The sequence below is a fragment of the Pithys albifrons genome, chromosome 4 (assembly GCF_047495875.1).
Source record: "Pithys albifrons albifrons isolate INPA30051 chromosome 4, PitAlb_v1, whole genome shotgun sequence".
Taxonomy (NCBI): Eukaryota; Metazoa; Chordata; class Aves; order Passeriformes; family Thamnophilidae; genus Pithys; species Pithys albifrons.
In genome coordinates this window covers 49,949,999-50,094,177 of record NC_092461.1, presented here as the reverse complement: position 1 = coordinate 50,094,177, position 144,179 = coordinate 49,949,999, and the positions used below count along the sequence as shown (strand labels likewise).

Sequence of the window (144,179 nt, the reverse complement as noted above, 5' to 3'; positions counted from 1 at the left end):
AAAATTCTCCATTTTTCTTTTGCTAATTAAGCATAGAGATGTAGCAATTGCCCATTTAAACTATTTAACACAAATATATATACTTAAGTAATTTTTTGTATTAGTAGATAGTTTATAATGCTTTATTTTAATTTAAAATTAATATTAATGAAGCTACTATAGGCTATAATTAAAAATAGTTCAACTTTTTCATGTTATGAAAACTGCTATAGCAGACCAAGGATTTGGATTTATCAGCTTTTTATGGTATTCCTCCAACTGGTTCGCTTAACTTAAAGCTCCTTGCTTCCTTTGTTTTTTCCCTCCCCAGGTCCGCTGCATTTCAGGGAACCTAACCTTTCCATTTTAGCTTGCATTCTGAATCCTGCAGGTCTCGCTCGTTTGGCTAAGATTTCAGTAATAAGCCTGAGGTCCGATGCTCGTTTTTCTGTGCCACTCCATCCCCCAGATTCCATCCTCAGATTTCATGAGGTTCTGACCTCCCCTAGGGATAAGACACCCCCAAATAGATAGTCCTTTCAGAGTTGGGGTGGGTCCAAAACTGATGGTATTTGAGGCTTTAAGCAGTTCTAGCTAAAGCTGCCAGACTTAGTGAGTTCCTTCTGCAGATTTTAATGAAAGTTAGAGGGCTGTTTGATGTCATTAAAAGGGAAGAGAAGCCACATCAGCGCTGTGCTGTACAGACAACATTGGCTCCTAGATCATTATTGGATCCACTCTGCACTCCTTATCTTGATCTTCACATTGCTTTGTGGGATGGGCCCCTGTTATGTCAAAAGACAGCTGTGTTTTTTAGGAGAACTGGAGCATGTGATACGTAGGGTGAAGCTCTGAAGTTAGAAGAGATCAGATCTTCCTAGCAATTTACTCAGAGTTAAGGAATTCTGTCTTGCAAGACCGTAGGCAATTGGAAGGTCCCAGCAGGGATCACAGCAAATGTAAAATCCAGCTATTCATGTGAGAGTCCCCTGAATGTATTCTGCAGAGATGGTTTGCTTGTGAATAGCCAGCAAAAATTGTCTATAACGTGCTAGCTATTGCTAGTTCTTTTCTCTGCACCAACTTCAGCAGAGTCCTCTGAAGAAACAGAGTGATTGATTGAAGTTTATTCTTTTGCTTTTTATGCAAAGCATAATGTTGCATAGGAGAAGCTTCTAGACGTATCAGCTCTCAAACCTTTCTGCAGTCTCCTTACAGGCTTACAGTAACAGCCCATTTTCACTTTACACCCTCCATAACTTGAAGCAGCAGATGTAGTGGGTAAAAATCAGTTCCTCTGTTGATTCGGGCAATGACTTCAGTGAGAATGTGGCCAAGTGACAGGTTATGAATAAAATAGATTTATTTCTTATCAAAGTAGTTAAATATGCCTGAAACAGCTCTGTGCAACTGTATTACTACTTACACAGAATTTGAGGGAAAAGATCTCTTATCACTTACTTGTCTGTTCCTCAGAGTATACACCTAAGAATTCTTGAGTAGAAGTTAGTACTGATTAGTATATTATTAATATCTTCTCTGGAATACATTTAAAATTATTCTTCTCTTACTTTAAATAGTGTGCCTGCAAAGCACAGATTCTGATAGAATTTTATGAATATACTTTTTAAAGGCTACTGTAGTTTTGCAAATAGCCAATTTGCTATTTAAGAACCCCATCCCTGATCTCCTACAAAAAAAAATCCTAAAGCCAAATTTAAATTTATGTTGCATCTCCAACAGGATCGCAATTTATTGATATTTATTTCCACGTTGCTGTCATTTCAGATGTTACATAATGTGTAAAATTCTATGCCGTACTCTGTGGGTTCCAGCTTAGAAATTGTAACTTATAGGTCAGTTATTAGTGGGATATTTTCCTGTTTTGCTGTTTAGAATGTTAGAGGTTCTCTGTACGTTCTCTTGTACTTTACATAATCCTCCCCGAGTCATTTACAGGACAACATCAGGCAAAAAAATGTCTTATGTTAATTTACACCATTCAAGTACCGTTGTTTTTCTTTGGGGTTTAAATCAATGCTTGTACTATTTTGCATATAATTGACTTTCTAGATAATATCTGGGGCATATAAGGATTGATATTATCCATGAACCCTCATAATTTGATTACTGTTCCTTAACCCAGAAACTCTCCTGCATTGTGTAGAGCAAGTTTGCACCTGTGAGGTTCAGGTCTGCTCTGCAGGTTATGTTGAGCCTCACAAAACCTCAAAGAGCCTTCAGGGTCAGAGTTTATCTGCCCAGTGTGACCTTTCCTCTACTACCCAGCATGGGGGTGATGGAAGGTGCCTTCTCCCATGCTCTCCACTGGCCTTCTGTCTTAGAGGGCTGATGGCACAGAGGTGGTCATATTTCTCAGGTCCCATGAGAAAATGAAGCCAAAGTGAAATTCAAGCTGTTTTGGTGGCCACTGCAGGTGATAATTTGCAGAATGAACATTCCATTCAGTTTTCCCAACTACTAGTTGGTTTTATTGTTGTAAATCCCAACTCTAGTCAAGGGCCACTTTGTGTCCTGGAAACACAGCAAAGAAATACCAATCAATCTTCTTTAATTTTTCAGTTAAAAAGTGCTTTAGCTACAAGTCTCAGAATTCAGTTCCCATCTCCAGGGCTGCATTTCCTCCATGCTTCTGTGTTATCACAGCTTTTATTTTACTATCTTCTATCTTTTAAAATAAGAACTGCCTTCACACCATTAACCAGGTCCTCACTTGGTTCCTCCCAGTCTCTCAGAGTTCAGAGCAATAACCCTCTTCTGTTCCTAAAAGCATCTTGTAGTTTCCCTCAGAAGACAGATACAATCTAACTAAAGAAACTTGATGAAACTAAGTTAACTTTGGTGGATCTACAAGCAAAGCAGAAATGACATGTGCATCACTAAGCATTTTGAGGGCTCAAGCTTTGAATTACTTACACAGCTGGAAATTTCTGCCTTTTCTGAACAGACTCCCTCTTTAGTCTCATTTTTAATCCCTCATTTTAGTCTTCATGCCTTGTCATATGACACTCAGCTTTATTTACTCGGATCGTATCCTTCACTCACACATCTAGCAGAAAACCTAAGTAATTTTGAGGAGTGCATAGAAACATTCTGTGAAGGGGTGTGATAAAGGACACAGCTTTTCTAGCCATTTGCTCCAGTAGGAGCAGCTTCATCTTAGTCTGCCTCCCTGAAGCAATTTCTTCTCCTCTCAAAACAGAAATCCATAATGGCTCAGAATTACAAATCCAAACCCCAGCAAAGTCTCAGCAAAACAAAACTCTCTGGGTTATCTGTGGGTATATTTCCCTGACAGAAAAAGCAGAAATCAAGTATTTACATGAATGAGTGCCTATCTTCAGTATACAATAGACTATTTAAATTCTCTGTAAGCTACACATCTCCACTTACCACAAAATTGTATTTGTTAGAATGCTTTTGAAGTCCATTGAAATTTTTTTGTACCTTTGTGCAATGACTTCTCTTTTCTCCTAATATGTGTCCCATACCTAGCTGTATTGTTGAACTATTTTAAACAGTGTTGAATAAATTCTTAGAATTAGCATAAAGCTTGATAATTGGCAATTACTATGAATCTGTGGTACTAGGTCAGTTTTGTAACATTAGAGCTCTGTCTTGTTGAGGATCTAACACCACATATTATGACATTTGCTGCTAAAATAATGTTAATGCCCGATTACTTAATTCTCTAAAATCACTTCCATTTTTTTTTACTGCTATATATCTCCATATCACTTTGTGTCATTTACTGATTATTTCTAGCCACATTTTCCAGAAGTCTCACATTTAAATAACTTAATTACCCAGAGATCCCTTTGCGTTTCTTGGAATGCAGCCTCTTGGCTCAAAAGTAAACTTACACAGTACCCAATCCTTATACTGTTATATCATTAATACAAATATATTAGTTATCTTTAAAGTAAATTATGAAGGCTGTTGCCTTTGCATTTACTGGTACACAAATAGTATGTTTATAAAATAATTAATTGACAATATGTGATATTAGCTCTTTTGTATTTTTCTTTCTGAACCGTGAAAGTTAAATGCAGACTAATCGTTGTGCTACAGAGAAAATTAGTAAAGCAGTATTTGGGAGCTAATGACTGCTTGGGGAAAGCTGACAGTGTGTTTCTTGGGAACAATCAACTCTAGAGCAAAGCTGTTTATACAGGGTGGGAGACATCCTAATGTTGGAGCTACATGCAATTACTAATCGTAAATTATAGCATTTACATGACATCCGTCTTTGGAGCACACTGTATTTTGTGTGCCTCCTAGCTGAGACTGACCACTTAAGTACCTTTTCTCATTATTTGGCTGTCATTTCCAGCTACCAGTCTCTCCAAAGTAAACAGTTTTCTTGTTTCTCTTAATTTTCATATGTGATGAGATTTATTCCCAGCTGCCTCTGTAAGAAACTGAACAGATTCCAGCCACTGCAGTTGGACTTTTTCTTTTGTTTTCTTTTTCCTTTTCTGTAACTAATACTTGGGAATCAAAGTGAGGTGTTTGTACATGAGTTTGACTGTTATGGTGTGTAGCTTCCTTCAGCCTAACCTTGAATATAAAGCTGTGCCTATGTGTGAGCACACCCAGATGCCTGCCCTTGTGTTCACGGGCACATATTGGCCTTTGTGCTTCCAGCATAAAACTCACTTGAATCTGAATGCAAGTCATCACTCTTGCAAAGTCAAAAGCCACCCACTGAATGGGTGTTATTGTTCTGTGCATAACTTGTGTTGAGGATACCACAAATTGCAAACAGGCTACTGAGTTGTAATATCTTTGAAAGTTATTGCTGCGGTTGTTTCTTAAAACAGTGAAAAAAACCCAACATCCAGCCCATCACAAAGTCCAACTGGCCAGACCCATGGCCAGTGCTCTGTTTCTGGAAACAAACCATGGAAGAACACAGGATTTACAAGTTTCAATTTTTGCTAGTGTAAATAATCAAACTTTGGGCCTGATCCTGTTCTCAGTTACTTAAATTAATTAATGACAGATGTCCAAAATCAGAGTGAAATTCAACCCTCAAGAGAGAATTCCCACAAGGCCTTTATATGACTGTTTTAAAGAACTTAAGTGATGCTTAGGCTTTATGCTGGCCCTCTGCAAAGAATAAATTTTACCCAGAATGCTTATTGCTTTGATCCCTTATATATAACTCACATCCTCAAGTTTGCACAGCCACAAAAGATCTATACAGAGCTAAATAGCCAGATCTTCAGCTGGTGTAAATTTATATAACTTCATTGACCTACATGGAACAGTACCAATTTTCACTACTCTGGCTTAAAGAATCTCCATGGGACAGAGGTAAGTGCGTATGGTGGGTAAATGGATGAAAGGCTCTTCAAATGATGAAAGACTATATTGCTCTGGAAGTGATTTAAGTTAAACTGAAAAAAAGCCACTCCTTTTCCGGAATAAATCACACAGGGAGTATAATTATGCAGTTAAATTTCTTCTCATGCAGTCAAGCTTGAACTTACCACCACATTCGTGTAAGAAATGAAATGTTTCCCATCTCTCAGCAATGTGCCGTGTTCTGCATTTAACACACATATATGCAAGCTCTATGAGCCCTTCTTAATTTTGAAGGGAAGGGTATTTGTAGTTTTCTGTCTTGTTCTGAAGGCCAAAATTCTGGCCTGGACCTGTGATCTGTATTGCATCACTGGTAATAGAGTGGATTGCTAGAACAATTTCAAGGGCAGTAAAGAAAATCTCTCATTTCCTGTTTTATGCTCTCTAGTCTACTTACCCTTTTTTTTCTGAACAGTTGTATGCCTGAATCCTAAATACACTGTTAAAGCAGGTAATGTATAGAAATGCAGGATTCAGAGCCATTTTATGGTACTCTTGTTTCTTGTGATTGTATCTGAAATCACAGAATCACAGACTGTGTGGGTCATTCACACAACTGGTGTGCTTAGCATTGCTGAGTTTTAAATCCACGACTATTTCTCTGTCATGGGAATTCATATCCTACTGCAAGGCGCTTTTTTCCTGGGTTATGTGTTGAAGTAATTTCTTTCTTTTCAGCTGTTACACATCTGCATTGAAGGCTGGGGGAACTGGCGGTGGTCTGAGCCATTCAGTGTGGACAATACAGGGACTTTTATTCGTACCATTCAGTACAAGGGCCGGACAGCATCACTTATTATCAAGGTTCAGCAGCTCAGTGGCGTGCAGAAACAAGTAAGGATTTGATCCAGTTTGGAAAAAATAACATGAGTAATTTAAAGCGTTACCTATTCACAAATCAGTCACTTTGTTTTTTATTCTCTCCTACTGGGATCTGCAAAAAAACAAGTATAGCAGTCTTCTGGGGCCATTTTTGGAAGTTTTTACAACTCTTTTATTCACTTTGGTGTGGATCTTAGCATTTAAAAGCTCAATTACCAACACATATTTTATATGTTCCAATAAACATCCCTTTGCGTGGTTTGTAAATTCTGACACTCCTAAGTTACACAACCTCTTACATGTTTTAAGCTCTTGAGAGGCAGATTTGTCTTTTAATTTTTTTTTTAAATGTTCTTATGTTTTAAAAAACATGCTGTCTTCTGGGTTGTAATTCAGGCCTTCGTACTTTTACAGAGAAAAAAGTAATGACCAAATTAACATTTGCAAATGAGCTGCTGTGCAATAACTTTTCACATACTATCTTTGGAAAGAGATCTGTTATAACCCTGCAGTTGTTCTGCCTGCACTGGCAGAAGCCAGAGCATGTGGTGGACATAACATGTTCAGCCCATGGATATGGCAGAGCGCCTTGGGTTGCACAACAGCAGTGCAGCTGATCAGACAAGAACAGTGCCTGGCGTCACTGAAAGCCCTGCTGAGCTCTTTCTTGGTTGGTTGTAGCTGTGGTGTGTGCCCTCAGTAATGAGAAGCAAATGGTGAGGGCTGTAGCAGGGATGCACGTGGAATGGTGTTCCCTGGTATAGCTTAGGAAAACTCAGATGCATGTTCTGTGATAAACAATTGGTGCATGATGGACAGCAACAACGCCCAGTCTAATGTGGTCATTTTCTAGGGGGGTGGACTGCAGTACAGAAATATGTTACAGCCATTTAGCTTTGAAACAACAGACACAGTGCGAAAGGTCTGGGTCATTGGCTTATGGTGGGAATGTGAGGTGTCAGTAGAAACCTTTCTTCTGGATTACATCACTGTGACTGCTCAGAGAGGTCTCAGCATTCAGAGACTATCACAGAACTCTTAAAATCCAAACCAGAAGTATGTCAGCCATGGGCAGTACTGCTCAGTTCAGTGGGAAGGGGAGTGGATATGTTATATGTTTCTCTCAAGCCCAGATATGGCCTTAGCAATATTTCAAGCATTTTACTGCCTAGGTTTCTATGAAATTCCACATACATTTGGCCAATAAAAATAAAGTTTTACCATTCACTGCCTTCAGCAGTGCTTGGGAAAACTGAAAGCAGGGATATTACTCTTCTACTAGTTTTCACACTCTAATTCAATTTTGACCTTTTTTTTTCCACAAATGTTTATATAAGAGCTGTATTTTTTGTGTATTTTAGATCCTAATCTGTGGAAGACAGACAGTCTGTAGTTACCTTTCTGAAAGTATTGAACTGAAAGTGGTTCAGCATTACATTAGTCAAGATGGACAGGCTGTTGTTAAGGAACACATCAACTGCCTTGCAGCCAAGCAGAAATTGCCTTCGTTTATCCTGGAAAACAATGAGCTCACTGAGCTGAGTGTGAAATCTACAGGAGATGAGGACTGGTCCCGAGACGTATGTCTAAGTTCTAAACATACAGAACACAGCACTGTCATTCAGGTATGACTAGAAATGGGTGTATGGAATACAGCATTAAAAATGTCTGAGAGAACTGGGGTCTTTGCATTTAGACTCCTATTTGATGTAATGAAATATTGAACGTTATCACTGTGAAATTATGTGTAATGTAGATCTCTCTGCACACAGGTTCCATCTTCAAAGAGTTCAATTACATATGTGTGGTGCACAATTTTGACTTTAGAGCCCAACTCACATGTGCAACAACGATTAGTAAGTACATTTAATGTCTGTGAAATCTAAATGTTTATGTCTTACATGTCATACAATAACTTAAGGGCAGAATGACCTACTGTAAATATTTTTAATAGTTTGTTTCAACAGTCGTAATACTGAAACAAAATTAGCCTTAAATTGGTGTATTCTTTTCTTTTTTGTAGATTGTTTTCAGCCCTCTTTTCATTGTAAGGAGCCATCTTCCAGACCCAATTATCATACATTTAGAGAAAAGAAGTCTGGGACTGAATGAAACGCAAGTGATTCCAGGGAAAGGACAGGAGAAAGCACTGCAAAATATAGAACCTGATCTTACACACCACCTGACGTTTCAAGCCAGGTAGGATGCTCACTTTCCTTGAAAATGGTTCATTTCTGTGGAAAAGAAGGAGTAATTTACACTTTAATTTCTGCTGCATTTTTTCCAAAAGTACAGCATATGAAGAGAGGATACAACAGAACAAGGATATGTGTCCTGAAATGATAGCATAGGCAATATTAAATTTGGTATAACTATGCTAAGCATACCGGCATTTGTTTGGTTAAACAGTCCACATTCTTATGTTTTGAAAAATAAATCCTGAGTGATCTTGAAATGTTGTTTGAGAACCCTGAAGAGTTTCTAGGGTATCAGACACAAAGGTTGTTACAGTGTCGTAACAAATCCATGCATGTCAGTAACTGCACAGGAACTTGTTAGGCACCCTAACTTGATTCATCCATGATTACCTTGGGAGTGTTCCTGTTCAGAGTATACTTAGGAAGCTTCATTAGAGAAAATGTTAGTGCTACTAATGTTTGATCATGTTGTGTAAGTAACTGAACCTGTTCTTAACAACAGGGAAGAAGACGACCCTTCGGAGTGTGCAGTCCCCATCTCAACAGCGCTAATTAAACAGATAGCAACTAAATCCCATCCAGGCGGCAATGTCAACCAAGTACTGGCCGAGTTCTATGGCACTGCTAACCCTCCCCAGCCTGCATGGCCCTACAATAGGAAGGATTCAGACAGGTAATTCCTTGCTAAACCTTCCTCATGCTTCTTGCATTGCCTTTCTGAATAAACTGAAATCATGTTCTGGAAGACTATATGTGATAAACGTTGAATATATTTTTAGTAATTATGTAATTCCTGTATAGAAACTGCAGAATCTGTGGCAGATGGGAAAAAAATCAGGCTGAGAAGATTGCACCAGTAAGGATTTTTTAAAAATGGAACTGGTTTTTTGTGAATGCACTTTCTTTACTGCAGCTCTAGAGGCTGTTGTTTATTCAGCTGCTGTGTGTTTCAGTACAGAAACAGGGAGTTGCTGTAGAAGTTGTTGGGAAAAAAAGGAAATGTGATTTTATGAATACAAAAGTCACAGGGTTAGTCCTGAAGGATGGTGGTACTTCTATTAAGACGTTTACTAATTGACTAAATTTAGGTTTCACTTAATGCAGTTAAAAATACGTATTTATAGTCTACACATAGCAGTGTGTTTCTGGATGATAAGGTAAGAGGAGATAGTTCTTCTATTCCAAAACCTGAAAAGCCTTGAAAATTTCTGAAAATAACAGCTTATCATTTATAATCTTGAATTGATTATTCCTTTGACTTGATGTTTTTGTTTATTTGGTTTTGAACAGCAATGAACAACTCTCCCAATGGGATAGCCCAATGCGGGTGAAGCTGTCAGTGTGGAAACCATGTGTTAAAACTCTGCTGATAGAACTGCTGCCCTGGGCTTTGCTTATCAATCAGTCCAGGTGGGACCTCTGGCTGTTTGAAGGAGAGAAGATTGTTCTTCAAGTGCCTAGTGGGAAAGTGATTATACCTCCCAACTTTGAGGTAACTTTGTCATTCACATTAACAGGCACAACTCTGCTAAACATGCTGATCTTGAAGAATGGTGATCCCAACTTTCCAGTCACTGTGTCTGTTTGTCTGATAGTCATATGTTCAGGAGTATCAATAACAACAGGAGTTTTCATGCTGACTGAGTCACTGAGAGAATAGCAATGTTTGAAAAGCAACATGTTTTAAAGATGCGTAGTGAAAAACTCTGTAAGACACTGTAGGAAGATGACCTTCATGCCATCAGTAGCCTTCTTTCCTTACTCGCAATTCAGCCAAAGAATCCACAACATGGGTGTAATGTAGCAGCTGAAGAAAATTGCTATGAAGGCCTAATAAAGACTTTGGCCTCTGCTGTGCTGACCTGTCACTTGGGAAATGTGCTGACCACAGTAGCAAAGCTAACAGACTGAAAGGGATGTTTGGTTTGAGAGCATTTTATGTCAAGTTATTTCACAGCTCTTACATTACCAAGGAAACTTTGATAATGGCATAGGATGAGTTATAAACAGGAAGATTCTTTAGGATGCCTGCCTTCCTGATTTCAGAATTTTGCCTAATGGATCTTCTCACGTACTTTAGCTTTGCCGTGCATGTTCTTTTTTATTAGAACACCAATATTCTTTAGTTTTGAAATATTTAAAATAATTTGACACAGCAACTTGTCAATTCCAATTGAACAATCTCATAATTCCTGTTTATTTTGTCATCTTTTTTCCCCCCATCTATGTCTGTTAATAAACAAAAGGTCTGACTAGTAACATATCTCAGTGTAGACTGTGGGCTTGATTCATCTGTGAGGATCAGTGCCTTGTCTGCATTGAGGGAGAAAGAGAGGAAATTACATTGACTGGGTACTGGAAACTATGTTCAACTCTTCTAGAAGTGTAGCAAACTGTCAACAGCTGATAATTTGTCATTTTTTCCTTGCAGGAAGCTTTTCAGGTTGGAATATACTGGGCAAACACTAATACTGTGCACAAATCAGTGGCAATTAAACTGGTTCATAATGTGACCTCCCCAAAATGGAAGGATGCCGATAATGGGGAAGTAGTAACGTTGGATGAAGAAGGTTTTGTTGAAGCTGAAATAAAACTTGGTGCTTTTCCAGGTCATCAAAAGGTTAGAAGAAAATTGTCGTGGTTTGTAACTTTATCATTTAAAAACAAAGTCAGACAGCAGATGAAAACAATCAAATGTATGCAGTGTGAAAGCACCTCCCTAATTATGTTTACATATGTCCAATATAATAAGAGTATAAACAATGTATGAAATATAATTTAAATAATTAGATCGCCAAATACATACTGTGCAACTCATCAACATAATACAATATCTTCTGGAAAAAGAATTAATGAATTCTCAATTTTGTTTAGAAAACATAGCAGATGACACTTCAAAAGTCTGTGATGTGGCTCCAGTTAAATGCAGGTGTACAGTTAAAAAGAAAACAGTAGTTCTTTTGATACATTTCAATACCTTTTGTGGGGTTGTGTGACCTCATTTTATTATCTTACAGTTGTGTCAGTTCTGCATTTCTTCCATGGTTCGACAAGGTATACAAATTCTACAGATAGAAGATAAGACAGCAATCGTCAATGACACATCATATCAAATCTATTATAGACCACAGCTTTCTATTTCCAAACCCCACTCAGGAGAAGAGGTAAAGCACTGTGGATACTGTTTTTCTTTGTCATCTGTGGAACATGGTAGTTTAGATCTATATCTGTGTTTAGATCAGCTGCACAAAGCAGGACTTGAGCAGAAATCTTTAAACATAATAATGACAAAGTAATTTATATTGTTTAAAATATGCTGATAAATTCAATTCCAGTAATTAACTGGGATCAGAAATCTGTGCAAAGCAGCAGATTCTTGCACATTGCAGAATTAGTTCTGCCTGTTCTCCATCTGTTCAGGCACTAATGGCCATTTCTGTAAAATAGGCAGTGTAATCCATAGTAGCTGTTGAAATTGTTCTCAGAATTTTTACCGAGTTTGCATGTAAAAGAGGTATATTGGTCTGGCAGGCTGAAAACTTTCTGTTATCCTTTTAGGAAGATTCCAGTTATCTGAACAGAGCTGCAAAACTAAAGACATGCCCAAAGTTTATGTATTTCAGCAAACTGCATCAAATCATGAATATCAGTTTTCTAATAATCTCACAGTATTTTAAGGACTAGCTTGCAGGAACCAAAATGCATGCATGGTCAATGTATTTTAATCAACCATTTACATATTTATTGAAGATTACATTTATAGTAAAATATGTGGAAAGAGTTCTCAGGGTCGAAATTACTACAGGAGTTGGCAGATCAACAAATTTTTAAAGTTCCCTGTTTGCCTGTTGTTTTCATTCTGCATTAATTTTCTTCACATCAATATCTACAGTTGTGCAACACACAATTTGTGGCAGTCTTATGGGATGGCAAGTTGGAAGAATGTTGAAGCTAAAATCCATTTTAGTTGTTTAACTATAAATGGATTTTCTTCTCACTGTTATGCTGCAGCAATGTAATTTGCTTTTGGTAGAGAGATGTTGTGCAACTGAAAGCAGACTGTAGGTCATAGAATTATAGAAAGGCTTGGGTTGGAAGGGACCTTAAAAACCAGGGAGTTCCAATCCCCCACCATGGGCAGGGACACTCCCACTGGGTGAGGTTGCTCTGCCTCCAATAGCTGTGCACAGACAAACTATCCTTGGTGCAAGGGACTTGGCGCAGCCTTTAGGTAATCTTGGTCACAGAGTGTTCTCTGCAAAATCAACATGAATGAAATTCCTGCTAGGAGCCAGCATGCCTTGCTACCACCATCTTCTGTGCTTCCAGGAGTTCCACTCGCCTGACAGCACGGTGTTCAGCGTGGGGCCAGCTGGGGCGCCTCCCGGTGTGGCACTGAGCGCTGTTCCCTGCTGGGATCTACTGTGGGACACCAGTGCCCCTGTGGGAGAGGGGGACCCTCCTGCTGAGAAGCGTGTGCTGCTGAGCCTCAGCGCCGGGGGCTGCACCAGGAGCCGGGAGCTGTGGAGCCTCCCCGCTGCCATCCGGCCAGAGCTCGCCAGGCAGAGCGTGGCGGTGCCCACGGGGCTGCGCAGCGAGAGCGGCTTCTGTACCAGGTACTGCACAACAAACAGCCATAGAATCATAGAACTGATTGGGTTGGAAAATACCTCCGAGATCATCAAGTCCAACCCTTGATTCAATTCCAGTCCATTTACCAGATCATGGCACTCAGTGCCACGTCCAATCTCAGTTTAAAAACCTCCAGGGATGGTGAATCCACCCCCTCTCTGGGCAGCCCATTCCAATGCCTGATTACTCTCTCTGGAAAGAATTTTTGTCTGGTCTCCAACTTCAATTTCCCCTGGAAGAGCTTAAGCCCGTGCCCCCTTGTCCTATTGCTGAGTGCCTGGGAGAAGAGACCAACCCCCACCTGGCCAGAACTTCTCTTCAGGTAGTTCTAGACAGTGCTGAGGTCACCTCTGAGCCTCCTCTTCTCCAGGCTAAACAACCCCAGCTCCCTCAGCCTCTCCCCATAGGGCTTGTGCTCCAGTCCCTTCCCCAGCCTTGTTGCTCTTCTCTGGACTCGCTCCAGCACCTCAATATCTTTCTTGAACTGAGGGGCCCAGAACTGAACACAGTACTCAAGGTGTGGCCCCACCAATGCCGAGTAGAGGGGAAGGATCACTTCCCTGGTTCTGCTGGCCATGCTATTTTTGATACAGGCCAGTCATGGAAAATGAACTCCCCTTGTTGCTATAAACCTTACTTGGGAAGAGATTAATGCAAAAGGCAGAGTAACACATGCCCCCCATATGTAAAGGCAAGTCTTACTTTAATTTAAAAATTGTTATCTTCTGATGGGTTTGATGCTTTTATTGTAAATGGGTTAATGTTATGACCATGTACAAGTTGTACAGTTTTTATAATATATGGTCTGCTATTTTTTTATGTGCATGCGAAATAAGGTCATGAAAAGCTTTTACTGAGGATTGTGGGGTTTTTAAATTTGTGGATAACAATTTAAGAGTTTGAGGACAGTGTGTATACAATGCAGAAATTTAGATTTTGTTTATAAAAGGCAAACATTTTTGTAAGCATAATCAGAGGTTTAATGGGAAAAGGAGAAAAAGGATCAAACTATTTTGAGATTTCAGCAAGGAAAGATCTTCAAGTTTTTAAGTTTGAACCGTCCAAATATGCATTCTCCTTACAAACAAATGCATACAGCTAGCTAAAAAATACAGTTCAATGACTTGTCAGATGCCCAACTTTAGTTCTTGGACTTGATATCTGAATCCATTCATTCTTGTACTGGTACAAACAAGAAACAATCTGCTGAAATTAGAAATGCTAAATAAATATATACTACCAGTGACGTGATCGTTCTCTTCCTCTGTAGAGTCAAAGATGTGTCATTGTGGATACTAAAGATTCTCATAAACACTTCAGATTTTAAAGAATTTTAATGGAAAGAACAAGGAATGGATTCTTTTATAATAATAGACATAGAGAATCTCATGTTCATAGTCATATTTTCAGACTGCTTGGATTTTTAAAATAACTGTGAGGTATAGTTTTTTAGAAATAGCCATAAATTTGCACAAGAAAAAGAAAGAATTTATGTTTATGTAAGAAGATGTTTTATGTAGCTAATGAGTAGAATTAAATTAATTTGTTTTCATTTTGGAAATTGATGTAGTGAGGATCCATAATATTAGCATTTAAAAGACTGATAGCATTGTGGATCATTCCAGGGGAGCAGTCAGTTACAGATTTATGTATTTGTTCCGATATTTTTCCTGCGTATCAGAGAAGTATCTGTGCAAATTCTTCTGGAAAATTTTAGTGATTTATGTTGAAAATTTGGTCCTACAATCTCATATTTTTAATTTAAGTCTCTGCTGGCTAGGGCTCTCATCTTGCAGACACACGTGTTCAATTTAACTCATGAGTAGTCTCTGTGAGGAGATTTCTTCTCTAATGTGTTTTAGGCTATTTCCACATGTTCTTCTGTTGAAGTGGAGATATGTACTTGCCTAAATGTAGATAAGTATCTGTGGAATTGAAACTTGATCATAAAGAATCTTACAGATGCTACTTTTGAATGTTTTTAATTGTTCAGGACAATAACAAGTAAATATTTTAAGCAAAACACGCATAATTCAATGTATCTGTTTCAGAGCTATAACACTGACTTATCAGGAGCATCTCGGCGTGACGTACCTAACCCTTACAGAGGATCCCAGTCCTCGTATCATTATACACAACAGGTGCCCAGTTACACTGCTTGTGAAAGAGAATTTCAAAGGTAGGCACTATGCAATAATTACAAACAGTGCACTGTTGTAGTATAAATTATTTTACTGTATCTCCAGTACAAAATTGAGTTCAATATATTTTTGTTACAATGAGAACTTCCTGCCCTGGTAAGGGCCTGTCTCAAAGTGAGAGACTCTGGAAGCTATTGAAGCGAACTGTGAGGTCAGGAGTATGAACTTAAATGTCTGCAGGCTTTGGGGTCTCCCTGGTTCCAGCTGTCAAGGTGACTCAGCTGTAGGGACATCATAGACAGTAGAGTTTTGTTGACATCAATTCAATCCTATGGAATATTTATATTTCCTTAGATTTGCAAATGTAGCACAAAACATATTGTCAAAATTGCAGTTACAGTATGTTAATGTAATGATCAGTGGAACATTATTTATTTAAAACCTCATGAAATTTTTTTAAAAAGAGAGAAAAAGCCCAAACATATAATATTCCAAAAATAGAAAAGCAATGTTTTTATTTATTAATAATTTTTTAAACAGAAACTTTTTCATTTTTGTAAATCAGTGAGTTTTGATTTCAGAGGGATCTTAGAAAGCCCTAATCTTGCATATTTTGTAAAATTTCAGATACACCAAAGTTTGAAGTTTATTGTAGAAAGATTCCAGCTGAATGTTCAGTTCATCATGAGCTTTACCATCAAGTCTCAAGCTATCCAGATTGCAAAACAAGAGATTTATTGCCCAGTATTCTTCTGAAAGTGATGTCATCTGATGAATTAGTAAATGAATGGAGTGATTTTGTGGACATCAACAATCAAGGAACACAAGTAAATCATTATAAACTATTTCCTAGTTCACAGCATAAATCGTTGTCTTCCTGACCTGCACAGTGTGTTGTTCCTCTGCAATAAGCATATCATTTCTGTTGGTTTTAGAGGGGAGTTTAAGTCTTGGGAGCTCTCCTGCCTAAGCCCCTTCCTGTGGAAGTTTTAGAACACAGACTGTCTTCTTCACTGGCTCTTTTTTAAAATAGCTACATCAAAAACACTTTCTAACACTGAATTTTTTCACTTCTTTTTAATCAACCTGGTGTTTCCTGGAAAAACCAGTCCTGAAAATTTCTGACCTCTGTAAGCAAAGAATGCCACAGGGGCCAGGAAAATCCCTCTATCTGGTAACTTAATTATCACAGGATTTTTCTCTTCACATCTTGTAGGAATCATCACTGTCATTCTCCCTCTGTGTCTTCACAGAAGCTACTCATGTCTTTCTAAAACAAAACAAAATCCCCTTTTCTTTGCTTCTGCTATTTTTCTTCACTCTTGAGGTAAAAGAAAGCTTCCTTGACTGGAGTAATTCTTTTTGATGGGAATTTTTTCCGTCTTTGAAGTCATTAGTTTACATGGAATCAACATAAACTGCTTGGCTCTTTGAAAGAAATACTAGTTTCAGATGTTTTCCCTGGGCAGCAATCACAAAATACTCTTGATTATTGAGTGTTATGTTATATAGCAAGTAGTTCAGTTCCATTCAGCAAGGCAGTCAAGCAATGCAGGGTTTCAAATTTCAGTCATTAATGTTTTGCCAGACCAGGGTTCTTTATAAGTATCTGGCTCCTAGAAGGAATTAGATGCTAAGACAACATTTGGGGATCATTGTCTACTTGAAGAGCTCTCCAAATAAAAAGTGTAGCATTCTGTTATTGAAGCTTTAGGGTTTATATGTAGAAAATTTCCCCAGGATTTCTCAGTCTGTCTTTCTCTTAGAAAACTATAAATATATGTTAATAAGGGATATGCTGATAGCATCACATACAGTTCAGTTCAGATTGTGAAATAACTGGGATTTAAAGAATCTTTCTATGCAGTCACAGGTACTTCTCTTCCTATTAGAAAGTAAATTAAGATTACTTAAAACTAATACCTTACTAAAACTCAAAGTGTTTATCTTCAGAATCATCTGAAATTGGAATTCAAATGACCAATCTGTAAGATCAATGAGAGTTTTTTACAATAATAAGGGTGTTTTGAAAATTCAGTGAATGTTCTTTTTTTCTCCATTGTCACCATGCAGGATTATAAATCTCTTCCAGACAAGCAAAGGATTAAAACTGACATGACAAAATTAGAAATTCTCTTACATGTAATTCTCAGAAGAATAAGGAATAATTTGATGAATGAAATTTTATATTCTGTACAATTTTACCATAAATAGTCTAATGAGAATCAGTTTACGTGCTGATGCTACTAAACTGCCAATTGTTTTTGCTTCTGGTGACTTGTTAACAGCAGTAAAGATTCTTCAAGACAAACAGCTGTTTATTTTACGTGTGCTTAGCCCACTGTCTTTGTGTTATTCCTTGACTTTCCTTTATATTATAGCTTCTGTCATTGCAGTCTAGTAAACAACTGTGTTGATTGTAGCCCTATAGGAATAGAGAAGCCAATTTGCTCTAACAAGGACTGCTGTGAGTTTTCCAAATCTTAAAATGCCTTAATCTTTTATGTTCTGGAGCAACACAAAACTTGCATGGAAATATTGCAGAATTAAGCTCCAAAGACAGTACATCACTTCTCTAAGTAGAATATTTATTCCTAAAGGCAACTTGTTCAGAATGGAAGTCTGTACATGTGTAAGCAAGACACAAACCTTTTGTCAAGTTCCCATTTCTCCTGCCTTTTGTAGGTGTTTTATGCTTTCAGTAGACTTATGCCATTTCTTTGGGGCAGCACCTGGTTTGTGAAGGTGTTCTCTCAAAACCAGTTTAGGTGGCTAAAAATGGGTTCAGTCTTGTTATTACAAAAGTCTTCATGGATCCAAAATGTTACTTATTTTTCAGTGTTCGTGTTTTGCAGCATGCTATCAGCCATTCAGCTAACCAGCTCTGAGCTGGGCCATCACAACAGAATGCTAGCTCAGGGTTTCTTTTCTAGAAAAGGGGGAATTTTCTAAAGCTTAAGGAACATACCTTTCTTCTTAATCCAAAATCACAGATTAAAATTTCCTATTTATTATTCTCATATAACCTCTCACCTCCCCAGCACATTTGGCTTATCTCTGGAGAATTTTCTTAGTAAAAGGTATTCAGTTGTACAGTTGAAGGATTAGATACAAATTCCAACTCACTGTACAACTGATACAATAGTATCAGAGCTGTTATTTTCGAAATTATTGACATCTTTTTTCCCCAAACATTATCATAATTTGAGCAAAAGATCTCAACCAGAAGGCATACTAAGAGGATTAATTCAATTTATGGCAATTAAAATAGTAATTTCAGTAACATTCTGTGTGTTTCTAACTCTCTCCACTAGATTGTGTTCTTAACTGGCTTTGGCTGTGTTTATGTGGACATTGCCCATCACTGTGGAACAATAGCCATAACCTTGGCCCCAGAAGGAAGAGCAGGATCTGTCAAGATCAACCTCAACAGGTACCTAAAGCACATAAAAGATGACAAAAAGCACTGTCACATAGTGCTGAGAGGTCAGTTACCTTTCCAAGTGTTAACTGACTTAGAAACTTTAGCTTAAATGTTTGTTTTGTTTAATACTGCTATGTGCTCTCTGGCATATGTTTAGACCATATGGCTTTGCATATCACACTTGAAAAGGAGAATCTAACATCAAAAGTCATGTCACTTTAGGGTAAACACTAGATGACTGATACAAAAAGAGGACCTGAGTTGTTTATTAAAGAAAAAGGCGTTTTCCATCATAATTTATTTTGGGTATAGTCATCAGTTTAAAATGTATTGAGCCATCTGTAATCTCAAAAGCTCCCAAGGAAACTTCATGTGCAAGGACCGTAGACATAGTCATACAATCAATAATCAATTGTACTTCATTGTAACATTCTTTAGAAGGCTTTCCTACTTCCATAACACACCACAACCTGGTCCTCAGCTTCATTCTAGTGCCATTATAATACTGCCTATTTCTAAGACACAGGCTGCCTGGCCTCCAGCAGTGCTGCTACAATAGAGTGAAATTTTTTTCTTTGTACTGTAATGAAGTATTAATCCCCAAGAAAAACTGGTCATCAGCAGTACAGAGTAGCCCACTTGCTAGTTACAATTGGCAGTGGGCAGCTAACACTGGAGGGGGGAAGTCCCCACAATGCTATCAGTGTAAAAATGCTGTAGTGGCTTCATTGGAGGGCACTCACTGCATGAAATGAATTATCCATAACGGTAGCCTTCAGTAGTGGCTCTCAGAAAATATTGGAACATCTGAGGCTGTTCATGAATCATCAGAAAATGGTATTTGTTGTTTGCTTTAGTATCTGGCTCTGTAGCAAATGTAATAGAGAATTACTGTGTGCATAGAGACACTCCTGTCCAAACTATCCTGCTGATTGATAAAAAAGAAAGAAACCTGGCACAGATGTATACTATCCCATTTCTTAGAAGACCTCCCAGGTGGTACCCTCTGTGGTGATTAAGGCTGTCAGATCCCATTGACATTAACGAGACTTGCACACTGAGTTTCCCGTGTGTTACAGAGCGTCTCTCCTGAGAGCTTTTTGGGAAAGCAAGATGCCAGGTAAGCTCAAAATACATGAAGTAACAACCTTTCTTTTCCCTCCTATCTAGGAGTCAAGAACAGACCCTGTCGCTGAAAATGTTCATCAGTCAGTTAAGTCTTGCTGCATTTGATGATATTACAAACCACAAAGTATCATCTGAGCTTCTGCGTCTCACAGCAGACAATGTTTTCCTCCACATGGCCCCAGCCACCAGCTCCCTGTCTCAGGAGTTCCAGCGGGACTCTGTGGAAGGCCTCCCACAATTTCACAGTCTCCAGGTGTATTGTGAAGATTTGCAACTGGACAATCAGTTGTACAGCAAATCCAATTTCCATTTTGCAGTCCTGCTGTGCCAAGGAGAGAAAAATGAGACTGTGCAGTGGTCGAGAGTGAACAACCTCATTGTGTGTAACAAAGATTTGGAAAGCTATAAGGAAAACTGCTTTATAAAACTCTGCATTACTTTTTCTGAGGAAGAGAATTTCATGTTTCATGTGAATGACCTCAGCTTTGAGCTCAAACCAGCTAGGCTGTATGTAGAAGACACCTTTGTTTATTACATAAAGACATTGTTTGATACATATCTTCCAGAAAACAAAACTGCTTGTAAATCCATGAATGCTTCAGACACTACCCTGATAGTGCCTGAACAAGTGAGAGAGCATGCCAGAGCTTTAGTTAAGCCGGTGAAGCTAAGAAAATTAACAATACAACCTGTAAATCTACTTGTCAGTATTCATGCTTCATTGAAACTGTATATAGCCTCGGATCACACCCCTCTCTCCTTCTCTGTGTTTGAGCGAGGACCCATCTTCACCACTGCCAGGCAGCTTGTCCATGCCTTGGCCATGCATTACGCTGCAGGGGCACTTTTCAGAGCAGGTCAGTACCTTTCCTTAGCATGTAACATTTTATTAGGAATCAGGATTCTGTGATTGTCTCTCAACTAGATATTAGCTGTACAATTACTGCTTTCCTCAGACACTGTTTGATAATGATACTTTCAGACACCTTTCAGGTCCTGCCGTACAACAGAAGGGAAATAAAATGGCTGAGCAGACACCAGTGAAGATTTGCAAAGTTGTGCTAAGATTAGCCAGCTGCCTGAAGGCTTTACAAAACCCTGAACACAGCATAAAAATGTATTCTAGCTGGCTTAGGTTTTGTCCTTTTATATTATAGCACTAGCCAGAATCAACCCACATTCCTCACATAAACTCCCCAAAACTACATTTAATCAAATTATTCAGCATGTTACTCTGCATTCAGAAGTAAATTACAGCCCTGTATGTTGTTTTGTTGTTAAAACTCCTTTTGGCTGCAGTTTATGATTAGGAATCTGTCTTTCTTCATACAGCCTTCAATCTAAACTGGCACACAGATGTTTGTTGTCATTTGATCCAAGAACTATGAAGTTTGCTGTTACTAACTTTTTCCCTCATAGGATCAATAGTGAGCAATTAGTCTTTTTAGGTTATCAGGTAAATTCTGTTTCCCCTAAATATTAATTTAGAAATCACGAAATTTGGTCTCTGATGTGTCTTAGTATGGCACAGAACTTGAACCTGAAGCAGGAGGAAGCTACTTCATGGCCACACACAAGCAGCATACTCCACAATGAAATGTGAGATTTATTTTCCTTCTACACTAATGGTTAGGTTTTCTGAGATCCTGATGCTTCCATTTGTGCTGCCAGCATAGCTGCAACCTGATTTCTGTGCAAAAATTGTTTCCAAAACTGTACACATGCATTTCAGCTATTTCTAAACAGAAATAGTGAAATGCTGACCTGGTCTTTCACTGTGTGCATATCTGACTTGCATTGTTACTTGTGACAACTCAATTTGCACCAGGACATTGCGTAGCAATTCATTATTTTCTTGTATTATTCTACTTGCAAAATTTGCAGGTTTTTCTTTTTGCTACTCATTTGCATTTGTTTTGCAGTTCAATCTCTTAGTACAAAAGGGGAAATCTTGTTTGTTAATGAACAATGAAACTGTGGCCAAATATGAAATGCTTCTCCCCATGGTTTGCTAGGAGTGGTGATACAGTACTTACAGACTGCAGCAGGAATCTGGGGCTATCCTGGCTTTTTATCTGCCACTTCCCAGGTGAGGCACACAGGCTGGGTAGGGATTCCTGAGCCTGCTCTTGTTCTTCCTCCTGTGCTAGCCTCGCAGTGTGCAGCAGTGCAGAGGCCAGCAGTTGTTCTGGGCATGTGATGCAGATTTGAATATGAAGAAAGGAGGTTTGCTTCAGTGGTACTTCTCTTCAGGAAAATGCATCAGCATATATTTGGTTAATACTTTAATCCCACTCAAAGAACTAAAACTAAAACATACTGTTTGAAAGGGGTCACCATGATTAAAATGGTGAATTGTACTGATTAGTGTTTGCTTTAGCAAAGAAGATGCTTTATGTCAAACTGTTTCTAACACTTATCTAACCTGTAGTTGCCTATAAAGAAAATGCAGTGGCTCTTCACTAATATAGTCATGAGTATTTCATGTCAGTGATATAATTTCTAAGCATACTGTGGGAAATGGTACTTCTGCAAAGTAAATGCCACACAGAGCTTGTGAATCAAGGAATTATTCCTTGTTCCTTATTTTCCTATTCCTGAATTACTCCCACGCCTTCCTCCTTGGGTTGTGTGATCTGTGCCAGTGGTGAGGAGCTGTTTGTTTTGCTCTGAGCATTGGCCAGGGAGGGTCACCCAATCCTGAGAGCTTCCCAAACCGGAGAGCCACAGGGCAGGGACAGCCTGCAGCAGATCATCCCTGGGCATGAGGCAAGCCATACATTTTGTGTTTAACTCTTTTCTTTCCTGGTTTTTATCTGTTTTTCATTTCTGAATGTGCTGGCTGGCCCAGCATGTGAGGGGAGTTGCAGGGGATCTTGCAGGACATCAAGGCACTGAACTGCAGTGTCCTGCTGCCCCTTTCCATCACACCACCACCTGAGACAAGGAATGCCAAGAATATTTAGGAGGGAAAAAGGCTGTAAGGGACCATTGCAATAGTATTGATCAGAATAAGCAGAAAGAGCATCTCTTACATCTGTACATGCTTCCACACCCCTCCAGCTTTTCATCACTTCATACAGTGGCAAAGATAATTTATTAAAATTGCTGCAGTGAGGCAGTTGCAGTCCCAGCCTGGAGCACTGGCTTCCCCTGGTCCTGGCAGGGAAGGACTGCCAGGGGACACTTGTTTTCAGGGCAGGCACGACGAGGCCACAGTGTGTGTTGCTGCTCTGTTGCATTGCCAGTAGCACTTGGTTTTTGTTCTTGTAGTCCATCCCACCCTCTTCCTTATGTCCACTCTGGTTCCTGCTTTTTATGGTGCATGTACTGAAGCTCTGAACCTGCCAGGACTGAAATGTGGGACAGATTCAACACGATTAATAGATTTTCCAGAAGCTTAGAATGATAGTATGAGATTAATTCATTTCATATGAGTAAGGTTTTCTCTTCTGTTCAGCTTCATGGTTCAGCCTTCCACAGGAGTGACTGGGAGGGGGTTAACAGAGAACAGGAAAAGCATCTGGATAGCAGGAGTTTGTGGTGAGATGGGAATAAGGAGGGCAGAGCACAGATCAAGGCTCTCTTGGGGGAGCAGAAGGCAGTCTATCCATCCTCCAGTCCCCTGGCCCTGTCACATCTTGTGCCACTCTGACAGTGCCAGTTGAAATTCATGGTACCAAGGCTCAGAGACCAAGCAGTTCTCGTTTAATATTTCTGAATTGCTCTCTCTGGGCTGCCAAAAAAAAAAGAGTTATGCAGCACTATTTCCCTAATAAATCTGCTGCCAAGCAGCCTGAGAAAGACAAGACCTGCAAACAGGTTTCCAGCAACAGATTGCTGTGTGCTCGGCCAACCAGCAAGCTGCTGGCAACCCTGCATTTATATAGGAAACCAGATCCGCAGATACCTCTCCTGGGATATGCATAAGGAATACTCCCCTATGAGTAACCTAATCAGCATGTAGATGTCATTGCTGTTTACACAACTGTACTGAGCAGAAGACATTTGTCTGGCTTTCACTGCACTCCAAAAGAAAATGATCAGCTTAGAAGTGTTGGGGTGGATTTAAAATAACTTCTTAAGCACTTGTCAAAAATCTGCATCCCTTTTCCTAACACTCCATCAAGCAATTGACCTGCACACTCCCGTAAAGCAGTACATTGTATCATTGTAAACTCCCTGTCACAATTCTATCACATGAGGATGTGAAATCACAGCGCTGCCTTATACCGTCTAAAGCCAACCCAGCCATCTGAACCTGCAGTCCTGTTCCTCCGTAGCTGTGAGGCTCTTGCATCCACCTCCCTGCACACTTTTAGCAGAAATACGGGAAGCTCCTGGAAGGAAGTAATTCTAAAGCTATTTGAGAGTTTGCCAAAAGGATTTCTTTGATTTACGAAGTATGAAAGATTGCCATTTCTGAATTCATAGTGGATGAGTTATTTCCTGTGTTTTGCTCAAAGGAAGTTCGTAATGCGATGAATTCTAGTGTGAAAAAGATAATTAAGAAATCAGCTTTTCACAACTGCTGCTTCTGCAGTTTTTGCAGCCGTAACATGTATCTTGTTTCTCCACACAGGCTGGGTCGTTGGATCGCTGGAAATTCTTGGGAGCCCGGCTAGCCTAGTGAGAAGCATAGGGAATGGCATTGCTGATTTCTTTAGGCTCCCCTATGAAGGGCTGACCAGAGGCCCAGGAGCATTTGTCAGTGGAGTTTCCAGAGGAACAACATCATTTGTAAAACACATTTCCAAAGGTAGAGCTTTCACTTTGTTACTCCAACCACGGCTCTGTCATCCTGCGTTGTTAAAGGATGCATTAAAGTAGCTTGTAGCTTGGTTGGGCTTGCTAGGCTGCAGCAAAATGCTGGGAAGGGTAACAAAGCTCACATGTAAACTCTCATGTATTAAACAGATCACCACTTAACTGAAGTGCATGAGAATGTTTCAGAAACATCAGAATCTTAAACCTCCCAGTAGGAAATAGAGATTCACTCAGTAAATATTTTGTGTGATAACTGCAAAAGTATTAAAGGTGTTCTGCACTTCTGCTAGTCATCAGAAATTCTACACTTGGTCGCCTCATCATATTTATTATTTCTTTAGAAAAAGAAAAAAGCAGTAGATACAGTTGTCATAACTGTGTAAGTAAGTGAATAGGCTTTGACAGCGGGGCTGTGCTGGCCGGGAACGCGAGCAGAGTTCTTTGCGAAGGCTGTACACACAGTGCCATCGCGTGGCTGCGGCTGCTGCAGGGGCTTGCGGCTGCTGCTGCCGCTCCCGCTCCAGCCTCCCGCTCCTCCTGTAAACATTTGCTTACCTTTCCGCCACCCCCTCCCTCCGTTTAGAAGGCAGAGAGGTGGGGAAAGATGTTAGTATGAGCTGCTGTCCCAGCGGCCAGGCGAACCTGGAGCGGGCTGATGTGAAAGGCGTGACGTGCACCGCAGCAGCAGCAACGTGGGGATGCTGAACAAACAGTACAGCGTCTTATACATGGGTATCTGTTCAGTGGACTTGCTGTTCTGCTCGTAAGCTCAGTGTTGCAGTGAGGCATACAACATATCCATGTTTTAAATTAAAGCATTTTGATCCAGACTCAAATGTATATCTCCATGTATTTAGGTACACTGACGTCAATTACCAATCTGGCAACAAGTCTTGCTCGGAATATGGATAGGCTGTCACTGGATGAGGAGCATTACAACAGACAAGAAGAATGGAGAAGGCAGCTTCCAGAGAGCCTGGGAGAAGGACTGAGACAGGGGCTGTCTCGATTAGGCATTAGCCTTCTAGGTAATGTACTATTAAATATCAAGTTCAGTGATAATACTATTTTCTAATCTGCTCACCAGCCTTTTCGACATGTGACTTATAATTCCAAATTCAGGGGGTTTGGTGTTTTCTTGTGAAATGACCTCACAGTATGTATATGAAATACTGTTTCTTTTTATCAAGATTTAGTGACTTGTGTATATGTTTTTTGCTGATAAAGTAATTGCAGATATAGAATGAGTTTGCACTTTATTTGTGAAATAATATTTTCTCTGGTACATGATGTATAAAATAAACAAATATGCATTGGTTGGGATGACTTGTAACTAAGTCAGCACAAAGACATCCCCATGTTCATGTTAACTTTCCAGTGAGTTATAGGAATGCCTTCTGAACCTGCTTGTTTTTGCTGCACTGTAGATATTGGGGCTTCTTGGGTTTGTTTGAAAACCACTTGCACTTAGTGCAGATGTTAAGTAAGCTTTGATGAGGAATTCTGGTATTACAAAGATCATCCTGTTTCCGTGTAATTGTATTCTCAAGCATCTGAGTCAAGTGAAGATTACTCTGTCCATTTCAAAATAGTACCTAAAAATTTGAAAACTAACCCATAGTGGAAAAAATCTCTGCAAGAAGTTTTGCAGTAAGGGGCTGGGTTTTCTGGGTTACTTTGACTTGTCACACAGCAAAGGAATGCAGAACTGTATTCTTTGGCAGAGTTCCTCAGTATGTATTAAACAGTATGAATCTCTTAGAGATCAAAGTGGCCGAAAGCAGTCCAGTGCAAAAGGTTAGACGAGCTGAAGCTTGAAAGGATTTTTACTCTTTCCTAATCTTCAGTAGTGTACACAACTCCTAAATTTGCAACCGCAACCCTGAAAGCCCCAAAGAGGAAGTGGTAAAAATGTTACAAGTTTGGGTTAAGTTACTGGGAATTATTTTAAGCAATAATGTTAGATGATGTGAAGCACTGTCATTTGATAATGCCTGTAAACTGGCAAGCAAGTGTCCTGGGAGAAATGTGCATAAAGGAGAAATCTCATGTATTAGTAGCCACTGTCCCAATAGTAACCTGTTACTGGTGTTGCAAATTGCAGGCAGTTTAGAGGAGTTTTATTTTTCCTTTGTGTTTTATTGGGCTGAGGGCAGTCAGGTTGCGCAGCTGGATGAAAGATCATACTTCTAAAAGCACTGTGTCAGTGGGGTGTGCATGTGCTGCTGAAATGGGTTGGTGATCTTGGCTCATGGATCATTAATAAGACAGCAAGGTAACATGGTGGCTGTGCCCCTTTACTGATGCACCAGGGCCCCTCAGAGCTAACAGCGTCAGCTGTGCAGCCTGAAGGAAAGAGGAAACCTTTGTAGCTTTGGCTGTAACACAGCAAGGTTTGTACTGGTCGGGAGAGCTGGGACTCGCACCAAGCAGGCAGAGATGCACCGTCCCCGCACTCCTCACGCACAGGGCTGCCTCCTTCGAGGGCGGACACCCCAGTTATAAACAAAACCAAAGAAGAGTTACAGCTTCAGTGTCCTAGAGTTCCTGAGAAATCACATTTCATGTTAGAAACTTAGAGCTTCCTATTAGCATTTAAACAGTGCTACTCCACAAGCTGGGGTTCTTGTTCTTATTCCCGCTGTAATTATTTAGAGATTCCTTCCTGCTAAAATACCTCTGTTCTGAGCAGTGGAGGCAATGAAGCACCCATATAAATAGCTACAGCTACTGTATAGCTGGACTTGACAAGTGTGGAACCTCTTATTGAGGGAGAAATCAGAAATATTCCATGGAATTTGTATTAAGCATAATTTTTTTATTTCAACCTGATTTTTAAAAAGCATATTTCCTCTGTGTACACAGCAGCATTCATATAAATTGTGTCAATACCTAAATTAAGAATAGACCTATGTTTCAGTTTTTACAAACACATCAGAAAACTGTTTCTGTCCTGACCATTTAGTTTAAATAATATTGTGGCTTCCAAAAAAAAAAACAGTCACAGCTGAATGACAGGTATCTCTGCGCTGCTTTTTTTTCACCAGAGTGTTCAGAATGAACAGGAACGTGCTTACTCCAAAAACAATTACAGGTTCTTCATGCATAACAAAACGAAGTGAAGCTGCAGTTGGGTTGTTTCATATGGATAAAGAGTTCGATGAGCACAGAAGTGCGGAGAGCAAGACCATTTGAAGCCACAGTTTCTGTGACTTTCTAATTGTACATCTGAGATGTGCAAGAGAGATTTTGAGGAGAGTCACAGTATTCTCATGTTCAGAAAATCCATTTGACCCACGCAAGCAGCTAAAAAATGATAAATGCAGATTTTGTGCTGAGGCACAGTCATGTAAGAGGGCTCAGTTCACCCATACATTGTTGTGTCTACCCAGAAAAAAGTTACCTTTCTGATTTTTCTGAAAATTTGGCTCATGGTGGCCCTGATTCAGCAGAGCACTTAAGCATGTGCTTAAGAGCTTTGCTGATTCAAGGCCAAAATCATGTACTCTTGTCTCCTCCTCAGTGCAAGTTGTTCCCTGTGGTACATTCTTAAGTGCTTTGTCCTGTCTCATTTTAAATGACTCAAGCGCTGTCAGGGTGTTGTTTGATTTGATTGTTATCTTTGGCCAGCTGCTGTCTTCTTTTCTAGTTTGGGGGAGACTTCTAGGTCATTTTAGTAACATTTGTGTGTGAAAAGAGGCAAAATCTTATGATAGGTGTGTTACTTTCTTTTATATGATTAGACAAAAGTGCAGCGAAATTTTATGTAAAATATTTAGTTGATTGACTCCTGACTGAGGAACTTTCTTTTGCATTTTGCATGACAGGGTCAAACTTAAAATGATAATTTACATGTTAAACAGATGATTGAAACTATAGCCTTTGTTTTCAACTACTGGTCCTAGTGAAAAATACCGTATTGAAGTAGGAAGTTGAAGCATTTCTGAATAACCAAAAAGTTGACAACTATTCAAAAAGCCATTTTGTACAGTGGCAAAAGTGCTCGACATTTCAGTTGCTCCTTCCTGCTTTTGGGGAGAAGGAATTGAGTCGTGCTGACTGACAGTGTCACTGTTCTGCTAGCGAAGGTAAAGCCTGGGTTTCAGAAGCCCAGATGTTTGTTATTGCGGATGGTGGTGGCTGTTGTTGCTGTGCAGTTCTCACTGAATCGGGGCTACCCTACGTTTGCCAATCTACAACAAGCCACTGCTATCCTGAAGGTGTGTGCTGTTCCACACACTAATTCTGAAAATACGTTAATGCACAGCAAACACGTGCTCTTTTCTTTGAGCTGCATTTTTATGTGATGTTTGCTGTGTGAGACTACACTTTATCTGTGTTTTTGGTGTGGAACACTTGCAGCACTCCTGAAGGACAGCAGAGAAAGCAAAAGGAAGCAAAATGGTTTCAGCTTGGCTGGCTTCCAGCCTCATGGAAAAGCATGGCCCATTTCTCTTGGGGGGAGACAGATTTTTTCCAGTTAAGTCTTGGTCTTGCAGAGTTTGTCACAAGCAATCCAAGCTTTGCTGGGTTCTGTGAGCTGTACTGCATTCACCAACTTTGTCAGTCTGCGCACGAACCAGTTGCTGCCCATAATCAAATTCTTGAAGTAATCCAGTGATATACTCTGAACTATCTGAATTTTGTAGTTATCAAAGTAACTTTTTTATTGTTACTGAGCAACATGTATTAACCAGAGAGCACCCCATCTGATGTTTAGCAGATGTTATGTTGTTGCTGGAACCTCTTTGGTCCAGTAATGGAAGAATATGTTTTTGTTTTGTTGCTTTGGTGTTTAATTTTATTGAGGTTTTCTTTATACATACATAATCTGTGTGTACATATGTGGACATGCATATAAAATCAAATGCCTAGGATGGGGAAGAAAAGAAAAGTGGAGAATGGTTTCATTTAATAAAAAAAGTAATAACGAGCAAGGGACATTACAGGGAAAGGACAGGGACAGCAGTAGGATACCATGTGAGAATGTGAGATGAGAGTGGGGAGGGCAGAACCACTACATGTATTTCCATGCTCTGTTCCCCTGAAACCCTCCTGAAATCTGGCAGGGAGAGACCTTCTGTGGTAAGTCTATCCAGCATAGTGCTCCTGCCACAAACTTTATGTTAGAATAATGCAAGAAGTCACAGGCAGAGGGAACCGTTTGCACCGTTCCTGGTGTGAGGAGATGCCCTGAACCTCCCATGTGTGTCACTGCTATCTCACTCCTGTTGGGTTTTAAGGTTGCTCAGCCATTGGCTTATTTTTTTTCCTCCTTTGCCCACACATGCACATGGGAAAGGAGCTGCACAGATCTTGATTCCCCACACAAGGGTAGTAGGACCAGCCACTCCTCAATGACAGGAGTAAGGTTATAGTTTATTATGTGATTTTTGGGTATGGCCACACCACATGAATAAGTTACATCAGTGAGTTACAATTTGAGATAAGGAATTACAAAGGGTGAGCATAGAGCAGGAGATCATTGGTTTTGTTTTTGCAGGTAGAACAACAGGACTTGCAAAAGGATTTGAGGTATGAAAGCACAGTATCTTCACAGACAAGTTCAGAGCATGCATAAAATGGCAGAGTAACAGAAAGTATGGAAGTACTAAACAACTGGCTAATTAAATTATATATTATTTGAGGCACTATATAAATAATCTTATATAACAGTCACAGCAGTTTCCATTCTGTTTCCTTGTCCTCTGGGCCTAACTGCAGTTGAGAAGTGCCTGGAGCATCCTACAGGTCCTTTGGAGTAGGCTTTAATTTATTATTACCTTATAACATTGCTGAAGTGTATTGCAGTAAATAATTTACTAGTGCTAGGACTTAGGCAGATTACATTTAATAAGGCAATAACTTCTGTTCTGAAAGTGCAGTGGCTGTGAATGACCTCAAGAGATAGGGTGAAGGAGGTCACAGGGTAATGTGTAATATTGTAACTTAGAGCACTAAGTATTGTTTCATGCCTTCAAATGCGTCACAATTGCACAAAAGCAAAGACTGGTCAAACAATCCCAATTGTGTAATATGGTGTTGGGGTATTATTTTAGTCAAGCAGTAGGAGCAGCTGGTAAGTGCTAATGAATTGAAAATTGTACCATTTCCATGGCCTGGCATAAAGGAAGAAGCTTCATGGCCTTTGTGGTACAAAGGGTGAGCATTCAGCTGCACGCTCAGCTTCAGTGGGTGAGATCAGTTAAGATCAGGAGTCACATGAAAGATAGACCAGCATTTTCTGGGAAAATACTGTACATTTATCAGTAAAGGATGCACATACAGAAGCTGGAAGAAATCTCTTTAAGAGGAGAGGAAGGCATTTATGTGGGATGCAAGTTTCTTGAATTGCTGATAGATGGTATCCCAGGGACAAGGGTCTGGGGAAATGTGTGCTGCTTCTCATCCCCGTTTTTCTTTGGACAGAAAACCAGTGTTCAAGTACAATATTAATTCCTGTTATTCAAAGTCAGCAACTTCTTCATTTATGCAGTGACAGTAACTAAAACCATCTGCAGACCAGTTAGCAGCTCACTGCCTGCTGCATGTCACGCTGGTAAAGACCAGGCAAATACCTCGGTTGCGATTGTCCGAATCCGTGCAATTACGCCTGGATTTGCTTCTGCACACAAAGCAGAATCTTCAAAGATGTCTGGGTTGCAGTGACAATGCCTGGTTACCAGGGTGACACTCAGTCCTCCTCATTAAATAATTGTTTTATCTTGATATTTGCAGCTGCAGGTGCAAACTGAGAGCTGGTCAAGGAGCCTGCAAACTTGCTTTTCACTGAGCAGAGCACCTTGGATCAAGCAGTCTGGTGTCGCTTTGTCCAATCCTTGTGCTCTCAGCAATTTCCAAATAGCTTATCTATCAAAATTACAACAACTAGAGACATGTCTGTGCTTAAGTGGATAGTGTAAACCCAAGATCAAAGAAATGTACCACCTCACATACCTGTTTACATTTAGGAAGATTTAAGTTGGAGTTCTTTGTTGATACTAAAAGCTGGGAAGGTCACTGTGTCACTTGTAAAAGTTTGACCTATGCACATTAAAGTAAAATATGATTGTTTTTACAAAAAAGTAACAAAAAGTCTCAAAGTCTAATTCTTCTAATCTTAGTAATATATCAAAAGTTGCATTAGCTTATGAACATTTCTGGCAGTAGAAGAGGATATAAAAATGATCTATTGAATACAAGCAGTTTTTATTCTCACAAAGTCAATCTCACACTTACGTGAAAATCTCATTTCCACAGCAGCTCAAGTCATCTAAAACCAGAGGATTTTATTCCCAGCTCAACATTTCCAGAATTGCTACATAGAATGAGCCAAATTAAACTAACTCAGCAAGAGCATTTAGCAGAAGTAGTTGAAAGAGGAAAACATACTGTAAGGTTAGGTGATCTGAATGTTTAAAAAAAAAGTCAAAATTTAACTGAAAGTGAAGCTAAGATAGTGTTCAGCTAATTGGGCATATGCTGAATAGCTGTATAAGAGTAGGGTACAGTCTCTAATCCAGGCACTATTCCAGTAGTAAGATTTCCTCTTATTCTGGGATATTAATCTTCACTTCTTCCTGGGGACTGTTGTGTTTTCCAGGTGCAATTGCTGGGATTGTGGACCAGCCGATGCAGAATTTCCAGCGGGTGTCTGAGGCCCAGGCTTCAGCCGGGCACAAAGCCAGAGGGGTCATCTCGGGCGTGGGCAAAGGCATCATGGGCGTCTTCACCAAGCCCATCGGGGGTGCGGCTGAGCTCGTCTCCCAGACAGGTTATGGTGAGTTGTGCTGTATCCAACATCTCCATTTAAATATTCAATTGCTTTTCAGATTCAGCCTGCTGTGTCTGATTTCCTCAGCTCAGTAGCTGGGTGACTGAAAGATTTAGAATACTTGGAAATGTTGTGCTGCTTTTCTTAAGAGCCATCATGTTGTGCTTCTCTCTTGTGTTACTGATCAGTGATGTACAGCCCCAGAAACACAGAATCCAGAAAGCATGAAGTAATCCTTGGAATACAGTAGAATTAGTTACAGAAACATATGTGCTTACAAGAGAGTTTTTGACATAAAAGGATTAGAGTAACACTATATCCAATTAGAGCATTATTTTGAGATTGCTTTGTTATGGCAAGGAAAGAGTTGTGCTATCTCTGCACGAAGAGCAAGTTCTGTTCCTGGGAGAAAGAAGTGAGTCATGTAGTGGGAGCATCCTCTTCAAACTGGAGAGTCATGAGGAGACAGTCCCGGTTTTGGATACACGGATAACCTTTTAGCAACCAGAAGTGGGTTTTCCAGCTAGACTTAGCACCTCGTGGCAGTGGTGGTGAATCATTTCAAATTAATGTGAATGATTCTGGACAATCAAAAAGTGTAAAAGATAGAAATAAAATATCAAGATATACTAATTCCTTTACTTCCAGTATCAATAAATCAAAGCTGTTGGTTTGGATATTTTGGAGGAAATGGTGGGTGGAGGCAGTCAAGGAAGAGAAGCAGAGAGACCTGTTGATAGAAGAACAATGTGTCAGTAATTTTGCTTCACTAATCATACCAGACAAATCTTGAATATTTAAGACCTTAATCACTAGCAATATTTATGTTTGTGATGCATTGATTAGAGTATGAGTAGTTCTTATAAGGCTTCCAATAACATTCACAACTCATTCCATCTATTTAAAGAAATAACGAAACAATTATTAGAATTATTTCAAATTAACTTTAGCTTGTTTGTATGAACATAAATAATAACTGTTCTCCTGAATTATACATCCCATAGGTATAAAAGCCATATCAGTACAATCAACAATTTTTTTCTGTTGTTGGCTGCCTGTGTGCTTTTTTTTTTATGTCCAGGGCATTATTTTTTCTAGACTTAATTCTGCTGCCATCTTTATCAAGAAACTTGTAATAATAGAGGGACACTTTTCATTTCAGATATGGTATATAAGACATCATGTTTTCCATGAGCATGTGACAAAAAGTTAGCCAGGAAAAAACATAAAAACTGTATCAATAATAGCTGACAGTGCGTGAGAGGAAAACACACAAAAGTTCAAGTAACTCTTACCCACAACTGGATTGGAAGTGGGACTGTGCCTCTTGGGGGGACCAAGGAGTGTGGGGGACCACACAGAAATAAACACATGTTCTCTCTTTCTCCATCTGTAAATAACATTTTCACTCACAGAATGCTGAGAACCTCAGTAAGCCAACTGTTACAACTGGGAAGCTGCTTTTAAGTATTACCATCAACATATGTGCTAAAAATTAAAGGGTTTTTTTCATCACTGATGTTTTGTTTAAATTATTATCCATTGTGTAAAAAGGAATCTGAGTTATTGACACCCTTGTGCAAAAATGCCTTTGGAATGCTTAATCAGAATAAAGAAAATTTCTTGCATTTATTTAAAGAGCAACTTTGCTCCAAACTGTAAAACACTAGTGCTTGCCATGTAACCTGCTTTGTGTCTGTCATGCAAAAAAATTTTAAACTACTTAATTTGTGAATTTTTTTGCAACCCACTCATTCTTTCTGGTGACCATACCTCATCATTAAAAGTTTACAGGCAATCTGGAAGCATATATACTGTAGCATCTTCAGCTTTGGAGAGTCTCTTTAGAAACTTGTTTAACTGTTCCTTGTAGTCTCCATTCTGTGCTGGCACTAAGAAGAATTTACAATAAACCAGATGCCCCAGGAGATCTCATAAATGTATATGGATCTGTGTTTAACAGCTGGATTAAGTAACTGAACATTTAAATACAGTATCTAGGCAAACTTGCCTTCTAATTTGTACCAATCGTGACACGTATATGAAAGTATTTTAATATTGAGCAAGAAAGTTAACAACGGTCTTGATTTTTTCTACATAAATCCTAAGTGTTGTGTCTGATCCTGCTCTGAAGAGATGGCTCTCAGGAGCATTATGTTTCTCTTGATTGCCAGTGTATGGTTGATTCAGAGAACACACAGTGGGGCTTTTTTTGTTTCTTGCTAATGCAAGATCACTGGAGTTAAGTGCACAAATTATCTTGACTACAGCTTCCAAAGATGTGGCATCTGCACTGTTTTATGAACTGCTTTAAACAGACGACATCACTGCAACACGTAACTGTTTTGTAGAAAACAAGCACTAAACCCCCTGAATTCTCTTACCACAGGTATTTTGCATGGAGCTGGACTGTCTCAGCTTCCCAAGCAGCGCTCTCATCCAAGTGATCAACATGTTGAGCAGGCTCCAAACAGCCACGTCAAATATGTCTGGTAACATTATTTAGACAATTGCTCATTTTTACATCCACATTGTTTATTAATAGGTTCTGGCCTGTGGTCAAGTTAACATGCTGCTTCCCTAGGAAAAGCTGAGTTATGGCAGTTTGTTTAGGAACATTAAACACAAAGGTAGTGCATAGAAACCCAATCTGCAAATGATGGGCTGCTGATTTGCATCCAGCTTTGAAACTACAGAGCTGATCTTTATTTAATGGCATTCAGTGAGTTCTTACTTATTTATCATTGCACCAAGCCCAAGAAAAATACTGCACATCTCCAGAAACAGCTGTTAGTGAAGATAGCTTTATTTTCTGCTCTGAATCTCTAAGCCACTTTGGAGGGTAATTTTTCTATTATCAAGGAAATAGGGTGGGAAATAGGCTGACCTAGCACAGATACTAGGCCAGTTTGGCAGTGAATGATTAAGGAGTTTTATAAGTAACAATTTCACATTCATTTTTTAAATCTGAAGTCTTACATCTTTCAGTAATGGAGTTTTGGATACACTCTCTGACTTTACATCTGTAGGTGATAGCTACAGGCTTTAGTTAAAACATTAGTGATCAAAATAAGCCCTGGAGCATCCAATGCACAACACTGACTACTTCTTTCTTCTTTCTTTTTTTTTTCTTTTTTTCCCTTGGTAATGCAGGAAAATGCTGCAATCTCTAGGAAGGCCTGAGGTCCATATGGCCTTAGATGTCATGATTGTGAGTGGGTCAGGGCAGCAGCATGAAGGCTGCTTGCTGCTCACCTCAGAGGTGCTCTTTGTTGTCAGCATCAGTGAAGACACACAGCAGCAGGCATTCCCTGTGACTGAGATCAACTGTCTGCAAGATGATGAGCAGAAAGATCTGCTGAAGGTGCAGCTGAAACAGCAGAGAGTGCCTTCTGATTTGGAGGTAAAGACTTAAGTATGTTTTTCATTCAAAGTTTAAGTTGTAACCGATGATGATGCGTTTGGCACCAGGGGCAGTCGCCCATTGGTGATACTGGGTCGGGAGGCCAAAGGTCTAAGTGCCAAACCAGGAGACCTGTGTTTGCATGCACCTCACAGCTGGCTGTGTTACCCTTTGCATGAGAGGGATGTGCCTCCTCCCTTCTGGTCTCTTATTGATCATGGTATACCATATCTATGACAGACATTTTCTGAGGGAAATGTAGAGGAAATCTGGGTTCTTGGTAAGCACCACTCCTCTCTGAAAAGGTTCTCATGCCTACGTGTACACGAGGTGTTTACTGCTGGGTGAGTCAGCATTGCTGCCTGTGCCTACAAAGTCCCAGCAAGAGCAGTTCCTTTTTTATTCTTCTGTGAATTCTGTTAACAGTTCAGTGGTGCTAATGCTCCTTTCAGCGTGTTTCTTACCTTGCCACTTGCAGTGCAGTGGCTTTGCTTGACTGTTAACTGTATTTGCTTCCTTCAGTCTTCCTTCTGCAAATGCTAACCTTAAACTGGATCAGTTCTTTTTTGAGATTGGATGCACCAAGTGCTTGCCAGTAAGAGCATAAAACCTTCATCTTCATATTGAAGGATCTCTAAGGCATTTGAATACTTTGAGGTTTGGATGAATTTTCTTTTAATGGTAGAAGAGTGTTATATTTTTGCACTTTTGGGAAACAATGTTTATTGTATTAAATTCTCATGTGGAATCATATGAGAGCATTTTGAAAACAAGCAAGTTTGTCCAAGTTGTTCTTATAGAGGTTTTTCAGGTAGTTCATAGACTGATATACAAGAAAGTTCTGTTTCAAATGTAAGGAAAGAACATGTAAAACCCCATGAAGTATGAGGTATGACAAAAAGTAGGAGCACCTTCAGTCAAACCCTAACTTTGCTGAAGTGACTGAAGAGTTTTGCCATCAATTCCAGCAGAACAAGGACTTAATCTGTGTCGTGACAGCACTTGAGTATTTTTGTGGAAGCTTTTTTTAGTGCTGAATTCTCTATTTACATTTATTGTCTTTCCACTAACCTGTTTCACAGAGCACTGTTGACTAAAGTTGCCTTGTCTCATCACAAAGCTACATGAGGAGTTACTTAAATTCTGATGCAAGTGGGCAAAGCTCAGCTTTTTTTCTCTCTGAGTGCTGAGTGGTTGGGGATGGCACACACCAGACTGAATCCAGGCTATCCTGCTCAGTCCAGAGCTACACTCCTGGAGGGAAGGAAAAAAATGTTCTCTCTAAGGCATTTGATGCACTCAACCTACCCTAACCCTAAATTTGGCACCAGCCCAGATCTTTTTTTATCAGACCGGTGGGTGATAGCTTTTGTCTTTGCCTCTGGTTATCCCAGGGCTGAGGAGCAGACTGCTGCTCTCGGGGAAGGACAGCTTGCCCAAAGGCTGCTTCAGGAAAGTGGTGAAGGGTGCAGAGGGGCTGCCTGTCTAGGAGAAGGGAAGACAAGAGACAGGGAGTCTAACTGTAGTCCCCACAGCTGCCGCAGCTGGGAACGTGTAGGATTTATGGGAAAATGGCTCCTCCGAATGCACAGAGCAGCCCTACATGGCATGTGCAGAGTCCAGCATTCCCACATACACACAGTAGTTATCCATGGTAAATGTGACCTCCTTTGGAGATACTGGAACAAATACATGGGGTTTTATTGAAGTTCTGCATAGAGATATGGGAGTCCTACTCAAGTGGTACAGGAATGGACCACCAGGAACTGTAAGCCTTGAGCCATCCAGCCTCAGCAGTGTCTCTTTTGCTGACACAGGCTCTCAAGGATGCAGTGAAAACGTGTGGCTTTTGTGTTCCTGGGGCAGCACAGTCGGTGACAGCAGGCAGCAAAAGTTGACTGATGCTGTACAAAACAGACCTGACAAAATACTCCTTCAGAATGCAGATCTTATGCTTAGATTTGTATAAAAATTTAAGAAATGTGCTATGAGAAGGAGCAGTTGAAAGTAAGGCAGACTAGAATAAAAGGAATGAAAGACACTATGAAAGACTCCAAAAAGTTTCATATAGTTTTAGTAATTACCTAGAGCTAAGTAAAATTCTTCTGTATTTAATGTTTACAATGCTTTTTTGCCTTAGTGGATTGGGAGATCTCATACTTAGTGATTTCCTCTCTGCAGCTGAACGTGTCAGTCCTGTGGTCCTCTGGGGGTCACAAGCAGCACCAGTGCTGATGGGAGCCAGAGCTTCCCCTTCAGCTCCCTGTCAAGACCTTCTAACAACTCCTTGGATGGGATTAAGGAAAAGGAACCTCAGGAGGAGCAAGCTGTGACTTGCAGCCTCTGAGCTGCAGCCCTACACCTAAACAGGCCCAGCTCCTCAAGATTACAGCTGGGCCATCTCCTTGCACTGGGGGTGTCCTCAGCTCAAGTGCAGGCAGGTCTGTGCATGGTGACATTAGTGAGGATGGACAGAACTGTTAGCTGGAAAATGCCCAGTCAAGTCAACCAAAAAATTATGATGAGTTTAGCAAAACAGAGATGATGTAACCAAATATAAATTATCTCTATTTTTCTGATTAATTTAGACAAAAATGCTAGAAATAATATAACAAATTGAAACATTTCATTTCAGTGTTATAAAAATCCCCTTTTTTTGTATTCCTACTCACAAAAATAATTGCCAAAAGTTTTGTTTCAGCTCTGCCCAAAACAGTTTCTCCCATTCCCTCTCCTCAGCTTCTTGGAACAGTTAGGAAACAAAACATGAGTTATTCTACAGCTGTAATCACCAGAGATATTATAGAGCATGTTTTGACTCCTCCAGCAATTGGTTTGCCTGATGGCTTGTTCCCCTCCACAATATATAACTTAATCCATCTGGCTAGGAATAGCCTGGATGGATTCTTGAAAACTCTGGCACTGACAACACTGTTATTGAAAGGGAAGCATTAATTGTACTTGGATTGTCTTCCAAAGTAATTGACACACCACTTGGTTCCAGACAGATGTCAAGCTCAAAACGCCTGCTCTTCCAGCTGCTCTTGGTATAGCTCATAGTATCAAGAAGACAACAGAAAATGTAAGGGCCCTTCAGATATTCCAGAATTTTTTTGTGATAATCTGCAGCCAGGTTTTCATGACAGTGCTACATGTTGTCATCTTTAGAGCTGAAACCCAGTCTCTGGATTTTTCAAAGTGGTGGATAAAAACCCCTTAAGAACCAGATTCCTTAGTTGGTGTGCACAGAGGAGGCCAACAGTGCTACACACATATCTGGACTGCCCAACACAGGTGCTGTATCTACTGTGGAGTCAGAACTGCTGAAGGTTTACTCTTTATAAGCTGTAATGGGAGGAATTTTAGAAAAATCCTGGAGTTCTTAATCCAAAAGTGTGGCTTTCCAGCATGAAAGGGTGTGATATCTGCACTATTTCTCTAGTAGGTGCATTAAGCAACGCTTGAGTAAGTTTTGAACCCTTGAAAGGTCTGGATATTAACATTATAGTTGTGCAAAGCTGAGGGCAAGGACACTTAGTGACAATGTTAGGTCCCTTTTAGAAAAAATGCAACTCCAGGTTTCTGTTCCTGCCTTGATGATATAAGCTAGAACTGGCTGCAGGGACAGACAGTTAGTTACAGATGAAGTCATCTAGAAGCAAGCAGGGTCCCAGTTACCTTGTCAAACCATCCAAGCACAGTTAGTGTTTCCTCCTGAATAATTATGCTGTATCTGTGGACTAGAGCCTGGGGCTGAATGAAGAATGGGTTCACAAGAGTAGGTGAGTGGGATGCCAGCATCATGTCCCTCTCTGGTGAGCTGAGTCTGCTGGGCACTGTGGAGGCAGAACCCAGCTGCCCTGGGCTTACCTCCGTAGGAGGAGCACTCAGGGAAAGGTGTGGAGCCACCTACAGGCAAGGTTTACCCCATTACTTAAAATCCAGTTTACACAGGTAGTACTTCAGCGTATTTCTCTCAAGCAGTGAAACAGGCTGACTGCTGAGACACTTTTACTGAGCCACCAGGCTGAAAACGTGGTTCAGACACCATTCTCCATTGTTAGCTGTGAGTCTGCTGCAGAGTCTGCCTTCTCATGTTTCCATTAAGGTTGCTCATGGAAACAACACTCTCCTCTGCCTATTTCTTCATTTCTGCTGTTTCTAGGCATAGGCTTCAACCTTAAGCTTCTGAGCATGTTCATGAGCCTGCTTCCTTTAGCATTTTTGTGATAATGATTGAAAGCAGGAGTGTTTCTACTTGCTGAGCAGCAAAGGCATAGTTAAAACAAACAGAAGAGACTGTTTGATGTGAATGTGACATCTGTCAATATCTCTCTATCAATCATCTATCTATCTATCTATCTATCTATCTATCTATCTATCTATCTATCTATCTATCTATCTATCATCATCATTCTTTCCTCAAATAAGCAATGGTGTATTTAAAATGAGTCTTGCAGTCCAGAGATGGGGTAAGAAGCTGATTGTGGAATCCAGTGACAGTTTGAAAATAGCACCATATCTAGTAAGATGTGTAGAACTCCTTAAAGGACATGCAGAAGATTGCAGAAGATAGCAGGCTATAAATCCTTAGTGTGATCTCCTACAAAGACATGTTAAACCCCAGAGATTAAACTGGTCAGCAGTTCTCCAGCTGTAAATAAAGAAGCACCAAAGCACAGCCCTCGGATAACCTTTCTGTTCATTGGCATATTTTGGAAATAACTTCTCTTCTGAATGACTTAGCTAGTCATGCTACTGTAGCATCCATGGTGGTATTTCCGAAATACAGGTTTTTTGAAACCATGCAAGCAGCTTGATGCCTGCCTTCCCTTCTCAGGTTAGTCATTGTCATCTGCAACTTCTTTAAAGAAGAGAGCACAGCAGATTGATTGATCTCCCAAAGCCAGCTTTGCCCACAGCTTTTCATCTAATACTTTACCTCGTTGGGACCATAGAGTAGATGCCACCTTTCTGTTGACAGTATTTGATTTACTGTAATTTTTTCCACCAGATAGGTCACTTGCATCCCTCTTGCTGGGGCCTTGAACCTCTATTTATTTCAGCCTGCAGAAAAGGGATTTCTTCAAAGGAGTCCTTCCAGCTCCTAGTGGTGGGAAAGCCAGTTTACACAGACATCTTAGGTCTTCTCCAGAAACTAAATGCCCAAATGATCTTTAGTAAAACCCTTTAATAAATGTCCTTGTGTGGATCCTCTGACCCAGAATGGGGTTTTTTTGTTATCAGAAGCAGATGGAAATATCCTGCCCTGGAACATTCACCTGGAAGGTCGCTTCTAGTCTTTATTTTAACTCAAGTAAGTTAAAGACTTAAAATTAACTGCCCAGGTATTAGCTACAGGCTGTCCTTAATTGTGCTTTTTGAGAAAATGTTTTTGCTAATTAGAATTGCTCTCTGATAAGCACTTCCGTGAGTTGCTGGCATTTTTCTAAAAGGTGTTTGGATGCTTTTGCTGTCTACAAAGAGTAGATCCTTTTGTAAAGTTCTACTCATGACCAAGGTGTCCATCCATGAAATTCTCAAAAGATACTGCTCAAATTTTATATGGCAGAGTCAGAGCTTCTCAGAAGTGTCCAGAACAGCAGAGTGGAGGACTAATTCACCAAGGACTGAACTATGGGAAAACATCCTTTGAACTATTATAAAAAAGATTCCAGGGAGGAAGATGTTTAACAGAGTAATGTGCAACTTATTGTCCTTACTACTCAGTTCAGTTACTGTCAAATACTCAGTAATTATTTGATCTGCTCTGATTTCAGGCCGATGGAGCCAGAGAGAGACTGTCAGAACAGCAGTACAACCGCCTGGTGGAGTACATCACCAAGACATCGTACCACCTCACTCCCAGCACCTCCACAGGGCCAGCTCTGCCAACTGTGGCTGCTGAACAGCCCCCAACTATAACCAAAACGTATCAGTATGTAGTTGATCCAAATTTTGCCCAGGTATTCATTAGCAAATTCACCATGGTGAAAAATAAGGCCTTGAGGAAAGGGTTTAATTAAGTTATTTGTGGTGAGTACAGTAATGCCATAGCAGTGTGAAAGTAATGCTTTCTCTGCAGTAACCTGCATCAAGTAGAGATGCATGTAATTTTTGAGGAGGTAGAAATTGGTAACAAAGCCCAATAGCTTTTCTAATCTTGACAACATTCCTGCTCCCTAGCCAAAATACTAGTGCTGGAAGGAAAGTGTTCTGGCAAATGAATAAAGTGAGAAGGAACAGCCTTGGACTATATATCTCCATCAAAATCCTTTTTCTTTCCAATAATAAAAAACTAGAGAGTAGGGATGAACTGCGTGCATAGGGACAGTTTTGCCACACACACAAATGTGTATCAATACCTCTATATTATCTTTTAGGATCTGCCAGTTTCTGTTATAAACCAGGTTTATAACTCAGCTGTAAAAACTTGCTCAAGGCTGAGCCTTCCCCCACAATCTCACTCTCCCAACATGTGCATCCTGAGGCAAAACATTTTCCCCCACTAAATCTGGGAAAACCCAGTGTGGCTGTTTTAAGTTACTAGTGACAGCTGGGTTTTAGCACCACTTTAACCTTAAAATAGCTTCCTTTATTTGACTGAAGTTTTGCAGGACATTAGTCCATAATGTAAACTAGTGCCTTTGTGTGGTTTGGAGGACAAAACATGAACTACAACATGAATTTATTTTTAAAACTGTCTGTATACAGAAACTTTATTTTATCCACCCTCGAATTTTCAGAATTACTTTCAATGTATGACTGTGCATACATTAGCTGGTCGTTAGCTGGAAGCCAGTAACATGTAGTTCAAACATTTAAGAAACGGAGCTGTCTCCTTAAAATCCATGAGCTCAGTGTAACCCAGATGTGCAGGTGCTAATACAGCCTTGTGGGGTCTTGCTTATTTCTGGTCTGCCACCACTACATTGTATGTGCTCCCTTCAGTCCCAAGTCATTTTATGCTTACCATCTTCCAACAGGGATATTTAGAAACATGACCATCGTAGTACATGACTTTGTACTAAGCAAAGTGAGATTTTTTTTTCCAAGTTGATTGAAAACTATGGACCCACAGGCACCAGTTACATTAATAGTTGATGCCAACACAATACACTTAAGAATATATGGTAAATACCCGTATTTCTTGTAGTAGGCAAGAAATCACTGTCTCTGGGCAGTTAGATGACCTTATAAACCAAATCTGGCTATGGCAGTTTTATTTTAAAACCCAAAAGCTTACTTTGTTTTCAACTTTCAACTTTTTAACTTTTCTCCCATTTCTGTGTGCTTATGGACATGAATGCTGTCTAGAGATTCCTGAACATGCCTGGAACCAGAGACAAGAACTGGAATGAAATCTGATTACTGTTTGGAGCATATGCTTTATAGTAATAACTTCTATGCATACTTGATATGACCAAATGCACAGTAAATAAGAATGTAGTAACTGCAATGTTTTTCTCCTAAGTTGTTTTGTTAAAAGGTATTTCTGAAAGCTGTGTCTCTCCTGTACTGAGAATCCTGGGGCCTGGGGTCTGCATTGTCCTTTTCTGACTGTGAAATAAGCCCATGCATTATCAACATTTCATACAGTGATATAATAACTTAGGCATTGTTTAAATAACACTATTTAAAAAATGCATATGTATATATACACACATGCTTTGTTCCTGAATATTTTATGGAAATTGTTTAATATTTCTAATTTTGCATTTTGATGGATTAATTGTAATATAATGGAATTGTTTAAAGATAATAAAGCTATTCCTGTAATACTTGGTTTTGTGAACTGTTTGGTCATTCAGTTACAAGATGTAGAACAATGACAATACTGATGTACAAGCTTCATGTGGACCCTGTTAGATTCTGGTTGGTCACTGCACTTTGCAGTGTACCAGAAAATGCAACAGATCATGACAATACTTTGGAAGTAAAAACTGATTATTAGCTTGCCAAAAATGTGTACTGAAAAGTGTTATGCTTTTGTGACTAACTGAATCAAAACAGTACTGTAGTCACCATTTGACTTAGACCAATCTGTTCCTTATTTATGTAACACACAGACAAGCCAAGGGGATGCAAACACACCTGTAAAAAATGAGGGACAGCAGTTTCACTTCTAAGTTTGTAGATTTCAGCCATTGTTTAAAATACATTTGTGTTTTTCCTGAATTACAGTCTTCTGGAATAAACACTTGCTTAAATTACACTTTTCTTCAGTGAATTGAGCTGCATCTTTACTGCATTAGGCAGGTTCTTTCTCCGCCTTCTGACCACATGTATGGAAACGAGTGGAGACGGCACATAAATCAGCCTCTCCTACATATGAGCTGTGTGAACTATGAAAACAAAGCTGTCCAAAGAGCAGCTGCCTGTACTTAGCTGCTAAAGCACTGCAATGTGTACTCTTAAAACATGCCTACTCTCATAATGCTCTTTAGACCTGGAGAGCTCACAACTTCAGATCTGTCTTTTTAGTTTGCTTCCAGAACAATCAATCACTCCTCAAACACTTGAGAATAAAGCAAGCCAGCCAAAAAATTTGAAGGCATGGTCAGGCTTATATACAGAAAGACCTTGCCCTAAGTCATTTAGGTCAAATAATTTCTTTTATGTATTATTGCATACATAAATATAGCAAAAACCTTTAGACAGTTGCGATGGTCTCAGAGCAGAGAATGCTCTTTCAGCCCTGCATCTCCTGGAAACAGCATGCCAGACCCTGCAACAAGCAACCAATTAGGGGCTAACTCACAGGTTGTACTACGTTGAGTCCCACTCCCGTTCTTTGTAAGATGGAAGGAGCTGAACTCTTGCTGGCAAAAGCAAAACAAACTAGTGGGTTGGTGCTGATTTCAGAAAAGTAGGTTAGGTACTCAGCTCTGCCCTCCCTGCTAGAGGGGAATGCCACCTGTGGGCTGGCTGGCATTGCCTGCTGAAGGGAAGAACTTGCCTTGCATCCAGTGCAAAACCAGAGTGTATGCAGAAAGCAACAATGACAGCCTGTAGACTCTCAAAGCACAGCCATAAAAATTAGAGGTCACCTTTCTTGGTTCAATACAAATAGTCAGAGACATCTCTGAGCTCTGCTGTATGGTCAAAAACTGCCTTCAATCACAAAATTCTCATTTTTTAAATCAACATGTGCTGGTAACTGAAGGAACATAGACTACAATAACTGCTGCTGACTACAACAGTTTAAATTAATTCATAGCAACTGGAAAGAATAGAGGGACTGGGACTGCAAGGAAGTCATGTCTATTAGCCTGCACACCTGGCAGTAGCAAGTTTCTTTGCCTCTGAAGCTGTCACTATGACTGAAGACCACTGGCTATTTAAACCTGCACAGGCCTGAGAGAATGTTAAGTCAGTACTTAATGGCATACAATGTTTATACTGTACATTGGGAAGATAAATGGGTATAGTTTGCTATTGTTAAGCTCTGGTTTAGATTTATAGAAGAAGGGGTATTTTGATTACTGGATGCGTTTCCCCTGGACTACTGATGTCAAATTCTTTCTCTGCTTTAAGGAAGCACTGCCTGTATGAGAAGTTTAAAGAAAATCCCATGTTGCTCTAAACAGTGTTCTGGATCACATACATTACTTACGTGCTTTCACTAGTCCAAATGTTGTTCAAGGATACCTATTAAGTGTTAAGTAGTTAATGATCCATGTAAAATAATAAGTTACTCCAAACAGGATTTGAACCCAAGACCTTCAAATACAACACAGATGGCCTAATTTGTCATGCTGCTTCATACAAAACCTGCCCTCCTTTCTCGCAGTCAGCTTTTGACTGCTCTCCTATGCCCACATTTGGCACCAATACCTCCTTCATCCTGAGCCACAGGCAATGACAAAGCCTGATCTCACTGGCAGGTATCACTGCACAAGACAGAGCATGAGGGCTCAGACTGCACAGAATGTAGCACAGGTACCAACTGTGCTTATTGACTACTTCCAGATACTGAAAAGGTGATGATACATGTCTAAAAGCAGCCTGCCAAGATTTTCACTACCTTCGTATCCTGAAGTATTTATTTTGTCTGCCCATACTCCCTTTCCCCTTGTACATCAAATATACGTGAACACACCTGCAGTTTGAAGTAATTTCCCAATCAGAGGAACTGCCATGTACAAGAACTGGCATTTGCAGTAAGTCTTGCTGTAAGTTTGCTGCTGTAAGGAAGGCAGTACAGTGATGACAGCAGAAAAAGACAGGAAGGTTGGCTAGTGTACTTTCAGAATTCCTCTCCAAAGTCTTTCCTCTCAAGGTCAGCTCACCTTGTGAAGCCAGAGGGAACACAGACCCTTCCAGAAATCTATCCTTTCCCTTCCTGTTGTTACATCTGCCCTCTCGTGTAGTCCCATCAGCAGCTGGGACAACCTGCTTAGGGATATACTGTGTTACCAAATGTGGAATTTGGTGAAAACAGAGATGCAAACAATTCCTGGAGGAAAGAAAGATTGAGTCATCTTGACCAGGTTCTGAAGACCTTCCACCATTCTTCCCAGCATCTGAGCCTTTAGGCATTTCTACATTAATGAAGACAACCAAATGCCACTGACACACGTATTTTATTTGTTGAGTTACATCAGAGCGTGCCATGCACTGAAGTGCATTACCCTGCACAATTCAGTGAACAAATAAGGTTCGGTCATCAAGTCTCCTTGGCCTGAAGGGGATCTGCAAGACAAGAAAATACTAAGTTAAGACGGACAAACTTCATGCTGTAAGTAAACATATTAGTATGTATGAATGCAAAGCAAGAGAGAAATGTTTATGTGGTAGTTTAGTCTAGAGGAATTCCCCCTGTTACTTCCTGATGGTTTAAGATTCATACACCCTTCATGTGGCAAACAGCAGTGAAGCATGGAACAAATCAAGAGCTGGAACACTGCACAGCACATCAGATTCACTATACATGCTGCCCTGGTAACTGAATCAATCTTGCTGAGGGCCTGCAGGAGAAAGGAATGCAGCCTTCGGAGAGGAGCCAGAGAGGAAACAAGTGGTGCAGGCAGCCTACCAAGGAAGGAAGAAAACCAAATTCAAATTGCTTCTCCCAATTACACTGAACACCATCCAAGACCAGCTGCGCTCCATGACAAGAGTCATGCAAGTGGTTAGCCCCAAACTCGGAGCTCGCCCCTTTATTCCATGGCTGAGCACACAGCAGAGTAGGACACTCCTCCAATTTATACCTGCACTTGAGTCTCCCTTGTCAGCATCACCACAGAGCCCACAACAAGCCCATGAACACTGAGGTGCCCAGCAGGAACAAGCACTGCCCTGCTACCACCTTGAGTCCTGATTCTTCTCCCTGCCTACCCTGCCTTTTCCTCAATTTTGGCGCCAAGTAATGATTCCAGAGCAAGGATTTAGTGAAGTTGGGCCACGGTATTTACTGTCACATACAGAATATAGTCCAATAAAATGGGAGATGTAGAGTGTGCATGACCACTCTACCCTTTTGGCAACCACACCAAAAGAGGCATCAAATTAAACCTCCATAGCTGAGATTTAAACTACTGAGGCAACTGAAAATGTCTTCCATCTGCTCTATATACTTGTCCTTTTCACAGTCTTTGCAGAACATTTGAAACACTGGCATTGTTTTCCCCTTCTAGTTTTCTATGCATGCACAGGCACAACTGAAAACAACCTCTTTCTACTATGAAGGAGTGAAAAATATCTGTTCTTATATAAATAGGCTAAGGGATAAGAAGCATCAGCAATTCAAACAAAATCTCATAGAGATTTGTCTTTCATATTTTCTTTTGAGCCAATACAATTAAGAAATGAAGAAATGTTTAGGAAACAATTTTAACAGGTGCACACTTTTTTACTCTGCAAATGGGAACATAAGCTGAGAGTGGAGCTCTATTTGCACTGAAAAAAATCCTGCTCGTGATTCCAATTAAACATTCAACATGCATCCTTGTTGACAGTGTTTGTTTCAAATGATTTTACCACCAGATGGCCCTTCAGAATACCCTGATGAAGACCACCTGACTAAAGAATGCAATTCCAGTGTCTAAAGAAGTTTAGAAGTGACTATATATTAACAATAGAACTGAACCGGAGACAGAATTACCAAAATTTAAACAAGGTGAATTTATTATTTCATTATTAATCTTTGCTGCAGTTATAGCTAAAGAGCAGCAGTATCCCATTTGCAAAAAAAAAAAAAGAAAGAAACATAAAAAAAGCCCACCAAAAAAAACCCACAAAACCAAAAAAACCAACAACCAACAAAAAAAAACAAGAAAACCCAAAAAAACCCTCAAATACACAACAAAATCCCCAAACTACCAAAAACTGGGACTGACACAGGGTTTTTTGCCTTTTTTCCCTAACTCTTAGAAGAGATAGAGCTCTGGGCTCTTTATGTAACTGTGTTATGCAGAAACCACACAGTTGCAGACTGTCATAAAACAGAATATAGTCCTCATAGTGTTCAGTACGAGTCTTTTATTCAGTGTTGCTGCTTCACGCAAACAGACTGAGAAAACCCAGCTGGCCACGATAATTAGAGCCACAGATCATCACGTAATGATCACAATACGAACACATTCCAAAAGCATGAAAAAGCTATCATTCCACATTAGTCTGAAGTCATTTTAGGAGAAGCAGAGAACTCAATGTAAAAATTCTGCCTCAGGAAAGGTGGAAGAACTCTTTATTAGTTGTCACATCAGCTCATGCAGCTTAGTGAGTGTAGTTATTAATAACTACAGTACAGCTGAAATCAAGGCTTTTTTCCTGGTATTACAAGTGAGGGAGAACAAAGTTGGGCAATCTTCAAACAAAAGGCAGTGGCAAGTGCTGGAAAAAACAGCATTGTGAGCAGATTTCTATTGAAGCTTAATACAGCATGGCAAAAACATGTGAGTATTAGCACACAGAGCTGTATATGCCACTGTGATCTTTTCATATCTATCTATGGGAGTGTGTATCTAAATGTGTTTTCCACCATGACCAGTTATCTTCCCCCTCTCACCAACTTCACATGCAAAAGGATGTGCAGAAGCTGCCTCTGACATTAAGATGCAAGCTCTGAGAGAGAGAGGGAGCCTCTCCATTTCCTCACTCCCTGTACCACCACAAGTACGTGAGCAGCAGATACAGAAAGCCCCAAGTTAAGCAGTTCAAGATGTGACGGCAGCAACCTAAGAGTGGACTCAGGGAACTCTGGAGGTTTAACACCAGAGCTGTGTCTCCTCTCCATGGCTGCATGAGGAGGGCAAAGGCCTGGCCTGGTACCACCACTCTGTCTCCTGTATCACACAAGGTAAACAAATTACCCAAAAGCAGCTCAGGAGCTTCTATCCTATCCTTGTCCCCCAGTCCTCAGTTTCTCTATTTCTTCACATTTTTATTACCAAGAGGTCTCTTGAGAGCAATTTGTATCTTTTTCCTTTGGGAATCCCTTTCAATTGGAAACAAAAGGAAGACCCTCCAAAGAGAAGCCCAACATCTCAGTGAAACAACCTCCCTCCTGTTCCAATGCAGAGCAGCTCAGTGCTTTCCCATGCAGCTTACCATCATTTGGGAGGGGCACATTCAAACACACCAGCAGCTTTCATGGCCTCAAAGTCCTTCATAGCATCGTAGTTTTTATAGAACTCTGCATAAGCTCGTTTCCTGGGCTCAGCAATTCCAAACTGGAAAGTAACACACAGAAAATTAAACCTTGCAAAGCTCTAACATGAATTTTTTTTTCTGTTACTGCTATAATTTTTATCACTGTATATTCGTCTCAAAGGTTTTTAGCTGAAATTATTAAATATTACTTTGTTCCTGTTAAAATCCACAGTTCAGGCTACCTGACCATTGATCAGGAAAACAAATGTCTGAAGTAAAACCTTAAAAAGAATGTCCATTACAAAGCAGCACATCACACATTTAAGATCCAAAACCACTTGATCTATATTGACACTCAAGAGTTCAACATCCTTCCTGCTAATAGTTTTTGACATAAAACATGTCATTATGGCAAGTCTTATGCTGTGGGCAGCTGCAAAACTGTAACTTCAGATAAAATGGCATCCTAAACTGAAGCACCACATTTGAGTTACACTGTAAGTCAACTACAGAAGTCTGGTAAAGTTTGCCAAGACTGTCAAGCCACCCCTACAGCTCACTAACATAACCCTTGGATAGTCATTCACTTGGATAGTCATTCACTTGAAACACAGGTGTATGCTCAAAAAGCCCCCAAAAATGTGAAGAGAAGCCCGAGGTGGTTTGTACAACAGTATCTAACAAGTAACAAAGTAAATCACTACTGAGATCCGTGCTGCTTGTTCTCAGTACAGTCTGCCATGTTACAGGGTGTGATGGTACTCAACCAGAGACTACTGAAATTCTTACTGAGAGTCTGCCCAAAACAAGCTTGTCTGCCTCTTAACAGATGTGTTAAGTACATGTTGTGCTTTAACTGTGCAAGCTCGTTGTTTGTTGCTCTGAGAAGTTTGAGGTTTTGTGAACAATCTAAAATTGCTGTCATTTATAGTCACTTTATGCAGGTTTCTGCTGCAAACAGTGAATGCCTGAGTTCAGTGGGCAAACTAAGATCCCACTCTTCCACAGGAATTCACACCGTGTTGTTTGCCTCTTGTACAGGATCCCAGAATTATTTAGTAAAGGCACTAAAGAACTACTGCTCTTCTCTTTATCAGAAGACCAATTTGTGAGTGTGTTTTTCTGGAAATGTAACACTCCACATGACACTTCAACAGCAGGGACAGAAGGACCACACCAGCCTTTCCCACACTGATGTGCTCAGTGTGAAGGATGGGGTTTCCCAAACTGCTTAAGAGCAAGTTTTCTGAAATCAGTCAAGAGATAAAGTAAGACTTTGACAACTTTGAGCCTAGGACAATGTGACAGAGAGACACACAGAATATCTAATGTGCCTCAGTCGTGTGACCAAGGGCAGTCTAGACTGGGAGCCTCCAGGTTAAGGTGTCACGAATTGCATTATCTTGACCACACAGCTTAAAGCCTCAGGCTCTTCACATCATTTCTTCAAATGAAGATTAGGAGGATTTATTGATGTTTTGGAAACATGCTTACAAAAATACATCACTAAACCTTTCTGATGAACAGCTCAACCAAATCTCAACAGAAAAATATTATGAATTCTTAAAACCCTACTGAGCCTGGTTTATAATTGAATGATGACAGAGCCCACCTTGTATAAAGCAGCACATCCTATTGACACAAAAAATGCCCCAAAGAGGTGAAACTTCATCCTCCTGGCCAGCAGGCGCCGCATCTGTGGCTTGGGCAACAGTGCAGACGACATGGTGACTTTATTTCCTAAAACAAAAGGAAAAGAAAAAAAGATAAGAGAATTGTGAGAGAAGCAGGTCTGCCGAAGCAATTTTCTGTAACTAGAAAGAGTGTGCTTTTTGTCTGTGTAATCACCACCTTCGCGACACAATCAACAGCACTCCCGTGTACTTGACCTTCTAATGAAAATATTTACGGGACAACGTTCAAGGTCAACCTACTTATGACATGAATCCAAATCAGGTTTCACACTCCTCACATCCACCGTTTGTAGAATGACGACCGGCCTTCGCTGCTCTCACTAAATGTCCCCCTCCCTGCAGGGTGTTCCCTTCCAGTCCTGCCGTCCCGGTGTTTGTGCCCGCAGACCTCAGGCCGGGCCGGCCCCGCACCGAGGGCACCCCCGCGCCGCAGCCGCTGCCGGGCCCGGCCCCGCCGCCACCGCCGGAACGCGCAAGGTCAGGGGGCCCGGTCGAGCGAGGAGCGGCGGCTGCGGGCCCGGGGTGCGGGGCGAGAGAGGCTGAGGGCCTGAGGGCAGGCCGAGGGGCCGAGGGGATGGCAGAGGGCCCGGCCGGGCGGGCGCGGCCTCACCTCTATCTGTCCGCCCGTCCGTCCGTCCGTCCGTCCGTCCTTCCGCCCGGGGTCCGGCACTCGCGCTCCCCCCGCTACCCGCATGCGCGGCGGGGCACGCCGTACGGCGGGCGGCGCGGGCCAAACCCGGCCGAGCGCTGCGCCCGGTACCGGAGGGAGCGGATCGGAGTCGAGGGATCAGCTCGGCTGGAACAGACCATGGAGCCCGACCTGTGACCCGGCATCGCCCTGGCAACCACACATGGCACTGAGCGCCGCGTCCAGCCTTAAACACCTCCAGGGATGGTGACTCCACAACCACCATCTCCCTGGGCAGTGCATTCCAATCTCTAATCGCTGTTTCTGTGTAGAAGTTCCTCCTAATGTGCAACCTAAACCTCCCCTGGCACAGCTTGAGGCCACGTCCTTTCATCCCATCATTGTTACCTGGGAGCAGAGGCCACCCCACCTCGCTACAGCCTCCTTTCAGGGAGTTCCAGAGAGAAATCATAGAATCATAGAATTGATTGGGCTGGAAAAGACCTCCGAGATCATCAAGTCCAACCCTTGGTCCAACTCCAGTCCATTTACCAGATCATGGCACTCAGTGTCACGTCCAATCTCAGTTTAAAAACCTCCAGAGACGGTGAATCCACCACCTCTCTGGGCAGCCCATTCCAATGCCTGATTACTCTCTCTGTAAAGAATTTTTTTCTGATATCCAACTGAAATTTCCCCTGGCAGAGCTTGAGCCCGTGCCCCTTTGTCCTGTTGCTGAGTGCCTGGGAGAAGAGACCAACCCCCACCTGGCTATAACTTCCCTTCAGGTAGTTCCAGACAGTGATGAGGTCACCTCTGAGCCTCCTCTTCTCCAGGCTAAACAACCCCAGCTCCCTCAGCCTCTCCTCACAGGGCTTGTGCTCCAGTCCCTTCACCAGCCTTGTTGCTCTTCTCTGGACCCCCAGTGATGAGGTCATCCCGAACCTCCTTTTCTCCAGGCTAAACATCCCCAGCTCCCTCTGCTGCTCCTCATCAGTCTTGCACTCCAGACCCTTCAGCAGCTTCACTGCCCTTCTCTGGTCCTGCTCCAGTCCCTCAATGTTCTTCCTGAACTGAGGGGCCCAGAACTGGACACAGCACTCGAGGTGTGGCCTCACCAGTGCCCAGTACAGGGCACAGTCACTGCCCTGGTCCTGCTAACCATGCTATTCCTGATACAGGCCAGGATGCCACTGGCCTTCTTGGCCACCTGGGCACACTGCTGGCTCATGCTTAGGTCCCTTTTTATGTCTTTAAGGTCCCTTCCAATCCAAACCATTTTGTGACTCTGACTCCATTATGGGCCAAGGGAGAACACTGTGCCAGCCCCCCGAAGGATGTCTGGGGTGACCTGTGATGCCAAAGGCCTCAGGCCTGTACATATAGAGTTTGTCAGGAATTATTGGCCAAACCTAGAAACAAATTAAGCCATTTGTAATCCTTTCTAGACATCCCTTAGCCAGTTTTTGCACCTTGGAAGTGTGGCACACGTGCTTTGTCCATGACATCCACATAATCACCACCCGCATGTGGAATTGTTGTCTTTATTCCCAAGGAGTCTCTGTGGGATTTACACTACATGCTATAAATTCCTGCCTTGAAAAAACCCAAGTCCCTCCTGTGCAATGAGGTATTCATTTAAGCCTTTCACTCCTTTGCCAAAACCAGCAGATCCTGACATAAAATGACAGAGGAGATGGGCCCTCAAAACTGAAGAGAAGTTGCTTTTCCTGTGATGGGATTAAGAAGAGGAAAGTGTCGGTAGCAAATTGCAGAGGAAACTCGTACAGCTGCAGCAGTGGTTTGAATAGATGCAATTTGGACAACGTTCCTCAAACTGAAGAAAAATTTGTTACAATAGTTGAGACCAAAATCAAGAACGTCTGTCCAAGAGTTTTTTCCATGTAGATTAACACAAGAAACCCCAAATGTTAATGATGTCATGCAGAAAGAATGGCAAGATGTATCACCAAGGGTCAAATTGTGCTGGCAAATTTGGTGGCCTTCTACAACAGGGTGACAGTGTTGGTGGATGAGGGAGGAGCATCATCTACCTGGACTTGTGCAAAGCATTTAACATTGCCCTGCACAATATCCTTGCCTCGAGACAGACATGGATTTCATAGATGGACCCCTCAAAGGATGGGGAATAAAGGAACTGGCTAGATGGTTGCATTCAAAGAGTTGTGGTCAAGGGCTTGATATTGAAATGTAGACCAGTGATGAGAGGTCTTCCTCAGGGGCCAGTATTGGGATCAGCACTGTTTAACATCTTTGTCGGCAACATGGACAAAGGAGAAGTGAAATTAAACTGAAAGAAGGCAGGTTTAGATTAGATAAGGAAGAATTTTTTTACTGAACTTGCCCTCATGAAAAAGAGGATGCAAAATTAATTGGAATAAAAGCATGGCAGGTTTTGTAGCTAATATCATCCTTAGATTATGTATATTTTTTCTGTAAACATCAGTCCTGTGGAGGCAGAGTATTTTGGTGGTTGGCACTAGGTCTGCAAATAAAAAAATCTTGATTGTGTTTTCAATAGCCTACTTCATGCCTGGCCAGGTCATGAATTCTTTTCTGTGCAACCAGTTTTCCCATGTGCCCCAGATACTGCTGGCCAGACATCTTTGTGTTATAGTTAGGATGCTAAATGAAGTGCTAATTACTATCATTCTTTGATGTTGTTACTGTGGAATATACAGCTAGCTCCTTATTGTTCTGTGTAAAGGGCAGTTCAGGACTGGACAAGTAGGAAATAAAAAAGGATTGAGGATACACTGGAGGAAGAGCAATGGAAGGAAGGCAGAGACAATCCAGTCCATTAAGTCAGTGCATAGAATTGCTCCCTGTCACTCACTTTCTGAATGGATTACAAGGCTGAGTGTGGTTTTGGACCTGAGTGGGCCCAGTGCATCCAAATGCATGGAAGCAAATAAACCTGGAAACACGAAGGCGTATCATGGAGACAACAGCAGTTGTCTCATTCCCAGTCCACCCAGACTCTGTGGTTTCTGGCACCGACTCCCATTGTCTTTGGGACACAAATATCAGGACTGTTCACTCAAGAGGTGCCACAGTTATCAAAGCAGAATTTCAGTCCTCTTTTCCTCTCCAAAATACCAAAGTATCGGCAACAGTTTACACTTTTCCATGGTGTCCTTGAAAGGGATCATCTTTTGAGTAATGAAGGAAGGCATTAATGCTAAATAATTTCTTGCTTGTGCTCCATTGAAATTTGGAATAAAATTTACCTCTGACTTCAGTGAGAGCAAATTTAGGCAGTGAATCCTTGTCTTTTCCACAAGGAGTGCCAGCTGTGATACTCAGGACTGTACTTTCTGTGGTGTGGACTGACGCCAACGAGGAACAGGACTGTGACAATCAAGTGATTTTGTGTAGGCCACAAAAAGTCTTTAGATAGTCATAATCTGGATCAAATTAAACCCAAAAATCTACTGGAAAAAGATCACATGGGACATCAGCAATCCCCTGAGCCAGCTGTATTCCCAAATAGTTTAGATTAATATAAAATATACCTCTCTATCACAAAAGAAAAAGAAATTAAACAATGCTATGTGCCACATATGAAAATGCATATATCTGGGCTCCTCCTCCCCTTTCTCTGACAGAAATTAACTAATCAAACACTGCCTTGCTACAGCTGTATCTACCTCAACTAATGGTGCTGTGGAACAAACAAACATATTGTGGCACAAGAAGTTTTTCAACAGAATTGGAATGGCAGCTACACAAAAAAATTAGGGTGAATCTGTGATTCCTAACTGGAAAAACTCAAAATTAGTAGGATAAAGAAAAATATTTTTGTACTTCTAAAAGAAATGTTCAAGTCACAATAAATGGAGCAGACAGGGATTTCACAAGCCTTTGTTGATTGTATGCATGTTTATTAAATAGAAAAATCTCAAAAAAAGTGATTTAAGTTTTGTTCCATTTGGAAACAGATAAATTTTTGTATATTCCACACACATGAAATAGTGATATAACTGTGTGAAGGATCCTGTATTTGATACCATCATGAGTTATATTGTTTAAAAAGAGCTATTTCCCAAGTTCCCAGCATGCCTAGTGTGTGTATTCAGTCCCAAGAACCAGAAAACACACCAGGTTCTGCAGCTGAGACAGTAGCACTGATATGACACTTCCCCCCCGACTTTTCTGGAGTGTGATTCTGCATTAATTGTTCTCACTCTATCCTCCAGGTTCAGAGGGACTGTCTGAAATAAAAGCACTGCTTATTTTAGCAACAGGAAACCTTTGGTTAGATAAATTGAGTTTTTAGACAAATAGAACTTTCTATATGTGTCATTCTTATCTAGAAGTTGAACTTAGGCAAGTGTGACTTCGTCATTCATTGCCATAAACATTCTACATTATCATCTCTTTTCTTAGAAAAAACCAAAACCACACCCACAAGAAACACCTCCTTCTGGTCCATGTTCCTTGCTCAAAGCCCTTTAAATGATGCCAACATTCTTCTGTCTTTTGTGGTTTAAAATGTTATGTAGCCTGTCTGCAATGGAAATAAAGTCATCAAAACAATGTTTTCATACTGTTCCTTTACTCCTCTGTAGTTGAGTAGGGGTGCCTTACTCTGAGAAAGTTTTTTCATTCTTCATCCTTTTTAAACTAGAGATATCTTTGCCATTTATTCAATTTGCCTAGTACAATACAGAGCTCTTTCTGACAAAAAAAGATTGGGCTAAGTTACATATAAAGTATCACTTTGCAATTAGTTTCTGTGGCAAGTCTTTAGACTTTTTCTCATAGATTTCTGAACATCTCATTTTAGTCTGTTTTAATTCACACTGAGGTGATGACATGGTAGGCCTTACGAGATGCTGGCAAGTTTTCACTGCGGTGTCTGAAATGAGAGTCTAGAAGGAGTGAGGGGTGTCTCAGATGTGCAGTGCCTGGTATCATCACAGTGCAGTCACATCAACCAAATCATGTCCATTTATGAAAAGAGAGATAATGAACACAATAAAAACTCCAAAATAAAATAAGTACCCCAGAGATGATGTATTTCTTGACCTCTTTATGATCTGGTGAACCTGAGAGCCTGAACCATCTGTGAGCCTGAAAGCTTGTTCATTGTTTCCAATTACATTACCTGGTCTAATAAAATATTCTTCCTAAAAAAATGCCATTGCTTTTGTGTATTTTGATATTGGAAGAATTTATCAACTTAGGATTGCTATGTTTTGTAAAGGCTGCATAGCTTTTATTTGAGATTTGATGGCATTGTAAATGTAATCGATTTTCTTCACATTCATAAACTTGGCAACATTTTAAGTCCCAGAAGTCAGGGAGTCTCTAACTACAAAATCCCTGGTGGAGCTAAAATCCATGTCAGATTGTGGTCCCATGTTTGAAAGGTGAGGCACAGTCAAAGGTGTGAGGCTTCCAGAAAGTAGTCAAATAATCTGTTCATGTTTTTTTAATGAACTTGTTGTTGGCATAAAATTTTTAAAATATGTATGTTTAAGCTCGCCTGTTTTAACTTTACTGTTTTGTTTGAAATAATCTAATTAGGAAATTGTGGGTCTCAGATTTCTACTGCATTGAAATTTTTGAGCTTCGTCATTAACAAAACTGGCAATAGATAACAGCATAAGCAACCTTAGTTAAATATATTTTGGTTAAATGAGTTCAGGATACATTTCTCTGGGACAAATTTGGTCATGTTCAATATGGCATTACATGTAAACGTCTGGAAAAAGTGCAGTGTTTTTCCAAGCAGGAGGCATGAGATTACTATAATCCATAGCCTCCACCACAGTATTAATTAGCGTGGCTCACTTACTGGGGACGTAATATTTGTAAATGAAACCCTAGAAGGGCATCAGTAAGGAACAGGATGTTGAAGCCAAATGGAAAACATGAACCAATAAAAAGGCTGAACTAGCTAGAAGTGCAAGCTCAGCCTTTGAAGTTAGTTCAAGTACTGCATGCTTTAATTTTGGTGTAATCTTATGATGGAGGTACAAACAAGAACTCAGAAACAGATTTTGTAACATTTGGCCCAATTGTAGATGAATCAGTTTGTTGATGGTTACCAACAATTGCACAGCCAGAGAAGCTGTGGTCTTTGTTAAATTAGATTGAATAATTGGCTTCAGTGGGAGTTTCGGGTGCAGAGCAAATGAAGTGTCACGGCCCTTGACTCTCGTAAGATGCCTCAGCATGGGCTAAGCTTTTGCATTCAGAACAACCTGAATATGGATTCAGAGAAAATATTTCCCCCAAGAGTTCATCTACTCACTCCCCTGCCCCAATATGGGTCCGAAAATACGTAAGTCATTCCTGGCAGATGTGCATACTTTATCTGTTTTTAGAGCCCCTCTGATGACAACATGGATATCTAAAGCTCTCTGGGCAGTTTGTTTCCAATGCTTAACTGTTGTCTTGGAATAAAATCTTCAGTTAGTACTACATTACCCTGGCAAGCCCAAATAAGCCTATGTATTTCTGTGTTTTGATTTTGTTTTGTTTTGTTATTTTTTAATATACTTTCGTGTGGAACGGCAGTGACAAAGCTGTGCTTTCCTGGTGTTTCACTCAAAAAAACACCCCCCTCCAAATAAAATCCCCGTTTTTGCCCTTTGGACAGCCTTCTGAAGACCTACTACTGCCAGGTGCTGAGCACCTCTGGAGACATGAATTAAGAGAACGAGTTTCAATACATTCAGCAAATTACAAGGATCAGGCAGCCAGAAGTTAAGATGATCTTTGAACTGGAAGGTCATAACTGGAAAATGAACAGAATCATATACATTGTCCTTTTTTAGATCAAGTATTCACTTCATTAGCTTGAAAATACTAAATCATTTAGTGTAGTCTTTAGTTAATGGCCCAACACATGCTGTAAATTACTTTCTCATTTGTGAGAAAAAACAGTGAAAGTTAATTTTTTTCTTGCATATGCTTTCTAGAGGAAAAAGAACACCCCCAAAATGCATTTATTTCTCTTTCCAGCAGCTGTGTAAATCTCTGGAAAGAGCCATATTCCTCAGCAAAGCCAGTGAATGGCTCTGTCTTCTCAAATGCAAGTACAAACCCAAACATTTTAATGAAACAAAGATCTTCATTTCTAAAAAATACACAGAAGAAAATGCCTGGAATATTGTATTAGGAAAAAGATGATATACATCAAAGTTAAGCCCTATGTGATTATGTCAATAAAGCAGTTGACCAAACAAGGTAATTTTATGCATATTATAGTGTATGTATATATACATATGTGTGTATGCCTGCACACACAAATGCACATACAAAACTGTAAAGGTGCAAATTATTCTAGAAACGTGACAGATTCCATTCCCAACGTACTGTTTTCAGGCATGAGTGGTACCCAAGTCAGTCAGGGGCTGGGATTTACAAACTCAGTGCTGATCAGTTGGGTCTCACAGCTGGGATGAAATCCATTGCTTTGCTACGGGTGAAAACTACTGAGAATGCTACAAGCTTGTTGGTTGCATTTGCTCAGCCATATGCACCACAGCCTGTTGTATTGAATATGTCCAAGGAAATCTCGGTATTTACTGACTTTGTCAGATGGGGAATATTACATAAGCTATTGTGTGCCTGTGCATTCCTTGAGTGTGATGCTGCAGGGTTTTTTTGCTTGCCTTGTCATTTGTTTCATTTAACTTTCTCATTAAGATCACAATTCCTTTGCTGTGTTCAAAAATCCTATTCTGAGAAGCAAGTATTACTTTCTTCTTTAACTTCTTGCCAACAAAAGATTTTCAAACGCATGTGGTACAGAGGAATTGTACAAGATTGTTTTAGAGCAAAAAGAAATGTCTAAAATTAAAAGCACAAATCCACTTACTACATTGCCATTTTTCCTTTGATATGAAATCAAATCTTTACGTGAGAAATGCACACAGTTCATCAACATGCTGTGAGCAAACACGAAATTAACATGTGGAATAAGCAATGCTGTTGTCAGTGCTTTCACATGTGTTAGCACAAAACTAAAATATTTTAATTAGTAGAGAAATAGAGGAAAACCCCAAGTAAATTCAGCCTGTGCTTGACATATAAATTAGCTTGGCTTAATGAGTATTAAAAACAAGAGAATCTCATCTCTACCTCGATTACCCTTACCATACTAGGGCAGCTTAGTGGGTCCTGCATAACTGAAATTGCTCCAGTGCTCTGATAAATTGTTACTTGGCAGAAAAGACTCCATTGTGGCTTTACTAAATCACTGGTAGACATCAAAATGTGTCAGTTCATTAGCAGGTAGGCAGAAAGTGTAGACTTCATTGTTTTGCATTAGTCCAATGTGCTGGACTGACAGAACCTTATTTGAAGACTATCTTATAGGAGAAAAAATAAAAAACTATATAGCAATACCATGTGGCTTCTGATTTGGGAACTACAATTTAGCCTATTAGACATGGACATGTTCCAAAAGTGCACATTCAAACAATCCTGCATGAAGAAGTTAGAAACACAGATGTGAATTACAACTCTCTGAGATCCTGGGAATGCTCCAAATCAGGCCATTAGAGGTAGGTTTGAACTGGAAGTACACATCCAGATCTAAAATTTCGTTCAAACCTGTCTTTCCCTACCATTTTTACAGCAACTACTGAACATATTAAAACCAACAACATTCTATAAGCTTAAGAAAAAATACCAGTTAGCCCCATCTTAGCTGTATTTGGACATGGTTCTCAATGGCTGGGTAAAAACATTTCTATAAAAAGGCAGTAACAAAAATCATCATCTGAATGTAGTGAGAGTTTAAACAGGTCAGATTCAAGCTGGATTACTGTGACTCCATTGGCAGTATACAGAGCCACACAGTGATCATTAGAAACATAAATAATTTAAGGATTTTCTTTTCCAAGTTTGGGAGAGAACTTTGGAACATCTGGTCTCTTTTCAGTCCCTTTTACACACACATGCCAAAGTCAACGTTTTTGACTGGAGCAGTAGTGTTGGGTGGGACTGAGGCCATTTCACAAGAGTACAAGTGGTAGAGGATAGAAAATGTCCCCTGTAACACTGGGTAGGGCTAAAGGCACAGAAGGAGCAGTGAGGGGCACCTGCCTTTTTTCAGTGCTCCCAGTAGCAGGAAACTGAGGGTCCCAAATCCATGCAAACACCCAATTCATTGATGCTTTTATCTGTAGGCTTCATTAATGCACTTTTCTCTCTTTTTTTTGCAAAGTGAGTCACAATGATTCTTCTCATGTAAAAGAGGTAGAAAATGTGGCACCAACGAGTGCAGTCTTGGCCACCAGGTACTGTGTAATAAGAGAATCAGTAACAGAAACTGGGTCTGCTGAATCAGGTCCACCACTGTATGTGGAAAACACCACTCTTTCCATTGCTGATCTCAGTGCCTGATGGCTAAAAACTTGATTTCCACACCTTGAGGAAGATGAACCCCCAGCTCATGATCGAAGACTATTCCCCACTAACAGTACTTTAAGAAATGGACATTAAAAAGGGATCATGAGGAGCACAGAGGTAATGTTAGAACATAGAACTGTTGTTCTGCTGTAGACTTCTGAAAGTTTCAGAGTATACTTACTTCAAATAAACAAGGAATCAATTTTAGTTGTTTGAAGGGAAAGGTGCTAGAGCTGTTGAGAAAAACTTCTCTAGCCCTTTAAAACTGCTGGCCATGTATAGGTTGGTAGATCAGGAACCTGAGAGAGAATAGATCTCAAGAACAAGACAAAACAGCAACAGCAGTGCAAGTTTTCTGAAGAGATACAGAATCATCATGTAGACTAATAACATTCTCAGTAATAACAATTCTCAGGCTCTCTGCTGGAATTGGTCCCTCAGGTCAAGACTAAAACCAGCATTCCAATTCAGGTGTATCACCAAGTAGCAGTTTGAGGTATCTGCCATTGCATCAGATTAGATTCAGTAACACAGAAATTAAATGGTCCCTGGCTTCTAATATATTCCCTGTCCAATTGCTCAGTATTTCCTTAAAATTAACATATAAAATGAAATAATGTAGTTCTAGCATTACTAATACATGTGATCCTTCTTAGTTGCATACTGAAGTCCTGGCCTATAAATGGTAGTGCATGTGTGTGTATGTGCACACATATATCTGCATATATATCTCAGTTAACATGGAGACAGAACTGCAAACAAACTTTGGTTTGCACAGCTTTGAGTGAATAGGGCCAGTCTGTGGAACTCTACTCACTCTTTGAAGTACACCAAGTACTTCTTTCTGTTTATTTTACAGTTTGATAGACATGTATAGTGTAAGTCATAATAACTGTCTGGGGACTTTATTTTTTGCATGAGGTAAATTTGCTGGTAAAATTTTGTTAACAATTTGTCAAGGCTGGAACACATTCATGAGGAGTTTTATAGTTTGTTAACAAATATCTGGATAATATTTTTAATTTTTGAAGTAACTAAAATGTTATTCAAGTCAGAACTACCAGCATCAGGTAAGTAATAGCTACATATTATTTAACTGCCTCAAAATGCCTTGAAGGCAAGAATACAGCAAAACAGAAACTGCCTGCCACACTCCACCATTTGGTTGCGTGTTCTGTACTGACCACAGCAGCAGAAGGTGGCCTTCCACATGCTTTTTATACTGACATTCATCACTGCATTTATGGCATTTCATGATTCTTCTTTGCCTTTCTCATTAATGAGTGGTAGGCCACACAGCACCACATGTGCTCTGCTCACTACAAGATGCTGCATTCCACCCTCCTCAGATGTACTGAGCATTAAAGTTTACTGCATTTGTGAAATTTGGGAAAATATAAAAAACAGGGAAAAGTGTCTAATGTTTTACTCTTTTGTGGCTTCCACCCAAAATATCTTCCTCAGGTAATGTCAGTTGAGCAAAGAAACCAAACACAGAAGGAAGGAAGACAAGCATGAAGCAAACTCTGAACTGTGGGGAGAGTAGGAACTGAACCAGTGTTCTCCCCTGCTCTTTCAATGAGAATGTAAGAGCAGGGCAGCTACATCCATAAAAGAAAGTGTCTTTCTTGTCTGCTAGACATCTGAAGCAACTCCCAATAGAAATTCCTTACAATTATTGGTCAGTGTGTCGAGTGAAAAAGACTATTAGTTGTGGTATGTGCCACTCCTCATTCAGGGGGAAAGCACTCTTGAAAGGTCCTTAGCACTGATCTAAGAGTTCCAAGTGAAGAACCTTTACTTCTGACAAAGGAGACAGGGCTGCATGGCTCGTTCTCCTTGTCCAAGAGGTTGGAATAAGCAACAGAAGACACTCCCATCTCTAATTCAGGGCTATTCCTCGGGAACTCAGCGAGCTGAAGCTTGTGGATCTGCCTTTCTTTTACATGCGTTAAACATATGCAGGGAAGAGTGGAGCCAACAACTTTGTGGTTGGTGTTTAAAGTAGTCTGAAAATGTGGAGAGCTCTATCATCATCCTGTCCCTTGCCTAACAGTTAATTCTGCCCCGACCCCTTCTTAACTGCCCAGATAATCTGTTGTCTGTAGTCCCAACATCAACTGTGTGCCAAGTCTGTTTAAAACTTTTTTAAAGTAAGGAGAGCTACACAAGATATATGGGTTTCTGCAACCTTCTGGTGAGTAATGCCTTGGAAGGAGTGACATTTTGCAAACATTCTTAGTCACATCCATGTCCTGATAGATTTTAAGCCTTTCTTGTGGATCAAAACACAGAAATGAGGCAGAAGGTGTACTTTGGACCAAGAATCGGACTGAACTGGAATGAAACCACAACAGTGTTTGACTTTAGAATAACTCACAGACCTCATGAGTTATCCTTGATGACCAGAAGTTACATGAATTGCACAGTGAGAGCATAGTTTTCCAAGACATATTGCTTCAGGGCTGTCAGTTCAATGTAGTGTTTTGCTTATTCATTACATCAGGCACTAAAGAACTGGGATTGATTATAAGATCTTAAGACAGAGATAGTTTGAGCCATGTATACTTCAATGCAACCTTACTCTGATTTGAGCCTCAAGGTGTATTAATAAATTATTAACAAGACACTGACAAGAGTCAGTTTCATAATCAGTTTGGTATGGAACACATTGGAAGATGTTTATGTTCTACCCTTGATTAATGTCCCATGGTTCTTAATAATAGTCCAAGTCATCACCTTTGCTCTGGAAATGTTAGAACAAACCTTGCTTGCACATTATATTTAAGTCTTCTGGCCACCTCCATTGAATGTCTCTGCATTCCCTTCCTTGGATAGATTTCAATTTCCTGAAAAGGTAACAGAATGTCATTGCTGTGTTGTAGCCAGTTGAAATAATCAGAACATTCAATAAGTGCATCAAAGAGAGAGACACAAGGTGTGGTAAAGTGAGCCCTCACCTGCAACCAGACTGCCCTCACCCAGCTGCTCATCCACTCATTCCCACCCTCCACCACCTCACAACAGGACAAGGGGAGAAAAGAGGTAAAACAGAAAGTTTTTGGGTCAGGATAAAGATGGGGAGATAGATTACCAATTACTGTTACAGGTAAAACAAAAACTTAAACTAGGGAAACTAATTTAGTGCAAATTAGAATAAATCATTACTGTTCCAGGCAGTTGGGGGGGGGGAGGAAACAAGCATTTATACACTTAGAGAAAACGCTTTTCCTCCACCTTTCCCAGTTTCAAGTTCACTCCAAGCACTACTCCTCCCCTCCTTGTTGTCACCATGGGCTGCAGTCAGTCCCTGCAGTGGGGCACTGGGAAGCCCCTTCGTCCTTCTCTTCCTTCTCACTCTTTTCCCCTGTTGCAGCCTGGGTTTTCCACAGACTGAGGGAATATCTGCTCCAACACAGAGTTCCTCCTCCTCCTTAACCTCCTCCCAAAATTCCTCTTCTGGCCTTGGTGTTCCCTCTGTTTTTTATCACTCTTTTTATTCCATCCTCCCCTCTCTGGATTCCTTTACTCTTTCGGAAATGTGTTTTCCCCATGGTGCCCCCATCCTGAGTGTGGGGATCAGCCATATGCTCTGAGTCCATTGAAGCCCCCTGGACCTGGCTGTGCCTGGCACAGGACAGCCCTGGCCCCTGCTCACAGCCCTGCTGCTGCCAGCAACCCACCATTTATCCCCAGTGGACAAGGTGTGACCTGCTCTGTAACAAAGCAGAGGAAAGCTGCTCCTCAAGAGCAGTGCTGGTCTTCTGTAGCACAGCTGAAGCAAATGCTCAGACCATCATGATGGAACAGGAGGAAACCACTCAAAGGCAGTGGTAACACCTGAGCTCTTATGAGGGACTGGGCAGGGCAGGCAAATTTCCAGTGGTATTAGACATTAGGCTGCAACTGAAGCTGTGGGAGAGACCTCTCAATTCCCTCAGGACCTTGACTTTCTCATTGCATTAGCCTGTGCCACAGCCCAGTGACTGGCAGGAATGCAGCTCTCAGTTTGGGACACCAGGGCAGGCCAGAGGCAGCCGAGCTGCTCTGCAGCAAGCACTGCAGTTGCCCTGTGCACCCTCTGGTCACAGCGTCCAGCTGGAGGGGTCCCAGGCACAGGGTGGGAGCAAAGGCCCTGTGCCAGCACTGCCACAAAGACACATCTCCGTGGGGAGCAGAACAGTGGTACAGAAGGCACAGGTGTACAAAATACAGTCACAGCTGGGAGGCTGGATTACTTTAACTGCACCTAGAGGACACAATAAGAGGGCAGAAAGAGAATGTGAGGGAAGACTGAGGAATGTTGCGGTTTTATCTGAAGTCGCATACACAAAATATTGTCACATGCAGATTACGTTCAGACACTTGGAAATTTAGGAGGACTTGTAAGGGCAGAGCACCAACTTAGCTAAAATAGCAGTGCTGAGTGCAGAACACAAAGAGGAAGGAGGAGCAGAGAAGGAAGAGGAGCAATAGTCCAGATTCTATTAATTTTTTAAGTCCACATAATTTCAGCATAGGCTTAAAAAACAAAACAAAACTAAACTAAACCTCCTGGGGATTCTTGCTTCTAGCAATTCAAGCTCTGAAACAAAGTATGTTTTTCTGCCTTTATCAGATCTCTTTGCTGTTCTACTTCTTTCTCTTATTCTAATATTTCATTGGCTTTCGTAGAGACAATCTATTGGTAGTTCTGTCAGGTTCTTGCCAGTAACTCCATGGGGTCTGAGATTTATCCAGTCATCTAGTAAATGAACTAGAGTTGGACCAAGGGTTGGACTCGATGATCTCGGAGGTCTTTTCCAACCCAATCAATTCTATGATTCTATGATCTAATGTTCCTATTTAAAATATCTTTACTGGAAAGCTTAGATTACCTCGTATTAGAGACTACCATTTTGCAACAAAATTCCATCAGTTCAACATCAGGTTTGCTAACCATGGTCAGAGTGAAAAATAATCTTGTCTTCATACCAAGGTTGTATAGCTTCAGTTAAACATAATTTGGAGTGGAATAACTTGCTACTAATGAGCATCAGCACTGACAGCAGCAAAAATAGCTTTTAAGAACCCACATTTCAAAGCAGACTTGTTGGCAGTCTGCTACTCACTTCCTGTTTCTTGGGAAGACTTCAGAGTTTTTGCTTTGCAGGAATGGTGGCTTTCATAGAACTTTCAGGCTGCAGGGAGGACGCAGACAAGGAATCTGCATATGGAAAAAAATAAAATTATGTGAAACAGGAGTTTAATATTACATAGTGCTATTGCTAGCCCTACTGCTAAGTGCAGGTATTTTATAAGCAAACAGGTCATAATATCCTTGGGGAAGACCTAATAGGATATTCATGGCTGAAACCAGGATGAAGCAATGCCTCTCACATCCTCCAAAAACACTGACAAACTGATGAGAAAGAAGTTTCAGTATCTGTTTGCATGTAAGTTGATGAAGCAGTAGAAGCCAGGGAGGTGAAATGTGTGTGGGATTGCCGTGTCACTCTGCAGAATAAAGGAATGGCTGAATCCCTGTCCTCAGTAGAACCTGTGCAGTAAAGGCAACACTGACACCCTGAAACTTTTACTTTCCCGTTCTTAGAAAACTTATCACTCACAAGTGTGGTGCAGAGAGGACTGCCCTGCAGACAGCAAATAGAGGCAGAGGTTTATGTACACAACTTAAAAGAAGACCAAGCAAAGTCCTTACACTGGGAGAATTTCACCTAAGCTACATGTCCTGATAAACTACAGGTTAACAACCTGAAAGGAATGATGATGAGGTTTTCTCCAGATCTTCTTCCCTTTTAATGAGTATTCTCTCCTGCTCCAAGGCTTCTATGTACTTGGAATAGGACCAGGAAGCCTGCAAGAACCATTAAAAACCATCAGCCTTCAGACCATGTCACCACAGTTCCAGGTCCATACCAACAGTGAAATAAGAAACTTGTTTATGTTAGATTCTTGCAATTGGATAATCCCAATTATTAAGATTTTTTTTCATTATAATATTGGAATCATGGGAAAAATAGTGCTGCTGCAAATAAGCAAATCTCAAAACACCATGATTTAACCAACTTTGACAGATGCACTATTTACATTTGTTCTTCATCCTTGGTCTAAGTCTTATTCTCTCTCCTTTCATCTGCTAAGCCTAAATACAACACACATTTTCCCTCCCAAATATCAGTCATTTGTGCTGTCAAGGACTTGACTTTATCTCCCTGCCACATCCTTAGAGTCTGTCCTTTTTTAAATCACTGAAGGTCTCATTAGCCTCACAGTTCTTTCTGCCTGCCTTCTCCAGCAGAATGCTGCTACCACTAGAGGCTGATAACTGGAGATGTCTTCCTTTCCTTTTCTAAGGATCAAATGTTGCTCTTTGCATTGCAACAACCACAGTTCAGGTTGTATGTAAATATTAGGTCACTCTCCCAAAACAGTGTGGAAACTGCACTTCTATTTGGCCTGATTTTTTTTCCTTAAATCACGAGAAGTATGGGAGCAATTTGTCATATCAGGACCAAGTAGAACTTCTGGAACCTTCCTATAGCAGAAAGGGACTCATAGAAGCAAAAAGAAACTGCCCTTTAAGAGATTATTGTTCATTCTGTAGTTACTTGCCTGTTCTTGAGGGCTTAAGCATATGCCATGGACATACTGACTTGCTCAGGTCACTTTCTTTTTGTTTTTAATAGGTCTGAACAAAAATAAAGAGCTACATTTAAGGGACAAGGGTCTAAGCTTAACTGTGCAATTTGCACTGTGGTTTCAGCTGTTGGGGGTATTTCAGACTGCCCATTTCTCTAGTCTGCTCAATGCTATCATAGTGCCACAGGAAGTGTTCTGTGGAATACAAGCAGTGGCCAAAATGCATCGCATGGCACAGCTGGGATTATGTGGCTGCACAGGCTCCCTGTTACATCATGGCAGTGCCAACCCAGCCGTGAATGACCCCTTGATACACCCAAGGTACCATCTCTGTTCTTCCCATTTCTCCAATAAAACACCTGCTACCTTATCACTATAGATTTGATGCATAGTGAGAGTTGTTGTGGAAGAAGTCCTGAAGTAGTATTTGCTGTCAGATTTTTTTTTCACATACCTAGATTTCCTAAAGGAGTTTAGCTTCAGTTTTTGACATATGGGCAGAACAGGACTCTAGCCTAAATTGGATTACTTCAGGACATTAATTTCACAAGTAATGAAAAGCTTCTTATTCCATAACTGAACTGCTTTTCCTTCAATTTATCATTAAATACGTAAGAGGTTAACATGCTATTAGCTATTAATAATACTTTACCTAAACCCTAAAAAAATTAATAAAGAAAGAAAAAAAATCACCTGCGAGGTAGGTAAACTTACAACAGCAAAGCTATTTGTAGAAGAATGAACAGTCATTGAAGAACTATGTGACAACAGACCATTTTCTCTCTCTTGAATGCTATCTGTAGAAACATGTGCATATTCACCTCCCACCCAAATCCATCTAAAGATGGTGCTGATCCTCTCTTCACATCAGTCTCATCTACCAAAACACTCTTTGCCAGTTCAGTCAAGGAAGTTCTTGGCAGTTGAGTCAAGGTTCTCTTTGGCTGTTTAGTCAAGGCTCCCTTTGGCTGTTTAGTCAAGGCACCCCTTGGCTGTTTAGTCAAGGCACCCCTTGGCTGTTTAGTCAAGGCACTCTTTGGCTGCTGAGTCAAGGCACTTCTTGCCAGTTGAGCCAAGTTGATGAAATTTCTCTCCGCTTCTTTGCCCTGCTAATAAAAAAAACTTGTAATTAGATGTGAACAATAGTTATGGAGCTAAAGAAAAACGCAAGGCCTGAGGAACCAAAAATTGTCATTGGGAATGAGGCAGATTCATTTGCAGTTATGTTTTGTAACACTCAGTTTCATAATTCATCATGTTTGGCATATTAAAAAATTGCAATACTGTTTTTTAAAGCATTTCCTTGTTCCAGTAGATGTTTTCTGGCCTCTACACTCCTGCAGAACATCTTTCTTTCAGTTTCAATACCTGCTCCAAAATATAGCTAAATAACAGGGCAGATCTGCAACAGCACATATTTTAAGGACACAGAGGACATTGTGAGCCTCCAATTTTGCCTCATGTATAAATGTAGCACATAGGATTTGTGGTGATTAATTCCGGCTTGGTCAAGTAGCTGTGAATGAACTACAGTATACAAGTTAGGAAGACATGCAATCTGATTTAAAACATTTACAGTGAAGAACAAGACATTGGTAAACTGCTCTAATGATCAACTATTTGTCATTTTCATGTTGCTTTTGTATTTCACAAAGGCTGCACCTTTGCACATTCTGTCAGATGATCCCAAAATTCTTTATAAACATTAATCAGGGTTCATATTTGACCTCACATAGTTAACACCACAACATCGCCAAGAGCTGAGTAATATAATTCTCCCATGTTGCAAATGAGAAAGTTAGGGAGAAAAAAAGAGGTTAAATGGTTCCCAAAGTCACTTAGCAAGTTTCTGAAATATGTGGAAAAGATCAGACTATCCTGTTTCCTTGCTCATAAAGTGCAATTATGCAATTATGCAACAAATTATTAGCACTGGCATCAAGGCAGTCTGCAAAAAGTGACTAATATATTTGAAAGTATGTGGCATGTGCATCTAGAACTTAACAAAGGAATAGGTCCACTGCCAGGAAGCCTTCAGGAGAATTTGCTCCACAAGTAACAAATAGGCACGCAGAAAAAATATCTAGAAAGTCAAATAATGCCAAGTTATGCATCATTGTTCAGTGAAAAGTTCCTCATCTGTCCATTTTTTTCATTATACTACATAAAGTTCAACTCCTATCCGTTCAGTTCTAAAACTGAGGTGAGCCCAAGTAGACCAGCACCCCAGGGATGTATTTGTGGGGGAGAAGAAAGCAAATTCTTCCCCCAGGACTATGATTGTTCGTTTTGACATAAACCCAAAATAGCAACTGATTTGTGGGGTGGAGGGTAAATATATATAAGAAAAGCTGTTCCTAACTCTTGCCAGAGCTTTCCTCTTGTTCGGCGTGAGCCTGGTGGGGCAGAGGAGCATAGACCTTATTTTCAATGCCAAGAAATCATCACCTTCCACAAGCTGCCAAGTGAACCTGCTATTGCTTATGCTAGATGAACCTTATCAGTATCCTTCAGGGATACTGAATCATTTGAACAGTTATGTTGTCATCAAGAGGACAGAAATCTCAGGCAAGAGAACAGGAAATAGCAAATTCTTTAAACAATAACAGAAAAGGAAAGGGGCTTCAAAAACATGCAAAAATTTATCTGTTCCATCTAATCTATCAAGAAATTTTAAAAGGTAACTGGTTTACTGATCTTTTTTTGTGAGAAGGATAGTCTGCAAACTGCTCACCGAACTGCATTCTCTGTCTGTCGCTTTCTAAAATTTCTTACTCTGTTTTACAGCTTAGAAGGGTAGTTCACCTTTCCAATTTGTTCTCCATAAAAGCCAGGCTTTTGCCCTCCTGGCCAAGATTTGCTCTTTACTTCCTTGTTCTTAATCAGAAAACTTATAGACAGGCAACAAACAGATGGAAAAAATAAGTCTGTGAAAACGCAAAAGTGCATTACTTTGAAATATTGCATTCTTGTAGTATAAGTATTGCCAATGGCCTTGCCAGACATATCTGTATGGAGACAATGTGCTTTGGAGAAAGGAACATGAGTTCTTGGATTTTAAACTTCCCTTGACATTGGTGTGTGGCCTTGAGTAATGCTTCACTGGTCCTCAGGTTTCATGTGTCTAAAAGAGGATAACAATGTGCTCATGTTCTTGTGGGCATATGTCTTTATCTGGCCAGGTACTCATGTGGTTCTCATCACAAGTAACATCACAACACATGTGTACATGGTATTTAAAATATGTAAAGGTCTTCTAATGCTACTCATGATAGTTTGCAAGTCCAGTAATTTCTTTGCCCTTAGAAGAATGTTCTCCTCTCAAAGCTGGCTAAACAATTGTATTTCATAAAAAATAAACTGTTTCAAAGCCTACAATCAATAGAAAAAGAAATTCATTATATTTTAATTAAAAAGTCCAAGAAAAACAGTTTTACAAACAAGCATTCCACTGTAGAGGTCAAAGTTCTTTTAATGTGCTGAAACTGTCTGGAAACTCACTGTGAACAGTCTAACAATTTCCCTGTCAAAGATGAGAAATACTCAAGAATAGGCAAAAACTATGCAAAGTAATTAGCACATAATTTTTTTTTAAATAATGCACAGTCTTTTCAAATGGTCCTTCTGAAAAACAGATAGGAAAGTAATTTTTGGTTTGGTTTGGTTTCAATAGTGATCCAGAACTGTAAATTCTAATATAGGAGAATACAACATGAAAGTGCCAACAGGTCTGCAGTTACCCACTGTACACAGATTTATTTTTTTAAATTCACCTTTCTTTTTCACTCTTCTTTTGGCACAAAAAAGTACATTTTTCCCTCTACTTAATGAAAGGAGTATTCCATTCACTCATCTGCTTCAAGTTAAACATATGTATATGCATCGGCAGGATTGGGAATTAATCATCCTAGGACTGGGTCACATGCAAAGTTTGAAATCTAACAAAAAGATTTGGTAGCTTTGAATCAGGATGAGAAAGGGTTATTTTAATTCTTGTATGTTTGCTCATGAATGAGTTTTTATGCAGTTAATCAGCCATCACCTGAAACCTTGTGAGCCTTACCTTTGTTGTTACCCCTTCCTTCTTTCGCATCTTTCTTTCCTTTTCTCTCTCCAAGGCAAGTAGAATTTTGTCACTATCCAAATTGCTTTGCAACTTACAAAATTCTGGCCAAAATTTAAACAGAAGAGCAAAAACACTCATCTGCACAGGAAGAAAAGAAAGTCAATCTTGACCATATTAAGAAAACAGTTTACTGTAAAATAAAATGTCGTTTACCATGAGAACGAAATAACTATTTCTTTTTGAACACACAGCCTTGTTCCTCCCACGTACTCTGTCCTGACATTTCAGCCCAGCCTTGCTCGGCACATGCTTTTCATCAGTGTGTTATTACTGGTGAGAAATCTTCCTAAAACACAGTTAAAAGGCACTTTCTTTTTTTATATTTCCCTAAACAATTGTTTGCATTAATGAAAACATCCATCATTTTTTACAAGTATTCTTGATAAAATATAGACCAGTAGAATTGCTTTTGCACCACTGTTCTCCTCAAATATTTCAAATATTCAGTTCATTAGGGAGAGAACTTTTTTTTACCCTCCTTAAGAGAAAGGAAATACCTTTTTGCCTCTGGAAAGGCTCTTAAACCACATTACAGATCTATGAGCAAATCTTGGATAATTTTTAAATGATATAATCTCTCACAGGGTCGTTTTTGAACTAGAATAAGGAAAACAATTTTAGAAAAGCAAACAGAGGGGCTCAGTAAATTCTGTTGCTGCACGTACCAAGGCTCACATTTTTCAATTTATTTAGATGTTTAAGTCTCATTGAGAAACTTGGCTTCCAAACTGCCTAGTATGCTCAGCACCTTGCTGCTTCTGGCTCAATAAACTTGCAAGTGACAAGTGAGTCACTGTCAGGTTCCAGTCACTGCTTTCTAGCCAAGTTCTTCCTTTGGTTTTGTGCCACATTTCTGGAATTCACTGGGGTTTTACTCAGGCTGAAATGAGACTTCTGTTTCCCTCAGAACCTATGCAAACCCTTTTCTCTGACAAAACAGTTATCTATTGTCATCCCAACACTTTGTGGACTCACAGTTGATGTTTAAAGGTGTTGGTGGCAATTTGACAGGAAAAGAACAACTGGCCTTCTTGGACTTAGATGATAAGACAGACAGGGATAAGAAAATAGTAAGTCTGTAGTTAAGGTTCACAAATGCTGTTCAGTCTGAATAGTACAAAGATCAGAGAGAAAATTGTCTACAGCCACTTAATACCCACCTTCTGTAATAAAGACGGGAAAGACATTCAGCAAGTTAAGCTGTCTGTGCTTTACTCGTATCTGCATTTTTGACAAACCATGAAAACTACACACTTTCTAACTACAAATTACTTCTGTGACATTAACCAAGTGGTAAAGGACAAGCAACTAAGAACACAGAATTCATTTCTACTGCCAGAATTCCTAACACAGACCTAGATAACACCTTTGCAGGATCAGCTAGCTGTCAGAAATCATCTTACTGAGCAGCATATGTCTGAAGCTTCTGTCATGTCCCTCATGCATTCTTCATTGCAAGCCCAGGCTTATGTGTGGAGTCAGAACTGTCACATAAGCAATGAAGACTGTTCTTAAAACCAGGCATGCAGACTGGCCAGACCTATTACAGAGATTCACCCTTCCTACCTGTGCCTCTCTGAAAATGTAAGGTCCTAATTCTTTCCTGCACTCCACAATCTTCTTTGCTTGTTCAGGTGGGATGTCAATCTGCAGAGCTGGGGGTATGGCAGAGTTAATAAAGCAGTTGATAATAGCTGTGATCTTTTTCTGGACTAGGGCATCATCACAATGAGAATGGCACAAGTCCTGAAAGATGAAAAATAGTAGCGTTTTCAGTCAATGGAGAGAGAGGCAAGACCCTTTACTGAGGCCCAGAGATCAAGGAGTAATAGTCATACAAAAATAAGTATACAATAGATTCCTCCAGTATGTAGAACAAAGTTTGTATAGCAAATGTGAATGGTCAAAGCCATAGTTAAGACATGGGTGGGACTTGTGGTTTGCAAATGCAGATATGTAGCAATCACTGCTTCTGGGTGATAACCTCTGCCTGCATGTTCTGATGGAACAGGAGAGTTTTTAAGTGCATTACTGGCAAATAGGAGGCATTTGTGAAAAGAGAAACACTTTCAGGGGTGAAATGCACTGGATTTCACAATAAGCCTGCTATAACTAGCATAGCCTTGGTAATGAAAAGGCAAAGAAATGCTCTGAATGCTCCAGCAAAAGAAGGGAAATATTTAGAGGGTGCAAGGACTGTTGGCAACAAGAGGGACAATTTCAGCTACCAGTACAATCTTCTATTTATTGAAACCTTCTAGTTTCATCATTCATTAAGATTTTCTAGGTTCCCAAAACCCTGGGGTTTGAAATAATTCTGTGCAGAACAGAATACAAAACAAACTTGAATGCACAGGAGTGAGATCTCAGAGGAACAGTGGGCATTTCATACTCTTTTTTACCACATGTGATCTGACTGTTCTGATGGAACACCTGCTAATACTGTGTTTTGATGCTCTGACAATGCTACCATTGGACTTTGACATGAAGGAAAAATAATTTAAAGAACTTCCTCCAAACCCTTTGAAACATGAACTTTCTCTATATTCATAAATATCAAGAAATTTCTATGACATCAGGAGACTATCACATAGACCTACTAGAGACACAGTGAGCACTCCAGAGAAATTTCAGGAAGAGAGCTCCCTAAATGAAGAATCTGCATTTAGTTTTGGTATAGGAAGCTGGATATTTACTTTGCAAAGAAATTAAAAACAGGGCTTTTAACCAGAAATGTGGTATGTGACAGAGCTGTCTTGTTTTATTATAAATAAAACAAGTTCTGAAAAAGAAAAGAAGAATGATAACAGCTATAATAAAGAAAGTAAGGCAATACAAAACCATATCCAATATATCCTAAGAATATATTATGGCTTCCTTTGCTCATCCAGTGTTGAAGAGAAGGCAGGGAACTGTGTAGTAAGAGAAAAGACAAACAAGCCATATGATATGAAGAGAGATGAGACTGAGCATAGAGGAACAGATGGAAATGATCCACAGATTTACGTTTCTTCATATTTGTTTTAAAAAAATCATGGTTTTGGTTTGTCCCAAGCTGTGCTGCCAGCCCGATGGGTTACAGGGAGCAGTGCACTCACTGACTCCTAAAGGGAATTCTGTCTGAACTGATGGCATGATAGGGCTCAGACAATACAAGTATGCACTGTGCAGAGTGCTGCCCACGCCTTTGGCAACGTTCCTCCAGTTCGGCCTGACCCACAACCCTCCTACTGCTCCAGCCCTTTGCTTCTATAAAGAGCATCAACTGCCAACCATGACAAATCACATGCATGGAGAAATATGGTCAGATTGTACTTTTTCTTGATAAGAAGACAAATAAAATTAACACAAATGCAGGAGAGGGGTTGGGACAAAAAAACAATGAAGGCATTCTTCAGAGAGCAGATCTACAGGGAAAAGACTCTGAACTACACTGCACATTAATTTGCAGAATGTTTCCATGTCCTCCATAATGTAGCAATGAAGAGTCACAAATCTGAAAAAAAAAATCATATTTTGAAAAGGATTTATGTCATGTAACACCAGGTGCCCTCATATCAGGTTTTTAGTCTAAGCTAGTCACTCTAACCATGAGAGAGAAAGCAGCACCCCCAGAGAGCATTTCAGCTGGTGATTCCTTACTTGGGGATCAGGGCCTTAGTGAGAAAGAAAGATTGATCCCTGGAAAGAGAGGAGTGTCAGCTTCTAAAGCAGAACACAAAAATCAATTTCATAAAATTAAACAGTGAAAATGCACCTAAATGTCTGCAGAGGATCTCCAAGTGCTACTGCAGCATCAGCTGTGTTTCCCTCCTAATTTCTGAGCATGTTAGCTAACCTCTCGCTCCTTGCCTGCCATGGGCACACAAGCTGTGTCCAGGAGCCTGGGAAAGGTTCTGCACTCTGGTAGCACTTATGCATCAGGAATATCCCAGAGGAAAAAGAGGAACAAATGAAAGACGTGGTGTCCCTTCCTTCAACCCAGGGTGCTACTAGAAAGCTGCAATGAGATTTAAAGGCTCACTCCAGAGGTTTCTCATTAGTTTTCAACCCACACAGCAGCAATTTCACAAAAGTGCATGTATTTGGGAGAGAGGTCATTCCTGCTGACCTTTCTCATCATGTTTCACTTTGGTCGCATCCTCAGATGAAGTCAAAATTGCAAGGGACCTTGGGTCTGCATTGTACATATAGGCTTTTTGGGTAGATATTATCTTTATATCTGTAATTTGATTGAATTTAAAAGTTATTTATTTTTGGAGATCTTTGAGGATTTACCAAATTCAGCAACAAACCTGTTATTTAGCAGTGTGCAGCTATAAACACAGAATTAACATTTTAACACTTGTGTATTTTCTATTCCTCAACAGATGTATACTGCACTCTGGGCATTAGCTAGTTGGCAGTGTCCCTCTAGAGACTCAGAAGAATGTTACAGGTTGAAGAAGCATAAAGAAATACAGGGGTAATACATTTGAGTCAAAAATGACTACCCTGAAGAAGTGAGAATTTTCATCGAACTGAAAACCAGTATAAACAGCAGAAGAGGTTTTACTATGAACAACTGAATGCCTATAGATATTCTTGTTAAAATTATCTTAATATGTAGGAATGGATGCATTTGCTTACAAATTGATTGCTATTCCCCTTGCTACATTCTACCACCATACCTTATACTTCTGCACCTCTTGCCAGAATAGCACTCCATTCCCCAGAAGGTCTCCCTGCAGTGACACAAAGCGTCGAAACAGATTTGCTGTCACTGGATCCAACAGCATTTTGCGGAAAGCGATTATTTCACTCGATGAAGAAACACACTTATTGTCCACATGCTGTCAAAAGAAGAAATAAATGCACCGAATAAGCATTGCTTCAAAAAGCAATAACAAAGGCATTAGTTAGCATAAACTGTCTGATTCTTATCTTTCCACTGACCCTAACTTTCAGTAGTTTATGAGTTTGTGACATGCATGGAATAAAATGTGGCAAGGTTTCATTTCTTTCTTTCCTTCTTTTCTTTTTTTTTTTTTTTTTTCCAGTTTGGTTAGGGAAACGTTTTTTGGAAGACATCATGGGAGAGGAAATGACTGACAATGATTTAGACCATATGACTGCATACTATAAAATATGGAAACAGCTATTGTTATTGATTATGGCAACGGGCTACTTTTTTAAAGAACAGTTTGAATTTTGTGCAAACAAACAACAAAGAAAAAGGAACACACAAACCACACAGCTTAAAGCTGTAAAATGCTTCTGACAAGGATCTCACCACCAAAATGAGCTTTGAAATGTGTTGCCATGATCACCAACAGAAGCCAGAGAGTTTGCTCTCTGTGAAATAAAGCTTCCAATAGCAAAATAGAATTGAGAGTCATCGAGACATTTTGGAAATCCTCCTGCTGCCAAGCACAGAACAGTAGGCAGCCAGGAAAGGGTGGAGAAAGAAAGATGGCTTATGCAGAGACAGTTTGTTTGAAATGAAATTCATGCTGGCCTGTCTTCCTGAACAAATAGTTCTTGTACTGCCACTGAGGAGCAAGCCAAACAACCCCCTTTTGTTATCAGATGGATGAATGAAAACCATCTTCTAACAGTGGTTTAAAACTCTTGAAGTCCTGGAGGGGTGGAGTGCTGTTCAATGGTCAGCATGGGACAGAAACATGTTTAGCTGTTGCCAATAGTTCTGGAAATCAAACCTGATCCTAAGCTGAAAGGGTTTCTGCAGCCTCTCCTACAAACAGGCAGTATGTTTAGTGTCTTGCTGCAGAGCCTGCCATGGTGAGCCCATCCTTGCAAGAGGAAGGGCAGTGGCTTTCCAGAGAGTTCTTGTGTTAAAATAAAATCAGCTCAACTTGGGCAGTAGGGTGGGATCCTCTCAGCCCTTCTCCATTTCTCCAAACATGTTCTATCCCTTGTGACCAGGATATAGGCAACTTTTGGGAAAAATTATTTTTGGGTCATATTCATGAAAGGAAGAATAAAACATTTCGCCCATCCCTATACCAATACACAAACTGCTTATTTTATGGGTCAACAACCTTGAAGCACAACATGGAAAATAACCATCTTCCTGACAAACAGAAAAAGGGAAAACTCAGTTAACAGAACCCACATGCACTTTGGATCCCTTTTGTGCTGATGGTTTGCATGGATAATTGGTGACCGGGTCTCCAGTTTGATTTCAACAGACAATAAAAGTTCAACTGAACAAATGTATACAACTTGTATGTTGGCAATCACAAAAAGTTCACTGCTCTTCAAGAGGGAAAAACTGGCAAACATCTGATGAAATGTATTATTACAAAGGTTTAAGAAGTTTAAATTTGATATTATCTCAGTGCTGTGAGATTAAAATACAATTCTAAATGAAACAGATACTGTGAGATATGATTAAACCTGCCCACTCCACTGCATACTTCACATTCCCTTTTGTGTCTGCACGTAATCCACTTGCAATAATAAATAAACTACCAGATGCTGGAATGAACAGCTTGTCCCAATAAGTCCACTGCATGCAAAATACAGATAAATGTGAATTAAAGGTACAATATGAGTTTGAGAAGGGCTAAGAGTGGTCCAAAGCCTAGGACAATAGACATGTTTTTTCTAGTATGACCTCTCCAGCCAGGAAGGGAGTGAAATTTACCATGAACATCCAACAGGGAGCTAAATTCAGGAGTAACATGAGTAATCAGTCCACTCTAGCCAATACAATCATGACTGCATTTGACAGCATTACATTTGGGCCTCACACTGTAAACAGGGAAATTGTGAAGGATGTGCAAGGTCCAATGAAAAAGACACTGAAACTGCAGACACAAGAGACACGGTAAATTTCACTTGCCTTCCATATCCTGGTTGTCCTCTGCTGGTCTTTGAGTAAAAGATCTTCAGTTATATCCATTATCTACGGTTGAAGAGAATATTATCATTATAATTTTTAACTCTTCTTGTTTCTTGTTCAGCCCTCTAATGAAAGAGACCACAGTGGAAGTATAATTTATGTCTTTGTTTGGATTTTACGTCTGAAACTAGTTGTGGAGCCACACTGAATGCCACCCCTTTTTCAGCTATAAATGAGCACCTGCTCATTAAGATTGGGGAGTTAGAGAAGACAAGCAATAGCAGTGTAATTATGCACTTCCATTGGTTTACTTTACCCTTGAGGCACCATTTATCTTAGGAACAAATTTTGGTGGGTTTTTTTTTCCAGTAGGAAATGTTTTTAGTTCCTTTGGATGACTGTATCAGAAACACAGACTTGATCCTGCAACTCCTTTGTAGCAAAAATACACCTCAAATCAAGGGCAGGTTTTCTGAATAAGGACTACATAGCATGCCCACAGTATTTGGTCACTGTGAAATAACAAGCCAAGTGAAGAATGTCATCTGGTTTCATTTCTTCTAAAACACTTTCTTCAAAGGACCTTTTCATCCTCTGAATTTGCAATAAGAATGAGAAAAGAGCGTGAGACATAAATGGAGTTAGGAAAAGACTAAAAGCTCATTAGAAGTATGTATTTTCTGTAAACTGATTGAGTTGAATCCAACATTTTTCAAACTACTTGGGCTCCTCTCCATCCCAGTGCAGTGCAGCAGGTGCAAGAAGAGGCATGAGTTAGCTTCCAGACCTACAAGCAGCTCAACCTTATGCATGGTCTTATGGCAGGGCTTGTAAGGGACGCAGAATTCATCTAAAAAGGGCAGAGGGTTAGAACATTTTGATTTAATTACATAATCAGTATTAAAATTACAATTTGTTTTATCAGATTCCTTAGTCTTGTGAATCAAAAGAAAGAATCCAGTTCACAGCACTTCTGACAACCTTCTTGATGTTATAAAGATGACAGAAAACAAGTTTTATGAATCCATGCAACTGCATATGTGCCTGCTTGGTGAAACTGTGAAGTTTCCTTCTGCCATGACATTTACATGTCAGAGCTGTTGTGAAAGTGCAGAAAAACATGTCTCTGCATCTGTCACCAGCAGGATGATCTCCTTACATAGATCACACAGAGGCACTCATAAAAGGCAGATTTTCAGTCTTTCTAATGAGCTAGCAGGAGCGAAAGGCTCCTCACTCCCACTTCTCTGGCAACTTTCTGAAGTAACCAAATGGAACAGGGCTTATAGCAGTTAACCTCCCCACTAAGCAGAATTTCACAAATCCTGAAGTCATTTCTACAGGCATTGCAGCTCCAGATGGGAGCATAAGAGAGAGAAGGAATTACAGCATGGGAAGCCCACTCATTTACTTCTGTTCTGGTCCCCTTGGGCAAATCCTTTACTCAAAGCAGCATTTCTTCAGTGTGCAACTGTGTGGCTGGGGCAGAATCGCATATGGAGAGTGTAGTGCTACAGCAAAGATTAGTTGCCTCTCCTGGCAGCCTGCCTGGCAGCAGAGCTAATACCAGCTCCTTCAGATTTAGGATCTAACAATAATACTGTCAGCTAAACTTAGCCTTAAGAGGAACAGTCTTCACAATTTTCAAGCTAAATGTTTCAACCTGTACATGCTACAGCATTTCTTTCAAAGTAAACTGAAAGTGAGTTGTGGGCTGCTTTTTTTTCTGAACCCTTTTATCCCAATGGTAAATTATGAGCCAAACAAAAAACAATGTCTGGATGTGTTGCTGTTGTTAAAAAATTACCTTTGCTTGTCCCTCCACTCCACGGTGTTGATCTGCCAGGAACAATGGCAGCCATTGTTTTTCTAATCTCTTCTGGACGCACTGCTGAACTTCTAGCAGAACCGCTGCCGAAAGCTGATCATGAAGGATTTGTCTCCTTCCTCCACCTGAGTGTGTTAGCTAAGCAATCCAAATACAATAACACATGACATAAACTTTTGTGTATACCAAAAGTCCTTTATCTCTCTACATCCTTGATTTAGCAAAGCATGAGCTTAATTGTAAGCAAAGCATTTAATGCATGCTTACCCAAGGCTCACATGTACTTTTCATAAAAGGGAACAGATTACATTTGTCCCTACCTATAATAGGATACAGACTCTGCAAAATAATACCCCAGCTTGACCAAGTAAATTGCCAAAGTATGAGATATATCAGAGTACCACAGCTCAGACTTGCTGTCTGTGGCTTTACTGACATACTAAATAGAAAGCTGGAACAAGTCACTGTGCCTGAAAGCCATTTTTACACTTTTTCTGAGCTGTGTTGTGCATGCTGTGGCTGTGGCCTCAGATCGGGGTTTAAGGGAGATGTTCTGTAAGGGACAGGGAAGAAGAACCCTAACAGGAAGGAAGGGACCCCTGCAACCAGAACAGAACCAGATTTCTGGCCAAAAATATAGGTAACATTTTAGGAGATAGCCTGGGGAAAGCTGGAGCAAACACGCTTGTGGGCTTTTATCTCAGTGACATTCAGTGTGATTGTTCTTCATGAATGATTTTGTAACTGATATAACTGATACCTTTTCTTGTTGCTCTCTGGTAGCTGGGCTGTTGGGTCCAAAGAAGTACTCGTTGTTTAAGTACTTGTTTTTAATGTCCTTAGATTTTTCATCACTTTTTTCTTTGTCCTCGTGGAACATCTTTCTGAACTGTTCAATATCTAGCCAGCACATGAGATCCATACTACAAACAAATTTAAACAGAATGTTATTTCAATATTGAGTTAATTTCACCAACTTTGTAGGAGTTATTTGTTTAACCACAAGCCACAAGCCACCAAAATATTCAAGACCTACATATCAGGTCAGATTGGGCTGAAATTTTATGTCTTTTTTTTTGCTAGTACCATCTGGTGAGACCATGACACTTGCTGAAGAGGCAGATCAAACATACATCTTAGGGCTCTCATTTAGGGTCCCTTTTGGGGTACCTCAATATGCCTGTGCTAAATCCAGCAGGAACTGTGAACCAGAGCCATAGTGTAGAGCTCACAGAGAAAATGAAAAATTAAACAGATGAGAAATTGAATCACTACTGAGGCTGCAAGCCACTGAGGGACAAGTTGACACCCCCTGTTCTGTCCCCTTGTCATATCACCTGAGAAAGGAACAGGAATGATACCTGGGAAAAATCACCCCCTTCCTACCCCACATGAAGTGCTAAAGCCGGTCTGCAATCAAGCAGACAAAACCAATTTATGGTAAAATTTGTTTCTAGGGCTTTTTGTGGGATGTTTTTTATCAAAAATTAGATTCTACCACTGATTTCACTATTCATAGTCAGTGACAATTTCCATCTGCAATTCTCAAGCTGTATTTTTCAGTTTGTTTTCATAGAATGGTTTTGTTCTTTAAATCAGAAGACAGAATAAGTGATGTACCTACAACTTCAGTTTAATTTATATGACTGTTTTCTGATGGTGTCATCTTAGCTGAAGTTTTGCATTTTAATCAGGACATTCACTGTACTTGCAGCAGGAAGTATGAAACATTAAATTCAGACAAATCTGTTTCACTTTTCCACTCAGTTAATAAGTGGCTTTTCCAAAGTATTAATCTGCGGGCAAAACTTTCAAAAGCATCCAACTGATTTAAGAACAGATGTTCTCCTTTCTCTCTTTTGAGACCCTTACAGACCTAATATCTATTGAGACTGAAATTCTTTCATTTGCTAGTTCATCACAACATGAATAAATTCACCCAACTGCAAGGGATCCAAGTTACTGTGGTTTATGGAGTAACTCCTTGGCATCTACCTATGACAACTGATCAAATACGCGCATCTTACTTAAAAAGTAAAACATCTTAAAGTGTGTTAGTGAAAAGGTTTTCAGTGGTGGCTTATTCTGGCTCAGTGCAGGTTTAATTCAGCCAATCAGGGGCACACACGTGATCAACTCATCTGGTGAGACTAACAAGTGGTAACCCACTAATCCAAGTAACACAAATTGTCCTGGAATTGTGTGAATATATCCTATATATTTAATGAAGTATTAATTAATTGAACTTTTTTTAGTTTCTTAGTAGAATTTGTGCACAGGTATTTAGCAGCCTGTCCTTCCTGAAACTTGGGTCACCTATAGGGGGAAGTATCAGAACCATACATTTTAATGAAGAGGTGAATGACACATTTGTTGTTTTTTTCTAACATTTTCCAGACTGCGTTAGTTCTAGGATGCCTTCAGCTTATAGTACCATTGAGCATCTTTATTGCAGTGTGCCAGCTGAACTACAGAGTGACTAGGCCTGGACCCAGCTCTAAAACACTTCTGTGAGACTTTTTCAAGCATTTTTCTTCACTATGAATTTTTACAAAAGAAAATTTCTCCATAAATTAAACATTTTTCTGCCTGGCTCTACCATTTAAGATGGGACTTGTCTGTGATTAGGGTGCCTGTCCAAGACCTTATCCTAGCCAGTGACCTGTTACCTGGTGATTCCTACTTTTCCCAGTTAGAGAGGATGTCAAGACCAGTGGTCTCCACAGTGGGGTGTGTGCACTCCAGATGTTCAAGACCATTTGTTGAGGAGCACGAAAAAAGATTGTAACTTCAGCAGCACATGTATATAATGTATCAAAAATTTAATATATATATGAGGGTCCATACTCAAAAGTTTTTTACTGATGATGTGTGTGATCAAAACAGTTTGGGGACGACTGCTCTAGACAACTAACTTAGAAGTCATTTGACTCTAGGCACCCACAGCATATCTATTATATACAGTCCTTTTGTAGTCAGTGAGAAGAAATAGCCATCTTAGGAATAAACCATCCAAAGTGGTTTTAGATGTTACCTTCAGAACCAGAACAAATGTGTCTGTATTTTTCTCTCTGACTACAGAGGAAACCTATGATGATAAGCAGAAGTGATGACACTGAATCTTGGCCAGGTGAGTTCTGTGCCAGATGCCCATATCTGGACACTTCTGGAAAAGCTGATCAATATCCAATCTAAAATTATATCCATGCTTGACTAGAAGCACTAGGTAATATGCAAAGCATCAGCTCACAGGAACCTGGGTTAAAGGAAGGAAATGGTAACTTAAGGATAAAAAAAGAAAAAACCAACCAAACAACAACCGACAAACAGGCTCACTTTTTCAAAGTACCTGCCTAAACTACAAGCTGGTACTTAAATTTGTTCAACAAACACAAAACTGTGTTTGCTCTTGCACTGTGAGAATAACATGTCTGTCTTCTACTATTTGTACATTTTAATAATATCCAAACTTAATTTATAAAATGTACTAAATTGCATCTGTACTAAAAACTAGACATTTTTACTCATTGAGGCTAATTGCTCTGCTCAGGGGTTTGCCACTAATCAAAGCAGAAACAGAAAGCAGAACTGTAATAGAAACATATGATGAGAGGAGAATTTTTACCTCTAAAATATTAAGACGATTCAGTTGCCTGAACAATGTGCATGTGTATTTCATAAATATGCAAACACGTTTTTTAAAAATAATAAAATCTCTGAACGTTTAGATAGCCAAGATCCCCAGCAAAGATTTCTTCTGAACTTAGAAATGGGAAAAATAAAAATAATGAAGCAACATACCCAGCAGAATGCTTATTAAGAAAAGCCCAAAACAGTTTTAGCTTCTCTTTGTCATGGATCAGGTCAGACAGATTAGGATCTGCCAGTCCTTTGGGAACTTGACCCGAGTGCTGATCATCAGGGCAGGATGGCAGACCAGTGTCAGCAACAGTACTCTGAGGAAAGAAATTATTCTGCTTGCATAACTGATTTTTTCATCTCTATATTTTGCTCAGTCTAATAATCCTTGCATTAGATAATCTGTCTCTGTAAAACAGCTTTTTGATTGCTGAGAAAGTAAATCGAGTTAAGGCTCCAGCTCCTAATCAGCTTTACTTCTACATTTACTTTAAACATACCAGTGGTGCAGGTTCCATAATCAAATAAACAAATAGATACCTGTAATTTACCTGAAGTGCAGGCATTTACTCAAGATTAAGGGCCCAAAATACATTCCACAGACTTTGGTGGAAACTGCCTCATTGACTCCAATCATACAGTGGTCTGATGTTGATATAACTGGCAGAAGACCCATATTAACACAATGGCAGTCCATCAGTCCCCAAAATGAATGGTAGAAATTGGACTATTTGCTTCTCCTAACTGGAATGTAGTCACTCCTTCATTGCTGATACTCAAAGTGTTAACCCTCTCTGATAGAAAAAGGGTTTGTTTGCATTAGTAGGTACTTGTCTTACCTCATCCTTGGAACTACTCTCCTGATGCAAAGCCTGGAGCTTTCTAACGCACACGAAGTCCAGCTGTCGGGTTTCTTCCACCAACTCCACCTAATAAAAATAATATCTTATATCATCCCTACAGTACACATTATAGAAAGATGGAGAACTGCATGGGCACTTTGCCAGTGACAGTGGATGGAAAGGAATACGTTTGCCAGTAATGAGACTGATGTTTAGATGACACTAGAAGTTACATTCTTCTGAGAAACAATTCTATTAAAAGCTCTGGTATAACAAAATTCTCCTATTTTTGTAGGATCAGATGTAGATTTCTGCAGCACACCACTAAATAACCCAACTATATCTTTAAGAAAGGAACTTTGTATTTAAAAAATAGTTAAATTACATTGTGTATATCATACACTGTGTATACTGTGTATATATATTGTATTGTGTATATTGTGTCAGACTTACCTCGTGTCTATACCAGCAAATCATATGTCAAAGTGCCACTAAGAAGCAGAAAAAGAATTCTTAAAACTGTGATTCTCAATGGAAAATGTCAAAGAGACAGAGTGCCACTGATTTCCAGAAAGAGAAATTTAAGATGAGAAAGATGTTATAATAGCTAAACAATGAAGATGAAAGCTTTCAGACTTTCAGTCTTGTCCCTTTCCTTAGTTTTGTAGCAGGTAATGCTTTAAATAATAAATTGTGCATGATTTGAACTCATGAAGTATTGGCATTTTTTAACTTAATTACAAGCCTTATATATATAACCAGAGCAGTTCTCCATGTTATGGGCAAGCAATTAGTAACTGCACAAGGAATAGCTTGGTGACCCTCTCAACTGACTAAATTATTCAAATTCAGATTTTAGGACATTTAGCAAAATTGAGCCAATGCCTTACACTGATTAGAATGCTCATTACAAAGAATAGAAAGCTGTGGTCATCTTATACAAGAGCTTAAGTGCAAGAGAGAGAAGAGAATGTTTAGATTACTATTCATTACACTTTCGCTTAAATGGGAATACCACACTAATCACTGTGTTATCTGAATGTCTTCAGGCTCAGTGTAATTCTGTTCCATGACTTACAAAGTGCTTTGGATTATTCTTTCCCTTAAAAGAAAACATAGTTTAAAAGTAAATAGTAAAATAATTCTGAACATTTTTCTGAAAAGTTTTAAGAGAAAGAAGATAGAGGCAAGATGAGAGTCAACAATAAAAAAGGAACTCTTCTTTTTCCACATTTCATTTAAAGAAAAAATGCAGATAACATATACTGCCCATGTCCCACATAAATAATTTTGGACTCACCTAATTCTTGATAAAATATCTCGTTTCATTATTGGCCCAATATATCCTGCTATAGGGTAGAACAAAGGGGAAGAGTAGAGCCAGGGACTGAGCAAAATACAAAGCAGACCTTGTCTTTGTGCTAGGAAGGAGCGTGCCTGAGTATCAGCCTGCGCCCAGTACAAAGAGACTCTAGTGCCTCCTAGAACAGGTCGTTGGATGTCTGTGTATTATAACTTCACAAATGCACGTATTGTGCAGTCAAAAGGATTTAGTTCTGGCTTTTTATGTTCTGATTAAGATGTTTGCATTATTAGAGCACTGAGAAGTCTGTAACTACGTTTGCAAAGCAACGCATCCTCTAAACTGAAAGGACAATAGATTATCCCTTGGTTAACTCAAGGATACAAAAACTGACACACATATTAACTTAAAGGAAAAGTATATCTTTTCAAATCTCACTTTGGAGGAATCCTTCCATTGCTAGGAGCAGTGAAAACACTGTGTTCAGAGAGAGCTCAAAAGCAGACTAGCTTTCATACAAAAATGATGTATAACAATACTTGGGTGAGCTGATGATGCGACTCGGTGAGGACCAGCAACAGGTACTACACAACTAGTATTGATAACACACATGGAAAATATACAGTTACAAAAGACTAAAACTAGTCTGATAGAAAGTAAATAAAATTTCAGATTCATAAAGGTATCAATCAATTACGCAGTGCTCTGTGGGTCATAAAAAATATAGCTGAAATAGCTTAGAAAAAATAATTTATCTGAAAGGTTAGAAAATAAGCTGAAAAGGGAAGAAAATATTTTGCAGATGTGTTTGGGTTAGTATATTTCATTTCAGTCAGTTTTATCAGTGTTCAAGCTTCCAAAATTTCCAAAGGAAATTATGTTATCATAGGATAAGAGGTAAAGTCCCCTTGTGAATTAATTAGAAGGTAGAAAATCAAAACCAAAGAAATAAATAACTTTCATTATGGGGTGGGGTTCCTATTGGAGTCTCACAGGGACCTGCACTGAGGCTGTTTTTTTAAACATTCTGTAACTATCTGGAAAAAGAGGTGAGTGAGGAGACAACAAAGTTTGCAAAATGATTCAACAGAGCAAAAAGAATTAAATTGACTATGAAAAGCTCCAGGATTTCAGGACACTTTAGCATCTGCATGATAAAAAGGCAGCTGAATTCAACAATAATAAACATGAAGTCATTCAAGTGAGCTCCAAATGAGGGCTTTCTACTAGTTGTTATTACTTGGGAGAGAGATCTTGGAAACATGGCAGATGGCTATTAGCTTACATTTCGCACAGCCACTCAAAGTTCACCACGAGTCAAAAGGCAATTAGAATGATAGTAACAATCAGGAACAAAGAATAAAAGAGAGAACATGCTTCTGCACTGGATAATCCTTAGGGCATCCAGACCTTGAGTACTGCTTGCATCTCATCAAAAGAATGTAAAATAACACATAAAGATGGGGCGATAACTGTAACAAAGGTATGGAACTTCTTCTGTAAGAGAAGAGGCCAAACAGTCTGGGATTCTTGAGTTTCAAGGAGGTGTAATTGAAGGGGGACAAAACAGAAACTTGTAAAACCATAACAACATTGAGAATATGACAAGATAACTATTGTTCACTTGTTCCTCACCATATACAAACCTAGGGCACCAGGCGAAATTATCAGGGAGGGATTTGCAAACAAATCAAGATAAGCTTTTTTCTTCTCCTATGGCGTGACTAAAACATGGAATCTACTTCTACAGTGAGGCTGAAAATTTATCACTCAAGACACATTTACATAAACTCATGAGGGAGAAAACCCTTCATTAAAAGCTATTAGATACAAAAATGTGGCTAAGACCTCTGGTCCATGAACTTTGGTTGCAAAGTGTTGAATCTGGCATACTGCAGTGTGGGATTTTTTCTTATACTCCATCCTTAAATGCTTAATACTGGTCACCACCTAATAAGCTTAGAAGACCATTCTCTGCCTTGATTTTAGGTTATTATTTACCTAGTTGTTCATACCTGCATGTATGATATAGCACCAAAAACATGATTTCAAAATGTTTTGCAGGAGGCAATGCAGGCATGTTCTCATTACAAGCTGACAGAATCAGTAATCAGTAATAAATGCTGATATTTCCTGCAAATTGGAGATGCTTCACCTAAGGTCATAGTGGAGAAAATCAAGAACTAACTTCCTGCCCTCCAATTCTTGATTTCCCATTGTAAGTTTCTCCTTTCATATCCAAGAGACGTTCAAGACTCAAAATCAGAATCACAGAATCACAGAATATGCTGAGCTGAAAGGAACTCAAAAGGATCATCAAAGCCCAACTCTTAGCCCTGCACAGGACCACTCCAATAATCACACCATGCGGCTGAGAGCATTGTCCAAACGCTCCTTGAACTCTGTCAGGCATGATGCTGTGACCACTTCCCTGGGGAGCCTGTTCCAGTGCCCAACGACCATGTGGGTGAAGAACCTTTTCCTAATATCCAACCTAAACCTTCCCCGACACAACTTCAGGCCACTCCCTTGGGCCCTGTCACTGCTCACCACAGAGCAGAGATCAATGTGAGCTCTCCTTCTTCCCCTCACAAGGAAGTTGTAACTGAGGTCTCCCCTCAGTGTCCTCCTCTCCAGGCTGAACAGACCAAATGGCCTCAGTGGCTCCTCACATGGCTGCCCTTCTAGGCAGTTCACCATTTTCTTAGCCCTCCTTTGGTCACTTTCTAATGGTTTAATATATTTCTTATATTGTGGCACGCAAAAGAAGTTTGATCTACAGCTGGTAACTTGTAAGTAAGTTTATGAAGAACAGAGAGCCACAGCATCGAGTGCTGTCACCACATTTCTTGGTCTTATTTGTCAAAGGCAGTCAGGATTGCAGTCATCACTGCATCAGCGTGCTCAGTTCAATCCTTCAGAGCTGTCTGGAATAAGAACAGAGGATACCTCTGAGTCACCTTCTTCAGGAGGCCCGCAGAGCACAGTTACCCCTTACACAACAGAGCCCCGATCTAAAAAGCATTTGGGGCAAATACAGCTGGACCACAATATCACATTTCTTCTTATGCTAAGCAGTACCTGCACATAAATTCTAAACACCAAGAAATTCTTGATGCAATTCTTAATACAATTACTATGGGCCTAGTATCACTGCACTGACACCCTGGAAACATGGCTTATTTTCTGCTTATGATTACAAATACAGAGTGCCTGCAGGAAATCCATCATAAGAAAATTACTTCTGATCAACGGCAAGACTGCAGAAACATGATGCTTGCTGAGTGCAAACAGAAAGTTTTGCACATCAAGATGCATTCCTCCCCAGTTCACAGGCCAAGGAGTTTATGAAGTCTGCACCTTCCTTTTCAGAGGAGCTGTCTGCTCTTCACAAGCAGCTCAGCCTACTACATGTATCAACATAGAAAGGAGTGGGTAAACAAAACATCTTGTAATACATCTCCCTTCCTGACAATAAATATAACAGGATTGCATATGAAGGCTCTTGTGATTTTCTTCCCTGACATAAGACTTTTTCACGGTGTCATCCAGATGTGTTACCTTTCCATAAGTATATCTGTCTGCTTCCACCATCTTCATCCATGGTTCTAGGAGAATAGTGAGAATATATTCTTCTGCTGGGTCAAAAAGGTCCTCAAAAGCTGGGTCAATTTTCTGATAAATAATGTTTTTCTTATCCTGATGAAGTCCAATGTCCATACTGGCAGATGGGGAAATGTAAGTTGCATAAAGGAACTACAATAAAACAGAAGAAAACTGTTTCTTAGCCATCATACATTTCAGTGGTCACAAACCACTGAAGGAGAGATTAATGTCTGTCCCACACTGCCCTGCTGTGTATTCTGAACATATGTAATTAGACATATATTCTATATATATGTCTAATTACAACTACCTTATTTTTTACCAGCATTACTACTTTGTCCAAAATTCAGTTATTGGCATAACAGATTCCCCTGCCATTTTTACTCATTAAAATGGTTAGATAAAAAAATAAGGTTTAATGCAATTTTCTCTTGGAGCTATTTGTCTGATTCTTAGATTCAGATAACCACAATCACTGCAGCAACTGTTTTGCTCAAGAAGTCACATTGTTTTGCAGAATACATGCTGGGACAACTAGTGAGGGCATCTTACTACTTCTGAATAGATGGTAATTTGTAAATTTAAGGTTCAAATTGATGAAAAATTATATGATATACTGTGCAGAGATTCCCTTATATAGTTTTTGACATTGGAGAGACTCTATCACAGTACAGGATCCATGCAGGAGATTCCACTATGTAACTGATGTCTAAATCTTTACCAAAGCAAGGGTTACAATATGCTTTTTATCTGAAACATACAGAGTTTGTCATTCAACATGTACAAAGAGAAGAAAACTGAACCTGGAGAATGTTTCCTTTTCACTAGCAGCTCGCTCTTGAAGCATAGAGTAATTTTTTTATTTATTTTGATTTTTTTTCAAACAGTCCCCTAAGTTAAACTCTTGTTTTCTAAAGGTTTCATAAATTGCTATGAAAACAAACATTGAAAACTCAGAGAAAAATACTTTCTTGCAGGAATATCTTGGAAGAGGATATTCCAGAATGTCTTTCTAAAGCATTATGATTCTGATTGCAGCTAGAAGTCAACAGAAAAATGATGCTGCCATAATATATTTCACAGACTTATAAATATTTTCTCTTCTTCATATTCTCAAAGTCCAGCTAATTTTCAAACATACAGTCAGGGATCAGGTTAGTAGCATAAATTCAAGAATATGATAATTCTTGTTTTCCTTATTTTGCTAAAAGCCAGCTGTAACTAGCAGATGTACAAAGCAACAGAAAAGAAGAAAATAATAGATTTGCTCTGTGTTCAAGAAGTAATAAAACACTGGTGTGCTTAGATTTCAAGCACAAGGGGAGAATGTTTGAGTACATTAAATAACTATGTTTCTGTTTGTTTTAAATTAAATTCTGATATATTAGACTCTTTCTTTCAAACAGCAACAGCACTAGAGTACATCCCCATTATTTTGGACCTTCACAATTTGAAACAAGGCCTTTAGATTCTCCTGGTATTAGGTCACTGAGGAATACAGGACTTCATGGCTGACATCCATCCCCCACTTAGCACTTGTTACCATTACTGTATTTACTGTCTATGCAGGATTCCACACTCTTTCTTCATAGATCTAATCACTGCAAACAAAGATGCTTTGTGGCTATTGTGGCCCATGTTGTCAGTGCAATAAAGATACAGAGGTGCAAGGGTAAGGTCAGAGAAAGAAGACATCCACAGGAAAAGTTCTAGTTGAACAACAACGCCACATTTATCTTACATTATGCCCTTCTCCATAAGTCCTTAAATACATTTGAAGTTACCAGAGACAGCATTAATTAGATTTGCAATGATTCAATAAGTTGGAAGTTATTTTGAAGTGCCCTAATACTAGTAAAGTTTCAGTTAAATCATATTCTAGTCTGATCAAAAACAGTTAATGTATAAAATAGCCAAATTAGAAGGGACAAGTCCAATGATACAAAGACATGGTATCTTTAAAAATAGACTTTTTAAAGAGGGGTTAACCATTTTACTTGTCATTAGGACTACATAGCTCTACTTGTTATGACTCATAAAATCATACAAGGGATCTGTAAACTGGTAAAAAGGTTCAAAAGTATGTCCTCAATACTTCAAAACACATTTAACTTGGTTCCTTCAATGGGTGATCATTTTAGCACAGTTTTAAGAATGAAACTAAACCAAACATGCCACAAGTTTCTCAGGTAGAATTCCTTTGCCCTATGATTTTGTATGAAATAAGTTAACTTGAGTATATTTGTTATTCTTCTTTAAAACTGACAAAAATATCAGCTTTAAAAAGTAATATTCATAGCCTTTTTTTGATTCCTTTGCCATGGAATTCTTGTGGTCTTCTGAATCTCAGTGGACTATTGGAACTCTTATATTAGCCAATCTCCTAAAGATTCAACAGGAAACATCACATTAAATGAACTTACAGGTTAGCACATTCATACAAAAATATGAAGTGTATGACATGTACATATTATAATTCATTGATTATTTTGTTCCTGTTGAAAACATAAAGAAGTTTTCTACCTGCCAGCTGTAAATTTTCCTATAAATGTATTAGAATAAGTGATGAATTGAACCCAAAACTGCATCTGGAAATTTGGTTAATTTGCATAATGAAATTACTTAAAATAGCACAAACTTGAATATGAAAAATGTTTAGAAAATTCAGATTAAGACTTCAGCCTCATTTATGACTTTCCAAATCAGGGATTGTACAGGTGTTGGTTTTTGATGTGAATTCATCCCCAGATGAGAAGGTTTCTTAAGCAATTTCAGAATTACTAGAGTGAAGCAAGACATGAGAGAAAGATTTAAGTCCCAATACTTTGTATTGCTGCCCACAGGCATGGATATTGCTCTGATCTAAATGAGGGGCTTTGTGCAGCTGCTTGACAGAACCATATGAGGGAAGAATGTAATGCACTGACTGGTCTTAAACAAAGAGGCTAAACTGCCTTAACCTCCATCATCACTTCCCACTAATATAAATCTTGTGTTTGACCCTAAAGGTCCCCAGTAATGATAACTTCCTTTATCTAAATTGATTGTAGTGTTAAAATATTGTACTTCCCATAACTATATTAATTTTCTAACTCTAAATAACTTCTTTTAAAAATCAAAGTCTGTATTATTTGTTTCTTTATTGCTTTTTTTTTTTTTTAATATTCCTGTGCACATGTTTACAGTGAATAACCCTGTATGTTCCTGGATGATTACTGTCATTACTGGTCATTATTCTTATCCATCAGATTTCATTCTCCCTGTAGATTCTTTCCCTGGCTGAATACATATGCACCTTGGAATGTACTTTATTACTCTATCATAAAGCTAAGATAACAATGCCCAACAAATGAAACAATGAGTAGCAGATCCACAGCAATCCAGGTTTGTTCTTGTTTCTAAGAGGAGGCAGGCAGAACACAGGGAATACTCCGCACGTCTCTTTCTGTAATAAATAGCAAAATATATTTGAAATGTGTCGTGAGAATCTGATCCACATTCTCTTAGGAGTATTTGGAAGGAGTGTCTTGTTGTGCCAAAGGTGAGCACAGAATTTGGGAAGGCATCTCTTCCCTGAGCAGAGCCTGTAGATTGGTTGCAGCTTGCCTCTTCACCGTGTTCCAATGAAAACAAGTATAATTTTTCTGCAGCCTTAAAAGGCAAGCTTGAGAATGATACCAAATGTTGCAGCACATGTGTTGATTTGTTATGTTACATTTCAGCTGTTAGTTATGCTAATGGAACCGTTTCACATACTTCGTTTTGATGTATTTACTTTAATGGCAGTGTGTATGTACTCTCTGCAATTGCCTGGTAACACGGGTTGTGCGATGTTCTGCTGTCACCACCAGGCCAGCACTGGAAATAAGAGAAGTAAAAAACCCTGGGCCTTAATTTTCAGCCATGCAACCACTGCAGAAAGAATGTAAGCTGGTGTGAAATGAAACCAAACTGAAAAATATCAGGGACCATAACCTAAGATTTGGCCTGCACCAAAACACATGGGCAAATGGTGACACAGTGTAGGTAACTTGCATGTCTGCTGTGAGCAGTGTCCCTCGCCACACACAGACCTGGGCAGAGACAGGAGACAGCCAGACTTATGGGGACATTCAGCTGCCCACAAACTCAGGCCACAAATACAGCTGGAGGGAAAAACATCTAAATAGAGTAGAAGTTCAGTTTACCCAGACGGGGGCGAAGGAAGAATCCATGCCTCAGCTTCTGCTTAGAGTTTCTGTACAAAAACCACTGATTTGGGTAAGAATTCTGAACAAGCATGCAAAATTCTGTCATTCACCCCAGTAAAACCTCCAAGAAGGAAAATAAGACAAATTCAAGGATGTCTAGATACTTAGTAAGACAAGCCATACAAAGAGATTATTCTCACCTGCTCTCTACAGATATTTGTTCCAATGACAGTTGAAGTAGCTTTGCTGTATTACAGTATCTATTGAAATATGCGGATAGGATATACTCCTACGCAAGGTTTAAAGAGGTAAATCAGACCAAAGTTTCTCACAGTGATTGAAAAGTTCCTTAGAGTTCTTCTAATTACATTACACTGCTGCAGCTTTCTTCCCTGATGGAATAGGTCCACTCTGCTGTCAGTGACAGCCATCAGCACCACTGTGGTAAAGCAGTTTAGTTTTTACCTGATTTAAAGTGCATGGTCAATTAAGAATACTCGTTTATAGAAAATTTCAGTTCCCTTGACATAAAATGAGGATCTAAAGATCTATTAGGGGGATGACAACGGTTAAAAGATAATAATGATACTCTGATAATCATAAAAATTAAAACCAGACTGACGAAGATCCATTTTCATTACAGAGGTCATTATCTGAAGACTGGACTATGAGACCTGCAATTCTAACCCACACAGGAGATGGAAGGAAGGGAACAGGCCAATTAGATGGTTTAGAAAAAACACTATCTCTGTTGTTAACACTAAGCAGACAGTTTCCAAATATGACACAGAGTAGCAAAGGGGAGTTTAGGTAAACTGAGTACAACAGATAAAACTGGGAACAGGCAGCAGAGCCTAGAAATCAAACTATGCATGTTTAATGTTTGAATCAAGAAATTCCATGGAAACAATCCAAAGAGCTTCTTTTATTGTCCACAACCCAGATTTACTTTGGTGTGGGTTGTCAAGATTTGGAAACTTTTCTACTTTCTATCTTCTTCTCAGTCTTTGCAATGAACAAATGCATTTGATAAGGGAATGAGTAAATGTCTTTGTGAAGGGAAAACACATTATTTACAACTTACTTGAGCTTGCTTGCATATTTGAAAAGGTTGAAGAGTTTCTTGGTAAAAAAGCTGATGATAAGCCTGTAGGTCGAACCAAAAGTACACACAGTTCTTCCACAACTAGAGATGAAAAATAATGTAGGTTATTGCTACCCAAATATCACAGCTTTATAAAAGGTTGACTTTCCAATGCAAGTATTATTAGGCTCCTTGGGGTCATCATAAATCAAGCTCAATTTAAGATGGATTTAATCTTCTGTTGCATACTGGCAGAAGGATAGCATACTTAATGGCATCATCACCGTGATACTCTATCTTTTATTGTATCCTTTATGCATAATTAGCCATTAAAATTGTTAACATTGTAGTTAATATTTGAAGAGTAACCACATTTCAGTGGCATAAAGCCAGTGCTAAAGAAACAATGTTGATAATGGACACCAAGAGTTTGTGCCATGGTAAAATAGCATGTTGCAGCAATAACCAAAGCAATTAAATACTGTGTACTTGACATATGTTACTGGGACTATCATTACATTTTTACTACATGTATTTCTGAGACACAGAGTCTTGGCCTCATTTCATAAACTCAAACAGCAAAAGATCTTTCAGAAGTCTAGATCTTTCCCCAAGTCCTCTGATTTAATCATTTGCTTATGGGGTTCAGACTTTAAAAATACCCTGAAACCCCCATAGCTATCCAATAAAGATTGTGTTCCAAAGAGATAGGAGTAGGGAACTTTGCTCCGCAAACCGTGGCCTTCCAGACCTGGCATATGACTCAAATTGGCTCAACAAGGTGAAGAGAAAACTTTAAGCAAATAATTTTCAAAGGAGACTGGCACCTGCAAAGGCTAAAGGACATGGAGGTGGATGCAATGAAAAAGTAAGTTTCTTTTATTTAGATTTCTATCTATACACATTTAACAATTTTAGCTGAAGGTATTCAGCTTTGGAAACACTGGCTCTTGTCTAGTAGTAGCCAAAGGCATTTCTAGCTACTGCTGCTGGATCCTGTGCTGGGCCAGCGGTGAAACAGATGTCCATCTTGATTGCATTCAAATCTCCCCTAAAGACTCAATTTTTCTGCAAAGCCCCTAAACACTGACTCAGATTCATAACTTGTTCCAACCAATCCTCAATTTACACCCAACAATGAATGATGGATCTGCTGACTGCAGAGAAGAAATAGTGTTATATTTCTCAGAAATCCAAAGAGCTTCATGGAAGCAGAAGAACGTTTTTAAAACATTGGAGATTTTGGACATCACTAACCCAACAAGTAAGAAGGAAGCAGGTTATCATGAATAATAGCATAGCAGATTTTCCATCTTTTTAAAAAATGTTTTTGTGGGTTAGGACCTCATTTTTTCTGCCAAGTAAAAGGCTACTTTTTAAAAATGATCAGTCTTTCTTTTTTTTTATTCCTGATGGTACAATCAGAATTCCAATAGGTTTGAGACTGTTAGAATCTGACAGCTTGGTTAAGACCTGTCATTAGTTTGCATATACATATGAACAGTTTATTGTTGTTGAGGGATTGAAGTCTCATAAGTAATAATTCATCCAGTCATCAATCTTTCTTTCTCCAGTATTTTTTTTTTTTTAGTCTGGCTGCCCTCTATAACTTGGCATTTAGTCAATTGTGGACTAAATTATCACAGAGTAGGAAAATGTTCATACCTTATTCCCTGACTTCTCACAGAATTGTGTGAAGTAGTAGCCTGCTCTGTTCTCCAAATAAAGAGACTGCAGCATGCTTTCCATTCTTGGTCCCCCTAAGACAACACTGCCAGCAGCACTTTTCCCCTGGACAAATAAAACAGGCTTTCATTATTTTCAAATATCAGTACATTGCAATGGAGAGCCATCCAGTGTGCTCAATTAGTATCTTCATCCCAAGAAACTAGACTCCATTTTCTGCTACATATGCAATCTATCATAGCTATCCTTACCATTTTCCTACTAAATATTCATATCTGATGGAATTAATCTGATAAGTGAAGGCATGCAGAATAGCAAAGTGATCCCTTAGGTGGTTCCTCAATACTTGAAACAGAAAAACCAACATGGTCTTAATTCTGTCATTAACTCTTTACTCTTTAACACTGAATCTGGGGAATTCCAATGATACTAAACATCACTTAGCTGTCAAGAGTTGTCTCAGCTCATGCTGCTGTTTTGAATTAAGAGAAGTTAACAGGTGGTTATTTGGTCAGGATTCAAAACATTTAAATATCATGGAATAAAAGATGTCAACTGGGGTTACACCACTGACATCAACAACAAAATTGAGCAATTCAGGGAGCAAGAAATCCACACTCTTTACTGTGGTGAGCATTTGGGGAAGCATACAACCATTTTATCAATGCTCCTAGAGAAGCCAGAAGAGGTTTCTCTGAGTAGTAAATTAGCTTCTGATGATCACAAGAGAGAAACTTTGGCTGACTTGCTGTCTCTGATAGAAGAAGTGGAAACAGATGAACGTGGCAGCTGGCAACCAGCTTATTTCCAAACAATAACAGGGATGGAGAAGGGCAGGAAGAAGCCAGACTTTTGAAGCCCAGTAGGTAGATCTCCCTTCTCAGTACGAAGTTAAACTATTAATCCCTACATTCCCTTCTGCATGGTATTTGTGATGGCAAATTGTGGAGTCCTGACTGTTTCAGTCTAGCCCTGTAAGTGTAAATGAATGGTATTTTTCTCCCTCAGTTGCAGAGAAACTCTCTGTGATGATGTATAAGAACTAATAGTTCATAGTGTGAATGTCTCCTGTATATACATTTCTAAGTGCAAATGTCCCCTAATTGCACAGACCAGCCTTTGTTTTGTTCCCTGTCAAAATTAGCACAGAAGTAAAATGAATACAGTGAAGGATTAAACAAAGTATGATTTTGATGTGCAAAACAATCATGTGCTCAAGTTCTCAGCAAACTCCATGCATACATAAATAGGCTTAGATTTCATAATATGCTTTTTCTTTTAGTCGGAAGGCCATAGGTAACAATACCACCATGAAACGGGAGGTTGTTTTGAGACTGTTCCACAAATGGGAAGGATTTTGGATATATTTTAGATTGCCATATGTTGACATCTCACATGTTCTATTTGTCAGCATTTTAACAGTTACTACGAAAAGGCCCTTCTGCACAGCCTGTCTCTCCTGAGGTTTGTTCCAATGAGGGCCTGCTTAGCAGGCAATAATTCAACAAAGAAAAAAATGAAGTACACAAACTATAAAGGGGGGGTTGTACAAATGAAACCTTTTCCCCTTATGAATGTTACTATTTTATTGACTTGCTAAGGCAGATTCAGTTTTCACTGTAAGTCTGGAATACTTTCCTAGGCAACAATTCCACTGAAGCATTCATGCAGAGAATTTTCTATAATAGCCTACTGAACACATGATCGCTATGGAGAAGATCAACACTTTCGAATGAAAATAAACCTCTGTCTGTGCCTGATTTCCTATAAAATAGGTGACAGATACCACAAAGAAAGTGCCGATGTTCTAATTATACCTCTGCATAAAGCATTAACACTGACATAATCATACCAATTCCTCCTCATTATTGACTACTTCATGTTTAATACTGCAGAATAAAGTGTTTTAACTCATGTTTACAGACAATTAACACTTTCAAGCAGCACTTACATGGAGCAGCTCGGCATAGGTATACTTTCTATAACCCTGGTACCTTGAGTCTTGGGTACCATCCCAAGTTGAGCAATGAATCATGTCTGTGCTCACTGACTTTGACCTGGATCACAAAAAAAAAAAAAAACTTTTAAGTACAAATTTAAGAAAAATGTAGGACTGCTTAGGGTTAGGGTTAGGGTTACAAATAAGAAGGGGGACAAAAGAGGTGAAATGACATAGTGAATAGTAGAGGGAAAAGTACACAGAGTTCAAATTTATAATAAATGGGGAAAAAATTGCAGAGGAATACTTTTTCATGTGGTCTTGCAGAAATCACTGGCACAGCATAAGTTTCAGAGCTAGCACTTGAGACAGGTTAAAAGAATATGAATGTATGTAGAGAATATAAACTATTATGTAAGACACAATACTTGTATTTGGGAAAATAAAGTTTTTGTGGCTTTATTTTTTATTATTGCACAAAAAAATGAGAAAATAATCAGCCAGGGAGGAATTCTCCATGCATACAAGCTGTACCATAACCATGCTTCACTAAGCAGAATATTGTATTAAAGGAAAGTATTCATGAAAACAATAGGATCTAAAAGACTTTCATAAATATTTGATATATACTGGTGCGCAGGGAGACATAGAAGGGGCTTTTGTACTTACCATATTCTACTGCTAGAAATGTCATCCTTCTGGGGACTCTGACTTGATGTCAGGGTAAGTGGCAATCTTGATGATCCCTTCAAAGAGAAATTCAGTTTAGCTAGTTTTAATAAAGTTGTGAGTTTGTTCTACTTTTCTAAAAGATGTTACAGAAAAATAAGGCAATTCTGATTATTTTTACAGCTTTGTGTTTTCCTAACATGTTCTCATTAACTACTCTAAAACATTCAAGGGTTTTCAGGGCTATTTTTCCTTGTCAATCACAATATGTAAAACTGTAAATCACAAAAATCTCTGAATAACTTTCAAGATTTTTTTCAGTATGCCTTAATAGCCACTATAGTTGAAAAATTACATTTTTAACAGGTAGAAATGTGTTACATGCACTTTGTACAGAATTACAGAGAATGTCAGGTGAAGAGCATGTGAACATGTTTTATGGAAGCTTACAAAGGTTACCTTAAGATAGCTCACTGTAAGATAGAAACAATCCCTCAGACTGGGAGAGAAAGGGGGCATTCTGCCACACCATCACTGACGATCTGGAACTAAATCATGACTTTTTGGAGATGCCAGTTGCATTCAGAGAGCCCTCAGAAATTCACCCAGAGCTGCTGCTCTTTCTAAGCTCTTGCAAGCACAGGGCAACTGGAAGATTCAGAAGTCTGGTCTTACAGAAAAAAAACTAGGAGCAAGAAATGGGCTGATTCTGTGAGGTTCAAGATGCCTGGTCAGACTTTTGTAAAGTGCTGAATTCAACAGGGGCTGGAAAACCTGCAAGGTTAGGATCCTGTGTGCCTGACCTACAGCTACCCCTGGGTCCTTACCACACCTTGTGAAGCCAGACTTGGTCACTGTAAGACACAGGTGCTTCTTGCTCCCATTCCTGCTGTGATCAACAAGAATCTGGATCCTGAATTCAGTTTCTTCTGAACCAGAAATCTCTCTCATTGTTTTCCTCCAGTATCTCCATGAATTAGATTTCAAAGGAAGTAACAGTAGCCTAAAACCATCCAGCTCAAAGTAACAGAGGTGTGTGTTACTAGATCTGTGGCATAGCCCATTCAGTTCTGGAACCCCAGCTTCAATTCACTTTCTCCAAGTACCTTGTGTCTCGAGACTTAACACTGTGTTGCTGAAAACCTGAAGCTTTTATTGCAGTTACCTCTCACATTCAGGCTTTCAAGGAAGAAAATAGTCAAAACTAAACTGGCCACCTGCAAGCTACACACTGTGAAAAGCTCTGTGTTGTGTGGCTCATGACCCTCTGTAGAAAGCAAAAACCATGTGTAGCTGATTGAAGGGCTGTGGTGATAGAAGATGAGCAGAATTCTGCCCTTTCTACAAACATGAGGGATAGGTTCAGGGTAACTATAGAGAAGTTGTAAGGATGACTCTGGATTAAGATAAGGTTGTTTGAAGGGTAGAACCTGCACTCCTAGATACTTAATTTTGCAGTTCCGAGAATTTCCAGCTAAAATACCTATCCAAAGGACTTAGGAAATAGCCAGCATGTAACTAAGATGATTTGACTGAACATATAGCAATTTGTTGCATAACGTAGAATAAAATTTTATTGCATTTTTATGTGTAATAACCTGTGATATACCAGCTTGATAAATCTTGACTTCCAACCAACCAAGTACTATATTCTTGTTCCATTGAATTCAAGGAGTTTTGTCAATATTTTTTAAGGGATAAAGCTTTGTTTTTCAATGTTGTGACCCTACTTACGTGAAGAACAGAATGCTGTAAGGAAGACTTTTGGGTCAATGGTAACAATGACACTATTTGTGGGAAAGGATCGATGTCCACCCTCGGCCTCTCTTGACAGGTGTGCCAGAACTTCAGTTTTGCACTGGCAGCTTCAATTGCTGTTGAATGAGTAACACAAAATCTGGGACCCCTAGGGAGAAAAAAGCTAATAGGTATAACTTTCCAAAACAATGAAACACTGGACTATTTGGCTTATTTTTATTTTTTTCCATTTATGTTGTTTACTGTATCAAGATACGGTGCTATGTGCACCTAGAATTAAAAATCAGTCAGTGTTAAAGAAACTGTGTGTTTCCAAATCTAAAAGCAAACTATAGATAAATAAACTTAGGCTTCAAATTCTGCATCATTACATAGCTGTCTTTCTATAAGTCTGCAGTAGGATAGGCTCCACACATCCTACAGCAAAGAATGGGAAAGGATTGTAGGCCACAAGATAGACTACAGAATTACAAAATATTCTGAGTTGGAAGAAACCCACAAAGATTGAGTCCAACTCTTAAATGAATGGCACACACGGAGACCAAACCCACAGCCTTGGTGTTATTAGCACAATGCTCCAACCAACTGAGCTGACCTCAGGGTTGCTGCAAGTCATATGAGGCTCCACAGAAAAGTTTATAATTGCAAGTATTATTTTATGCCTGCTATTTGTTGATCCCCCTTAGGGAGGAGAGAACATCCTCAAAAATTTAGCCTACATTTTGGAAATAGGTTAGATTTTGTATCCTCACTTAAGCTGTCAATATGTAAAAGGCATTTTGTATGACAGACATTGAAAAGTGAAGTCTCGGGTCAAATTCTGCATAGTTGTACATACAGAGTATCCTCAGAAACTTGAGAGGAGCAGTGAGGGAACAGGTTAGGACAGAATTAACCTTCTGTGCCTGGAGGGCTTTCCCTACAGTACAGACTAAAGTTTTGTTGAATGATGTCCAAGGCAGAGATACACAAAGCAGTTCAGATGCTCTGGCAGAAAAATACCAAGGGCTCAGTAAGGCAGATCTGCCTGGCTTCTCAGAAGGTTGCAGTGTAGTTTATGCTTAACTAAAAATTCATGCATTAGTCCTGTTAGGATATTCCTTCCAATATTTGCAATGGGATAAGTGAGATGAAATAAACCTAACAGACTTATCAAAGAAAATGGAATTTAGCTAAACAAATAGAATTTTAGTTCCTGTCCATTTTTTCATACCAGTAAAGAAGTAGAGGTTTCACTACTTCAGGCTGAATCTGTCTTAAATGCCCCATATTCCACTGATCTCCGTGCAGCAGGTCGAGTCTGAGTAACACTTCTGAACCGAGGAAATAGTCTCCACTGCTCAGCTGGTACAGTTTTTTCATCTTACTGACTTGCCTGCAGTCAACAAAAACAGTCACATAAACATGTATCGGATGCTGCACAGAACTGAGCACAGTTCATCCTACTGATTAAACTGCTGTTATGTAACATGTTTTTAATTGCAAGTGGCAGAAGCCAAAACAATTTTTCTGCAAATTAGAGACAGGTTGTGTGTAAGATAAAATGTACAGTGCCTTAGAACAGAATCTGAATCCAGCAGAGCCTTTCATTAAAGTAGTTCGTCATACTGAATGCCCTACTTGTGAATTTAATCTTTTATTCTTTTTTTTTCTTGTTGCCATCTGTTTTCCAAATCTCTTTCTATAACAGCCTTAATAATATGGTGATTCTGACTTCATGTAAGCTTTGCAAACCTGACTCTGCAAAAAGAGTTTTATCAGCTTCAGCACAGTCATTTCAGACACACCTTCTTGTCAGGACACTCATGATTATTTTAATTGTATCTATTCTATTCAAACATTAGACTTTACTCTGAAATCTCAAAACATGCATTGATCTAACTGGGTCATAAGTGTTAAAGCACTAGGAAAAACTGTTAAATAACAGGAAATACCTCAGCTGTCTTGTAGTGTTCTTTAGAATCTTTAGTCTTTCAATATCTATCCAGATCCACCAGTACCTCTCCCCAGGTGTTCCTTTGATGAACTTCTTGAATCTTTCAAACTCATGTCTGTTGCCAGTGTCATAAGTCCTGTGACTAACACACCAGGCAGCCCTGCTGTCCGGCCCACCACTTTCAGAACTTGAAGTTAAGCTTACTTCTTCAGGATCTTGTTTTCTTACATCTCCCTTGGAGTCCCAGGCAGTAAGTGGAGAAGAAGGTTGTTTAAAGAGTGACTCTGCAGTGCTATGGGCAACAATGTCAGTAGCTTGCTGGTGAGTCTTTCCTGAAATGGATTCCTTCATTACAATTTGAGTATAAGCTGGTATGAATTCTTCTGGTGTCTGACAAGTTGCACTTTCCTGTTCATTTTCTCCTTTTGCTGCGCTGTCCCATTTTGGGTCTACATAAACTCTTAACTGCCTGTGGGAAGGAGATTCTGCAATGGCCACAGAAGAGCCCTCCTCAGCCTCACTGGGTTTCTCACCGGTAACATCAGCTTTTGTGGGTGCAGTTTCTGAAGGGGAAAGGAAACTCTGTTGTTGGCATTCCTTAGACAGAGAACTTGCTTCTGCATTAAATCAGAAAAGATCATTAAACACCCTTTTGAGTCAGTACTGTTCTCTTGCATATCAACATTGCCAAGTTGAAAAATGCAACATATTTATATTTTGCCACTGCGGAACAATCATACCATGTCATTTTGCACAGCAGGGAATAGCAGAGGTGCTATCTGCCTCAGAAACACATTCCCTGTTGAATTCCAGTGGAGCAGCAGAGTTCAGGAACAGCTCCTTCTGGACCCAATTGTCCTGTTTACTCAGCTAAACATCCCAACTTCTCAACAGCAGTTAAACCAGCTAGTTGTGCTGCAAAGCCTGGTTCCTTCCTGAGCATTTGGTCATAGTTTGATCAAAGTGACAGTATGTAGCAGAACTGTTTTTTGTTTAGGCCTGTGGAAGCCCTTCCAACTCAGAATAGTGTGTGGTTATTGCAAAGCAAACACCTCTGTCAATAGGGTAAAATCTTGAGACACGGAAGGATGACAAAACAAATGATAATATCTAGGGCTCTGAAAACATTTAACAGTCCTGCAGACCAGTCTGCCACCCAGAAATGGCTTCTTTCCATTTAGAGATGGTTTATAGCTAAGAAGTTCAGATTAGGGACCAGCCATGGTATTTTGGTCTACAGTCCTCTAATTAATTCCTTTTACCCAACTCTTCATCAACCCTGTGCCATTAAGCATGCCCTGCCATCCTGGTCTGCTGAAAAAGAAACTTAATGCTTTAACTTGCTCAAATATCTTCTACTTCTGCCAGACAGAAAATTTTTTCTGGAGCATGTTAGCAAAGATGACCTTAACTATACATACTGCTTAGCTAGGTTAATGCTACTATCACTGTACAAGTCAGTCCTGTAAAACTGAGCAGAATAACCACAGATATTGTAAACAGCAGCAGAATCTAAGTGAAAGTAAAAAAAAAAAAGTCATAATTAAATTAAGACTCTACAAGAACTCCATATCAATCTATCAATACAGTGTTTAAACTATAGAATTATCTACATCTTTTGTATTTCACTAAAGGCAAGCTGTATGCTTTCATGCTCCATTGTATCACTTAGGCAAAACACTGTCAGTGATGTGACTGCTGCAACCTCTGAACACATGCACCACATGAGGTTGTAACAAAAAAGGGCTAAATCTCTCAGATCCACTAAGTTCACATTCCTAATGTTATCAGCCTGTGTAACCCTCTGTGGTGGCCTAGTCAATAAATGGCAATGGCAGTTAGACATTCCTTTCAACTTCTTCCAAAAATAAGCCACACCTGACCAGTGCTGGCTAGTGTCACAGATGGTGGATTAGGAACTTGGATTATGAACATGGCATAGATTCCCTGCCCTGCACTTACATAATATCCTAAGTACCTATGGCCCAATATGTTGACAGTAATATAAAAATCAGTGTGATCTAAAATATATTTTCTTGTTTCCAAACTATTTCAAATGTTTTCACTGGAAAAAGAAAAATTACAGCTTCTCAACACAGGTCTGTGAAATGGAAACAAGGAGAATGATTTCACAGAATCTAAGGCAATTAAGAGATAAACAACTTCTGAGCAACCAAAAGTGAAGTGGCTCCGGGGTTTATTCAAGACTTTACCTGATAACCCTGATTCAACTGAAGCAATGCGCGAGGAGTTTAAATTGGTTTGTCCAAGCAAATACCTTCAGCTACTGAAGTCTAATTGCAGGCTGTCTCTCCAAGAATGGTGCATTTGTGTTATAGCTTCAAAATCTTTCATGGAATTTTTCTTTTTGTCCCTTATCGACACAGCAGTTTGGGGATTGGGAGCCAGAACAGAGATGGCTTGTTGAAGCCCAGCTCTCTCACTACCTCTCCCAGAGCCAGCTGTCTAAAGCCTAAACAAAGGGATGGCTGATAGCTTTGCATTCCAACGTGATGGCTGGGGAGAGGATAGAGGAGGTGTCTTTCTTTTTTTGGTGGGAGGACCTCACACTTTTCCTGCCTTGGGAGGTGATGAGAGAGAGGTTTCCTGGTGCTCTTTTTTTTCTTTTTTTTCTTTTTTTTTCTTTTTTTTTTTTTTTTTGCCACTACATCTTTGTCCTCAGCTTGGGTGCCCAGCTGCCACATGCTGGGTAGGTGGCGGCACTGGGAGGGGGTTCCTGGCTCTCTCCCTGACTCCACACACCCTGTGCTGTCTGAGAGAACAATCACCGCTGCCTGGATTCGCTACAGGCTTGTCAAGGGGCCGATGCCATTCGCAGAGGAGTTGCTAACCCCGCCCTTAGCGCTTTCAGACAAAGGATGGTGAGGGTGTCCTTTCACTGCCCAAGGAAAGGTTTCAGCCCGTCCCTGTGGCCACCATTCCCACATGAGCTTTGGAACCAGCACCTCTCCCCTCCCGTGTCTTTGCCTCACCGGAGCCCGCGAGTCACCGCAGCCACTGCCTCCCAAGGCGCGGCATCGCCTCCTGCTCTCTGTGAATGCAACTGCACCGAAGGGGCAGAGAGAGGACTTGGATGTGTTTGAAAGTTTTGGTTACGGTGTTGTTGTTTGTTCTGATGGGGTATTTTTGTTTCATATATATATATAAAACAACACACATATATTTATGTGTGTGTATGTCTATATATATATTTGTAGTAAAGAACCGTTATGCTTTTTCTCTACATTTTCTGATTAAAGTATCTTAATTTCAAAGGCTGAGGTGGTTTTGAGGAAAGAAAGGCCTCCTTCCTAGTCCAGAAGGATTCCTCACTTTCCTTGATAGACATCTTGGTTTCTTTTTAAACTGAGACAGTTGGTGACCTCTCTGTTCAAAGTACTGCTCAAATTAGTGGTAGAGTCATGAGCTGCAAACAAGTGTGACTTGAATAACTTCATTAATAATCCCTACATCAGCAATATGTTTTCTGAGGTGATCCTCATGGTTTGGGGAAGAAGGACTTATAACTTCTAATTTTCCATTCAGCCACTGGACTCCAAGGTTCCATGAGTACAAGTCTCAAAGTGGAGTGGCTGCTTTTCACCTCTGAGAATGGGAGAAAGTGAGTTCCTAACATATGAGCTGAGGCTTCTCTGTTCATCTTGATACTGCATATAAAGTAGAATCAAGCCTATGCAATCAGGTATATTCATATATGCATCTGTATGTTCTCTCCCAGAACCTTGGAAGCCTGCTAACAGTTTCAGTTAAATTTGTAGATACGATTCCAAATTAATACATTTTATAAGATTCATAAAAATTGGCAGTCAAAAGACTTTTAAGTGCCCAACATAAATACCCTAAGAGGATGGCTGCAACACAAATTATACATCATCAAATACCCAGAGAATCCAGACAAGAAAATCTTTCAAAACATATGAAATGGGAAAAAAACAACAACAACAAACAAAAAACAAAACACAAGGAAAAAAACTCAACTGAAACTGATATATTTCTATGAGACAGAAATATGTATGAAAAGAAGCTACTACTGTCACAAAACTATTTGGCTACTAGCTCAAATTTTCACTTAATGTTGTAGCTATGGAAAGAAACAAATGCCCATCTGAAGCCTCAGATACCATGTGATATTCAGATGCTCGTAAGGGTGTTAGGAACAATTCCTTGGAATGCCTTTTCTTTCCTTCTAGTTAGAATTCTGTTATACATCACGGGGCTGAGCCCTTCTTACTTACCCAGAGGGCTACCTTTTTCACTTAATGATTGATCCCTTTCATGCTGCCCAGACAAAAGCTGAGTATCTTGAATTTGACTAGAAGCTACAGGATGTGTAGATGAATCTGTAGTTTTCACGGAATCATCGTGTTTGGCTAATGTAAACCAATCCTTCACCTGAGAAACCGTAGCCTAGGAAAAAAATGTGATAGAACAATTCAAATTTCTCTATTTATTGCAGTGTTTCTGAGAGCAGAAGGCTTACTGTCCATGGTCTTTGTGCAGTCTGTTTTTGTAGCCTTCTGTAAGGATAGTTCCCAGTGAAGAGAGCTGTATGAGAGCAGCAAGCACAACACAGCTTCTGTTTAAGCTGTATTACAACACTTGGACCTTCTTTTATAGTACAAAGAACTTTGAATATAAGGGCTACTCAGAGAATCATATAATGATAAAATGATTTGGGTTAGAAGGGACCTTAAAGATCAGCCAGTTCCAACCCCCCTACCATGGGCAGGGACACCTTCCAGTAAACCAGGCTGCCCAGGAATCAGTAGTCCCATCAAGCTGTGACCTCAGTTACAATAATTCTACCCAGTGCATTCAATTTATCCTGATATTACACCCACTAAACATGTTTATTTTACCTGGCCGAGTGATACATAGAGCTTCTTCATAGTCAATGAAGTGTCCTTTTCCTCAAGAGAGGAGGAACTTAGGTCTTGTTTCGTTATCCAGGGATAGTAGTCACTATCTATAATGAAATTCATGCCACTCTTGCTCCATTCTACCTGTGATATCAATTTAGCTAGTCTGAAATTAAATATTGAGACAAGAAAACAGTTAATTTTAGCACTTAATTAGAGAAACAGTTAATTTTTTCAAGAATAGGTGATTAAAAACATGATCCATCTAAAAAAAAATTGTTACAGAGAACTTTGTGATCTGCTTTATTCCTAGAATAAAAGAGTTATAGAAAAAGCTCATTTGGAAGGGACCCACAGGAATCGTGGAGTCCAACTCATTATTTCAGCCTTTCCCTGCTGTCACACATAAATGCCAGAACTGCCATTGCATATTTCACCAGCTTTACAGATAGTGGCCTGCTTTGCATTCCCAAGCTTTACCAGTAAAACTGACCTCTGTGAGGATGATTTTGCATGTATCAGTGCAGCCACAAGCCCTAACAGCAAGCCCTTAGTGAACATTTTGTTCACTAAAATTAAACTAAAGCCCTGCATCACCACCAGACACTATATTTCTGGTTCCTGATACAAAGTCTGCCAGCAGAATGCCACTGCACTGATCGTACTAATTGAACTTGCAGATGATAACAGGACAGATGGTGCTCTTGTGTTCCTCTGGCTGATGTAGGAGGATGTCACAGTACTGAACAGCACTCTAGTGCTACCTTGTCTTTGTGTGAACCTGGTGATGTTCAGGAAAGGCAATCTTAGAATCACATGCTGATAGTGAGGATGCTCTGGGCTAGAAAGAAATACATAAGCAATCAAGGTGCATGTGAAGGGAAGATGAAGGCTATGCCCGAGCCTACAAACAGGTGAATACCCAGTTTCATTTGTGCCCACTATTTGAGATCAAATAGGATTTAATTCTATAGTGGGAGTGTCTTCATCTTTAAATGCAAGTTTCCCTCTTAGCATCTGAATTTATCTTCGTTTTGACTCCAGAAAGCATTTGTACTACTGATGGCAATTGACAATAGGTACATGCATAAAGTTAGGTTATGTCATTCTCTTGGGTAACTCTGCTTGACCAAATATATAGTTTGCTATAGCAGAAGATCAAAGCTTGTGCTTCATGAGGCTTAGATATGTGTATAAAACAGCTGCTACGAAAGGTAAAATGGAACACTCTCATGGTTTCCTTGTTCTTTGCACACTTTCCCCTTGAACTTAAGTGCAGTCTACAGATTACTGAAAATAAAAAATATTTAGAAATATTTATTGTAGAACTCTATACCCCAGTAACTACCCTGTCCTTACAATCATCAAATATGAGTTTTGTGAAGCATACTGATGGGCTGCCTCTCCTTTTGGGCCCCTGAAACACACCACAATTAGCAGCATCTAGACACAACCTTAAGGGATGTAGAGGTAGAGCCCCCCAAAAAGCACACTAATCCTCCTGAACACCTGCTGAAAGGACATCGGAAAAGATATAGCAAGTTTATAACAGTAAGTTATCCAGCTATGCCATGGCATCCCACAGAAAACTTTACTAAAGGAGCTCTGACAGTGAGCCCAAACCCACAAAACTAATAATGGAAATAAAAAAGATTGGGTATTTTTTCCAAATGGATTTCATGGATTCATAACTTCTATTTATATGGAGTATATATTGATTAGAAAAACATGCATTGTTATCATGGTATCTCCTATGAACAGGGATTTAGAAATCAGTAAACCTCTTTCTTACTCTCTTTGTAACAGTGTAGTATCGGATGTAATTCATGGTCAAGGAAAATTACAGAATGTAGAGTGAAAAAAGTGACTGACTTTATTTTATCCAGGTCACTAAAATGCTAAAATAAGATAAAGATGATGAGAGGTGGGCAAAAACCTTTAAAGGGTTCTATCAAGATTAATTAAACAGAAGAGGAAAATGTACAAATTTAAAACTGAAAGACAGCATAAAAGATTGCAATACCTGTATTCAAAGTAACAGTCGCTTTCTAGAAATGCTGGAAGCCTTTCTTTCTTAATCCACTGAATTGCTTGTTCTCGATCAAGACACTGTTAAAAAAGAAATGCCAAAATCTGCAGTATTCTTGACTCTCTTGTTTTCTTAGCCATGTAACTGATTGTCTCCATCCCCCTTCTACAGAAGCATTGTCTCAGGAAGAAAAATATACCGTGAACATCACCTTAATTTTGGGGTAATTCAGTTAATTTACTTTCCTATTAAATGTAAAAATGTCTAAATCCGACTTCTTCTATTAGAGGTACAACTTTTGTAACAAATCATGAGCTTTTTCTGCTGAAATAATGTGTGTATGAATCATGCTTTTACTGTACAATTCTAAATGCAAATTAAATGTACATAAATTTTCTACAATAGGAAATTGCTAATTTTTCTGACTTTACCACATTTTACAAATAAAAACTATTGCCTTTTTCCACTAGAATTTACAAAGTGACAAACGCTTAAATTAAGTTATACTCCCAGAATGAGAGAACTGTGGATATTAAAACCAAAATGAAACAAATAGAAATCAAATCAGTTACCACCTCTCACGTTTTCATGTTGTATCACTGCACAACTGCATTGCACACAGTAATTCTCATAGTGGAAACCTAAGTGTGCTGTGACCTGGGACCACCACAGATTTCTGCCTAGGCTGTCCAAGCCTCTGTGCCTGGTCAAAGAGAAGGGGAGGTGCCTCCAAAAAGTGGTTTGTGGGGTGAAAGAGAGTGTTGAGCAGCAAGCTTCACAGAGACAGCTAAACAAAAATCTGCATAGCATCTTACACAGGGAGTAAGATCCCTGACTATAGGCCGCACTGATCTATAGCTCTTTCCCTTAGAAATGCCACACAGCACACTTTTAATTTTTTTTTAACAGTGTACTTTTTCCACTCTTACGGTATGACCTGTTTCATTTATCTGTGTATTTTTCCTTTTAGTGAAGGTGAGACTAATGAGTTTCAAGAATGCAGTAACTACCCTTGTCCATAAAAACAGGTGAAGTGTGGACAAGGATGGATACCACTTCCTATATCAAGCAATCAGTTTATGTAGATCACAGCTTAAATTTTCTTTCTATGAGCTAATATCTCATTAGGGGCAAGGGTTATTTCTGCCTCATATATATCTGTAGGGGATATAAAAAATCTGAATTACTCAGAAAGTGGGTGGTTTCATTAAGAGAGAAGAAAATATTTCAAAATATGGAAAGCTTATGTTGGCAGCGGCTCATACAATGTAATTTGTGGAGACTAATTACTCCCAACCACACAGTATATGCTTCTTTTCAGCAATTGACAAGTTTGTTTTTTAATACAGAAGTTACTCTCTTTATTTTGGCATTTAATATTTCTGTATTTACTGACTTACAGCGCAGTTTTTTTATCTGGATGATTCATAACATGTTCACGTCTGTAAGTGGCTGGTACACAAACTTACATGTAATATCAGAGGGACAGAATCTGTACTCTTTTTCTGTCGCAGAGAAAGGTGCTACATTTAATCTGATGGGATTTGTTACCTTGGTTAGCTTCCTTACCCAGTCAGCCTTAGAGCTTGCTAGGACTCAATTCAGCAAAGCTTTTAGCATGTGTTTAAGTTTAAGCATGTGTTTAACTTCCCTTGATTAAAGTTAAGCACATACTTAAGTGCTTTGCTGTACTGGGGTTTCTCTGAAATGAGGTATGTGGGATGCCAGCCAGCTTCATTCCATAGTTGTGATCAATTCTATCCAACTCTACAGGTTCTTTTCTCAATATATTTTACACAAAGTTGGTTTTGATTATTGATGAGAAGATAGTTACTTCTGTACATGCAGAGAACTTTTGTTTATCTGTAAATTTGTAACAGTCTGAGAGGGAACTAAACTACAGGGAAAAAAACCATTGCATGTTTTTCTTAGGCAAGATGTGTTTAAATTCAGGCAATAACCTGAAAGACCTACTAGGATTTTCCATTCATAGGTTCTTTTTTGTAAGTTAACTGCCAGTGATGGCCACGCCAGGTGACCCTTCAGTAAGCAATGTAACATTCAGAGCAGCTGTCACTCTCGTTGGACAGTATGAAGAAGGCAGCCAAAGCAAACCAGACAGCATCATCCGATGCTTGAAAGATCAAATCCTATTTGATTTGAACTGAATTACTTGATGCAGGTGGTCTGGGGTGGCCTTGTCTGGGTCAGTCACTGTAGCACAATGACTGAAGTTGGCTTCTTTCACCCTATGTATCGGCAGTGACCACGCTGGGCACAGTGTTGCACAGGCCATTCTGTTCTAGCTCAGACTTGAGATGCCAAGCTGAGTCACATGAGGCATCTGTGTTACCCATCCAGTAAAGGAGGAGTCAAAAATAAGAAATATCACCCTTTCATGCAAAGAGGAGAAGGAAGGGTACTTAGGTATACTGCTCCTCAAAGAGCCATAATGCTTCCCATCCATGGAAAATGGCCCAGAGGATGAAAAAAAATCATAAATAGTACAGAAGCCCTGTTGCTCCAAACTACATGAAAGATGGAAGTAACAGTGAAATGGTTTTGAACTTGTCAAGAAAGGCAATCCCCAGTGGCAATGGCATGAGGTTATCCAAGAGAGCAATGTTAGCAACACTTGCACAGCCTCACAGCATTTCCTCAGTTTAATGCTGAGCGCAAATAAGAAATTAAGAATAGCTCTTCTGCTTTTGTGCTCTCAAGCAAAGTATTTGTGAAAACAATTATTTAACATGGTAGGGATGCCTGTGGGCCTTATCCTATTGTAGCATTTGTCCACTTCAAATGCAGATAATTGCAATATCATGTTAGCATTACTTTGTTAAACATCACTGCCTTTTGACCTCTCTCAACAGTGTTTTCTTTCTGAAAATCATTAAGCTTATGCTGGGCAAAGCAGCAATTTGTTAACAACTCTCTGCTTTTCTCTCAACTTTCCAGCTATGACATAATTGAGAGCAGCCACTACTAAATATGTAGCAAGATCTTAGACTGGCCTTGAGTGAAATGAAATCATGTCAGTCACATCAATGTGAAGTAAGTAAGGAAGGAATAAATCAAGTATCCCAGTGAAATATTTTTTTCCTCCAAAGCTGCTGTTTAAAGATAAACTCACACATCTAATTATTCTGCCTTGTGTTCTCTCAGGTGCTTCAACTCCTGGTTTTAACCAGCCTAATCTGGTGCTGAAGACAGCTCTGAAAGTAGGCAGGTAAGAATACCAAAATTGATACTGCCTAAGCAAGTATGAAATAAGATTTTTTCTAAAATTCAACCCATCCTTCCATTAAATTAGTTTTCTTGTTGCCAACAATTATTTTTTCTAGCCATTTCAATTGACACTAACTATGTAAATCCTTTGGGAATTAATGGAAGAGAGACTTATGTGTTGCCAGACCACAGATGAGCTCATAGCCACATGAGGAAATTAATTAATAAGGAAAGACTGAGCTGCATTAGTTTCAGTCAATTTGCACATTCCAGGGATCACTAGTAAAGTAACTGTTGTCATAATATTTTTTCTTTTAATATTAAAAAGTATTCAGACCACACAGCTGAATCCTGCCCTACAGAATCTTCAAAATTCTGTGCTACAGGATGTACATCTGTAATTCCATTCACTTGTCTGCTAGACACATGTGCATTACAGGGCATAATTTGGCCCATCATTATGTTTTCCTAACATAAATTAACATTTTTCCCAAGCTACCAAGCCAAACACAACAATAACTACTGCCAGTATCTCTACAGTAAGATCTAAATATAAACTCAGGGGCTATAAGATGCTTACCATAGTGTTGTAATTTGGATCAATATTGAAGGCTGGAGAAGTGCTGTGCATTTTGGAGAGCTGCCCATCATTCTTTGCTTTCCTTAGAACACCATAAATGGGTCTTGGAGATTTCTGATCATGTAGATTTTTTTTCAGTTGGCTTTCCTTGCATCTTGGGGCATAATTAACTACTTCAAAAACCCCAAAGTCAGAGTTAAACTTCACTGGCTGGGCAAAAGTCTACAAAAGAAGTTTGGAAAGTTGACATTGACATTGTAATAAGGGAACTCTCATTTAAGAAAGTTACTTTTTATAACACAGAAGCATCCTACAGAATACAAACTGATATTATGAAGCTTCTTCCTCTTGGAGGAATTTTTCTGTAAATTTGCTCTTTATTCTTTTCGCTATGTAGCTTTCCAAAGAATTCCTACTTTTTCTCTCAGCTATGCTTAATTGTCAAGAATTTAAGTTATTCTAGATTACAGGCAATTCTTTTTCACATGCAAATAATAGATCCAGTACAAAAATGTCTATGATATAGAGTTCACAGTGGCTGTAGTAATTGTTCTGCAGAAAACTACCTACCCACAGGATCAGATCTTCAGTGTTACTCTCCTATTTGTTATCACCAAGGCTTGAAAATATTAGCAATTAAGCTGACCTTTTAAATGTGAGATGCATTTGAGAAGGACGAACCTGAAGAGTTTCATATGTAGGAAAGGCTTCTGTTACTTGTAGGTCAGACAACTACCAAACCCCATGGCTTATAGTACATGTTATGATACATCAGTACTTCAGTCAGACACTGCATAATATGTGAGACAGGCCAAACTTCAACTATGCAACAATTGTGACTTTTGCTAACTTCCAAAAACCCATTTCATGTGTACCCACTAAACCAAAACCATCTTTCATCTTTTAGTCTCTGGTATTAGGTATTTCCCTAAAAGACTACCTTTCAAATTTGCTTACTTGAAATGAAGAGGGAAATATGTCTGGATTTTTCAGAAGTCATGAGGGATACTCAAGACAGTTGTGAATAGGAGATTATATACAAGCAGAGCATATCTGCATCTCTGAGCTCAGCTGGAGGACGAGAAGGCATATTGTGTTTAAGGACTCAAGAAACTACTGGCTACATCTAGACCTAGAGCCAAAATTCATTTCGGCTTTGCTCCAGACAGGATCCCACCTGGTGTTTGTACAGTTGTCATTCCTCTGCACTTAAGAGTATTTTATTTTTTCAAGCACTGTATTTTTCATTTCCTTGAACTTTTTCATATATCGCATATATGTACATGTAGACATAATTCATAAAACATACTCCATATGCTGAATACATACTACATATAAGATAGAAATATATTACCGACCGATTTTATTCTTCATCACACCTGTATAAACCCAAAGTAACAATGTTAGTGTCAGCTATTTTGTTGCTTCTGTTTGAAGCTCCCTTGTTGATCAGTGTCTCCCAGAGCAATGCCTGGAATCTAACCATGTGGCTGCAACATGTGGTTTTAACATTCCCTACTTATCCCACAATGTCCAACTGTGGAGGCTCAGCCTGGCAAAGGACGCAGCACATGCGAGCTTAAGTGTATGATTAGTGCCTATGACATCAGGCCCTCACTGCCCAGAGCCACGCATTGAATCACAGAGTCAGTTCAGTTACCCAGCTTCAGCTGAAATCACGCATTGGTTTTTGTTCTCTGACACCTTGTGCCTCTTTTGGCATTAATTTTCTCCAAGGCACTATGCAGGTTTTACTGTTTTTTCTCCAGATGTACTGAACAGTATTTTAAAAAGCCTTTCATGTGTAGTAGATTTCTCTACATTCAGTCCTCCTCCCAATTTGCTATGTGTACGTTTCATTTACTTTCAAATCTAATTTGAGCTGCTACCAACATTTAAGTGACTAACGGTCCAACCTTAATAGACTCCAAATGTATTCTTCCTTATTTGTTTTCTCATGTTTTTTTAAAAAAATAGAAGAAAGTACACTAAGAAACAAGATACTTCAGTCTCTTAGGATTTTAAATGCTCTTGCTCACAAAAAAAAATCAAAAATGAAACAAATACAGTATCAGTTTATCACATGCATCTACTTTTATTTAACCCTTTGTACCTTACCCTAGATCTAGTTTTTTAATGCATATTTTATTTAGTAGAACAGAAAACTACAGCAACTTTGATCTAGTGAAACAGATGGTAGTGACAATTTTTAAAATGTAAAGTGTATTGCTATTTTGGGAGTCTGACTACCAATCATTTATAAGACAAATACATTAATGGAGCAAAAGAACATGCACTGATGGAATAGGAAAATTAAGACTTCATACACTACATACCTAACTACAAAACATGGATCTAGTCTAGACTTTTGGGGTTTGAACTAAGGTGTTGTTACACACCCCCAGGGACATCAAAAGACATGCATATTTCTTGTATCAGTCAGAGAGTAGCCAGTAGACTTCCCACTAGCAAGACTGCATCTGGAATACTGCATCCAGTTTTGGGTCCCCCGTACCAGGAAGATGTTCACATATTGGAGTAAGTCTAGCAGCAGACCTCTGAGATGGTCAGAGGCTGAAGCATTTGCCCTGTGAGGAGAGGCTGTTTAGCCTGAAGAGGAGACAGCTCTGGGAGGCCCCAGCAGCAGCCTTACCGTGCTCACAAGGAGAGCACTTAAAAGATGGAGCCGGCTTTTTGTGGAAGTGCATGAGGACAAGAGACCAGACACAGAAACAGCAGAGATCTCAACTGCATTATAACAACAAAGGTAGTTGTGGGATGATTGGCGCTGGAACAGGCTGCCCAGCTGTTGGAAATTTTCAAGATCAACTGAAGAAAGTGCCAAGCAATGTGGTCTCAGTACTAAAGAACTGATCCTGCTTTGGGCAGGAAGCCAGACTACAGACCTCCCCAAAGCCCCCTCCCAGACTGAGTGATCCATGATCCTGTACAAATCCCAAATTCTACTCAATAGAGCATCTCTCTATCTCTCAAACTATCCTATAAAAGCATTTTAGAATAGTTAAAACTTTTCTGGAGAAGCATATTCTACTTGCTTACTTAAGAAAACTAGAATGATAAATCAGAATGTTTTAATAAGCCTAACAAAAGAAGAGGCAACTCCTGATCTTCTTAACTCATCACCACCACAAAAATAAAAGTGATAATGTTATGACAAAAATCAAACAGGAACACACCCCAAAAATCCCTCCCAAACCTGATTTCTTGTAGGAGACATTTTCCCAGTTACAATACAGGAGACAGGATCAGTCAAGCAATTTTCCTTCCAGTATGTAAATAACTTTGGAACAAAATGCACAATCTAACCATTCCCACACATTATAAGTAATAAAAAAAAAATCCACCAAAAACCTGTTCACTACTATGTAGCAAACTTAAAACCTTTCCCACAGAAGCAGAGTGTTGTAAAATCCTACAGTGTTTCATGGGACAATAACGAGAGAGGTTTATGGCACCACCAATATTTTAGGTCATTGCAATAATGAGGAATCTTTTCAGTGGAGTAGATGATAGTCTACACTAAAAAGGAAGAGAAAAAAAATTATCCATTCCAACTTAATACTAAGAAATGTCTTTCTTATTTCACATTTGGCAAGTGCTTTGGCTTTTTAAAGACAAGTAAAATATACTAACCAAAAACTAAGTGTATCATTCTCTCTAATTTGAGCCAATTTTCGATGCTTTGAAGATAAAGGGAGAAACTCTAGAGCCAAATTATACCTCAAGATGTTAAGAAAAAATAAATCAAGTTTGGCAGGAGTCTTGAAGCTCGAGATTCTTACGTTATCAATTTAGCACAATAAATAGGAACAAGGACTTGAAAATGCCAACAAATAAGAAGTCTACAGACTTCGTGAATTGTTTCGTTCAGGGGCAATTCTCCTCTTGAACCCAGCATGACCAACGTAACTCTGTGTAGCAACCTCAGCTTCGGAAACAATCTCCAGGCAAATAAAAAAGCTGTTTTCAGATTCTGGTACAGCAATACTATTAAATAAATAAACAATTGCATGTACTTTTTTGACAGCAAAAAAATTTCTTAGCTGTCAAATGCACATTGAATATAGTTTCAGCTGAAGAATAAACAGACTACATAATTCTGAAAACTGAAGTTACACACTTAACTAAAGGGAAGACAAATTTCTCTCAGTCCTCCCATAACAGAAACCAAAACAGCATCCATCACCATGTTGCCAGGATATCAGACCAATAAATCTTGCTGTTCTCTGCCTTAACAGTTTTCAGATATACTTAACTTCAGATACAATTAACAAGTGTGTAAATATGCTCCCCCCATTCCAGTCCCAAATAACAAAGTTTGATCCCAAGAGAAACAGAAAGACCACAGCTTGGCTGCTTCTTAGGTTAAGGGCAGGAATGAATAGAGATCTCACCCAGGAGCTTTGCCAGAAGTTCCTTAAGACAGTTATGTGTGTATCATAAATAAATGTCAGTGAGAGTCCAGACCAGAATTTGAGCAGCTTTGTGAAGTGTCTGGAAAATTCACATTACATATGGTCAATGCAAATCTCCCGTTGACTTTAACAAGTTCAGGCTTTCCCTTACGCTGATGAGTAAGACAAAGTCACAATCACATACCATAACCTAATTAAGAGAGAAGACCATTTAGAACAGACATACTATCAGTAAGAAACAAAGTTAGGAATAGTTTGCTTCCTTGAATGTCAAAAACACAAAGCAAGTTTTAGTCCTGGGTAAGTCTCAACATAACATGCATGTAGGGCCTCACTTATGTCAAAGCCTTTTTAAAGGAGGCATGTGCAGGCCCCCTCCACACACCTGGAAAAGACAAGAGAAAATTCATGAGCATGGATTGATGCCTTGACTTAATGATTTGATGCATGGGATTATTCAAAGTCATCTTCAAAACAGTGAAGGGCCTGAACTGTGCAGCAGAGTGAATTGCTTTTTTGCTTTCTGTCCATTCTGTCATCTGCTACTCATAAATCAAGCCTGGTTTTATGCTTGACAGCTCTAGGTTTTCAGGACCACTCTGTCTTCAGAAAGACAAGCTCAGGCTTTGTTACGTGAACTTTAATTGTTTTCAGAATCATCATCTACATCAAATGCCGGATCCCAGACTACTTGGTGGAGAGCTTTTACAGTGAGAACAACTACAAAAAAGAAGCAGTGTTCAGATCTGAGGTTGATAATATTGTGGTCCCTTGGTAGGTTTCTGCTGCAAGGGAAACCAACAGCCAGGAACTCACCACCAAAGCGTCATCTCTTGCATGTGCTTCAGCTGAGGCGCAGTTTGTCTCTTGTCTCCAGTGCAACTCCTTCAGTTTCAAAGACGAGGGTTGTGCCTTCCTTAGGACCACTGGTAACTGGTAACTGAGGGGTAAGACCCCAGCATGGACTTGGGGTGGAACAAGTAGCAGGCAGGTTGTAGAGTGCAGTAGTAGCAAGCTGGCATTACTGTGCTTGCTGAGCTAGATGGTAATTTCTATCTTCTGAATTTTCATTCCTGACTAAACATACTCTTGGATGTTTTTAATATATGCATCAAAGATTCAAAATCTAGGGCTGCCTGACCACCTAGAAATAGAAATATATTCAGGCCAATGTTTCTCTTAAATCTTTCATTTTACATTAGTTACTAAGGAAGGTCTAACTCGTTTGTGTGTCATGTAATTGGTTCCTGCTACTGTGAAATCACTGTACTACTGGCAACAAGTGCCCTCCTGAGGTTTTTTGTATTACACATTTCAGAAATATTTTCTGTACAAACCATCCTTCATTAAAGGATACAGATCTTTGGAGTACCTAGATATTCATGTCAGATTGTCTTAAACACCATTATAACAAGAGAATCACTTAAAGGGTACACTGTAAATCAAATAAAAAATACCCATGAAAGATCTGCTGCTGCTATAGCAAGTCCCCAGTGATACAATTTTCCATATGCTAATGGTGCACTATAAATCAATGCAGAGGCAGTCTCTTAAAATAAGCATATGCTACCCCTGATTTCTTGGATCAAGTCACACAATATTTTCAGTTTAGCTTGTTGCCTAACTACTAGCACACCTGGGTAATAGTGTTCCCAGGCAACAGCATATAAGCATAACAAGAATAAAGCAATGGAAATTTCAATGCAGTGTTTTAGTGGAAGCCTTCTGAGAAGAACAGGGAAATTGGGAATGTAAGGTATTCAAACCACAAAACTCAAAGCATTAATAGAACTTAATCCTGAATAGGCTATATACTGAGGAAAAGATAAAAAAAAGATAAAACCAATTATGAGAACATTACGGTTAAAAAAGAAATAAAGCATCTGTTTTCATGAAGATATGTAAATATGTGTAAGAGAGACCATGTGTCATCTTAGAAGCTTACTGAGATTACCAGTGTAAAACAGTGTGTACTCAGGGATGACTGTGCACTCTTTTCTCTCAGCCTCAGAGCCACCAGGAGCACCTGCACAACTGCTGCAGTTCAGAGCTGCTGAGCTGCGCCAGGACTGTGGGCTGACAACCCTCTAAGGCCAAGGAGAATTCTGGCCTCTAGCAGATGTCCTGAAAGCTGTGAATGTCCAAAAAGACTGAGAGACTAAGCAGGCTGAACTTCTTACCCGTTTCATCCTCTGAGACTTGGGGAAAACTTGAAGCATAGTTTCCAAGTAAACAGCAAAGACATGGAGGATGGTATTCCTGTGCTAAATAAAATCTGGCACATGGAAGGAGGCCTGGGTTTAAAAGCTGAGTAGTTAGGCTTGGATTTAGTCAGATATAAAGCAGCTGCAGGGGGAAGGTGGAGGGTGTTGGAGAAAGAAAAAGACCCAGCCACTCTCACCACATGCTTTCTTCTATCTGTGTCTCTCCAGCTTTGCAAAAATTGTTCTTAGGAATCTTACAGTGTGGCAAAAGTATGTAAAGGTTGAGTTCCTGACTACTGATGCTGTACACAAAACCAATACTCTGACAGAGTTAGTATTTTCAGATTCTATTTTAAGATTAAATATTGGCATGGGGAGCCCATTCTACATGTACATTTACATAAATCTATGACATGGCTTAGAGAACACAGCTGTGTCTAGTTCAGTTTAGTAAGCCAAATCATTCAGTTATGAATCATAACTGAATTTATTTCATTAGTGGCCACACTGGAGACTGAGGTCCAAGAAGCATCAAGAAATATTCTGTCTCTTCCTACTGCTGGTGGTGGTTCCTACATATCAAGTTGTAGAAATGGTTTTATGTTCTTGTAGCGCAGCCTGTTGGACCGTGGTGCCTCAGGAGGGGGACAGGCTGTGGGGCAGCTCTGTGGTCCATGGGGTGGGATCCACGAGTGACACTGTGGAAAGGCCTCTGCCACCCAGCAAGGGACTAGGGGTGTAAGGCACGGGGATGAAGACAAATAGTCAGGGCCAATGATGCCAAAGGGGTTTTTGTTCTGATTTTCACATTTTGTAGATTTTAGGAGCACAGTAACTGTAGCAAATGTAGATGTAATGTGCTAATATTCTGGCAGCCTAAGTTCATTATTTATACATCCTAACCCTTAGCATTTATCAGTAGCTTAAAGTCTCTTAGTTGCTTAGTCTCTTTCTCAAGGTAGAGCTGAAGGATATCAGAAGGCCTACAGAATGAAACATAAACACAGGTCAGAGTGACCCAGAAGTCAGAACTGGATGAACTCCAAGGGACCTTTGTGTGCCTGAGGAAGAGGAGCTGATGAAGACAGAGTCTTGACGACCCCAGACCCAATTCCAGGGGTTGGACCAGGGGTGGAACCAGGGCTGGACTGAGAAATGTGTAAAGGAACGATTGGAGGGATCTTATTATAAAAGCCGTGAAAACAAGAACTGGAGCACATGCATGTCAACATGTATTCCTGTGGGCTGTAGGCGTGTGATAATAAAGGACCTTTACTTTTTATCTTACCCTACACTAATGTAGGGGGGTCATTCACGGCATCAGTTTGGCGTCCAAAGGTGAAAATCAGAGAATCCAGCACCCTGGAACCACGAGGGACTCCAGAGCAAGAAGTTTCATCCTGCAGGAATTCTCCACTGCTGGCACATTTTGGAGGATTCCTTCAGTGACCCTTGAAACTCCTAACAACTGGGTAAGATAAAAGGAGCAGTTCCTTTGGGTATTTTTTGCTAGCAAACTAAGGGAAGGTATTTCCCTGGAACTGGGAATACGTTGGGCTGGGAAGTAGAACTGATCTGGCCAGTCAGTTTCTCAGCCTGGTGGGCAAAAGGGCGTTTTGCCTGGGTGAGGGATGGTTTGGTCCTTTGTTGCTTCGGGAAGGGCAAGGCAGAGTGCTCAGGGGTTTCATGGTAGCTGAGTGCAGCTGGAAAGGAGAGGAATATCTCTCTGGGATTACATCACTCTGTCTTAGCCTGAAGCGGTAACATAGCACTTGGAGGAGTGAGCTTGCTTGGTATTCCTGAGGCCAGCAGTTCAAATCTGGGTGCTGAAAAGTTTTTTTCCCTTCCTTGCCTGTAACTTGTCAGCATGGGTTGTGCGCAATCCATGGAAGAGGAGACTCTGGTGGAGTCCCCTCTAGCTTTGGCTTTGCAGAAATGGAAAGATCTAACAAGCCCTGTTGTCCTAGTTGAGCAGGAGGGACCAGCTGACACTGTGTAAGGGTGATCAAAGCTGTGTATTCTACCCCCTCTATTCATTCCCCAAGGACAATGGGCCATTAGCAGCAGCTGCCCAGGGAGTCATTATCACCTTCACACTCAGCCAGAGGGGGCGGAGCTGCTAATGGGCCATCAACAGTTCAATACCCCCTGGCTCCCAGAGTTAATCACCCATTGTGTGAGTCCCGGCCCAGGGGGAGGGACTGGGTGCTCCCTGAGGGTACATAAGTGGTGGCTAGGAAGACTTTGGTAACTTCTCGTCGGATCCAGAGCAGCAGCAGGACCTCGACAGGAGGAGATCACCGCTCTCACCCAGACCACAGCCCTCACCTGCACCAACAGGTTTTTCATTTCCTTTTGCTCTGGACTTGGGGGAGCCACAGGGGTCTCAGCACAAGGGTAAACAAACCCCCTTGGGTTTGTGCCCCAGGACACTGGGTTATACTGCTGGGTTTTTGTGAGTTGAAAGCAATTTCCCTTTGGTGTCAGTGTTTTTATTATAATATTATTATTAAATTTTAGGTCTGACTTATCATATCTCTCTGGTGGTATGTTCATTTCCCCTGCTGGTTTGCCTTTAAACCAGCACACCCTGAAACATCTCTGAGAAGGCAAGTGTTACAAAAAGAGAAACATTGGTGGCTTTCCCGAGGCTGCTCTGGTAAGCACAGTCACAGATAAGGTAGCCCTGGAAAGGGGGGCCAGAAGGAATGTTGCAGGGACTCCAGAGAGCAGCGTGGGGCAGGAAGCCGCAGGCTCATTTCCCCCTTCCTCCCCTTCTGCTGCCCAGCAGTCGGCTCGAGCTGCACAGAGGGAGGCAGCACCCTCCCTTCCCAAGACTAAAAAGATGAAGTTGGATGACATTGCCACATTGAAGGAGCAGGACCACATATGTGACTCCATGACAGTGTGGGAAGCCAGGGCAGTTGATGGGGAAAAGGGGCAAAATATGGGGCAATTGGTTAAAAATAGGACACTGGTGGTCTTTTAATTGTAACTAGATCAGCACACAATATAGTGTATGACTGCATCCTTCTAGCTGCAGATGGGAGAGGAAGAGGAGTAAAGTGCCAATTTTAAGAGCAGGAAGGCCCATTGTTGTGCCTTCCAGCCTTGCGTATTCTGTAAATTAGCAAGATAACATCTGCCCCCAGATACTGTGCTATTTTCCTCCTGAGACTGATAACATTGAGCAGTAAGAGTTGCTACCATTAAAATACAGACATATTGTAGAAGTCATTTAACCAGCAAGTGGCAAAATGTAAAATTTTCTAAAATGGATTAAGTTACTCCCAATCTTAGTATGGTGTTTCTTGTATTTTGCAAGGGATTTCTGTAAGGTACTTACCGGAAGACTCAAAAATTCATTAAAGTAGTCCACAAGCATATCATCTGTGGCTAAGCATTCCTCCTACAGAGAGACAAAACCACAAGGCAAGGCTTGTAGTAATCTGAGCTAACATAGTTTGAATTCACTATTCCCTCAAATAGTATTTTTTTTATGAGCTACGACATGGAAACTTTTGCAAAAAAATATTTCCCGCTTCTGAGAATACAATCATTGCATCACTGTTATACTCTAACCATTGCACGCTACCGAGGTTCTTAGCAATTTAAAAAACACACATGAAAGTAAATCCTTTGCCAACAAATTTACAGATAAAGCCTTCATAAACTTAACAGTTTCTTCATGCTAAAATTCTGCATGTTTACTTTTGAAAAAAAATGTGCATAAGCCATAATGTACCTTTTCCTCTTGCACTTGGGAAGGGGGTGTATCAAAGTTCACCAGGGCCACCTTTTGTTCTCACACTGCTGCCTGGGGATGTTTGGGGAATGAAAGGGAGTGTACGCCATGCTTTGAAACTGACAGACCTGGGAGACTTCCTGCTGACCTCATCAGAAGTGAAGACTGTGTGTACAGGTGTTTTTGTATCCTTTCTCACCCCTGCATTTTAAACCTTGCTAACAAGACTCAAAAACTGTAGAATGGAAATTGAATTTTTCTGCTGTTGACAAATCCAAAAGTATGGATCCATATCTTACTTCTATTGTACTCAATACCACCACCATTGCCAAATCAATTCAACAGAGGGTAAAAGTATTCCACTGATCTTCAGATATGTTTCTCCAGTATAAAAGAAGACACCTAAATATTTTTGTAGTTTCTAGAATATTCTATTATTTCTGCCTTGCTAGGCAAGGAAAATGCACCTAAATCAAATATATCTGCCAGTATCAGCAAAGGTCTTGCTTCACAAATATTTTTCTCTTTCTTAAGCTCATAGCATTGAGCTGCACTAGTGAGGAATAGCATGAAAGAGAGGTTATGCATGGTGTACAGGGTATCGGGCACAGACAGGCAGTATCTTGATCCAAAACCCACTGATATGATCTAAATACAGGCAGCTTGTGCTCAGGTAAGGAAGAAATCTGAGCTAGCATACCATAATATGAACCAGGAAGGCCTTAGTGTGCTGCACAACAAGTCTGGCCCTGGTCTGCCAGCATTTATTCCTTAGCACTTGTGGTTGCTGTTGGGACTGATACAGGACAGGCAATTCAGCTCACACTCTTTCCTACAAAACGCTGCCAGTGCTCAAACCAAGGCTTTCTGCATACAGAAATCATGCTTTATTTGAAGCACAGACCCATGGCCCATTGCAACTGCAGTACCATGGGCCTAGAAATGTTTGACCACTGACTAAATAGGAGAATTTATTTAGGAATATGCAGGTAACATGTGTTTTCAATTTCCCAAGGATAGAATTCTCTTTAGTCCCATATAACAGCAAGAAATGTAAACACAGTGGTTGATTAATCAATAAAATGTTTATGATCTTACTAACACAACCTTTACTATTCACTGATCTTACTGCATCTATACACAATATACATTACTCTGGTTTTTGGAGTTTCTTTTGTAAAACGTCTTATTTTCATTTGAAATCGTAGTTGCACGTTATAGGTTTTGGAGTTGCATGTACAATATTATAGCTTAGATTTTTGTGTCAGGAAGCATTTAATTTCATTTCTTCCCCTGCCATCTTTCCTGTTGCACAGTCCAAATTATGACCATAAAAAGCTGCCTTTCTTGAAGAATTGCAACTGAAGGTTAAGGTGTGCTAAAAATTGGTCCAAAACTTTGTTTCATGCAATTTTTATATGAATAGAAATATCTTGGGTCTGATTTCTATCACTCCTTTAACATGGAAAGGAATTTTAAAATATTTTTGGCATGGTATGCAATCACTTCCCAGGCATTTTCTGGAAAAAAACCTAGTGATTTCTATCTATAGCACTTGATACTGTACTCTATTACTGCCATTGTGAAAAAGAAAAGAAACACAGCAGTATTTTTAGACATCAAAGGTGAAGCTGAATGCAGATAAAAGCAGCACCACCTTGCAAGGTTTGCATTTCACGTTGCAGCACTCACTGAAATGATAAATACCTCTCCACTCTTGTCAAATATATAAAACATGACGTCTTTAAATGTCAAAAGCTAAAAGTTACTATGAAACTCCATACTAAATAGACCTCTGACAGCCTCATGCCTGAGTGTGAAGTTCACCTGGAGACAGACATATCTAGTCCTATTAAGGGGCCTGCACAATCCAGGTTTAATGCAGTCTAAATATGCAGTTAGGAGATGTTCTCATGCACATATTTACATATAGAATCATAGAATCGATTGGGTTGGAAAAGACCTCCAAGATCATAGAGTCCAACCCTTGGTCCAACTCTAGTCCATTTACTAGATCATGGCACTCAGCTCCATGTCCAATCTGCATTTAAAAATCTCTAGGGATGGTGAATCCACCACCTCTCTGGGCAGCCCATTCCAATGCCTGATTACTCTCTCTGGAAAGAATTTTTTTCTGATATCCAACTTAAATTTCCCCTGGCCGAGCTTAAGCCTGTGCCCCCCTCTCCTATGCCAGATATCTTATACATATAGAATCACAGAATTGTTTATTTGTATAAAACCTCTAAGATCATCAAATTCAGTCATTAACCTGATACTACCAAGTCCACCCCTAAACCATGTCCCCAAGTGCCATATTCATGTCTTTTAAATACCTCCAGGGATAGTGACTCAACCACTCTTCTGGGCAGCCTGTTCCAATGCTTGACAAAACCTTTGATGAGGAAAATTTCCTGATATTCAGCCTAAACCTCCCCTGGCACAGCTTTAGGCCTTTTTAACTTGTCCTATTCCTTGTTACTTGGGAGAAGAGTAACTGCATCTGCAAACTTGCTGAGGATGCATTTGATCCTCTCATCCTGGTGGTCAATAAAGATTTTAAATAGGACTGGCCCCAGTATTGAGCCCTGGGGAGCCCCAGTAGTGACCAGCCACCAACTGGATTTAACTCCATTCACCACCACTCTCTGGGCCCAGTCATCCAGCCATGTATTTTAGCCATTAAACAGTACACCTGTCCACACCATGAGCAGTCAGCTTCTCCATGAGAATGCTGTGGGAGACAGTGTCAAAGGCTGTACTAAAGTCCAGGCAGACAACATCAATAGCCTTTCCATCATTTACTAAATGAGTCCCTCTGTAATAGAAGGAGATCAGGTTGGTCAAGGAGGACCTTTCTTTCCTAAACCCATGCTGGCTGGGTTGATCCCCTGGTTGTCCTGCATGTGCCATGTGATGGTACTCAAGATTATCTGCTCCATGACATTGCCCAACACCAACATCAGGCTGCCAGGCCTGTAGCTCCCCGGATCCTCCCTGCAACCTTTATAGATGGGCTTCACATTTACCAGCTTCCAGTCACCTGGGACCTCTCAGCTCACCAGGACTGCTCATACCTGATTGAAAGTGACTTCATGAGCACTGTCACCATCTCCCTCACTACCCCTGGGTGAATCCCATCTGGTCCCATGGACTTGTGCAGGTCTAAGTGACATAGCAGGTCACTGGCCACTTCCTCCTGGATTATGGGGACTTCACTCTGCTCCCTGTCTCTGTCTTCCAGCTCACAGGGCTGGGCAACTTGATGATTACTGGTCTTGTCATTAAAGACTGAGGCAAAGAAGACCTTTTCTTCATCCTTTGTCACTGTGTTTCCCCCCACATCCAACAAAGGACAGAGATTCTCCTTGGCTCTCCTTTTGTTGCTGATGTATTTGCAACAACACTTTTTGTTGTATTGTACAGTAGTAGCCACATTAACTTCTAGCTGGGCTTTGGCCTTCCTAATTTTCTCCCTACATGATCTCAGAACCTCCTTGTGGTACTCCTGTGCCACTTATCCCTTTTTCTCACTGAGTTCCAGTCAAAGTTCCCTTGGTGGTCTTCACTGCCAGCTTGTCTTTTGGTACAGGGGGATGGCCTGCTCCTGCACCTTTAAGATTTCCTTCTTAAAGCACATCCAGCGTTCCTTGACCCCTCAGCCACTCAAGACTGCCTCCCAAGGAAGTCTCTCAGTCTCCTATGCAGGCAAAGTCTGCCCTCCAAAAGTCCAAGATGGCAGTTCTGCTGACACCCCTACTTACTTCTCTAAGAAGTAAAAAATGGCATTTCATGATCACTGCACCCAAGAGGCCTCCAACCATCACATCACCCACCAGTCCTTCCATGTTCACAAACAACAGGCCCAACCCTGACTGACTTACCAGCTGTGTCAGAAAGTTCTCTCCCACACAGCCTGAGAACCTCTGCTTCCTCTATGCTGTGTTGTATTTCCAGAAGACTTTTGCTAAGTTGAAGTCCCCCATGAGAACAAGAGCCAGCAATTGTGACACTTCTCCCAGCTGCTTACAGAATAGTTGATCTGCCTCTTCAGACTGACTGGGAGCAGACTGCCACTATGATACTTACCTTGTTGGCCATCAACCTGGTTCTTACCCATAAACACTCACCTTGTCATCACATCATTAAGCTCTGGACAATCAAAACACTCCCTAACATCTAGGGCTACTCCAACACCTCTACTTCCTTGTCTGTCTCTTGTGAAGAGTTTATAGCCATCCATGGCAGCATTCCACCATGTTCCCATAATGGCAACTATATCACACTTTTCCTGATGCACTGTGGCTGCAGCTCCTCCTGCTTGTTGCCCACACTCCAGGCATTGGTACTTTAGTTGGGCTGTTGAACCCACCACCACCTTTTGGGGGGATATAGTTTAACTCTACCTGAATTTGTAGAATATGTATACACTATAAATAAAACAGTATCTAGGGGGTCCCAAAAGAGATATCAACACATTTATACTTTAAAATATACAGTGACAAAGGGATCCAAAACAGAGAATAGGCAAACATTACCCAAGCTGCAAGATTTAAGGTGCTATTTCATGTGACGTAACAAACAAATATATATACCTTTCAAACAAGAAGACAAACATCAGGGAACTCCTACAATAAGCTGTGAGCAAAGGGCAGAAACGGTAAAGTAAGGAGATTGTTAAACCTGTCACATTGAACCTTCCAGTTGACTCACTCCTTCCTTCCTTCCTTCCTTCCTTCCTTCCTTCCTTCCTTCCTTCCTTCCTTCCTTCCTTCCTTCCTTCCTTCCTTCCTTCCTTCCTTCCTTCCTTCCTTCCTTCCTTCCTTCCTTCCTTCCTTCCTTCCTTCCTTCCTTCCTTCCTTCCTTCCTTCCTTCCTTCCTTCCTTCCTTCCTTCCTTCCTTCCTTCCTTCCTTCCTTCCTTCCTTCCTTCCTTCCTTCCTTCCTTCCTTCCTTCCTTCCTTCCTTCCTTCCTTCCTTCCTTCCTTCCTTCCTTCCTTCCTTCCTTCCTTCCTTCCTTCCTTCCTTCCTTCCTTCCTTCCTTCCTTCCTTCCTTCCTTCCTTCCTTCCTTCCTTCCTTCCTTCCTTCCTTCCTTCCTTCCTTCCTTCCTTCCTTCCTTCCTTCCTTCCTTCCTTCCTTCCTTCCTTCCTTCCTTCCTTCCTTCCTTCCTTCCTTCCTTCCTTCCTTCCTTCCTTCCTTCCTTCCAATTCACAGTTCTTTCCATTTCCATCTTTATTCACCATAGATTCCTGTTCCTTTTTTAAAATTAATTTAAAACTAAATATTATTTTGTCTGAGAAAATTGTAAAAAATTAGTCAGTACTCCATACTTACAAAGGAAAGAACTGAGAAAACAGACAACAGTTTCCAAAATAGTTCCTTGCTTTTTTTTGCTCTATAGTTGCATGACAAAAATAATGATCAAGGCTTATAAAGCATACTTACAAACACTTCTTCTGTTATGCATGGTGGTTCTGAAAAACATAAGTGAAGTATCATATGTAATCCAAGCAATACAGTCAAGCTGGTTCAACTACAATTACAATACAGAAACAAAAAGTAGTGAGGTATGACACCCTTTCCTGGATATTCTGAAATAAAATAACTTAGCCTGGGGAAACAAAATAAACTAAGAACATGCAGTAATGTTGACCCAGGCATAAAAAGTTAATTACCACAAGAATTATTTAAATGTAGTTCATGTATTATTTAAGTATATTATTTCTCAAACATATCAGTTAATTTCTTGTCAGCTTTCCTCTGCAAAATTGATTTCCTACAAGCTTGATGGTTTTAATGAAAACACACATTTGTACGAGGCTGTTGTATCTTTGAACAGCAAATATGGTGAAACATATGATAAAATGAAAAAGATACAGTTGCGAGCGTTCCCAGATAATATCTCCCTCGTTTTAGGAGAATATCCTGTGTTCTGTGATGCCACTTGAAGGGAGTCGAGTTCTCTCTGCAGCGTGATTTTCTCCCGGGCAGGTTCAAACCTGGCCGTTCAAAATGCCGCTCTGTATCTGTGGGTACCTGCCGGGCCCCGCACCCGGGACCAGATCCCGCGTCTGACCCGCATCCTGCCCACTCTCCCGCGGGGCTGCGGTGTACCTGTGGTGAGCCTCTTGGACCGCATACTGGTGTCCCCTGGCCGGGCCGGGCCGGGCCGCGATGCCGTCACGGCGGCGTTGCCATGGCAGCACGGCGTTGCCATCCCCGCGGCGTTGCCATGGCACCGCGGGCACGCGGACAGCCGAGCGGAGCCGAGCCGAGCCGGCACTGTCGCCGCCCGGGAGAGGGACCTGAGAACCAGCAGTCTGCGGACATTTGCAGCCAGAAATTAAATTAAACTCTCTCGGAAAGTTAGCTCCTTCCCTGGTTCGAGATATACAAAAAAAAGCCGCTTTTCTGGCATGGTTAGCGGAAGCTGTGTACAAAGGAGGCATTTAGGCTCCTCTCTGAGGATTTCAGCGGCCTTTAGGTGTATCACTGACATCCAATTCCGTCAGATCTCGGAAGCTCAGCAGGGTCAGCCCCGGTTAGTACTTGGATGGGAGACCTCCTGGGAATACTGGGGGCTGTAGATTCTAGTCCTGAGGACTTGACTGTCACTGTCCAAGCTCGCTCGGCCATCATGGCAGATGAGCCTTTGGACTTAAATGGTGGGGCCAGTTCTGCACATGCTGTGCCTCACCTAAAAAATCCACTGTACAGGCTCGAAGGACACACATCCACATGGGGAGAGCCCTTCCCGAATCCTCACTCGCAAAGCCTGGCCATAATGATGATGACGATGAGGTGTTCCACAAACACGATCTGAAAAACATCCTACCTAGTGACTATCTGATCCTAGAACTGCTTGAATCCTTCAGGGTTTTTTGGCATGGAAGTTCACTCAAAGGTTCTCCCCTGCTGCTTATTTCCAGACCAGTAGTGTGTGTGGTAGCTTGGCATAAATCCCACTGGGGTCAGTACAAGATGTCACGTATGCAAGTGACATGATGGGCTCTTTGAGAAGCCTAATACATCAGCTGTTCTCAGGAGGTGCCCAAAACACACCAAGACCTTTCCATCCCAGCAAAATCTGTCATCTGTTTCTCCTTTCACAGAACAGTACAGTATCTCCAGTCAAACACCTCACCTGTGGAAAAAAGTTCTATTTTAACTCATATGTGACTGGTGAAATTCTTTGGTGGTAAAAACTGTACATGCTCCAGGACTGCAGGTTGAAGGCCAGGAATGATGACTGTTCAAGATGAACAAACAGCAAATCAAATATCCTTGAGGAAAGGAAAATGGCTTCATCTCCTACAAACAAATGATATTTTGCACCCTCAACTCCAGATGTTTATTCCCACTCCTGGGGATGCCTGCCCAAATACCATGGTCACTGCTCTGATTGCTAAATGTCAGAGTAATGTCAGACATACCTGGAAAGTGAACCGGAACTTGAAAGACCATTTAGCAATTTGTGATACACATTTGTACTCTTACCACCTTCCACACACCAGCTGCCTCCTTCATACCTGCAGAAATCAGATTCTTTCATAAATTTGTATTAGTGTCTTAAGGCATAACTGCTAGAACTTTAGGAGAATATCACACTACTTCTAATTTTGGAAAGGAGCAGTCAGACTGAATTGAAAAACTATTCAGTAAGATTGTGAAATAAAATTATTAGAAGTAATAATAGAAATAAAGAAATTACTTAAAAATAAATATTATAAATAAATCAGGAAAGAGCTAGTAGAGCCACAGCTATCAAACCACATACAAGATAAAAACATTGGTGTGGTGCATAAGTTTATGGCAAGGCAGAGAGAGTTTTTTGCTACAGCCCTACTACAGTTTGTGTAGCGTATCTTTTCACTGAACCAAGATACAGATCTGAAGAAACCGTGGCAGTTATTTCTCACAGAGAAATAACAGATTTCACTATCAGTGGATGTATCCAAAATTCTGGCACTGTGTACAAAAGATTTGTTATTGTCTGTTATCTATTTTTCATGTAGATAAACTGAAGTCACAGTTTGTAACACATTTTGGCTCCGCTAATTTAAGCTTTTCAAGTTTACCACAACTTCTTACTTTTAGTTGTGCAAGCAAATTTCTGACAATTTTTTTTGGGGGGGGGGTTACTTGCAGCTTGGTTTAAGTCAGGTGAGTTTCTTGATCTTGGCTTAATAGGTGTTCCAGACCGCTAAAAGTCCAATGCAAGAGGCATATGAAGAAGCTCCAGCAGACAGGAATAACATATGCCAATAGTGTAATCATGTCATTCGGCAAATCGTGTCCTGGCAGTGGGTGTCATATACCCAACAAGGAACACTAAACACATGCATGCCTTCCCGGTGTTGGCACCAAACAGGTGTTAAAAACAGTCCCCATGCCCAGGATTGCCCAGCTAAGTTATCCATGTGGGATATTAGTGATGCATCAGGCCTGTGGAGAGCAGCAGTGCTGTTTGTCCCACTGACCATGAGTTCCCTCCTTTTCATGCTATACTGCCATGGCTGCTGTGGAGTTTTATAATGAAGCAGACAGGGAGACTGATCCAGCAGGTAAAAAAAAAAAAACTAACAGAGGAAATTAAAAAAAAATAGTTCAATGTTTATCAGCTTCCAGAACACAGCTATGTCCACTCAACAGATGCTGAGAATTGTATAAGAATCCATAACTAATATGTGCTCCTTAAGATTTCAATAATGCTTCAGAAAAGCGTACAAAATTACAGGCACCTTATTTTGTAGGTATTCTACTTTCCTAACTACTTATTCCTCTGCTGGACTACAGGAAGTACCTAAATTAAGAATACAAAATTCTAACCCAGTCTTCATTTAGCAACAAAAACCCCCAAACAAATAATTAAAAAAAAAAAAACAACAAGAAACCCAGATAAACCCAAAACCAAACAAAAAAACAAAAAAGAAAGAAAAAAAAGGCACTGCAAACTTGCCATTCTGATGTTGGTAAAAATATGTTACATGGTAATACTTAGTCTCTTATAAATTGGAGTCTAAAAAAGTTTATTTTCCCTTTCTTGTTCACTAAAGCCTTCAGAACATCAATTAAGTATGAATAGAATGCATGTAGTATCTTTCCTGTGATCATTTCAAAATCATGACAGAGGGGGCACTTGTATGGTATTCACACTTCATAAAACCACTCTGGATTTTCTTATCAAATATATTTTCTCTACTTGTAGAATAAAGTCTAGACCATGCAGCCCTGAAACTATCAGTTCTCAAATACTGCAGTTGCAACACCTTGATGAGAGAGTTACTTTTTGCAGCCAACCCCAGAGTGGCATGGAGACTGCTGGATAATCCAAGTCCATGACTGAGAGAGGAACTGAACCCAGAGGCCAATCTATGATTGCCTGATTGCTGTCGGACCTGGGTATGTGCCCATCACAGCTTCATCTTGTAAAGGAGACTCTGGAGGAGCAATACCATCCCACCTGCTTCCCAGGATGCCACTCCTCGTGTAGATTTTGGTATGCAGCTCCTGGGAGCAGGAATTACGGCACTGTTGCTTTAAGCCACTTGAAACATTTTGCATTTGTAACGTTGAGTTACTATGCAAGGGTTAAAGCAAGAAGAAAAACAAAGTTCTGTTCTGTAAGAAAAATCTTTGGTGCCCCCTTGTGATGAAAATATTTTATCAACAGCATTTGAAACTAAGGACTATTTTCAGTGAGGAAAGCAGTTCAACTCTTAATATAGTTTCACATTTAAGTAAGTTAATTGAGCAAAGTATTTCAAGAATTGGTTTGGTTTACGGTTATTCATCCTGTGTTGTATGACATTGTCGCTGCACTACTTTATGACAATTATTTCAGTCCAGGAAGAAGTTCAGAACAGGAACTTAAATGGTGCACCACTGAGCACTTCCATTTGGAGTACAAAACGGGACCCATCATGCTCCCTTCTATTATGTCTATTTCAATACTGAGTCTTGAACAATTTCTTGACAGAAACACTTCCAACAGAAAGCCTGAAAGGTAATTGCATCCCAATAATAATTTTTATACACCACAACACAGAACATAACAGGAAAAGGAGAAAGGAAAATTAAACCTGGTATTGCAATATTTCATAGGAGTGCTGCTGTTAGTTCAGGATCAAGCATTTGGCCATATTGAACTTCATCCCATTGGAATCAGCCCATCTCTCAAGTCTATCCACATCCCTCTGCAGAGCCCTCCTGCCTTCCAGCAGGTTGACACTCCCTCCCAACTTGGTATCATCAGCAAATTTGCTGATGATGGACTCAATCCCCTCATCTAAATCATCAATAAAGATGTTAAACAGGACTGGACCCAACCCTGACCCCTAGGGAACACCACTGGTGACTGGCCGCCAGCTGGAGCTGCATCCAGGCATTGAAATGACTTGCCCAGAGAAGTGGTGGATTCACCATCCCTGGAGGTTTTTAAACTGAGATTGGACGTGGCACTGAGTGCCATGATCTGGTAAATGGACTGGAGTTGGACCAAGGGTTGGGCTTGATGATCTCGGAGGTCTTTTCCAACCCAATCAATTCTATGATTCTATGATTCTTTTGGGCAATTTTTTTCCAAAGAGGGGAGAATGTTCTCAACACAAGAAAAACCCATGTTTAAAAGCCAAAGATGTTGCTACTGTCACAGTCTTCATATCATGTAATTATCAAAATGTGCACCAGGAAAATGTCATGGATACTCGAGGAAAACTTAATTTTGTATCCCAGCAGTCTAAAGATAGGCTGGGTACTGAGCCACTGAGTCCTGGCAGAACAAAGCACTTCTAGGATATGTGTTCTTCAGGCCCCAAATATTGTATTACACTCAATTCAGTACTTCAGGAATTTTGGTGTCTGCTCAGTGAACATAAGATAGGAGTCCTCTATTTAGGCAACAGCAGTACTTTAGGATAATTAACATTTTTGCTAAAGTGGAAGACCACTGCATAACTGAGTAATTCAGCACTAATCTCGCAGCTTCAAATGATAACTTTTACCAAGCATTACTATGTCTGTCTAGGGGACTACTGCTTCCCAGCTGGTTGTCCCTCTTTTCCCAAAAGTTACTGTCCTGCTACCACCTCAGCTGATTCTAGTCATGGCACAATGTCTAAGTTTAAATAGGTTATGGAAACAGGTTTTTCACTATGAGTTCAGAGTGAAAAGCAGCAATTGAAATACCTGCACAGTTTTCACATCCTCTCTGCCAGAGGTTAAAGGTGCCTACAGAATTAAGATACAGGACAATAACCCTTGAAGAACTGCTTTCAGAATGAGTGTTAAAGCACGGAGAGGAAAAATTAGAGGTGCTTTTAACATTTGAACTTTAGTCTCCAAGTCAGAAATCTAATTTTGTATTAACCTTTAAGTGTTCAACAGTGTTTAAGTTCATGAAAAATGCCATGCCATCCATATGTTCAGTTGAAGAATGGGTTTCTATGTTAGCCATCCATTAGCACTCAGCTCAATAAGCTCTTAGTAACATTTTGGCTTCTGAAAAGTTTGGGTAGGTTCTAAAACTGTACAGAAGCTTGTCATAGAGTAAAAAATGTGTTAAGTCTTTTTGTAATGAGAATTTGAACTAATCAGAGCTCAGAAAGTCAGAAAGTGAAAGCAAGCTTTGTTTTTGTTTAACTAAAAATAAACACATCATTCCCGAGGAGCACTCATTTTGTTGGGCCATCTGACAAGTGATAACAGAATCTGCTAGATGTTTTGCGTCAAAGAAGCCTATAAGATTCAGTACAGACAGAAGATTTGCACCTGTAAAAATATAATTTAATCACACCAAGTCCTAAATCATCACGAGTCTGAAGCAGAGAAGGACAAAAGCCTGAATCTGAGCAGTACAAAGTATGAGGTTACACACTTAAGGTTCATTAGAAATTCATGGGAAAAAAATGGGGATCTTTTCAAAATTTGTGAGAAGAAAGTGGGACTACTACACCTAGTGACTAAACTATGGTTGTGCAGAAGACATAAAAAAAGAAAGGTTTACCTTAGTATGCATTGGTCAAAGTATTTCTCATAGAGAAAAGAAAACCTTAATATTATTCAAGGTCTTGAAGAGGTTTTACCTGGAAAAGTGGTTCCATTGATTCAAAGAATAGATTCCAGTGGAAACAGTGGGGTGTTGTCAGACACAACCTCTGTTGTTGGATCATCTTAAGAGATGAGACTAAATTCTGAGGGTTTTTGTCAGTGAAAAAACAAAATCATAACATTGGGAGGAAAAAAACAAGTCTAAGGGGAGGATCAGACCTACAGAAGAGCTGTTTTAACAGCAGTGCTAAAAAAAGGCAAGAGGTGAAGTGAATAGTAGAGCAATCGGGAATAGGTCACCAACATGGTCAAGGGATAGTATTCTATCCAGTTCTAAGATAGAACTTGATGAGAACTGATATAAGAGCCTGGCATCAGATTCCAGGAGTCCCATTTAATCTGACACCGCTGGTTTTCTTCAGGTACCTATGAGAACAGAAAGAAAAGAAATTACTTCTTGTGTTAAAATTAACCAACACAGCCTAAATTGCCAAAGGTGTTCTAAAGAAAAATCAATATGTGGCACAGAGAAACAATCTGATGTATGTTGGAGAGAGCCTTAACTTAATGAACAAAAATTTTTTGACATGTGTAACTAGTTGGTAATAAAACATACTAGCATTCTCTAGCCTATAAACAATTCAAAAGATTTATAACAATTTTTTGCCTAAACTCTTCCGTAGTTGTCACCAAGGAAAGAATGATCAGAGACTTGAGTAATTTCAATTTCCTTCTCACAAACCACTTGAAGTCTATGGTTGCTGCTCCAAAGAAAAGATTTATGAAGTACAATTCTTGCAGCAACCTCTGTCAGCAGCAAAAGGTCACTTGTAATAATTCTATTTTAGAATTTAAACCCACAGCTCTGGCTGAAACCATCATCTTCAGAAAACTAAATGCATTCTGTGGGCAGTTGGAGGCAATATCACTCCTCCTACTATAGACCAGGTCTGTCTGAAGGGAAAAAAGTACTGCAAAAATAAGGTTTTCAGCAGCCCACTAATAATCCAAATAATATCTTGAACATTATTCTCATATTCCAGAGTGAAAGAAAATTCACTTCTTCTTTTCCAACAATCTGTTGTCAGTTGTAAGAATGTTTGAGCTGGAGAATATAATCTTGGGCTAGATGTTTTAGAAAACTCTTGACCATTGCCATACCTACCCTGAGACCACTTTTCCACCTTTCTTCTCTTTGATAGCACCTGACCACAGGTGTCCGAGAAATAATTCAGCCCAATAAAAAAGGAAGATGCTGGGCTTGAATCCCTCAGTTCCCTGACACTCATAAGCTCTTTTCTGTTTGCCTTGGGGTTTTTTTCCTCTGGAGAGGAGGGTTTGTTTGGGGGGCTGACTGTTGATGTTTGTGTGCTGTGGTGTGTTTGTTTTTCTGCTGGGTGTTCTGGATTTTTTTAAGAAGTGAGACCTTATGTTCTTCTTTGCTGTTTCATCCAAGTCCAGACTCCTGTATCTTTATGGTATCTGTTGGAAACAGAGATACATGATACAGAAAAAACCCCCATACTAACAGGGACTCAAAAACAGTTACTTCCACTCCACTACCCCAAAGACTTAATGTCTGTCAATACAGCAGTCATATAATGAAATAATTTTGATTCCTTTCACTCAAACTATTAGAGGCTATTAGATAACCATACCATACTTTGTGTTTTATTAGATATGTCATTCTTTACCCACACATTAATTATATCACTATTTTGTTTCTCCCGTGTACCAAGGCATAAAGCTAATTTTATTTTAAAAGAAATTTTTGAAAAATCCCTGTCAGAGAGGACCATTTCCCAGAGATGAGCATTCTGGCTTTCTCACTTCCCCCCAGGTCTGGCGTAACAGTGGATGACAGCAGAGAACACATTTCACCCAAGCACCAGAGCATGGTTACATTGTGATAGACCGAACTGAGCAAGATATGCATACCTCGATATTCCCCAGTTTGTCCCCAGATTCTTCACCTCGATTGTTCGCTCAGAATAGACCAAACTTTTTCAAGTTCAAATGCTCCCAATGTAACCAGAGACAAGAATGAGGCAAAGGCTCAGCCAATACAAATAAGTATGGAATTAAAGTGCTGATAATTATATTCATGCAATAAACCTGATTTTCTGGCAGATATATTGAGTTGATCCCCTCTTTAATGATACCATGTTTGGTTAACAGAGTTAGTACTAAAACTTCTGTAGCATTTTATTCACCATGCTGTTTCTCGTCCTTCCAAATGCTGTGTGAATCTTCTATCCCAGAAACCAAGTACACTGGAAATACTAACCAAATTACAAATCACAACAGTTAGAGATAAGAAATAAGAAGTGATAGTTTTAGAACATCCTGAAGTGAATTACCCCGGACTATTTGTCTCAAACATCCACAGATTGAGTAAAAAGAAATAAAAAAAAAATTCTTAGAACTTAAAATAAAGGGATGTGTGGATAAATATTAAAAGAGGCAAATATGCAGCTTACTGTTTACCTGAAACCTTTTTTTTTTAATCAGACTACTTTTAAATAGTTTGCTGTTACAGCTTACCTAAAAATACATGCAGTAAAATAACATCACAAATAAGATCAAAAGACAATGTCAGAGGTAGAAAAGGGAATAAATACCATCTAACTACAAATGTTCTGCAAGATACTTGTGACAAATGAACTCTTTGAAAGGACAAGTAGGACAATATCAATTGTAGAAGCAAAACTAATATTCTGTCTTCATAGAACAAGTACTGTGTCCATTTCTGTCACCTGTATTTCAAGCTGTTTATAATTGCTAGGAAGTTTAAAACACATACAAAAATTATTTGAGGTCTGAGAGGCAGAGTGAGTTAATTTCCTGTAAAAAGTCTGCATATTTAGTTCAAGAGCAAAATCTGTGCATTCCCGAATTAAATCTACAGATAAAATTATTTCTACCTGTAGATAATCCTTTAACTCAAGCAGAAGTATAAAGAAGACCTAGGATCCAGAAGCTGACGTAAAGCCAGATTAAGCATAAAGTTCACAAGAGCAAAGTAAGACACAGCATTTTTAGATACTGTAGCACCTGAAGTTGTTAGGACAAAAACTTTGTTAAAACCAGAATATCCACACAACATCAGTTTGGTTTAGAAATTACCATTCTATTGACTTGTATTGCAGAGGCTAAGAGAACAACATATTATTTATTCTGATAAAAAATTCAGACAACTAATATATTGGGTTTGAGGTACCACCATGTACAGAAACAGAAGTATTTTTGCAAATGTACATAGTGCCCCACTTTGAGATTTCTAAAAAGTTACTGTAATTTAAAGTGAATAAATAAATCCAATTTCAAATACTTTTTCAAAAATAATTTTCTTTAATTTGTCTTTAAGACAAAAATCACATTTTTAAACATCTAAGAGGTGTTGTAAGCTAAATATTGCAGACTACATACAAGATACTTTATTTAAAAATTAAGATGTTAGTAAGTGCCTATTACAGAACAAGTAGAACAAGACAAAATATTTTTAAATGCCCATTTTTTTAAAAACAAATATACTATATTCATTAATACATATACATGAGAAGTTATCTTGGTAAGTCAGCAAGAACAAATTGAATGAGACTTTCAAAATGCATATCCTTATGAAGAATAGGAACAAGATTAGGAATTTAGGGGAAGAAGAAAAGGAATTAAATGCAAGGAGTTGCAGACCTTGGAAATTTAGAGTCTTTTTAAATTTCTTTTGCTTTGGGCACTTCCTGGAGGAGCATCTTTCTTATTCTTCCGTTTTCCAGATAAACTGTTACATTCTTTTGACCCATGGAATGCATGCAGACATAAAATACAGAAATCAAATGCACACGCCTCTCTGCTACAGAGTCCCCGTTTCTTTACCAGTTGATATTTAGCAGGATATTGACATCTTGGACAGGGTTTTAGAGCTTCGTCAGAGAACAGAGTTTTAGCAACCTGCAACAAGAGGAGGGAGAAAAGAGCTACTTAGTTCTTGTAAATGAAAACTTTATAAAAACTGAAAGAGAAGTATTTCTTAGATACCTACTTTCATATATTCTTCCTGTCTGTTAGCTGAGTTTCTCTCATTACTGGATGTAAGTTCAGTGTATGAAGGTGGTGTTTGTAATACAGGAGTTCTGGCTTGAGCTTGAACAGGCCTTAGAGCAGATCTATTGAGACTATTAAGTCTTGTGGCAGCATCTTCAGCCTTCAGTAAATATTCCTGTTAGATTATAATTATAAAGAAAAGAAAAAAAGGAAGAAAATTAGGGGTTTATTTCATTAGAGATTTGCAGCTGGATTTTGCATGGGTTTTTTCCCCTCTGCTTCAACATATTAGAGAAAGAAATTATGTATAGTGCAAATATTTCCCATTAAATGTTCAATGTTAGTAAGGGATCAAGAGACAGGAATCATTAAAAACAAAGTCCCATAAGCAGTGTAAAAACCCAACTGTCTTTTAGCACACACTATTGGTCCTCATGTTTCTGAATTAGGATACATTTCAACAGCAAGTAAGGAAATAACAAACACAGCTTTGGCCACAACTAAAGCAAGGCTACACTGATGTGTATCATGTGGAAGGTCTAAAAAAATAGGCTGCTATTAGTGTGCTTACTTTTCTAGATACCCCTTAAAAACCTGCTTTATGTTCTTCTGATGTTCACAAATACACTGTGATGCTTAGCCACAAGCAGTCCTGAAAATAATCAGGAAGTATTCTAGAGTGGGTCCTGCAGCACTGCAGACTAGAGTGAAATGGAAACTAGGGAACAGCATGGAAAATGGTACGAACAGGGTTTAAAAATATAAAGCCAAATCAGTCACATAGTTCTCAAGAAGGGGCAGGAAGGGGAAAGCAATAGTCTTACATGTTTGAAAGACTAGAACTCAAACTGCAGACAGCTGAAAAGCAGTAAGAGTCATTACATTGTCCTGTTAGAATCCTTCACATTCTCGTGTTGGAACTGCCTCTATCAGCTACCTCACATCCTCTTATTGGAATTGTCTTTATCAGCTCCCTACACCCTTTCTTTAGCTTTACAATGTCTCCTCTTTCCTTTACCTGTCTTCTTTCACTCTTGAAAAAAAATCACCTTTGAGAACCACCTTACCCCAGCTTCTTCTTTCAGCTGTTTTATGTACAACTTTCTCCTCTTATCTGCATTTTTATCTTGTACAACAATTTCACGCCAGTTTTTGCTTACTTTACAAATGCTGGAACAAATTAATGAAAAAAATTATCCATTTTCACATTTTTCCAAGTAGTGCAGAAGTCATGACAGCAAGAATACCTGGTAAATATTTTTGCACAGTTTCACGTACTTTGGTCATTTTACAGACTACTGCAATGTACTAGTTCATCATATTGTTATGAAACAGAGATTTCGTACTGTCACACACCACTGTATAGAATAACAGAAGACTCTAAAGAACAACTGCAATATAAATAAGACATCATCTTTGACTTAGAAGATTAAATCAGTGTCTTCCCTCCACATAAGCCACTTGCCAAGATTGCTTCTAAAGTCACGTTTTTTTGTTATTTGTTCTGAAAATACCCATGCCCTTATTTTTTCACCTATTTGCCCATTCCCTTTGTAACTAACAACACACAACATTTTGACTTCTTTGAAATGTGACAGTTTCTATTGATTATAAATTAACTTAGAAGATTACTCATTAATCAAAATTCTTTGAGAATCTTTATGCTTAGAAATAACTAAGGAAATAAAGTATACAAGAAAAAATATAGAAAATGTGGTCTGAGTACTATGCGCTATTGGGGAACTTGCAGTAAGAATAAATTACTTTCTAGACTTAAAAAAAAGAATATATTTTAAAATTTGCAAGTACTGTGAATTAGTTTTAAGTTTATTAATTTTCATGTTTGTTTTGCTTTTCTAATTCCCCTATATAATTTTAGAACTACACAGAAAGACCTACTTGATTAATGGTGACAAAACTTCTTCATTTCCTCAGAACAAATTCTACTGACAACACCTAGTAGTCCAGAAGTTATTCTAATTCATTTGCAGGAGCACATATTTTTTCTTTCTCTGTGTGTGTGTGAAGCCATAGTACTTACTTGCATAGACTCTCCACTGTCAAAGCATCTAAAACTATAGAAAGAACATGTTTTAAATTTCTCTCTTTTAATTCTGTTAAAATATCTAATTTCTCAAGGCCCATTTTCTTGCCAATAAGTCCAGGAAGAACATGATCTAATGCAAATATTCCTGTTCCATCAATATTATCTGATATTTGCTTTTGGTCCAATCTTTGTCTTTGCAAGCAAATTTCCTGAACTATTTTCAGAGCTGGAGTTCTTGAGAAATCTCCATGACTTACAACCATTTCTCCACTAGGCTGTTCTTTTGAAACTATTTCATGATCTTCCCTGACAAGATTTCTTTCTTCTGTTAATATATGTGTTGAAGTAGGACTGCCATGATTATCTTCTGTCTCTGACTGTGAGCCGTGTTCCCGAAGAGTGGATAATCTTCTAACTCGTTCAAGTTTTCTCGTCTTCCTTTTATTATCCAGAATTTTGGAATCTTCTTTGTGCTTTTGGAACAGTTCTTGGAAAGATCCCTCATGATCAGACGACAAGTCTCCTGATTTGTCCAAGGGAAGTGAATTATAACCACTATCCTCAGGTGTTGAAAGATCTGGATAATTTGCCACCTTCTCAGGGGGAGAGTTTATATCACATAGTCCAAAGTTCAAGTTCTCTACAGGACTGTTGATCGAAGTCAGGAATTTCACCTCACTGGACTCAGGTAACACATTGTAGGTAACAGTCCTAAGTTCCCCATCATTAACTCTCACAAGAACACTTCCACTGAATTCGTTAGTGTTATTAACAATTACATCCTTACACTGAATTGGAGACAAACTTTCTGATTCCAGCAATAAGGGCTCCTTATCCTGGGACTCATCCAGTGTAGAAGTCCTTTGTTGTGAAAAGGAAGATCTCCATTTTTGAGAATCAGGATTAGAGTCCTCGGGTTTTGAAATGCTAGTTGTCAGAGGTTTGTAACTTTTATCTTTTGGAGAATCTGCAGCAGATTTTGGAAGTTTTTCTTCAGAGTTTAAAACACAAGAGAATATTTTTTTCCTAATGCTTCTTGAAGAATTGGCTAGTCTTTCACAGCATTCTACAGTTGTGTCAGCTTCAACACTCTTGGGTAAAAGTAACCTCCTGGGTAGCAAGAAGCCTTTTCTACTCGATTTAGGACTTTCAAAATAATCTGCACTTCTATTTGCTTCTCTTTTTTCTGATAAGGAAATTGAATTAAATTCTTTTTCAATAGATGATGACACAGGAATGAAGGCATTAGGATCACTGCACTCAGAATGCTCTTGAAGCAAGGATATACTTGTTATACGCGATGTTTCTTTACGTTCTGCATTGGGATTTTTCACTGACTCATTGCACCTGCGGTCCAGAAATGCTGAATTGCAACACATGTCTTTAAAACTGGAGTATTTAAAATTGCTGCTGGGAGATGTTAAGCTATTTCTTTTAAGAATATTGAACTTCACTGAATGACTGTCTGACATCTTCTGCTTGATGCTTTGGCTTTGTAAATGAAGATACCAGTGATGTTCCTGAAACAGACAATAAAAGTGGTCACCAACACACCCTCAGATTTGTGAGAAAGCCCAGTGTAAGTCTACCAAAATGGTAGCCATGACAAAAGTATTTTCATTAGTCTTAGCAAAAACAGTGCTTGTGAATGGACACAAATATAAATTACTATCAAGTAGATGGTTAGAATGAGTGATTAAAATGCATAGTGTACTGTGAGACAAATTCAAACATATATCCGGTTAACTAAAGGATCTGCTAGCCCTGATCCATGGAAAAACACTTCAAACAAGCAACACAGCAACCGGAGGCTCATTGGTGCTGAAATTGGCAACAAAACCCTCTTACTGTTCCAGCAGGGCCAAGATTTTTATTAG

The 144,179-nt window shown here is 39.7% G+C and overlaps 4 protein-coding genes across 9 annotated transcripts in view; 1 reads left to right on the top strand and 3 right to left on the bottom strand.

Moving 5' to 3' along the window:
* Positions 1–43,440, top strand: part of VPS13B (vacuolar protein sorting 13 homolog B) — a 427,169-nt gene extending 383,729 nt beyond the window's left edge. For 4 of the 5 annotated variants that reach the window (XM_071554088.1, XM_071554086.1, XM_071554089.1 and 1 more), the window contains exons 44-62: positions 6,049–6,204; positions 7,554–7,817; positions 7,965–8,048; positions 8,216–8,391; positions 8,893–9,063; positions 9,681–9,882; positions 10,822–11,010; positions 11,408–11,554; positions 12,720–13,006; positions 15,074–15,201; positions 15,791–15,990; positions 18,478–18,596; positions 19,758–20,572; positions 24,298–24,474; positions 25,340–25,510; positions 32,086–32,262; positions 34,646–34,748; positions 35,410–35,659; positions 41,440–43,440. In XM_071554088.1, coding sequence (XP_071410189.1) covers positions 6,049–6,204; positions 7,554–7,817; positions 7,965–8,048; positions 8,216–8,391; positions 8,893–9,063; positions 9,681–9,882; positions 10,822–11,010; positions 11,408–11,554; positions 12,720–13,006; positions 15,074–15,201; positions 15,791–15,990; positions 18,478–18,596; positions 19,758–20,572; positions 24,298–24,474; positions 25,340–25,510; positions 32,086–32,262; positions 34,646–34,748; positions 35,410–35,659; positions 41,440–41,685 — 4,062 coding nt within the window. In that variant the 3' untranslated portion in view covers positions 41,686–43,440. Of the gene's footprint in view, positions 1–6,048; positions 6,205–7,553; positions 7,818–7,964; positions 8,049–8,215; positions 8,392–8,892; positions 9,064–9,680; positions 9,883–10,821; positions 11,011–11,407; positions 11,555–12,719; positions 13,007–15,073; positions 15,202–15,790; positions 15,991–18,477; positions 18,597–19,757; positions 20,573–24,297; positions 24,475–25,339; positions 25,511–32,085; positions 32,263–34,645; positions 34,749–35,409; positions 35,660–41,439 lie in introns of those variants that run through there. The other variant, XM_071554090.1, reaches the window with a different exon arrangement.
* A 2,786-nt stretch (positions 43,441–46,226) lies between these two features.
* COX6C (cytochrome c oxidase subunit 6C) lies at positions 46,227–51,674 on the bottom strand. 2 transcript variants are annotated; one of them, XM_071554085.1, is made up of 4 exons: positions 51,560–51,674; positions 50,868–50,995; positions 49,214–49,335; positions 46,227–46,354 (listed from the first exon to the last, which is right to left on the bottom strand). In XM_071554085.1, exons 2-3 carry the CDS (start codon positions 50,979–50,981, stop codon positions 49,216–49,218), a joined length of 234 nt encoding a protein of 77 aa, XP_071410186.1. In that variant the 5' UTR covers positions 50,982–50,995; positions 51,560–51,674; the 3' UTR covers positions 46,227–46,354; positions 49,214–49,215. The 2 variants fall into 2 exon arrangements, with proteins under 2 accessions (XP_071410186.1, XP_071410184.1); XM_071554083.1 differs by lacking the exon at positions 51,560–51,674 and adding an exon at positions 51,190–51,350.
* Positions 51,675–55,534: 3,860 nt separating this feature from the next.
* On the bottom strand, positions 55,535–130,354 carry RGS22 (regulator of G protein signaling 22). Its single transcript, XM_071554082.1, has 27 exons — positions 130,281–130,354; positions 129,612–129,640; positions 123,769–123,831; positions 113,783–114,004; positions 109,969–110,054; positions 107,946–108,111; positions 107,322–107,493; positions 103,064–103,628; positions 102,343–102,504; positions 101,106–101,277; positions 99,372–99,448; positions 98,715–98,820; positions 96,743–96,868; positions 95,078–95,179; positions 89,759–89,953; positions 84,892–84,981; positions 84,215–84,369; positions 81,174–81,336; positions 80,393–80,551; positions 78,586–78,648; positions 76,409–76,570; positions 73,305–73,484; positions 71,676–71,816; positions 68,434–68,718; positions 66,725–66,827; positions 66,082–66,176; positions 55,535–63,819 (listed from the first exon to the last, which is right to left on the bottom strand). The coding sequence occupies exons 1-26, from the start codon at positions 130,303–130,305 to the stop codon at positions 66,103–66,105; spliced, it is 3,843 nt and encodes a 1,280-aa protein (XP_071410183.1). The 5' UTR covers positions 130,306–130,354; the 3' UTR covers positions 55,535–63,819; positions 66,082–66,102.
* Positions 130,355–139,913: 9,559 nt separating this feature from the next.
* Positions 139,914–143,774, bottom strand: FBXO43 (F-box protein 43). The gene is made up of 4 exons (XM_071553055.1): positions 142,297–143,774; positions 141,323–141,425; positions 140,254–140,430; positions 139,914–140,162 (listed from the first exon to the last, which is right to left on the bottom strand). The coding sequence occupies exons 1-4, from the start codon at positions 143,772–143,774 to the stop codon at positions 139,914–139,916; spliced, it is 2,007 nt and encodes a 668-aa protein (XP_071409156.1).
* Positions 143,775–144,179: the final 405 nt, after the last annotated feature.

What these genes read in the sequence shown, in the direction of transcription:
- COX6C (XM_071554085.1), bottom strand. Translation starts at nt 50,981, where the DNA reads ATGTCGTCTGCACTGTTGCCCAAGCCACAGATGCGGCGCCTGCTGGCC. An exon ending in GATGTGCTGCTTTATACAAG is followed by an intron (nt 49,336 to 50,867) that starts GTGGGCTCTGTC and finishes GTTACTTTCCAG; the next exon opens with TTTGGAATTGCTGAGCCCAG.
- RGS22 (XM_071554082.1), bottom strand. Translation starts at nt 130,305, where the DNA reads ATGCGGTCCAAGAGGCTCACCACAG. An exon ending in CCAGAGAGCAACAAGAAAAG is followed by an intron (nt 80,552 to 81,173) that starts GTATCAGTTATA and finishes TGGATTGCTTAG; the next exon opens with CTAACACACTCAGGTGGAGG. An exon ending in AAGAGGTGCAGAAGTATAAG is followed by an intron (nt 73,485 to 76,408) that starts GTATGGTGGTAG and finishes TTCATCTTTCAG; the next exon opens with GACTTGTGCCATTCTCATTG.
- FBXO43 (XM_071553055.1), bottom strand. Translation starts at nt 143,774, where the DNA reads ATGTCAGACAGTCATTCAGTGAAGTTCAATATTCTTAAAAGAAATAGC. An exon ending in AGCTGAAAGAAGAAGCTGGG is followed by an intron (nt 140,431 to 141,322) that starts GTAAGGTGGTTC and finishes ATAATCTAACAG; the next exon opens with GAATATTTACTGAAGGCTGA. An exon ending in GACAGGAAGAATATATGAAA is followed by an intron (nt 140,163 to 140,253) that starts GTAGGTATCTAA and finishes CTCTTGTTGCAG; the next exon opens with GTTGCTAAAACTCTGTTCTC.